This window comes from Mytilus californianus, unplaced genomic scaffold (assembly GCF_021869535.1).
Source record: "Mytilus californianus isolate M0D057914Y unplaced genomic scaffold, xbMytCali1.0.p SCAF_9, whole genome shotgun sequence".
NCBI lineage: Eukaryota > Metazoa > Mollusca > Bivalvia > Mytilida > Mytilidae > Mytilus > Mytilus californianus.
The window spans coordinates 98,565,498-98,709,676 of NW_026262745.1; the positions used below are offsets into that span (position 1 = coordinate 98,565,498).

At 32.7% G+C, this 144,179-nt stretch overlaps 2 protein-coding genes and 2 long non-coding RNA genes across 5 annotated transcripts; all 4 read left to right on the top strand.

The window, feature by feature from the left end:
• Positions 1-9,792: 9,792 nt before the first annotated feature.
• Positions 9,793-11,851, top strand: LOC127716656 (E3 ubiquitin-protein ligase TRIM56-like). The gene has a single exon (XM_052222906.1). It carries the CDS (start codon positions 9,804-9,806, stop codon positions 11,439-11,441), a length of 1,638 nt encoding a protein of 545 aa, XP_052078866.1. The 5' UTR covers positions 9,793-9,803; the 3' UTR covers positions 11,442-11,851.
• Positions 11,852-51,714: 39,863 nt separating this feature from the next.
• On the top strand, positions 51,715-69,036 carry LOC127716674 (uncharacterized). Of its 2 annotated transcripts, XR_007989068.1 has the most exons (10): positions 51,715-51,880; positions 53,835-53,950; positions 55,091-55,178; positions 56,257-56,426; positions 57,444-57,559; positions 58,510-58,597; positions 59,872-60,022; positions 64,382-64,522; positions 67,264-67,461; positions 68,428-69,036. It is a non-coding gene; the product is annotated as an uncharacterized LOC127716674 (long non-coding RNA). The 2 variants fall into 2 exon arrangements; XR_007989069.1 differs by lacking the exon at positions 59,872-60,022.
• Positions 69,037-83,346: 14,310 nt separating this feature from the next.
• On the top strand, positions 83,347-112,211 carry LOC127714073 (SPRY domain-containing protein 3-like). The gene is made up of 5 exons (XM_052220020.1): positions 83,347-83,399; positions 84,811-84,885; positions 104,259-104,374; positions 111,471-111,558; positions 112,034-112,211. The coding sequence occupies exons 1-5, from the start codon at positions 83,347-83,349 to the stop codon at positions 112,209-112,211; spliced, it is 510 nt and encodes a 169-aa protein (XP_052075980.1).
• A 4,917-nt stretch (positions 112,212-117,128) lies between these two features.
• Positions 117,129-121,712, top strand: LOC127716682 (uncharacterized). Its single transcript, XR_007989077.1, has 3 exons — positions 117,129-117,266; positions 120,414-120,605; positions 121,582-121,712. It is a non-coding gene; the product is annotated as an uncharacterized LOC127716682 (long non-coding RNA).
• Positions 121,713-144,179: the final 22,467 nt, after the last annotated feature.

Below are 144,179 nucleotides of genomic sequence, written 5' to 3' on the forward strand. Positions count from 1 at the left end.
TCAGCAGAAAAATCATCCCAGCTGAAGGATTATCACTATCACGAGCTGGTAGAATATGAGATCGAATTAATCAACGACATGGTAAAAAGTAAGAAAACACCTTTGGCAAACCACACAGAGCTTAAGAAGGCCATAAAGTCATTAAACAAAGGTAAATCTGCAGACATATATGGCATCACAGTTGAGCACCTCATCTATGCAGGAGAAAAAATAGAACAACTACTTTTACTGCTCATCAACCTAGTATTTAAACATGGCTGTATTCCAGACATACTTAAGAAAGGACTACTTACTCCTGTCTTCAAAAACAAGGGGGACCGATGTCATGCTGCCAACTACAGAGGTATAACAGTACTGCCAGTCGTTAATAAGATAGTAGAGGCAATAATCAGAGACAGAATACAACCAAAAGTCCTTCAAGATCAAAATCCCACCCAACGAGGCTTCACGGCAAAATCATCGCCACTGAACGCAGCTCTGGTCGTGGAAGAAGTTTATCGTGAGAGTGTAGACAGCAACCAAGAATTTGAGCTGGTTCTATTAGACGCAAAGTCGGCATTTGATGTAGTGGTACACAGTCACCTAATGCGACGACTCTTTCATTGCGGTATCGACGACACTCTCTGGAGGATAATACAGAGTATGCACTGGCAATCAACGAGTGCCATCAAATGGGAAGGAATGATTGCGGACGAGTTCGCAGTAAGCCAAGGTGTACGACAAGGAGGAATTCTCAGCACTGATTTATACAAGGTCTATGTAAACCCACTCCTGAATAGATTACAGCAATCAGGCCTTGGATGCAAAATTGGTAATGTCCTATGCAATACCACAGCATGCGCAGACGACATAGCATTATTGGGAAAAAGACCACCTGATATGCAGATACAAATAAATATATCTGCTGACTACGCTGGAATGGAAGGCTATAAGCTCCAACCCCAGAAGAGTGTGGCAATACACATCCAACCTAAACCAACCAAGAACAGTTGTGAACCAGAACAATACCAGCTAGGAAAAGATCCAATGCCAAACGTCACAAAATCAACCCATCTTGGTATAATAAGAACACCATCAATGAGACAAAACATCGAGTCCAATGTTGAAGAGAATGTTAAGAAAGCAAGAAGAAGTGCCTATGCCCTGCTCGGCAGTGGATTCCATGGAGAAAACGGACTAGATCCTGAAAGCTTAATCCATCTATTTAAGACCTACATATCCCCAGTACTACTCTACGGGATGGAGCTTTTGACACCAAAGTCAGCACACTTGGAAACCCTAGAGAAGTTCCAGAAAAAGATGCTCAAACAAATTCTCTCAGTCCCCATGTGTACTCCTGACCCAGCAGTCTACATCCTAACAGGCATCCTACCAGTCGAGGCACAAATCCATGCCAAAATGATGACATTCTTCTGTAGCATATGTCAGCAAGCAGACAACAGTGTTGAAAAACAGCTTGGTAAGAGACAACTCACTGTAAAATCATCAGGAAGCCACAGCTGGTATATTGAAGTACAGAGGGTCATGTTCAAATACAACCTCGGCAGGGCCATGGACATGCTAGATAATGCAGATGTGACTAAAACCACTATCAATCAAATAAAAAGGCAAATTGCTAATTACTGGGCCAATGAAATATCGGTTATTGCCAATCTGTACCAAGGGTTAAAATACCTTCAGACAGATAACTTCAAAGCGGGTAGAATCCACAACATATTGAAGATAAAAAGCTATACCAATAAAGACCGTTCTAGAATTCCAGTCAAACTAAAACTCCTGACAGGAACCTACGCCCTGCAGCCCCTGAGATATAAAATCTATAAGGAGGGAAATCAGGAGATATGTAACGCCTGCAGCCAGACAGAGGAAACTGTAGAACATCTGTTAATTGAATGTAAAGCTTGGGATAACATCAGAAGGCCAGTCATTAATGATATAGAGAGTCTACTGACAAACCACAGCAATATAGAATGGGAGTCCTTAAGTGAAGGGTTTAAAATACAGATATTGATGGACGTAACCATGGTACAACGACAACTTCGACTAAACAGTGAAGAAGTCTCAAAGATAGAACACCAAGCAAGGCGTCTTATATTCCTTATACACAGTGCCAGATGTAAACTCTTACTACAACCATAGCTGAATGGAAGATATCCTGGTCATGGTCTATGGGAGGGTGGGGTCTGGGATGTAGGGCAGTCAACTCCAAATAGGTCGAACACATAGTATAACATCATAAATGTCAAATGCTCATGAGAGTATTATGCCCATGCGTGCAAAGAACATTATGCTTATTAATACGTAATATGGGTGTGCCGGTGCCAATACAGACTCGAGATGATATCTTTTACCTTTCAAAGTCATTTTATTCTTTATTGTGCTAACATAGATAAGGTGAATATTTAGATTCTATTAGATTTTATGATGTGTAACGACAAGCTCAATACGCGGAGTACAAGTGATTTAAGTAGATTTTACAATGTGAATATAAAGACAATAAGCTCAATGAGCCGACTTTTTAGATTCTAAGGCGAACTATCTTAGATTTTAGATTTTAGAGTGCGAATCTGATTGAAGTAATTATTTTACAACGTTTCTTTTTACGTATGAACTATTTTACCACGTAAACATAAATAATCCCCCTGTAAATATGTCCAGTAACTAGCCTATGAATTTTAAATGCAACTAAGAGTACACACAACAAGTTATGCGAGCAACTACAAAAGTGAACCTGTATATATTGGTGGAGGATAGTATTATTCAAAATAGAGTGTACATATATTTCTTCATTCATGGTGGTGGGTTTTGTTCTACATGCCGAACAGATATTGTAGCGGTGTGGTTGTCCTACAAAGGATGTGAAGATTTGGAAAGAAAAAGATCGGGAATGAAACGTGAAATATATACGGAATTTGTCGCAATTAGTGAATAAATTGATTAAAACTACTCAGAATTTTTATAAATATTTATATATAGGTAAGTGAATAGATTTTCTCAGTTAATAAATATTCTTAAAATGGAAGAGAGTGATATACATGTGGGGAAGACATTTCAAAGTTATCATGAATTGGAACAATTTGCTCTGAACTATCAGTCGATTAATTTTATACAATTGTATAAAAGAAACTCGGAGTCAATTGCAGCTGCAGAGAAAAGAAGAACTGGAAACACAAAAATTAAAGAGGAATTAAAGTTTAACAGAATAAAATTTTCCTGTATTCACGGTGGCAAAAAATTCCAAACAAGTTTGACAGGAAAAAGACCTAATACAAGGTATTTGTTTTAAATTGTAGTTTTAAATCGAATTTGCCGCGTTTCATTCATTAGTCAAGTTTATTTTTTTATGTCGAATACTTCTAGTTTTTCTATTGTAAACCGTTCATGATATTAAGGATATGTCTACTTTCAGTACTTTCCAAATGGAATGTCCTTTCCACTTTAAACTTGGCGTAACTAAAGATGGACAAAACCTGATCATCAAGAGTCATACCTTTTCTCAAAAGAGCACCTAAGGAAAAAGAGAAGGGTAAGCAAAACGGCATAGGCATAACATTATATTCCATTATTTACAAATTGACTATTAAATATAATGAAACAATTATATAATGTACTTTTTTTCAGCGATTCTACCATGGACTCTGAGGGATGAAAACGGCACACTTAATGACATTATTTCTGATAAAACAAAGGCCGATGCCAATAATCTTCTAGATGCTTCGTTAATAAATAACAAAATATTTGACGAAAATGTAAACCTTCAGCGCATCAAAAAATGTTTTTTTATGTATCATTATCTAATAAATACAATTTGAAAATATTATTTTTCATACTCTTATATATCGATAATTTCCGTATATATTTCACGTTTCATTCCCGATCCGATGGAATTTTATTATAAAACCGGATGTGGGTACGCGTAGCCTATGAATGGCAATTTGACTATTCGTACCCGCATGCGGGTACGCGCAGACACTGCCTTCCATTTTAATGTGGCAACATTCAAGCATCCTCTTCAAAAATAGTTGATACGGTATACCATAGCTTACCAAACCCTTACGTTTTATGTGAATGTTTTGGCAATTTTCTTTCAAAGTGGGTTACTGCTTACTTCTTTAGTTTTCTGTGTCACAAAATAATATGTTTTGAAGACTTATTTTTCCTTCTAGTCATGTGCAATGCTTGTCTCTTTTCAACTTATGAATCTTCTTTGCATGTTATCTTATCTTTTTCCTAAGTATATATATAAAAAAAAAAAAACGTTTAGGTCGCAGACTTAATTTGGACTTGGAACTGGGTTAAACCGTTTTTTTATACGGAGTGTCTATTGTTCCGGTAGCCGGAAGAATATAGTTAAAAATCTCTATTTTTCCTGCCATCCGTTTGCGGATGCGCAAATGTTTAATATCAACAGAAGTGTCATGTGGCGCGGAAAGTGTCCCGGATGAGGTGTCGGATTGCAAACGCGCGTATGCAATGAACGTTTTGAAAATTAGAGATCGTGATTTATATTTAAAGATTTCCTAAAGAAAATTAGAGAGAATATGACTGCCTTAAAACACATTTCTATTGGACAGACTCCAGAACAACAGCGTGTGCACGTAAACTGAGAGGATTGCTGATTTGCCTGCGATTACCTTTACCTGTATCAACGGAGGCAGGAAACACAATCTTACTTTGGGGGCAGTTTACATGTGCCTACCCTTTTCTCTTATTTTCTATATGTAAAAAATCACCGAACATTTTGAATGAAAAAAATCATTTGACGGACTTCATTTGAACCAAACTTCAAGGAAACGATAAATTCAGGATCTTCTTTAAGAATCATAGATGTCCATTGAACCCCCATTCGCTTAGAATAAAAAAAATCTGAATATGCTGTTTACTATGAAGTAATTTTAATTGCATTTTGATTTGTTTTAAATAATGAATGGAAACTTTTTTTGCACAATTTTTCTCAAAACTATTAGTGACTTTAATTCAAAAGTGTATTTGCTGCGTATCAATCGATGTGTTCCATAGAACAACAAGTAGAAAAATAAATCAAAATTGGTACTTGGGGAGTTTATTCCCATAATAATTCAGTTTTATTTTTTTATTCATTATTATTATTTTCCAGAACGTTTTATCTTGAGTTTATTATCAGTAACGTCCGCTCGGAGAACGTGCAAAACATGAATAGTCCAATTCTCAGTGTTTGCATGTGAGGAATTTTTTGCCACTACATTCTCCATTGGATGCTACAATAACCACTTAACCAAGAACATATTCATTATTCATTGTTATGTATGGACGGAATTATAGCATAATATCAGAGAAAAGACATTTTTGCTATTTTCCCGGCTAGCCGGAAGAATAGCCACTGCCATTTTTATATATTTATATCGATAAGAAAAAAGACAAAGGTACACAAAAGAACATATAATAAACATTAAAACAATACAAGAAAAACACTTGACTTAATATTTAAGACATATGATAGTTTTTCAACAATATTAACAGTACCAAATTTACCGCCACAGAAACGCATTTCAACAACTAATGTTTCTTCTGTGATGCTTATTAAATGTAAAAAAGGACAACACATATAGCCAAACAGAACAAGCAATCAGAGCTATGCATGAGGTACTACATTCCTTACATTTTATTTTCTTAAATCAAATAATTTCAAAAATTTTGTTACAGCAAGCTTAAGACATGTGCGTTTTAATTTTAAACAAAATATATCTTAAAGAAAAGTCGTTTGCATCTTCAGAACGGATATTTTAAACAATATTTATTTTGTAAATATATCATATGTATTCGGCTGATGCGCGAAAAAAATTAAAAGATTAATCTCAACAGTTGGAAAACAGAATGTGTGTTCAGGTGTTTCTTCTCAAGCATCATAAGTAACATTTGTTTCCAGGCATGTACACAGCCAGTTATGGTCCGCAAATTGTAAATATTTTTTTTTACAAGAAACCACATGAGCTACCGTTCCGCAGCTAGCACACATCAATTTATCTGGAAGTTATGTGCAAATTTACCCCCAAAAGGTAGAATGTCCTTTCGAAAATTGTATGTACGCCATCATTATATGGATGACCGTATTGGAATTTCTGTCTCACAGAAGACACAAGGAAATGTTTTAATTGTCGTAGCCAAAAGCCCGTCCTCTTCCACCAAGTTGTGATATGAATGATACGTATTACCGGATGTGTACTTGTGATGAGCTACTCGACGGGTGCAAAATATGTAGCAAGACGTTTTCTCGGAAGCACCTGAGATCACCCCAGACATTAGTGTGGTTTGTGTTGCTCAGTCTTTAGTTTTATATATAAGGGTGTCTAAGGGTTCAGGTTTATCTTTAAGAATTAATTAATTGATTCCTTCATACAGAGTGAAACCACTATATACTTTGTATGCTAATTGAAGTTGAAAAGATTGTAAACAAAAATCTGAACACAATATTTTTTATCACAAAATATGGATTTAAAAGTACATGTTAGCATATATGTGGATATTTTGAGATGTCATGCCATATTTGATATTATAAAGACATTTGACAAACATTCAAAAGGAAGAGATATTCTCATCATCGGATATTTACCTATCAATTTATTTAGGAGAAACTTTTTACCCTAGGTTTCCTCAGTTTTCGATAGTGTTCATAATGTTTGTCTTTTTTGTTTCTCTTTTTGACCACGTTGTTGTCTAACCTTCTTTGTCATTCTTTTGTATTTGCCTTCCATCCGTTGTATCTTTTTTAATATTTTTGTTTTTATATATCGATGTCTAGTGTCAAAGTATACATTTGTAAATTTGTAAAATATCTAACCCAGAAAGTGATAATTACTAATATCCTATCTCTTATTTATGATGAAAATTGCATATATTAATATAGAATGGAACAAATATATGTAAGTTACCCAACGAAAACTGTACTGTTTTCAACGATTTACAACATTTTTATTCTTTTCTTTGACAGTCGAAACATTTTGGATTTACTATTGTGTGCTTCTTATTCAACCAATTTTAATCGTATAAGTGTCATAAAAAGTTCATCTAAAACAAGTGTACGAAAGTGAACTGTCGCACAGTTATTTTAATTAAAAATGGAGTGATGTCGACATCATTGAGACAGTAACTCAACACTAAAAGACTGCGATGGGTACAACAATTGCCAAGATTATACACAAGTTTGAAATATCAGCAGCTTGGCCAAATTTTGAGACCGAGTAGATGAGTGAGATTTTTTTTCGCGTACTTGATACTAAAAACAAGCAACATTTCCAAATAAAGACGCATCATTACATCCTTAAATGCAAGCGAATTTACCCCATATCCTATTAAAACTCACAGCAAGACACCCTAATAAAATAATATGGTCCAAAAACTCATTAAATATACCAGGCTTACAATTTGTACGCCAGACGCGCGTTTCGTCTACATAAAATTCATCAGCTGCGCTCAAATGGGACAGGCTTAAACATGTTTTATGTGGGTAATAAGGTCATGCATGTGAATCGTATCTTAATTTGCTTGCTCTATAAATTATGTTGAGTTAGTATTTTTCCCCCGTCTTTATCCCTCCAAGTATTCAAGGTCGAAAATTATAAAAAGGTTCACAGTTCTCCTCATTTAGTTTCAAAATAACTTGAAAAGTCACTGTTTACACAAAATATGTTTGTTAATATCAGAAGTTATCCCTGTGAGATATTCCCCAAACGGTTTTAGACGTCCTTGGCGACATTTTGGGATTATGGTTTATTCAACATGTTTATGATTGATGCTTTTTGATGTTTATTTAGTACATGTATTTGGTTTCAAGCACAACTGAAGAACAAGATTTTGTGGGTAATTCTATACGCGAAATTTCCACAATATAATGTAAATTATATTAAAATGAATTTCTGCTGTGGAAACTGATATTGATATCACCAGGAGCTATACATTGGTAGATATTTTTAAAAATAATGTTGTTTATGTAAATTTTTACAACATAAGCCTTAACTGGCATATAGATGAAATCATTTACACTTACATTTATTATGGAAAATAATGAAGAAATAATATAAAAATTAATATTCATCACCCGAGACAACAATAAAAAAAAAAAACAAAAGTACGCCGCTTTAAATTGCTGTTTTTTATCTTGGCAATTGCCGAAATATCTATGACGATGAGCTGCAGTGATGACATGCAGTACTATTTGTGAAACCGAGACGATACATAGATTTTAGTGATTCTCAATTCATTTATAATCCCTTCATCTGTAATTAAATATCATTACACAAATGAAAAAAAAGGTCTACATAGTACAACAAGGGACAAAACCTCCTACAAGTACAATATAAAAAAAAGAGAATTGACGCGTTTTGGATTGTAATATTGTTTAGAAAATGGGACATTAATATGTTTTTGGGTACGAGATATGAAGATGATTATTTGCCTTTTTTGTCATCAAAATATCAAGGTGAGGCAAAAGAAACCGAAAAGACAATCGAAAATAAACTGACAACACATGGCCAAAAAAAAGGACAATAGACAAACAACAGTGTACAAAACGCAACACGAACCCTACCAAAACCGAGGGTGATATAAGGTGTACCGGAAGGGTAAACAGAACCTGCTCCCCATGTGGCACCCGCCGCATTGATCGTGTAGGTAAAACCCAGTGATAAGTCTAGTTATGTAGGTTACATTCGGGGAAAAGGAGGAAGGGATTGTGGTTACGACGATTGGAACATATCCGTCGTAACATGTGAAACAGATATTCCATAATAGTGATGGCGTCCGTTAAATTTGATTTCAACTTCACCACTTGGAACTTTTGGTTTAATAGCTTCCATATGAGTAGCAACTCTCTATCAAGAAAATCATGATAGGAAAGTTTTGTTCGAAACCGACCCTCATTGTCAATTTTTAGATGTAATTCAAGATACCAGGTAAACTTAACAAGAAAATCATGATAGAAAAGTTTTGTTCTAAACCCAACCTCATTGTCAATTTCTAGATGTAATTCAAGATATCAGGCAAACTTAACAGTGTTATTGTATCCTTTATTTGAAGTTCGTTGGAATAGATGCGTTCAACATAGTTACCAAACTTTGAATTATTTAGTGAGAGGACATCATCTATATAGCGGAACGTGAAGTTAAAAGATAATGCTAGCTTCTTTTCATTCTTCATAAGAAGCTCCTTATGAAGTCAGCCTCATATGAACAAAGGAACAAGTCGTCAAGATGAGGAACGCAGTTGGTTTTTTGCTGAAAACCCCATCCTCCAAACGTAACAAATATGTATTTAATCAAGAAATCAAGCATCTTAAGTACGATTTATCCCTTCCTAAGACAAGATACTTGTATCTAAATTGGCCATTCTTTTTTATGAAACAAAGCATGCCAGCTCTTTCAATTTGTCTTTCAGTTTGGAATGGGGAATACTTGTGTAAATTGTAGAAAGGTCAAATGTTTTAATACTATTGCAAGATGATATATAAAAAAGCGAACCTCAAATTCAAGATTTATTTTAATCTTTAACAGAAATATTGACAAAATATAAAATTTGTCATTTAATATATGATCTCATTATTCAAGCTCGAGTTAAAGTTATATAATAATTTCATTTGAATAAATGTGTTAATTAGCATTAAATTGTGTTTCTATAATAGCACATACGAGGTAAATGCCAAAGTACAACACTATCAGCCGGTAATATTATGATAATGTATGTATGGATATATATAGACCCATATAAATATATGTATATATGGACCGGTATATCGAGATTCTTATTACTTCCGTGTACAGAAGGGCGTTAAAATGGCGACGTCTATTGAGAGTCATGTCGTTGACATAACTACGTGTGCAATTTGTCTGGAGAAACTGAAGATTCCAAAGTATTTACCGTGTTTACATACATTTTGTGAAAGTTGCTTACGGACCTATATTACTGCTATATTTGAGAAGGAACACAAACAAAGTATTGAATGTCCGGTATGTAGGACCACGGTTACTATATCGAAGGAGGTCAATACACCTGATGAATGGGCCAAAGTGTTACCATTGAATTTCCTTATCGTTGGATTATTAGAGAAGGAAAAAGTTGAGAGACCACAAAAACAATGCATGGTATGTGAACGAATGGAAACAAAATCGGAGGCAAGTTTTATTTGTGTTGATTGTTCTGATTTATTATGTTCAAATTGTGAAAAACACCATAAAGCAAACAAAATCTTATGTGACCACGAAATAAGACAAATAAACGAACTTTCATCGGTCACTGATTGCATAATGACCTTTAAAAATAAATGTTTTGAACACAAAGGAGAAGAACTCAAATTGTTTTGTGCCGACCATCACACTCCATGCTGTTCGATGTGTGTATCAATCCATCATCGGCGATGTGAAAAGGTTCTTTCCATTGAAGATGCTGCCATGGAATATGCGAAATCTGATGAAGTCAAATATTTGAAAACCCATCTTGCCAATGTTGATTGTGATGTAAACGCAATCATAAAAGATCGATCCTCTGCAAAGGAAAATATAGATAAGGAGTATAACCAAAAACAAAGAGATCTTGAGGTTATTTTCAGTGACCTTGTTGCCAAAATTAATGATCTCAAAGTCAGACGAGAAGCAGAACTTCTAAAAATTTACAACGAGGCAAAAGAAGCGATAGATACTACTATAATAATTTTTCAAAACAAGCAAAAAAATATAGAAAACGAAAAACAAATTATAGATGCAGCCGTGAATATGGCATCCAATGTACAAGTTATGATAGAAGTTGAAAAGTTGAAGAAACATGTAGAAGAACATAAACAAGTTATTCAAAGCAAGATTAAGGATATCGTGAATTATGAACTATTACTTCAGGATGTAGAAAATATAACTAAATTAGCTGAACGAATGGAGAAGGCGTGTCAGATTTCATGCAAAAAAACAAACAAATATTTTGAATTGAGCAGTGTGACTGTCACGCCTAATGTCTCAAAAATATTCAGCTGCTGTCGTTTCGGAAAACATACTTGTGTTTGGGAAGTCAATGGTGCAAAACAAGACGCAATTTGTGTTTCGCTATCAAAGGAAATAGAACTATACGGACTTCTATCGTATGTATGTAAAGATGCATTGGCGACATGTGACGTGACCGCTATAATTAAAGACAATACAACAGATCTTGTTGTAGTGAAAGACACTTTAGATAGTAAAGTAGCCGAAAATAATACTGTTAAAATAATGTTCCCAAAACCCGTGAAACTTTTGGCTAATAAAAAGTACCATGTTGTTGTATTGATGAAAGGTACTTTATGTTTTGCTGGTAAAGGTGGGAAAACTGTAGTAGACAGTAACGGTGTAGTGTTTACTTTTGACAAGTCTCCACTTAGTTATAACGGAACAAATACCACCTCAGGTCAAATTCCTGGATTTGTATTCAAAATTTCTGATGAATTATGAATGTTATATTAAAACCTACTCCTTACATCGATAAGAACATTTAATATTTTGTGAAGTCATTTTATACTACTAATGATAAGAACAATAAGAAATTTATTTCTGGACTTCAAGTTGATTTTCAATCAAACTTTGACACATTCCCTGTCTCCGTTCTCAATTTTAATGTATAAAATACAAATCTTTGAAGAACCAGTCTACTGTACACTAACTGGTAATGTTCATTTAATTGTGAAAAAGGACAATTATTCTACAACTGCTTACATTTATAAAGTAAATGACTTTTAAATGTAATCATGTATTTGACAATGTTTTACAAAAAGTTATTGTAAGTTCTTTAAACATTAAAAATTATCCAGTGAGTGATAACTTAACTGATGACATCAGTGGTCAAATTCTCTGATTTGTTTTTTTTAATTCCTGTATGAAAGATTTTTTTCTTATTTATTTATGTAAAACAAAATGTTATGAGCTAAATGGATGAAGGTGTATAGTCGGCTATAAAAGGCTCCGAAATGAAAAAATGAAACAATTCAATCGAGAAAACTAACTGCATAATTTATAACAAAACAATTTACAAAAAACAAATATGACAGACAAGAAACAAACGACAACCACTGAACTACAGGCTCCTGACTAGGGACAGGCGCAATAAAGAATGTGAGGGGGTTATGTCTTGCTGTGACAAATGGTTTTTTTTTTTACATCTAATCCATTTACTTTGGAATAAAGGATACCATTGCTGAAGAAAAGTCTGCTTCAAATATTAACATATGTAGAAATTAAATATGCAGGTCGGTTGAGAACTAAATTAACTTAACGGGAAAACTGAAGTGGTCCCATTATGCACCGTTCATTTGTAGGCGGCAACATTAAAGCAGCGCCTACAAATGGAGTAGATATCTCCCATTTGATACGATATTCAATATACGCATACATGTTTCCTTTCATGATTTCCTTGATTCAGAGTTGTTGCTCTTAAGGAAGCAATTGAAACAGGGACTCGTATTTCGTATTTGTAAGGTTGAAAGTTTTACGGTCACCATCATAATTTAGTTGATCGCTATTGAATATTTGTGTCACAGATGACAATAGATATGTACCACTCATTCATTGAACATAACTTGTCATTATTTTTGTTTGTTATTTAATTGAACAACACGATGGGTGCAATGTGTGGAGCAGGAACTCCATACCATTCCGGAGCATCTGATGTCGACCCGGTTTGTTAGTGGGGTTCATGTTTTTTAATATACATTTTTCTGTCTATTGTTTTATGAAATGTTGGTTGTCCTTTATCATTTTACTCTGCTCATGGTGTTGTCCGTCGTTCTATCACTTATGGAGTTGGATTTTCCCTATTGGTATCAACTTCTTTCTCTTTTGTTAGTAATCAAAGGTGACTTGATAATGGAAATATGGTCACTCTGGTCTTCTTCTGACCGGCAGTAAAATTCTTTCCAAAGTGGGGCGTCTGCTTGACTGTCCAATGCCGTTGATCGTATGTCATATAGGAAAAGCAAAGAATGGGCGGAGCTTAGGGTTAGGTTTACAACTTCAATTAGTGTACGGATACCCGCCTTCCCTTTTCCCGAATTTAATTTTTTGTAAACTTTTGTGTATGTATTTTATTTAAATTTGTTCGGACATTTTATGGTCATTGTTTTCATTGATTACTATACCAAGGATGCGGAGCTGGACAGTGAAATAACAACTTCTGAGATGGAAGTTAGAGCACTGGTCTAAACTCCTCACATGCATTGCTTTTCCTATGACAAGCGACCAACGTTTACGTCGGGATTAGAGAGTGCAATAACTAAAAAAATCATTCAGTTAACGCACTCTTCTAATAATAATAGAAGTTAACTCACTCAAAGATCAAAGGAAAAATTATCATTCATGTTACACTATATCACGGTTTATTAATTATCATTGTTAACAGTATAATTGAATTGTATAATGAGAGAAACAATTATAATGTCAATATATGAACAGTGTATGATTCATGACTAATATTATAAAATAATATATAATCAAGACTTTATAGAGGAGGCATGTTGTCAAAAATAGTATTGTAATAAATATTAACACTTAAGGATGTTTGCTCCTTTTCTTTTCGAATTTTTGCAAGATTTTCGGAATCCTCTGGTTTTATCCATGTATTGCCATTACAAAATTTTGCCCGCTAACCCCTACTTTTATTTTCATAATTTTATTACATATAGTTTGAAAAAGCCATTTGATTATTTGAAAATCTTTTAAAAAAATGCTTGTTAATTTTTCATAGTTTTTGAAGCAAAAAAGCGGCCAATGTTAAAAAGTAAGAAAAATCTAGAGAGAATCATTTCCCGACAAATTTTCAATGGCTTATATCTCGAAAACAAGCACACGGACCCTCCATATTTTTCAGCTTTTTTAGTTCCTTTATTTATATACTATCATTTTAGAACAGTCTTTTAAAAAGCTTGTTATTTTGAAGCAGAGAAGCGAACATCCTTAATTATTTTCCATGCTACATGTCTGTATTGATTTCTGTCTATCGTTTTCACGATATTTATATGTTTTTTTCTTTAGTAGCAATCCTATTGTTTGGATTTTAAACTAATAAAATTCTTATCTTATCTTATCTTATTCTATCTAAATTATTTGAAGAAAAAGTGTATATCTCATGATTGAAAAAAAAAATTGAATGCAGTCTCTTACAGTTAACATTACGACACGACACGTCAATCCTAAATAACATGACAATAAACAGTAATTGTAAACATAACCCTAAATTAAAAATGGTTACATATATAAACTTGAAGCAAATGAATACCCGAGTAACGCTATAAAAGGGAATAACGTGGTCTATAAACGAAGAGGCTATATTGATAAATTGGTGAATATATAATAAGAAGATGTGGTATGATTGCCAATGAGACAACTCTCCACCAGAGGCATAGAAGTTAACAACTATACGTCACCGTACGGCCTTCAGCAATGAGGAAACCCCATATCGCATAAAAAAAAATTCAAACAAGAAAACTAACGGCCTGATTTATGTACAAAACAATGAACGAAAACAAAGAACACTTGTTTTTTATCGTGTCAAAATAAATATTCCAAAAATTGGTCACTGGATTTTCAGTCGTTTCATTTCCTCCACTTTTTAAAGGTATATCTCCGTGAATTGAGTATAAACTATTATACTGTAAAAAAGGAAAGGCGATAAAGAAAGAACAGTAGAGATTATGATGATAATGACAATGATAATGATGTGCGTTTTACCTATTTTGATGTTCATTTATACCACGAGGAAGCTTTTTCATCTCTTTATAAAATTTAAGACTTATTTAACAATTTGCACATTTTGATCATTGGAAAGAATATCATTTTCAAAAACCTAGCATGATTGTAAGTTGTACATATCTGTCTTGCGAGGTCAGTCAACGGACCTTGACCTAATTTTCATGGTTCAATTGTCAAATGTTTTTCCTGGTAAAGTCTGTTTATCAGATACTATAAGAATGCAACATGCCAACTATATTAGGTGTATTTTGTGTATTTTACTCCATCAAGACTATTTAGGAGAAAACCAATTTATCTTTTGAAAACTGTTTATTATCATATTTTACCTTATTTTATCTTTTAACAAGATTTAGTCTACTTTTATTCAGATTTTAAACGATATTAATCTATTATAACATCCATTGCTGAATTATATATGAAATAAGTAAATAAATAAAAACGAGTCCCTGTAAAAAAAAAAAATAAAAAAAAAGATATTTCGATTTTTTTTCTTCTCTTTTATATGTATATGCTGTACATTTTTGAGCTAAATTACTAAGGGTATATGGAGTTGCTCCTACGTACTTACAGGAGGATTATACACAGAAGAAGCATGAAATGATTTTAAGTTGTACGTATCTGTCTGTCAGTTATCTTCTGACCTTGACCTCATTTTCATGGTTCATTTGTCAATGTAAAGTCTGTGTGGTAAGATCTGTTTCTAAAAGCAATAGGTTAACTGTTTTTGGTGTATGTAATTATTATAAGGTGTGCATGCTAGTCTGGCAGGGTTCATCCGACCTGGACATGATTTACATGGATCATTGATAATGTCTGAATGTTTGGGTTTACATGTATGTGGTATTTGTAGTAAAATCTTTATGTATAAGACTTCCAACATAAAAATCAATCGTGATAAGTTAAACAGGCGAGACAGTTCAGCGTGTACTCTCTTGTTTTAAAGTTCTCTTCCATTTTAAATTATTATTATGTCACCTTGATAGTATTAAATTATTTTTCACCCTTGAGGTTTGGTTAAATTTTGTTTGGATTTTTTGTAAGGCTTTGTGAAATACTTGTGTAATATGTTGCCAATAAGATATCTATTCAATAGAGTCCCAATGATGTGGATGTAAGTAACATACCGCATCACAAAAAATAAAACTTCTTCCATATAGTCATCTATAAAAGGCCCTGTCATGACTAAATGTGAAACAAAACAAAAACAGCCTTATTTATGACAAAACGATAAAAGAAAAACAAATATTACAGACAGCAATCAACTGAACTGCAAGCTCCCGACTTGGAACAGGCAAATACAAAATGTGGTAGGGTTTAATATGTTTGTGAGTGCTCAATCCTGACGATCTAGAGACAGTGGTGTAATAGAACAACTTATGAACAAACTGTAAATATCAGTCAGAAATGACTGGTAAGATTGCAACGAAGCACAATAAACGCCTTAAACATACAGAAAAAGACAGTACTTTCAACTTCTGAAAGGTATAGTTCAGTGCTTAATTCAACTACATGTAACAATATTTCCCAAATGCTCTTCAACTTTGTAATTGATTTTGCCTTCAAACTGTTGATGTGAGTGCTACTGATGATGTGTGTGGTATACTAAAGTGTATAGATGGGAGGTCTGAGGGTCATTCATTTTCTTATTCTTTATTGTTTGGCAAATTTTTCTCTATCTTTTATCATTTTGGTTTTTATTCTGTATTTTTACCCATTAATCTCTATTCTGTAAACCCCATTAAAATCCTAATCTTTAGTGAGGTTGTAAATTTGTTCTCCCCTTAGCAATCCTTTTAACATACTAAGACAGTTTCTGTAGCCTAAATTTGATGGTTTTTTTCAGTTCGTAATATCTTGCCTGGAATGTATAGTTGGAAAAGGCAAATAATCACGCATAAATATTATATGAACACGCTTTAATTGTAAAATTTGTTTCTTCATTTCCAAGCCAATATATGATAAGGAGATGTGGTATAATTGCCAATTAGACATCTACCATAAATAAAATGATGTGGATGTTAGCAAATTTAGGTCTCCATAACGGCGGAGGACATTTGGGTGAATTGATAGGACATTTTAGTGGTAAAAATCGGACGTTTTGCGCCAAATCAAGCCCATTTTAGCGAAAGTGAAATTATCAATGCCCATTTTAGCAATTAAAATTATGTTGTTTAATAAATGTTAATAATATCAAGACAGCACTATATAAAATATTTCGTGTCTACTTTAAAAGTAAACTCAAATGTTTAATTGTCAATGTATGTGCCAATGAACCTACATAATGGGCTCTTGATATACTGTTCATATTAAAATTGTACTAAGAACTAACAGTTCCCTGTTGTCTTGTCTAGATTTGGGTTCAGATTCATCGATACTTCTTATTTTAATATGAGCTGCGTCGGATAGACCTTATGCAAATGCTTATCAATACATCTGTTAACCTATTTCGGGTTAAAAAATCTCAAAATCTGTAACTGTTTAAAAATTGAGTTGATATAGGAACCCTACAAAACAGACCAAAAATTTTGTTTTATTTCGTATTTGAATGTTCCAAAATCTGATACATGTACATGTATACGTGCATTTGCATAAGGTCGATTTCTATCCGACGCAGCTCATAGGTTGGTGTTTATAATTTGATGATAAATCCAGACAAAAGCAAATGGCTGGTTGACGGTAGCCATAACATATTGCGCTTTAACTTCCTAAAAATGCTTTGTTTCAACAACATCTATTTTCATGATTAACCAAATTGTAAATTGCAAACATCTTAAACATTAAGCCAGCATAAATAATGATTGTTCTCGGGTTTAGTATCGTGAGTATTTTTATTTGTCTCTGATATTATCCAACCAGTTACGTTTTTGCTAACATGGGTACCGAAGCTAGTATGACAATTGTGAACAGCGCTAAAATGGGCTTTTATGTCTGTGCTAAAATGTCCCGGAGTAGTTTTAAATTATTTGCTCAAATGTCTTGCGCCCCTCCATGCAACATGCAAAACACAAACCGCAAAGCAAGCTATAAAAGGACCCAACATAACCAAAAATAATAAATCAGTGGTATTTATGAAAATTGACATATCATTACAACACATCTAAGGTTATACAGATTTATTGTTTCCAAACATTCATTTAAAACAGTGAATCGATATTGAAACATTTAGTCAAACAGTGAATATATATTTAAACAGTGAATAGATATTCAAACAGTGAATAGATATTCAAACAGTAAATAGATATTCAAACAGTAAATATATATTCAAACATTTATGTAAACAGTGAATAGATAAATCACATGTAATATAAAAACACAATAAGGATGTTCGCTACTCTGTTTCAAAATAACAATCTTTTTTAAAGACTGTTATAAATTGAAAGTCCACACATAAAGGAACTAAAGCAGAAAAAATGCAAGGTCAGTGTCCTTGTTTTTGAGATATAAGCCATTGAAAACTTGGTGGGAAATGATTCTCTCTATATATTTTGTACATTTAATATCGGCAACTTTTTTCTTTCAAATAACAAAGATTTTATAAGATTATCAAACATAAAATTAGGAAAAATAGGGGTTAGCGGGAAAAAAATTTATTGGCACCACATAGATAAAACTAGAGGATTCCGAATATCTGACAAAAAGTCATAAACATGAGAAGCAAACATCCATGACATCCTTAAACTTAAAAAAATAAATAAAAATGAAAACTTAAATTAAAAAGTAGCAATATTTCATTAGCAACTATTTCAATGTTTTCTAGGTAAACCTATGTACATCTTCAACAAAGTATACTAGTATACAAGCTTCCTTTTCTGGATATCATAGACTAATAAAATGTAATAGAACAATACTAGATGTTTTCAAAAAGGATCGGTCTTTGATTTCATATAAAATCTGCTTTTACAAGCAAAAACAAAAAAATACACCCATGTACACTTTTTGTTCAGTTTCACAAGAAATGTTAGGTTCTTCAAATACCTATAATGTGTTGCGATATAACTTAAAGAGTGTTGACATAATAAAGAAAAATGGTAAAAAAAAATAAATATAGAAAAATTAACCCAAAAATATAGAATAGAGAATAATCGGATTCAAGATTAATATTTAACAAAAATAAGCAAAATATTTATTTCTTCTGGCAAATAAATTTGACTGAGGTGATGGAGAGTTGTTGAAACAATCATTTTCTATTTTTGATAAGACCAGTCTGGTCGTGCTGTTGTCAAGGCTAACTAAATCTTCGATAGTGTCACAAAATGATCTAGGCACCTGCTTTTGAAACGATTCTATGTGTATTGACCGGTCTATATCTTCTGGAACAATAGTTGAACTTAGTGGTGACTCCGGATTAGTTGAACTTAGTAGTGACTCCGGAATAGTTAAATTTAGTGGTGACTCCGGAATAGTTGAAGGCATCGAACGTACTGGAAAGGTACATATCAACGGTAAAGGCTCTTTACTAGTAGATGGAACGGACGATTGATCTTTGCTGGTTACCGGAAGTGTAGTCGTAGACTGTAAAGACTCTTGTACCGCCTTAACCTTGCTGGTAGATGTAGGAACCTCAATTTGTTTAACACACTGCCATTTGCATGATTTGAGCAATAAACTATGAATGTCTCTAACAGTGTTTTCAATGTTAACAAGTCGACTTGAATCTAACTGTTGGTTAAACATGCTGATGTCTAACTCTGATAAGTTAAGACTCAGTCTGCTCTCTTGTGGTCGTTGGTTGACCTTCGAAGCTGGCGATGGAGTTTCTGCTGGTTTGGCAGGTGATGGCGGTTCAAATGGTTTGGCAGGTGATGGCGGATTAGATAGTTTGGCAGGTGATGGCGGTTCAAATGATTTGGCAGGTGATGGCGGATTAGATAGTTTGGCAGCTGGTGATGGCGGTTCAAATGGTTTGGCAGTTGATGGCGGATTAGATAGTTTGGCAGGTGATGGCGGTTCGAATGGTTTGGCTGTTGATGGCGGATTAGATAGTTTGGCAGGTGAAGGCAGTTCTTCAAAATGGCCGCCTACTTTTGTAAGCATTGGTGGTATATCAACGTGATAAATAACTGATCTGCTCAATTTAACTACGTTTGTTTTGTTGCCAATTGATCTCATTGAATGGCTGAAGTCACTTTCTTGAACTACATTCTAAAAATAAAAAAAAATTATTGTAAGTAAATGAGTTCAATATCCTAAATTTAATTTCTTACTCCATGTAATCTAATAGTGATAAATAACTTAATTCGTAAAGATTATGCATGCCACATTATTTATCCTTACAGCATCTATCTTATGCCAATAATTTATCAATGAAAATGACTTAAACCCTGAACAATGAGCCAGTATGTAGACAATAGCTATATTGACAAATTAATAATAATTTATATTAGTTCGTGTATTTAAGTCGGCCCTCTTATACTAGCGGTACAAATAGAAAGTACACAGATCTTGCCAAATTATCACTAAATGGTTTTCAAGATATTAGACAACAACTTGCATTTTAGCCGGCATATGTTCTATATTTGAATGTGGCTGACACAAGCAGGATCATCCTGTAAAGTTTAGTTTTAAAAAGTGTAGTAGTTTTGGAGAAGAATATTTTTGAAAATAGTTTTCATCAAAAATTGCAAAGCGATGTCAAAATTTTATTATAGCTCTTAAAGCTTTAAAGTGAGAGCATAGACTACGACAATAGAAGACCAATAACATGATACCACTGCTATGTTGTCAGATAAGAACAAAAGTAATATAGAACTAGATTTGTAATTGCTAGCAATAAAGGATAGCACCTTCGTTCTCCAATTGGCAGTAAAACTGCAGTCATTTTGAATTTCAAAAGTAAAAAAGGGCATCTACACATGCCAATAAACATTATAATTGTAAAGTTTCATTAAGTTTGGAGCATTTTGAAATTTTTGACCTTTTTGCTGTTTCCATAGTAACGGCGGCCATTTTGGAATTTCCAAAGTCAAATGGGACATCTGCATATGCCAGTCGATATTTATGGTATAGTTCCATTAACATTGGTTCATAAAATTCCGAGATATAAGCTGGACAAAAAGGTGGAAGAAAAATAAAAAACAGAAAAAAAGAAACGTAGAATAACAATATGTCACTCCAACTCCGTTGAGGATGCCATAATTATAAAGTTACAAACTAGTCTTCCACTTATTGTCTTATGTTTTCTCTGCATATATATCATATTGAATATAAAATAAGGAGAATTGGTATGATTGCCAATGAGACAACTATCCACCAGAGACCAAATGACGTGAATGTAAGCAATTATAGATCACCGTACGGTCTTCATTAATGAGGGAAAAACACATACCGTATAAAAAGCCCCGATATGAAAAATGTGAAACAATTTATTCAAAATAGTAAACTAACGGCATAATTTATAACAATACAATGTACGAAAAACAAATAAAACTGAGCAGATTTCAGCGCTCTCCTTACCTGAGACAGTGGAGTAATAGCACAACATAAGAACAAACTGAAAAAACGGTTGCAAATGCCTTTACACAACAACAACATCCAAAACCCAACAACTAACATAAAAAGTAGACACAATGCACCGATTTACCCATAGCTACTGATTTACCCATAGTTACTTAAATCAAGTTCAAAGCCAATAGTTCTGCTGTGCTGATTCTTTGTAGTTTGTAATCTTCTTTTACTGCTGTTTTTATAAGTGAAGGTTTGAGGCTTAACCCTGTACCACTTTCATAGTAGCTACTCGGTGAACGTTCATAATTGTGTGTTGCTCTTTGTTTGAAAACATGTTTCAATTAAAATCTAACTTTTAAATCAGATACCATGATAATTTGAAACATGTTGGTTTAGGGATAATTAATAAATTGCCATGAAGTGTAATTGGACGACCATTTGATATTTGGGGATGGGGCATGGGGATTTCGGATTGTCTATTCATTTTCATCTGTTATTACGTGTGAGGGTTTTTTTTCGCGGCTTTATCGCGTGAAAATTTATTTGCACTTTTGTACACTGTGTTGCTGAATATTCATTTTTAAGGTTTTATGCAAGGTTATTTATTTCAGCTCTTAGCAAGCCAGGATATTCATTTTTAAAAACCTCCCACCCCCGAAAATCAAATGACCGTCCTCTATTTTTCAATTCATCATTGGAGGCGGTACAGTGTCCTTTATTTGCAAACCGATTTCCAGTTGTCTTATGAACATTTATTCCACTTTTCTTTTATTTCATTTAACAAAATCTTTGAGAATTGTCGTTATATGCAGCCAGAGGATTTTAGAAGAAGGCTAAATAAATTGTCTTTCTTTTGAAAAAAGATATGTGTGTGTTTAAACGTCACTGGTCCAACTCGATCTCTATGCAGCCATTTCACAGATGTTGTAGCACTTTCAATATCAACTAATAACTCCATAGAACAGAGACCAACCCCAAATTGTGTATTTCAAAGCAATATGTGTCTGCGTAAATCGCAACCTTACAACAGATACTCGTAAAATTTTTTTTTACCAATTTAAAAATATTAAGAATGCTTCGACATGTTCAAAGTAAATTTAATATGACCTAGGACTTGAAGTCACTTCTTGGAAGGATATATATATAACTATCTGTGAATTTATTGTAGTAAATGTTATTTAATTAGATCACGTTGACCTTTATTTTCTGCTTGAGCAATTTAGGGCTATTTCACAGATATTTGACATGGTAGAGCTACGACACCTGATTATATATGTTGATTAATTGATTGGTGTTTAACACCACTTTCAGCACTGTTTGTTATTTCGTGGCGGCCAGTTTTTTCATTGGTGGAGAAAGCCGGAGTGCTCTGAGAAAACCTACGACCTTCAGTCAATTAAGAAAGTCGAACGCACCTCGAACTTACAACCCCACTATTGACAGGCTAGTGATACACTAGTTTGACTACTTAGACAAATCTAGATATGTCCTATTTTATCTTAATAAAATTTACATCTGTGGCATTTTACATTAGGAAACGATCATTTGTATTAAATTAAGCCTTTAAACTGAATTATTATATTCAATATTTATAATTTTATCATTGTGTGCGTGTGTCCGGCTACAAAATGCATGCCACCTATTTTTTGCACCGGAAACTTGCCACTTGAGCAACTACGTTAAGTTCATTTGTTCGGGTCCATTTTCAATATATTTACTAGAAACGCAATTGAACTTCATAAATAAAAATTTTGAGAAAGACACATTAGGGAGCTACCATTTGATTTTTTGGGGGGGGGGGGGGGGGGGGCTAGGATGAAAAATTTTGTCCTGCCTTTTTATTTTTCCCTCTATTCGGTCCTGCCTTTTTATTTTTCACTCTATTCGGTCCTGCCTTTTTTTTTTAGTTTATCCTGACTTTTTTTTTTTACATAAATTGTCATCCTGCCTTTTTATATTGCAAATAATTTCATCCTGTCTTTTTTTTTACTCAAAACTCCTGTCCTGCCTATTTTTTTCAAATTTCATCCTAGCCCTCCCATAAAAATCAAATGGTAGCTCCCTTATACAATAATGACCGGTAACAATTTTGTTTAATCTTAATTAAACATTGCTTAAACCACTATTATTTATTGGAGGGGTATCAATGTATATACAAAGTTTTTTTGTTTTGTCTTGGTCTATGTAATATTAATATTATCCCTTACCAGAAGTCCATTACTGATGTAAGATTAACAATTCTATTGGGTAACACATTATCACGTAACATGGAATGATTCGATCAGTTAAGGGAGTACCCAACACTTTGATTATTAAAATTAATAATGAAAAATTTTGTCCTGCCTTTTTATTTTTCCCTCTATTCGGTCCTGCCTTTTTATTTTTCACTCTATTCGGTCCTGCCTTTTTTTTTTAGTTTATCCTGACTTTTTTTTTTTACATAAATTGTCATCCTGCCTTTTTATATTGCAAATAATTTCATCCTGTCTTTTTTTTTACTCAAAACTCCTGTCCTGCCTATTTTTTTCAAATTTCATCCTAGCCCTCCCATAAAAATCAAATGGTAGCTCCCTTATACAATAATGACCGGTAACAATTTTGTTTAATCTTAATTAAACATTGCTTAAACCACTATTATTTATTGGAGGGGTATCAATGTATATACAAAGTTTTTTTGTTTTGTCTTGGTCTATGTAATATTAATATTATCCCTTACCAGAAGTCCATTACTGATGTAAGATTAACAATTCTATTGGGTAACACATTATCACGTAACATGGAATGATTCGATCAGTTAAGGGAGTACCCAACACTTTGATTATTAAAATAGATTTTGCTCGTTTAATTTTCATAAAAATTTGACAAAATATTTACTATGACCTGTTGACAGAAATATAAATTTCAAAAAAATTGAACCACGCAATTTACAGGAATGATTTCATTGAAAGTATACTAATTTTTATCATTAAGAAGCTTGATTTCTCCTTACAAATAGTATGTTATTAAAACGTTCAGCTGATTTTTAAAGAGTATTTTTTAAACTCTCTTCTAAATAAAGGTGTTCAGTATTCCTAACGTTGATTCTATTAACGTCATTTAAACGCTAGCCGAAGGACGAATAACCCTAAAACAACTTAACACCCAGCGATGAATAACCCTCACAGACGTATATAAACAAAATAGCAACGTCCAGGTAAGAAGCCAATCGAATGACGAGGAACAAGGCTTGGAAATTCATCAAGTGTCGATGATATCCTCATAAACGGCCCTATTCAGGGCCATTGATATTTTACAGAAAGAACATGATCTACCTTTGTTGTACATGCGAGAAATTCTTACGACACTAAATCATTTTCACAAGTGTTTTAACAATATGTTACTACAGTAAGGTAAGTCCTAAATGGTTTAAACGGATTTTGCACTTTTACTTTAGTTCGGTATGATAAAAGCAATTGTGACCCCTTATATAATCGGTTAATATCAAAATTGTCAACCGTAGAAAGTTATTTCACCTCGGGGTGCTCCCTCGGGGAAACAACTTTTTAGGGATGTGACGATTTTGGATATATATATATATTCACCTGTTCGATCTACGGGCCTTAATTGTATAATGTCTCATTGATGTTCTTTGGTTAAAAAAGATGAACTTACTGTTATATCGTCATCGGGTGTAACTGTTATATCGGCATCAGGTGTAACAACTGTTATCTCTTCATCGGCCGGTGTAACATGCTGCTCGACAAATCTGTCCTCAGCTTCTTCTAATGCAGCAAGATCATCTACCAAAAAAATGTAATATGCTTTATACAAATAAAAACAAATCTTTGTACCCCTCCTTAATCCAAACATATCTAATTAGCAACCATACCACGTCTAATTTTTATATTTTACCCAGCAAACACATAACATTTTTAAAACATTTTTTAAATGTCATATGGACGTCTTTCAGAAAACATTGCAATAAAATATCATTTGAATATCACAAAAATGTTTATTTTGTTGTTATTGAAATGTTTCAGTTCTAACATTTAAGTAAAATGTTTATACAACATCCAAGTACTATTGTTTGTTAACATCTTTTATTCATATTCTCAAATATTGTTTAAAAATATACCACAAATATTTCTATAATTATCAAAAATAATATTTTCTTCATTACGTATTTTATACTGTTAAAACATTTAAAGTAAATAATTTCCAGATATTTCAAAAACATTCTGCTAAAAATATTTTGCTGAAAATATAGTTTTGATATTTGCACAAAATGTTTTATAACGTAAATTTAATACGTTTTACATTTAACATATGAAAAATATGGGCTAAATGTTTCCTATAAAATATTTTTACATACACTTTAATTAATATTCTTACTGATATTCTATCTTATCATATTTTAGATATAAAAATAACATTTTGATTAAACTTTGTTCAAAATCCCACTGACAAGGTTTTTAAGGAATTAGCTTGTTGCTGTTTTCGTTTATATCTTAAACCAGGGACAGTCTATACTGTTAGCTATAGTATAGAAAGTCCCTGCTTAAACCATTGTAAATGTTACCAATACTTAAGCAGAGACATATATACGGTCATGTTATAAGTTATATGGTTTGCTACTGACCACCTACGGATCCATAGTGGGTTAGTAAAATCCATAGGGGCTGAGGCCAAATGCCTGGAAAAAATGAGGGGCATTTTACAAAACGACTGAAATTATTACTTAAAATTTTTTTCACAAAAGCTGAGCTTTCTTCACCAAAAAGACTAACTAGGGTATAGAAATTAACCCTTTAACCATCCGCTAGTAAAACTCATGCTAGAAAGTGAATCTGTTTGGCGTGATATATGAATTTTTCATAATTTCTGAATATGGACATTAAACCAGGTGCCTCATACAGGGACAGTGTCATTCTTTATGCATGTTAAGAACTCTTTGACGGTTCGATAGGTGGTGTATTGTTCGGATCTAACTCGGCATAATAATTAATACGAAGTACTGTAACGTTCTCTTCTTAATTCTTTATATAGATTAGACCGATGCTGATATACTAAATATACATGTACACTGTGATGTTTAGTGTTGTAATTATCAATCATGTCAATCAATTGTAACTGATTTTAGACCCCGAATTCGAGGTTTATGGGCCCTGTGATTTGGGAAATAAAAATATTCTATTCTATTCTATAGATTCCTCCAACCTTGGGGCACACACAGCGGACTGTGTTAAATTTATGATCGGAAACGGTTTGAAATTAACATATATATGCTTAATAATTTTAGCAGGACACTCAGCACCATCCCAGACAACAGTTACGGTCTGTTGATATTCTAAATCCCAATCACGAAGTTTACAACTTGGTATGATGCTAGTTTGTTGTTCTTCAGGGAAGTAAACAGCGGCATAGCGTGGTCTTTTCACTAAAACAAACAATAAGAAATATACCAGACTGTCCAAATCAAAACTCTGTCTGCTAGGTTTGGTTATTAGCATTGTGCATGAGTTTCATAAAATTTGGATGAGGAAAACTTAAGTTAGAGTGCGGAAACGAAAATGGGAGGACGGACGGTCAAGGGTAACACTTAATGTCCCCGTTGCCTACGGCGGGGCATAAAAATTTACGACATTCTAAAGAAATGTGCATCAGTATTGATAGCAGATTTGTGATCAATAAAACACAAATCATATATAACTAAAGCTTAAGGGCATACGATACAGTTACAGTGGAGGTAATTACGTTACTAGCGTAAAATGTTATTTTTTGCGACGTCAAACTGCGACATATCGGGAAAAGATGCATTTTGATCATTAGCTTGAAAACGAGTACATAGACCCCTCTTTTTTAAAATGACATTTGACTTGATACTGTATGAAGGTTATTTATTCCAATTTTTATGAAGAAATCACCAATGATTTTTTTTTAAATTAGATGAATATACAGCAAAAAATGCCGGTTTTCTCTAAAATCAGGAAAATTTAATAAAAATGAATTATATTCATCGAATTGTTACACAATTTAAGAAGATACTTTTGTAAAGAAGATATTCCAAATCGTTATGCAAAAATCTGCATGTAATTATCTTTTGAAACAAAAAAGTTAAGTAGTTCTATCCAAAGCCGAATAGAAATGTCCACGAAACCAAAATTTTAGGTAAATGTCTAAAATTTCGACATAATAGCACATGAAGGTATATTTTTCATTACATATTTGAATTGACCAGGTAAAAAATAGCTTGTATGCAAATTTTCGTGAAAAATTCACCGTGAGATCGAAACTGTATCGTATGCCCTTAACACGCATTTAAAGCGAAGTATCATGTGACGTAATTGCGGGCCTATAGCAGAATACAAAAAGTGCGTCGTTAGTTACGCCAGTAATATACCTTACTCCTGGGACTATTATACTAGTCCCAGCTTACTCCAAGAAATGAAAAATGGGCACAAACTCGAGAAATGACTTGGAATTCGAAGCAGTAATGACCCAACAATATTTTTTGGAAAACCCGTAGTTTTATAATAATACATATAGTAGCATAAAATTGAAGGTGTCGAATTACATCATATATGTGAATGTGTGTGTTGATCTAGGGAGACGTTGGCATATGTTTTTTTTAATATCAACACAAGCTGAGTATTAGGTATATGAATGCAATTGAATGGTTTAGAACATATTTCATAGTTTTATAAAAAGGGAGAAAATACTATGGGGGTAATCGAACAGGAGTGCAACATTTACAAGTCGAATAACAAAGACGACAAAAAGGAACCTTCAGAGTCAGTCCTCAATAAATCATGGGTAGAAAATAAATACTTGTATTACATAATATCTAATTACATTTCTCAGTAAGCACATTAAATGTAAACATGTTTTGAATTTTAACACTTTTAAATGTGATTTAGAATTAAAGTGTTTAGGAATAAAGCACTAATTTCTAAGCTCAAAACGATCTTAAACACAATCCTAAACACGTTGTCAACCTAAACATGTTAAGGCCAAAACATGTAAAAAAAATAGTGCTCAAAAGATGTGTTTAGGATCTAAACACCATTTTAAGAGTGTACTTTTCCCTCCCTTCTTTTATATTTTGATGAACAATTACATTTCAAATTGTGTTCCTTTGTACATTTTAAGTTAAGTGTCGTTCAGAAATAAGTAGATGTGGTATGATTGACAATGAGACAACTATCAACCAAAGTTCAAATGAAGTAGTGGTAAGCAATTATAGGCAACCGTTCGGCCTTCAACAATGAGAAATACCCATACAGTATAGTCAGATATAAAACGCCTGACATGAAAAATATGAAACAATTCACTTGAGAAAACTAACTGCCTAATTTATAATAAAACAATTTACGAAAAACAAATATGACAGACATGAACGAACGACAACCACTGAAGGTGACTGAACTACTTTTTCATTTAATTTTAGACAGAAACAAAACATCTCTAAAACGTTATTATTATTAAAGCAATTGCAAAATAGATTTTTCTAAAATATTTTTTATATATCAATGTGGGACGGTAATTCTTTATGTACCCATGTGGGACGGTAATTCTTTATGTACCCATGTTGGACGATAATTCTTATATAGACACATTAGAGACCAATTAGGACTTAGACGGTTAACTGTGAAGCAAATGGCATATGATAGCATATTTTCAGTACCAAAAACAGAATGTGTAGCACAACCTTAAACCATGGAAGTAATATTTAAATTCAATATTACTTCCATGCTTAAACCATAGAAGTATTACATAATACTTCTATGCTTAACAGACAAGAGCGTTTTTCTAGTACTGGTTTTTACTGTATTTTATTTACGTCCTGCACATCTACTGAGATTCAAAAGGAGGAGGATTAAATTCTATAAAACCTAGTTTAACCCGACCGAATTCCCATGTAAATGTCTTAAGTTTAGAACCTCGCGAATAGCTGTCGAATCTTATATCTTATTTTTTGTCTCGCCTTGATGGAGTCAAAAAGCGAGACTTTGGTGTGCTGTTACCGACGGCGGCTTCGGCGTCATCAATTTGTAAAATTTTGTGATTAGGTCAGTTTAAGGAGAACTATTAATGATCAATGAATAATATTTGTCCTGCAGTTGTATAAGTTTGCACAACTCATTTCCATGGATATTATTTGGCCCTAGCCCCCTCAGTCATGGTCTATTGACTTTGAAATGTATGCACAGTTTACATGTTAAAGTAAGTGTTTAGGTTAGTTTTAGGTGAACCAATATGAAGATGATGATAAGTCAATGATATTTGGTATGCAGTTGTACAAGCCTTGGAACAACTCATTTCCATGGAGATTATTTGGCCTGTGTACCTTCAGTCATGGTCTATTGACTTTATTACGTATTTATAGTTTACATGTTAAAGTAAATGTTTAGGTTAGTTTGAGGGGAACTACTTATGATAAGTCAATGATATTTGGTATGCAGTTGTATAAGCATTGACAACTATCATTTCAATTGAGGTTATTCAGGATATGTACCTTCAGTCATGATTAAATGACTTTGAATATTTTGTATAATTTACATGTTTTGCTATTTTGATTTTTAACATATGCATTTTTACTATCCAACAAAAAGACTTGACATATCTCTGTGTTAACAGAGATATGTCAAGTCTCTGACCTAATCTATGTCAAGTCTCTGACCTAATCTATGTCAAGACTCTGACCTAATCACAAAATTTTACAAATTGATGACGCCGAAGCCGCCGTCGGTAACAGCACACCAAAGTCTCGCTTTTTGACTCCATCAAGGCGAGACAAAAAATAAGATATAAGATTCGACAGCTATTCGCGAGGTTCTAAACTTAAGACATTTACATGGGAATAAATGGGAACATATCTCTGTGTTAACAGCCTCTAGCCTTTGTCAGTCTTGTATTATTTTTAATTTTAGTTTCTTGTGTACAATTTGGAGTTTAGTATGGCGTTCATTATCACTGAACTAGTATATATATTTGTTTAGGGGCCAGCTGAAGGACGCCTCCGGGTGCGGGAATTTCTCGCTGCATTGAAGACCTGTTGGTGACCTTCTGCTGTTGTCTGTTCTATGGTCGGGTTGTTGTCTCTTTGACACATTCCCCATTTCCATTCTCAATTTTATTGTTACATGGAAAATGTTTGTGTTTTTAACAGACCTGTAGAAAAATAAAAATGTGTGGTCTGTGATTGCCAATGAGACAAAAATCCACCAGAGACCAAAAACAAGTATGTAAGCAAGATCCGCACGAACAATTTTTTTTTTTTCAATTTAATAGACTCTGGACAATTAAGATCTTGATATTTTTGTCTATTGTTGAAGATTTAGGTTCTCTCTTACATCATGTCTTTTGGCGAAGACTTTATTTTACCCTTTATTTTTGTCGTTTGGTTGAAATCTCATTTACATATATCCCACGTTTAATGTAAAGTTAAATGTATACTTAACGGGTGTATAACCCTGTCCCCTTTTGTACTCGGGGTGTTAAATGTATACTTAACGGTGTATAACCCCGCCCCTATTTGTACTCGGGGTGTTCGTAAATGTATACTTAACGGGTGTATAACCCCGTCCCCTTTTGTACTCGAGGTGTTTATACATGGACATATATATAGCTACATCTAGAGTGCATGAGAGATTTAACTGGATGTTGAATGTTGAATCTTTCAACAAATATGTCTCAAAACATTCAAATGTCCGATGATCCTAAAATAACCACTACCTTTTAAACAATAATCTCCGGTTGAAAATTAAATCATAAATTAATAATAGTAAATTTACAAACAGTTGGACATAGTACAGTTAGTCATATTATTTGATATGTAGAGCAAGTTTTTATATATTTCAAAAATATTTTGCTTTTAAACATCAGTGTAATTTTTATCAGACAAAACTATTTATGAATAAAAGTTAATGTGCTGAAAGCCCCTGTTGTCACTATCAAAGTTAACTTGGTCAAATATATTCTTTGAACAGGTAAACTTGGTCCAAGTCATCTGTTGTCACTATCAAAGTTAACCTGGTCAACATTTTGTTTGGTCCAAGTCATCGGTTTTTCGTCAAAACATTGTCAAGGAAAACTGCACTATGATTGGATAACTCCCGTCCAAGTCAATCCAAGTTTAAAGAAAAATAGGATGAGATTCTATTTGACCAAGAAAACTTTGATAGTGACAGCTACGATTTTGACAAATAATTAAAATACGATTTTCTTTGTTTCAAACAGTTACAAAATAATATTTCGCTATTGGCAGTCAGTCTGATTTAATTCCGTCAAAATAAGCTAACAAAACAACCCATCGTAATATATTATTGGTTTGTAAGTTACGGGTAGTAACGTTGTCATATCGAGGAGCGTTAAGTACAGTGATTTTGTCATAGCTTGGTTAAGTTGGTCATGGTTTGGTTAGGGTTACTTCCCGGAACGATTGCCTCAGTTCTTTTCAAATGAGCAAAAAAAAGCATATAAGATGTTTGAATCTATATGGAAATTCAAACGAACAACATTGAAATTATTGTTTTTAATGTACGCAGGATAAGCAAAATATCGATATTTGAATGGCTTAGTTAAGTGATTGGCATGGTTCAGTTAAGCGTCTAGAAATTCGTCATGGTTTTGATCAAATAAGCCATGGTTTAGATCCATATAAATACATATTTGTTTCACATTAATATTGTTAGTTTGTTTGAAGGCGTTTGTAAAAAAAAAAAGGCGTTACAATTTACTAATGAACTAAAACGAAAAGAAGCCTTTTTAACCAAATTTAGTGGGCGTGATAGGCAAACCGTACATTAGACATTTTTACTTTTCATGTGTTTCCTAAGATAGAATTTATATAGACACATCTCTTTTAAACTGGCGTTCGGTTAAATAAATTACAAAAACAGAAAACGTTGCTTCTGTTAAACATATAATCTATTTTTAGTATATAGACTAGTCAAATGATTTAAGACATAAGTTGCAAAACATAGCAGCTAGTCAATTTTGTTTTTACATTGTGTTATAGCAAACTATATACATCTGTTGTTTTATTTTGAAACTGATTTTGTCTAAGATGAATAAAAGGAGATGTGGGGGTTATACGCCAATGATACAGTAACCCAACAACTAAACTAACCAAATATTAACTAAATACATTTAAACACAGGCAATCAAAATGGTTAAGGACAAACATAAGACTAAGACCCCGTTCACATTAGCTTTTTTTTAAATCGATATAAATTTGAATCGATCTAAATAAAACCAGTTAGCGTTCACATTATCTTTAATCCTAACGATCTCTATTGGTTTAATCTGAACCACTACGTTCACACTACATGTAAAAGTGCAATCGATCTGACCTTATTATCCGTGAAATTGTAAACACCGTGTATAAATAGAAATTTCTGATCAAATTAATGCTTGCAAAATTTTGCCGCCATACATGCGCACAAATTATTTTCGATTCAATCGTACTAGTTAAGATTGATCTCTGCGTTCACATTTAAAGTTAGATTGATTCACTTTAGATCGATTCAAACTAAACAACCTCTTTTGGTGTTTTAGTTTAGACCGATTCAAGATCGATTCAAAGCGTTCACATTGGGCTTCGATCGATCTAAATTTGAACCGATCTAGTTTAAATCGATCTAAATGTCCATGTGTGAACGGGGTCTTAGGTGCGCAAGCCCTCAAAATCCTCATTTCGTTAATTATCTAAAACAAAATTGAAGTATTTTTGTGACTCGTCGGTAGTGTCCGCACCTAAACATTTGGGAGTCAATGATTAAGTTGAAGAGCTATCAAAATTATTGCATAAAGTTGTGCATAGGAGCAGAAAAAAAACCGTTTTATCAGCGGTAAATGTACAGAACATGACTGGATGATATATATTTATTGTCAGTGGATAAGTGTTGACTGCTTGGCTCGTAATACCTCGTGACGAAAGGTCAAACAACAAAAACCTATCAGCCAGCAGACGCGAAACAGCCACAGTTTTGACCTTACGTAAGTCATGACATTCACGTTATTTAACCATCGCTGTACGGGACAAAATGTTAACACGGACAACAGTTAAAACTTTTAAAAATAAACTATAAATGAAATTAAGTTGAAAGAGTTTTTTGTCATGTTGTATTAATGTATTTAGTATAGTATCGTTTAATCCGTTGGGCTTTTTTCTTTTATGCAATAAAGTTTCAATAATAAGCCTCAGTCGATCTAGTATTTAAGTATGAGAAGTTATACATATTAAATATGATTGAAAAATAATTTAAATTCCAAGATACACGTTATATAAAGATAGCCTGTAATGCAGAGGCTGCCATGTTTGTTTATCGTTTGTTGTTTTGTACATAAATCAGGCATTTGGTTTTCTCATTTAAATTGTTTTACATTTAAATTTGTCTGGGTCTTTAATAGCTTGATATGCGGTATGGGTTTCGCTCATTGTTGAAGGCATTTGGTATCGGGTGGAATCATGCCAACAACTGGTTTAAAAATGAATAAACACATTTAAAGCTTTAACAATAAAAGAACATACTATACACAATATTTTCTGCGCTTAACCATAAGGCATGAAGATTTCGCAAAAAAGGGTTGTATAGAGTCAGAAAATAAATTTGTCATCATTATCAAATTCGATAAAATTTGGGTTAATTGCACAAAAATAAATCATATCGCAGATCTGAACAGAATGGACAAATGTATTTAGACTTTACACAAGATGTACAAATATGAGTCATGATAGAATAAATTTGAAAGTTTTCAAATGGTCAATGAAGAATCAAGAATTGGAACCATGCATGGAGTAATGGAATCGTTTAAAACTCATAATTTTGAAGACTATTGTAACTTTGAAGCTAACGTATTAAAAAAGAGTATTATTGTACAAATTGAAACAATAATGTTTGATAAATATAAAATAGATTGGAGTAAAAGGGTATCTGATATGCTCAAGGTAATAAATTACGAACATATACGTTATTTAAATATGATTATTGTACCGAATCTTACTTGAAATGTAAATTGCCACCTAAATTTAGACGTGAAGGCTCCCTTGGAATAGAAACAGGCAGATATGAAAGAAAAGAAATACATTAAAGAACATGTTTTATTGTAAATATAGTATTGAAGATGAACTGCATGTTTTATTAAAATGTCCACTTTACGAAGATCTTAGACGCATATTGTTTTATGAAGCTGCAAATTTTAATGTGGATTTTAACGTTTTATCAGATAATGAAAAGTTGATTTTCTTATTCAATAACGATAAAGTTGTTGAAAGTGTGGCCAGAACTTGTTATAACATTTTAATCAGAAGAAATGGTTTTATATATCATTAATTATGCCGTATTTGAATTATATTCTTCAACAGATATATATTAAATATAATATGTATATTATCAAACTGTATTTAAATATTGTTTGTACAGTCTCTCATAAATCTTTTAAGACTGGCACATACAATGTTAATGTAATGTTTATTGTTATCTGTTTTATATACCTGTCAGATGAATATTTTATTGTGTAAATATATGTAATTGTATGTGGTGAGACTATAATAAAATATTGAATCTGAATCAGAATAAAATGCACAATGCATTAAACAATGTTTATCTTCTTCTACTACACAATTAACTGTACGTCAATATTCACATTTTTGGTCATTAGAATAGTCAGAGTTTTCTGAAGTATATGGTTCGGACTATTTGCATATGAAAAAGTTGTGTAAATCTAGATGATTGGAGGAATAATGGCAAAACAAACTGGGCTTCTAATGTACGATATTTATTATTTGATAGTGGTCTAAATTATATATGGTATCAACAGTCAGAAATACATATTAATGTATCTTTTGCTGTTATTAAGAATAAAATTAAAGTTCAGTAAATACAAAGCTGGTTAGCATCTGTAGAAACAAGCGAAAAAGAATATTAAGTTAGACTTTTAGAGTTAAAGATTATTTGGATTACTGTTATAATTCACACGTTTTAAACTAAATTGCAGAGTGGTACTCTAAAGCTGAACATTAGACAGGAAGATATACTGATATTGCTAGAGAATAACGTTTATGCAAATGTTGATATACACAGTGTGTTGAAAACGAATGCCACTTTTCATTAGTATGCCCTGCCTAAATATCATTTAGGCCTAACCATTTGCCAAAATTTTGTTGTTCTTGGCCAAACAATACTAAAATTAACGTCTGTTTTACTTATAAAGAAATTGTGAAATAACATTAAATCTGCAGAACTTTAATAATTCATGTAATTAGGCCATCAAAATTGGGGAAAGTCGTACATTGGCGACCTCAATCGAATCCCAAATCGACTATTAAATGCTGCCAAGTTTAAAATAAAAACTCGTTTTTCTCTCTTATCGACTACCAATAAGCCCATTTCAATGATGTTCCGTTGAGTGATTCAACAATATTGAAAGTGGAATAATTTTACTTGGTGCACATCGCGGCTTGTTTAATGTAATCACAAAAAAATGTACATGCAGTGTATTCAAGAAGCAAATAAGTATAGGAAAGGGTGGCATGGTCAATCAGATCACACATTGATACGTCATGTTATTTGTTTTCTTATTATGCATTTTATGTATTGCTCTTTCTGCTGTTTATCATTTTCAAGTTGTAAATATGTTTTTTCTTGTTTTTTTTTTATATTGTTATTCTCATAAACCAAAATTCCTGGTACAGAGATATTATAAATATTAATGATATAACAAATAGCCAGAATTAATACAAATGTTTGATCTACAATTTTAGAAAAGAAAGAAATTCCAGCTTATATAAAATAAAAAAAACACATTATGTATGTATACAATATAATATAAATGTTATTTAACAATGTTACCCCTAAGAGTCCAGCCCTTTGTTATTCAGTCTGATAAATTAGCACAAATTGTTCAGCATACTGATGTTTCTAATATTCATTAAATCATGAAATTTCAATATGTTTGATCTATTTCGATAATAAGGTTTCAAATTTTTTTCCTCTTTCGTCATTAAATTTCGAACATTTTAAACTATAGTGGATTTCATCCCCAATAATTCCCGAATTGCAAATTTCACAATATCAATTTTCTCAAGGTACATTACATCGTTGCTAAAGTATGCTTAATGCTTTCTGCAAAAAAGTATTCATTCATTCATTCAATACTTATTATAGGAAACAATATTGACGATCAATGACAACAGATAATTAACTTTTTATGAAAGGGATTCGGCCAACCAAACAATATTTCTCAATTTGAGTAATTTATAACTTTTTTAAAAAAAAAGTTTGTTTGCATTAGCTTGGGGATCCTCTTGTATGTATAAGGCAATTGTTAGAACACCAATCAAAAATGTTATTAAGATCAAAGTCATATGAATTACTGCTGATTAATGTTGACTAATGGTTGCACTTCTGTAATATTTGTTTTTATCTTAATTATCGACATACCCAAAATTCTTGATATTAAATTATATATATATCGATATGAATCTAAATATAAACAATTAAAATATCAAAAACAATAATCGAATAAATGTCTCTTCAAATGAAGCTTATTTATTTGAACATGCATTGAAGTACATTTTTTTATCGTCCACCTTTGTTATTGTTCAAACAATTTATCAGCATGTCACCCATATATAACTTTTATCCTTTGTAAATATTTTTTTAACTTGGAGCCGGATCGACTTTAAATGTGGGCCGGATCAACATGCGAGCCTATAGATGTCAGACCACCTAATAATTCAAATTTCCTACATATTCAACCATTTTTAAATTTTCACTGCTTTCTAAATATTTTAACTTCATAAAAACCAGGTATATCCTGAATTGTACATGTATCGCCGTTCTATATGCCAATTTACAACCAATGTTTAATGTCTATAGTGAAAATCATAAATAAGTATACTATGGAGGCATTAATTCGTATTTTTTAATGCAATATCATGGACAAGTAAATTTTGGCTCGAGATGGTATACAGCTATTTCTCTTTCATCACAATTTTCAATGCTGCAAATTTGTTGGTTGGTTTAGGTAAACAATGACATCAAAAGCACTATTTTTTGTCAGGGACGGGCTACTTTATATGTTCAAAATTGGAGTGAGTGAATTGGTGGGTTGATATGTGCTTATATAAATATATTTTTTTTATATATGAAATAAATAAATAATTATATATTCTCTAATTTACTTACCACCTGTCTTTGGTCTACTTGTTGTCATGATGGCAATTTCTCATGTGATGAATAGCCGCGGTTTTCCATTCACTTTTATTCTGAATGGCCAAGGGTGGCATGTTTAATGGTTAAATGGCTTCTGTGTGGACCAAGGGTGGCATGTGTAACGTTTTAATGGCTTCTGGGTGGACCAAGGGTGACAAGTGTCTGATCATGACCGACTGTAAATGACAACTATATGGCTTCCTCGACCATTGTCTTAATCATTCATAAATATTTTTACAACTATCATCTGCAACTAACAAATTTATTTCAGTTTGTTAGTTCATTATTAGTTCAGATATTTTGGCACCAAACCATATCTGAAGTGAATAAACTTAACAATGATAAACATTTGTTCACAGTTAATTGAATACACAAAAAATACACGATGTATCAAAAATTCTAAAAATTCTAAAAATAGTTCCTGTAATTCAATATTAATCTTAGTATAGTCAGAGACATTGTATTATATGTCTCTGGTATAGTCATGCAAGTAAGAGATGTATTTAATAAGCAGAACGTAGCCATTAGTGAGGTTATTTCGTATACACAGAAAAAATATTACAGTCATTCCTTAAAATTTAATTCTAAATTCCATTTTAAGGAGTAAATCATGAAAAAAACGTTGATGACGTCTTGGTAACATGACAAAATTATGTCTATGAGCAGATAACAAAAAACTTTCAGCCAATTAGAAGACGTGTTACACCTAAAATTAAATTATATAGCCACCAACTCAAAACATGTTAGTATTTTGCAAATAAAAAATAAAAAATGCTTTAAGAAAATAAAAAGAAAAATGGAGTCGCCAAACTTGTTTCCTTGCTACAAGTGAAAAATGAGAGAATTTCAATAACATTCCTTTATTTTTTTACTATAAAAATTATCTCCCCTTATATATGGCTAAATTTTAAAAAAATTGAATCGAACAAAAACAAATATTTGGTATTTGTTAAAACAGTCTAAATAATTCAATAAGTTACTTATTTTTCTTTATTTAAATAAACTGTCTTACACATTAATTGCCAATCTTACTGACAATTTCAAGTTATGTGTGCTTTGAAACTACTATATGTTATAATAGTCTCAGGTGAGCTCTATGTAAATTAATACGCATTATAACATGGCAAACGGTCAGAAAGTCACAGGACAAAAAGTCACAGGACATAAAGTCACAAATTTGATAGGACAAAAAGTCACAGGACAAAAAATCACAAATAGTTTGTTGACAATTGTTTGAATATATAAGAGAAAGATCTTGAAATATTTCCTTTTTATTACATATATTCATTTTTAAGTTTAGGAAATTGTTCATAAGCCTTGATAAATGAAAATTTATTAAATTTTAATCATGCAAAGGATATATTTCTTGGCACCATGAAGCCATTTAAAGATCAAGCCTCATTGACATTTTGATTTCATAGCAATTATTTGATCATTATTAATATTTATTGCATAAATTTTAATTACAAAGTTGCTTTATAAATAATAGTTTAAGAAAAAAACCAAAATATTTCTTTTTAAATTAGTTTTTTCTTGTTCAAAGAAATATAATCTCAAAACTGAATTGTGACTTTCTGTCCTGTGACTTTTTGTCCGTGACTTTTTGTCCGTGACTTTTTGTCCTGTGACTTTCTGTCCTACATTCTTATAATATATGCTGTTCAAATCCTTTATCTGCATGCTTTCTGGGTTTTATTATTTGTTTTTTTGTTACTTGCGTTTTATAAAAAGCTCAGAGGAGCTTATGTTTATGTTGTTATAATAATAATAATCTTTATTGTCATAGAAACAAATTAAACATGTTCGTGACAAAAAACATATATATATTTATGTATAACAATGCAATATAAATTGAAAATGAATCATTACTGCAGTCTCTATCAAAAACATGAAAAATTAAACTGCTTCTGTCCTCAGTCCTAATGAATGTTTAAAAAAAAAAAAAAAGCCGATTTGTGTCACATGTTCTGTTGATATAGGGTTAAATAATTTTAAAATGTTTGGTCTTTTGGAAGTGACATAAATTCGTCTTTCCATTTTTTAAAATAGATCCAATTTTAATTTATTATTTTTATTACACTCCAAGAGGAAGTGTTCCTCGTTTTCAAGAACATGACACAGTTTACAAAGGCTATCTCCTCGATGGATTTTAAAATATCTACCATTTTCCATTTCAAGATGGTGGTCACTTATACGGAGTTTGGTGAAACACTTTCTTATAATAAAATCGTGTAACCTTAAGTAAAATTCTTTGTCTTGACACTAGTTTTATATTTTTTTTAAATAACTTACTTTTTTCATCATAACTATTTAATTTCTCTTTAGTGGTTTATCGACTATCAAATCTATCAGACTTGTGGCTGTGAAAAAAATTACAGGGCTTTTCGCATAACAAGTAGAATGTAGGACAGAAAGTCACAGGACAAAAAGTCACGGACAAAAAGTCACAGGACAAAAAGTCACAATTCAGTTTTGAGATTATTTTTCTTTGAACAAGAAAAAACTAATTTAAAAGAAATATTTTGGTTTTTTTCTTAAACTATTATTTATAAAGCAACTTTGTAATTAAAATTTATGCAATAATTAAAAATATTAATAATGACCAAATAATTGCTATGAAAACAAAATGTCAAAGAGGCTTGATCCTTAAATGGCTTCATGGTGCCAAGAAATATATCCTTTGCACAATAAAATTTAATAAATTTTCATTTATCAAGGCTTATGAACAATTTCCTAAACTTAAAAATGAATATATGTAATAAAAAGAAAATATTTCAGGATCTTTCTCTTATATATTCAAACAATTGTCAACAAACTATTTGTGACTTTTTGTCCTATCAAATTTGTGACTTTATGTCCTGTGACTTTTTGTCCTGTGACTTTCTGTCCGTTTACCAACAAGTAATGGGAACTTTATTGACCTTATCCTATATTTCCGATAGTTTTCCCATGGGAACATGTATTTTTCCTTTATTATTGTTTCGGAATTTGTAAAAGAGCTATGAAATATCGCAACGAACTGATGGTTACTAATAATCAGGAGCAGTTTATAAAAAATTTCATTTGATAAAAAAAAAATGTAATTACAATAAATTAAAGATATTTCTATCATACTTTTACATTCAAAAGTCTTTAATTGTCATTAAATGATTGATAAATTCACGTTAGAGTGCGGAAACGGCAAATTCAGCAATTTTTCCATTTATAAAGGGACATAAAAGGTTTTTCTCATTGTTGAAGGCCGTACGGTTGCCTATAATAATTGCTTACATCCACTTTATTTGAACTTTGGTTGATAGTTGTCTCATTGGTAATCATACATCATCTCCTTATTTTTATATAACTTGAGAACAGAGAAATTGATGCAACTCAAATTCGAACTTGATCTGTGTTTGGTAATAATACTTAATGTGTATAAGTTTCATAACATTTGGTTGAGGCAAAGTAATTTTAGCATGCGAAAACGTCAAATTAAGCCATTTTTCCATTTAAAAAGGGACATTCCTCGAGAACGGTAAAAGTGACGCCACCCAAATTCGATCTTGATCTGTGTTTGGTGCAAATACGCATTGTGTATAAGTATCATAACATTTGGTTGAGGCAAACTTAAGTTAGAGAACAGAAACCAATTTCGGGATGTACCTACGGACGTACGGACGGACAAGGAAAACATTTAATGCCCCGACGATGGACATAAAAAAATCAATAGCGACCTTCCTGTTCTTCTCTTGTAACATGTATTTCGACGTAATATGTGTATGTGACCATACATGTATATCTATGTAAGGTTGCAATCCAATAGCGATACAGCTTATTTTGTGCTGAAGCGGCGTAAAGCAACCACAAATTAATTAATCCAATGTAAAGTAGTTAACTTTAGCATCTGGAAACGAAAATGACTGACTTATCGACCGACCGACCGACGACGGACTAACAGACAAAAACTATTTACACACTCTGCTTCGTCTCGATAGATATAACAATATATATTGTAATTCAAAAAGTCTATAAAAGTTTGAACTTTAAAGACAGCAAAAACACCAGCTTAGTAATTCACAAGTCAATAATTATTATCTTTTGTAATTTTGCCTTTTTTCCATTATGAGATATTTCATATATATGTATGAATATCACAAAGTATCACTTTCATATATGTATTTTTCAATGTTTTTTTTATAATTATTCTAAAAATTGTTACCCTAATTTATTTGACAGCAGATATTCAGGTTATAAATTATAATTTTATGTGTTTATATATTTTCTGAAGGAAATCAATATTCCGCTTGTATAAATGTTGGAATTATTTCAATGTTTTTGTCTAATTCATAGCTATAATGCCTATTTAAAAATCGTATTACTCGATCGCATCTATACATTTGTATATGCAGTTCTTAAAAAATCATTACTGTCCTTGATTTAAATGTATATGAAAGGAGTTACCAATGTGTATAATTATACAGGTAATGATAGTACATATGTATGTATACCTATTTAACTTCCGTGTAAGCAATGGCGCAGACATCGACGACTAAATGTAGTTTGTGTGATACAAACAATGGCATGTACTTCTGCTACGAATGTAAGTCAGCATTGTGTGGACCTTGCCGAAAAACTCACGATAAAATTCCTGCAACTCAAAATCATTCTATTACAGACTTAACACGTATAGATCGGTCTAGTTTCAGTTCGGTATCCAGTTGTCCCGCACACAAGCAAGAATTTTCTTTGTACTGTACAACGTGTACAATTTTGATATGTAGTAAATGCGTGGCTACAAAACATAAGGGTCATGACTTTTCTGAAATAGAAACTGTTGTTGAAGACCTTCGAAATTCTGTCAAGCGGCAAGTTCCCGAAATGAAAATAAAACTGCAAAGTCTTGCAAGCTCTATCGATGAAATTCGCTCTTTGCGATTGAAAGCAGTTTGCGAAGATGCACAACAACTTCAATCAAAAATAGATTCAGCTGTTATGCATGTTCAAAGAGTTCTTGAACAGAAGAAAGAGATGAAAATTTCAGAAGTCCACGATTTTGAGAATTTGGAAAAACAAGAGCTGTAGAATGAAGTGGAAAATAAAGAACGTATACTGACGTCTTCAACCGCCATATGTGCCAGTTTAGAAACAATTTTAACTGAGGAACATGGGGTTACATTTTTGAACAGGTACAAGGCTTTAAAATTAGAATATGATGAACTTGATGATGGTTTGAAGGAACTAAATCCATACAGTTGTAAAGAGCTAAATCAAACTGCCTTCTACAAGGACGTTATAAAAGCTATTATCCAGGCGGCCAACAATGCGTAAGTTATAGATACCTAATATAGTAAGATTACTGGAAACGAACGGGAAAGTCCCACATCAGTTGAAGGTAAAAAATTGAAATTATTGAACTCAAACTTGTGTTAGAACGACCTATTTTTAGGCTGCCATTTTCACGATTTATGCATTTCTTTGACGCATACTGTTTAAAAAGTTTTTTTTCATTTAGACTTTTACTATACTTAAGCAAAAGTGTGACTAAAATAAATTTATTAACAGAAGCGGATCCAGTGTCCGAAAAGGGGGAGGGGGTAATTGTCCAAAAAGGTGGAAATACCGCCAAGCGTAGCGAGACGGATTTCTTGGGGACGATTTTAGGCAAACAAAATGATACTTTTTCAAGGTAGGGAGGCGGGCGTTCGCCCTCTACACCCCACTGAATCCGTCACTGCTGTTGTGTACCTATTTTTTGTCACTCAGTATTTCCATAGGTACTTTAGGACAGGACAATTTTTTAGCCCTCCCCCTTTTTTTTCCAAAATCTGTTATTATTTTGTTTTCTATTAATTTTAACTATTTTTGCGTTTTTCAGTATTATAAAAACATACATATAATAGAAATAACTTGATTTACTATTTACTATCAATTCGAAGTTTACTATCCACAGCGGTCACTCTCTATATGATATACCAGTAACCGACTGCTTTGGGAAAAGGGGAGAAGGCTAAACAAAAATTGTCCTGTCCCCAAGTACCTTTGAGTATTTCATCTGAAATGTTCAAAACTTGTAATCGACCTTCATTTGATCGTTTCCCTATGTTTCATTGGATCTGAGAACAAACTTCATGTCCCTCCCCCGAAATGAAGAAAATAAGAAAACAAGCATAAATTTTTGGGCACGAAGCAATATTGTTTATTTTCAGTAAATTCTAATTTTGAAAGGTGTTTCTTGAAGATACCCCCCCGCCACACACACTTAACACCAAATCAATATAATAATGTACCGATTCTTATCTTCTTGTTTTTCTTTTGTGTTCTTGTCTAAGCTAAAAAGAAATAATAGAAGATGTGGAGTACGACAGAAATAACCAAAAAGACAAATAAAAGCCAATATTACAGTCTTCAACAATAACCATAGACAGGTACAATATGGCAAGCCTTTTTTATGTAACGAAAGCCCTACAAAAAAGGGCCTGTTACATACAATTGTTAGTATACTTTCATTTTTATTCCCAAAGATTAAGAGAGGATGGAAAACCGGAAGTGGATCTACTGGATGAAGATGAGTTAAAAAAGACTAAGTCGATGGTAGAGTATTTACAAAGTTATATTTGTCATATGAATAAAATGAGATTTGTGATATTTTGAACCACTTTCGTTAGCTCAGGATATTAAAGTAGATTACCACACGCATAAAACATATCATTTAAGAAGAAGTGAAGTGTAATATTATTTCTTAATTGATAATATACCGAAACATTTTTCTCGACAGGCAAGATGATTTATATTATACTGAATGGTCAAAGGGTGGTATGCCGGCATGTTATACATATTGTTCCTGTAAAACATTGATTTGGGGGTTTGGGCTAATTTAAGTTCATGGAAAAAAAACAAGAGATTTAATGGATTATTTCTGAGATGCAAAAAAATGGCAAAAAGTGCACTTTCAAGACCGTGTGTTGACCTCTAAAATGTATTTTGTGTCGTTTGGCTGATGTACCTATGTTTATATTATATAGTAAAAAATAGCCGCGGAACACACTAACAGCCATTGTATTTACAGAACAGTTTCCGAAAATCAAGAAATATAGTATGACTAAGAATATCTAGTAATTTAACTGATTTGTGCTGTATTGAGACCACTCTACCAAGAAATTTGTATTACATGCACACGTATAAAAATTGCGGTTTTTATCCAACGCAATCATAGGTTTGAACGTTGTTTTCAATTTAGACTTGTTTACATTTTTTCGTTTGGGCTTGTATTATATTTGCCTTCGGGGTTATATGATCCGTTCATCCTATTTCGACTCTTTAAAATTCAAGAGTCTATCCTTAATTGAGGTAAATAATATGGCCTTCCAAATACCGTTTCGATCCCTAACATCACTGAAGAGACATTAATTGTCGAAATCCGGATATGGTGTACAAATTTTTGCACCTCATGTTTGAGGTATACCCTCTTCTCCGCAAGTTTATTGTTTTCTGTTTGGCATTAAATTAATAATTAAGATCCATGTTACATCTCGTGATCAATTTATTTGGCAATCGTCAATGGCAGTCAGCAGGGTTTAAGAACATCAGTTGTTCGACCTGTTAGTCAAATGCGATTTTTTAAAATATACTTTTCACTTTTTTGGTCTTTTGGAAAATGTTGTTTGTGCTGTATTTAGACCCCTCTACCAAGAAATTTGTTTTACATGCACACGTATAAAAATTGCGGTTTTTATCCAACGCAATCATAGGTTTGAACGTTGTTTTCAATTTAGACTTGTTTATATTTTTTCGTTTGGGCTTGTATTATATTTGCCTTCGGGGTTATATGATAGGTTCATCCTATTTCGACTCTTTAAAATTCAAGAGTCTATCCTTAATTGAGGTAAATAATATGGCCTTCCAAATACCGTTTCGATCCCTAACATCACTGAAGAGACATTAATTGTCGAAATCCGGATATGGTGTACAAATTTTTGCACCTCATGTTTGAGGTATACCCTCTTCTCCGCAAGTTTATTGTTTTCTGTTTGGCATTAAATTAATAATTAAGATCCATGTTACATCTCGTGATCAATTTATTTGGCAATCGTCAATGGCAGTCAGCAGGGTTTAAGAACATCAGTTGTTCGACCTGTTAGTCAAATGCGATTTGTTAAAATATACTTTTCACTTTTTTGGTCTTTTGGAAAATGTTTGTGCTGTATTTAGACCCCTCTACCAAGAAATTTGTTTTACATGCACACGTATAAAAATTGCGGTTTTTAGTCAACGCAATCATAGGTTTGAACGTTGTTTTCAATTTAGACTTGTTTATATTTTTTCGTTTGGGCTTGTATTATATTTGCCTTCGGGGTTATATGATCCGTTCATCCTATTTCGACTCTTTAAAATTCAAGAGTCTATCCTTAATTGAGGTAAATAATATGGCCTTCCAAATACCGTTTCGATCCTTAACATCACTGAAGAGACATTAATTGTCGAAATCCGGATATGGTGTACAAATTTTTGCACCTCATATTTGAGGTATACCCTCTTCTCCGCAAGTTTATTGTTTTCTGTTTGGCATTAAATTAATAATTAAGATCCATGTTACATCTCGTGATCAATTTATTTGGCAATCGTCAATGGCAGTCAGCAGGGTTTAAGAACATCAGTTGTTCGACCTGTTAGTCAAATGCGATTTGTTAAAATATACTTTTCACTTTTTTGGTCTTTTGGAAAATGTTGTTTGTGCTGTATTTAGACCCCTCTACCAAGAAATTTATGCACACGTATAAAAATTGCGGTTTTTATCCAACGCAATCATAGGTTTGAACGTTAATTTGGTTTCAATTTAGAGTTGTTTGTAGTAATTTAACTATATTTTCAATGTTTTTCATGTTCACATGTCGATGTAGAAGTAAATTAGTATGTTAGAAGCATCTTTTCCGGTTTAAAAAGCAATCATCGAGAGTATAACCTGTTGAAATAGGAACAGTCATGATGATGTAGTTTACTCTGTAAATAGGCTTGTACAAATATAAGCCAACCTTCATACAATCGTTCAAAACGCTATATAGCTACATGCCAAGCTTATTTTCCTTGAAAGGGGCATTAGCTTCGAGAAATGAAAAAAAAATAAAATATGATTTAGTTTGGTTCAATCATTAATAAAAGTGAAATAATGAAATAATAATTCGCTTTTAGCAGCCAATTTGGTTCAATTTTGTTAAAATAAGAAAAGAAACATCTCTGATGAATTATTTACTTGCAAGTGAATAATTCGACCTCATTGAATCCGTATTCATGTGACCTTCAATTTAACCCATTAGCTAGAGATTGGTTACGCATGTTTTAGTCATGTTCAGCCATTTTAAAAAGGAAAAGAATATCAACATTGAAAGTGAAACAAAGGTGAACCATTTCGTTGACTGATTCGATCCACAAAAAATCATTCTTATACAGGTAAAAACGATAATTAACTTATTTTTTTAACCTATAACATGAAATCAAAATGACATAGAAAAATCCAATTGCACGAGGTCGCTATCTATTTATATTTATGTTTATGTTTATGTTTATATCGGGTTATGTGACCGTCGGCAGTCTTCGGATGTCATCTCGATTGTTAATTAGACGGCGTCTAGACTAAAATGCACACGAAATTCGAGTACATGCATTGTTAACTGTTTATTTCAGACTTACTGTAATTTGGATATACGTTTTAGTATGTTATAAATCAAATATGGGAATTTGAGTCAAATCGCTGAACATGATTTTGACAGCTAATGCCCCTTTAAAACCAGTACTAATTTTAATGACTGAAAAAAAACGTGGTAGTTGTTTGAAATGCAATAAAATAAGGGGCTTATAAACTTATCATCGTATAGGTGGTTTTTACTGCAACTGGAGAAAATATTGAATGTTTGGTACTGACACGTCATCTTTCCTTGTATAGCCGCTCTATTATGGTCCCATCATGGACCTCTATCTCAAACACTATACGTTCATGTTACAAGACAAAACCACATCGGAAACACAACTCGCTTATTTGAGAAACAAAAAAAGATAAATAGATTGATGGATATCTGATGTTCAAATTCCAGTCAGAAATAGTTTATACATATTCAACATGAGAACAAAGTAAATAAGGGTCTTAAACACTTTTAATACTTCCGGAAAAGGGGAATAATTAGAAGAGGGGGAAATTGAGTCAGCTTCTGTAGCGGATATAATTATTTTCGAAATCTTCAGAAAGTTTGTACACACGGGTCCGAAGTTGGACTCTCCGAATTGAAATATTACGGTAAATGTGGAATCCAATAAAGAATTAAAGTAAAGATAAACTGTTGACGCAGAATTATGTCCACATGCTACAACCTTAAAGAGGACGATTTCTCATTTATAAAACTGTAACTAAGGATTTATAGACCAGCGCATTTCAGCGAACTCACCTTCGCACTTCAGCGCAGACCATCGCATTTCAGCGTGACCATTGCATTTTAGTGACACCATTGCACCTCCGAGACCTTCATATATAAGCCGTCTCCCTTTATCATACGCAGAAATGCATAAATAAATGCAAATATAGCTTTGGCATCATAAACCCTTCGATTTTCTACACTGAGGTACGCGTTTGGGTCTTTTGATTTTTGAAGTCATTATAATGTATGAAACTTAAATAATAAACAAAATCAATGTACATATATTTCCAGATGCCACAATCCTTGGTGGAATTTGACAGACGCAACCTTTCTAATTTCGTTCGTGATGTCAAAAATTTTCAAAATGAAGATGACCGCCAGATAGCTGAGAAAATTTACATTCACCTTCTTGAGAATGAAAAAGCACTGAAAACCGTCTTTGAAAATAAGGTAAAGATCATAGTTACATTATGGTACAAAATATCGTGCTGGAAAATTACACATGAATTGTCAGAATGCCCAATGTGTTCGTAAAGGGAGAAGTTTACTATTTTTTTTTGCAATTTCAGGGAACAAATAATCCAATGATAATGCAGTTGTGTGTCAATCTTTATTCGAGTTAGGACCCGCATCGAGGACGCAGGAGCCTATATATATATATAGGCAATGAGAAATCTAGTGAACGAAAACAAAAGATAATTCACTCTTCTTATGATAGAGTTGAGAAAGTCAATAATAAAACAATGCCGGTGACGATATTGATCAGAAGTTATTTCTAAATAATAATTGTACATTTTAAAGAAATTATTTGTTAAACTGTGTTATTAGAAATATATATGCAAATACACGATGTGTTGTGTTCGGTATAACTATTTATCGAGATAATTGCACAAGAAGTTGTGAAACTGAAATCTAAAAATTGCTAATCTTGCAGCATATATTGATAAAAGAAAAAAAATGAAAAAAAAATCATGTACATACAAAATCTAAAGATCTTTCGGGTTAACAATTTACGAAGTGTTCCACAAAGTCCTTAGCATGTTACAATTCCCCAAAATATACTTATTTTTCACATCTAAGTTTTCGAGTTCACCGGTCTGCTCTTGTCACATGTACATTCAAAATAGAAATATTGTCTTTTCGTGAAAATAACAATTTAGATTCTGTATGTGCAGGTTAAAAAATTAAACATAACTATTCTTATAAAGAAGGTATTTTTCTACTTTTTTATGCAATTTTAAGAACAGATCGTCGCAATTTTTGTACATGTATTTTCGGTCTTCTCGATCTATTAACATTCAATGTTTACATCGGGAAAAGGTCCGTTTGAATTTGCTTAGTTACTTAATATCAAAAGTGCTAATCTTTGCTGCACATCTATCGATTCCTTTGGAATTTTCCATTGATTTTCTCTGATCTAGCTGCATAAATATGTAGGACTCGGAACCGCGATGGTACTCCGAACCGCGATGGTCACGCTGAAGTGCGATGGTCCACGCTGAAGTGCGTTGGTTAACACGCTGAAGTGCGATGGTGACATTGTGACGCTAACTTGTTGATAACTACGCTGAACTGCGATGGTGGTTACGCTAAAGTGCGATGGTCTGCCTCTGACATTGAGTAAAAAGCAAAATGTACACGAGCTGTTTAAATGAAATAACATCATTATGATTTGACCAAAGTAGCTGCTAGCCTCGCATTTGAAGAAAGACCTTTTAATTTCTGTTCTGTTCAAACCAAAGACTTTAAAATCTTCATTTGTTTTCATCTAATTTTGAATTTGCCAATTCTCCGATTAGTACACAGTAGTATGGAGTCAGAAAATATTCTGTTTAAGGGTGAAAAAAGTTAACTTATTCAGCGTGTAGGTCTATATAATAGTACTTGTCACGTTTTCCACCAAAAACTTTGAAATTGGCTGATTCGCTGCTGAGGAGAATAAATTAAATTGGGAAGTACACGTAGGGACCAGTCAGGTTAATTTCGGTCTAATATGTTGTAGAAAATTAAACACTGTAACCACAATAAAATAAGGCTAGAGTGATGGTGTTCTTACAAATCAGGATTTATCTCGGGACTTAAACAACACTATATCAACTTGATATAGCAAAAACATTGCTATTACTAGTAAGTAATTTCATTATTAAAGTAATTGTCTACACAAAATCGTGTGAAGCATACTTGAAGAGAAGTCAAATTTAATATTTAGATCAAGACATTTTATTTGTCGTTCAAAAGGTTTGCGGCATACTTCCGAACACTGGTTAGCTCATCTGCAAACCAAGTATATCTTTTTGCCGCTTTGTTCCCCATGATTTGCCGCCTGACATAGTTTTAAATATTTTTGTAATATCTCCACCTGCACTCTCAAAACTGTTCGGGACTTGAATCATTCGTTACTTTCTTTTTCCTTTCCTTTGTTTGCGTGAAAATTTCATCTACAAAATCTTATTCTCCTACCTGCGAATCCATGTTGTATATAAAAATGTCACAACATTCAAACGTCATGCTAAACCATCGCACTTCAGCGAAAGGACCATCGTACTTCGGCGCAGACCATCGCACTTCAGCGTGACCATCGCACTTCAGCGTCCCCATCGCACCTCCGAGTCCTACAAATATACGCATAATTAGCATGTTCCAGAGAGGTATACAGCCAGTAGAAAAATAAATTGAAGTTGGTACTCCAGAAATTTATTCTCATACCAACATTTTAAACCAATTTTACATCAAGCTTCTATAGCCTGCTGTACTCGTCGTTTGCTATTTAATGAGGAAAATGATAACATTAAATGGATTTTAACGTTTTTCTATTTTTACTATTTACCCGTGAATTCATAATTGATAGCGTCCTTGCTAAAACGGGACAAACATTGAGAAGATCTAGGTTTCAGTGTTTACAGGGGAGGTAATATTTTGTCACTAGATTTCCCATTGTATAGCTTTCACTTTGTCCGTCTATCTGTCTATCTGTCTGTCAGTCTATCCGTCCGTCTGTCCGTCAACAATTTTTGTAAATGCAAAAACTCCAAAAGTATAGGTAGGAGGGCGATGAAAATTTGCAAAGTTATTGTGCACAATATGTAGATGTGCAAATTATATTTTATTGAATTTGGCTCATTAACTGTGGAAAAAACTTCGTTTTTGTTAAAACATCACAAATTTTGAGAAATTATTTTGTAAACGCAAAACCTCCAAAAGTATAGGTAGGAGGCCGATGAAATTTGAACAGTTGTTGTGCAAAATATGTAGATGTGTATATCATATTTTGGTAAAATGTGTCTCATTCAATTTGGGAAAAAAAACCTAATTTTTGTTAAAAAAACACAAATTTTGAAAAATTCTTTTTAAAATAGGATTTTAACAAAAACTGATATAAAGGTGAATTAAGTTATTTCAAAGTCATTGACAAATTAAAAAAAAAAGACAAAACTTTCTTTTGGTTAAAAAATCCCAAATTTTGAGAAGCATCTTCTTGCAGTAGGATGTCATCAAAGATTGATATATGATATAGGCATGATATGCATTCCAAATTGTTTCCTTAAGTCAAAATTGTGTTCAAAACTAAGTTTTAAAAACAAAAAAATGATAAATTCTGTGAATCATATTTTTTGCTAGGACTTAAAATGTAAAATGTATTATTTGCTATTAAGAAATGATTCGCTATGTGAAAACTATTGGTTGCTCACAATTTACGAAATGCCCGCCATAATACATACATACAGTGTTTGGATTTTAACAAAACATATATTAATCGAGAACACGTCCTGAATTTATTGCTGGTGTCAAATTTTATGAAAACTGGCAACCTATGAACATTTGCTTTGTATGCATCAGTCTCTTTGTCTCACATAAAAATGTGCAAATATACTGGTCATTTTCGACCCAAGAGGGCGAAAAGCTATCACCCAGAACGTCAAAATTGAAATGTATTTCAGTGTAACTTTCATTTGTAGCACATATTAGCCGTTGATATCAAATATCAAACGGTGAAGAAGTTAGTGAAACTCCCTAACGGATTATTTGACGAACTTTCATCATATAGAAGCCGTGAATCTGACGAAAACGATCTGTATTCCAGCTGTCTACGACGGAAGAACATCCAAATAAATGGCGACAAACTAAGGTATGAACAAAAATAATAGTAAATGATCAATAAATAAAAGTTTGTGTACAAATTGTAGCTCGGTTATTCGGCGGACACAGTAATGAGATCAATCGTCGATAGTGGGTACGTATTTTGTGTAATCTGCTCCCATAATTTTTAACCCGGATCCTTCTAACTTAACAGAAAGTTATGACTGTCGATTTTTTTAAGCATCTTTCTTGATTTCAAGTTGAACTTATACGGTTCTAGGAAGTTTAGTCGTGATCATTGAAATAAAAACATATTGATCAATATTTTGATCATAGTTTTCATTCGAAAACTGTAATCCAGGGCTGGGCCATGTAGTTTACATTTCAAGAATTTGAATGTTTGAACATTTGACAGTTCACTCTTTTTGTGAACAGTTAATTTAAATTGGTCCAAAATTCTTTGAAACTTGTTTATCCCCATAATAACCAATAATTTCAAGTTTGGGCAATTTTACAGCAGCAGGATTTTACTTATGTCCATAACTGAATAGCAATAGAAATAATATGTTACAGCTATGTTTTAATAATAATTGATAAATAATAAAAGCGATGTCAATTCCGATAAAGACAATATTCAATTACTTACCTTCAAGAATAAATTCATTCAAAGGATCATGCAATAAATTTATATTGATCATATCTAGATTTATAGGCTCTATAAACAACATCATTGTAAAAGAGAGGCGAAGGAATCCAATGGGACATTCAAACTCATAAATCAAAAATACAATGACAACGCCATGGCTAAAAAAGAAAAAGACAAACAGACAAACAACGGTACACAAAACAACATAGAAAACTAAAGACAGAGCAACACGAACCCCACTACAAACTGGGGGTGATCTCAGGTGCTCCGGAAGGGTAAGCAGATCCTGGTCCACATGTGGCACCCCTCGTTGTTCATGTTAGTACAAACCCGGTGATATGTCTAATTCGGTAGGTCACGTTCGGGGAAAAGGGGACGGGATTACAATTACGACAATTGGAACATATCTGTCGTCATCTGTTAAACAGATATTCCATAACGGTCAACCAACTCGTGATGTCGTCCGAAAAAATTACGAAGGGATGATATTAACTTCACCACTTGGAACTCTTGGTTTAATAGCTTCCTTGTGAGCAGCAACCCTTTATCATCGAAATCATGATAGGAAACACAAGCCCTGGATTATCGTATCAACTGGGAGATATATACTCCGTATGCAGATGCTGCTGGAATGTTGCTACAAAGAAATGGAAAGTTCACAATTTGGGAGCTGAAATCATCTCTTTTGTCGTAAAGGTTTGTTTTCAACCGACCCTCATTGTCAATTTTGATGTAAGTCACGATATGATCATCTGTTGTATCCTTTATCTCAGGTTCGATGGGATATATGCGTTCAACATAGTCACCAAATTTTGTATTATTTAGTGAGAGAACAGCATCTATATAGTGGAAAGTAAAGTTAAAAGGACGCCTCCGGGTGCGGGAATTTCTCGCTGCATTGAAGACCTGTTGGTGACCTTCTGCTGTTGTCTGTTCTATGGTCGGGTTGTTGTCTCTTTGACACATTCCCCATTTCCATTCTCAATTGTATTAAAAAATACTTTTAACTTCTTTTCTTTCTTCCTAAGAAGTTCCTGTATGAATTCACCCTCTGTAAAATGTAGGGTATATGATATTTCGTTTGTGTTTAGGTTTCTACAGGTACAGACAAACAACAAAAACAAATCTTAGCGTACACGAAAGAATTTAGTAAAGGTTTGAAGTAATTTGTGGTAACGAAATCCCGACTTAATAATTTACCAATTTACCAGTTATACATAAATTACGTTCATTGAAATTTAAAACGTCAGTACAGACACGGACATAGCAAAGGAATTGAAACATAAATCTGCCACTGTTTCAGATGACAATATCAATATTTTAAGCCTTATTGCCTAGTCAGTATATGTAATTTCAGTTACATACAAACCAGACAGAACGCTGTAGGCGTGTATATCGCCAATTGCCGACTTAGTCCACCAAAATTGTACTTTGAAGTGGAAATTGTTGCATTGGGTATCAACGGTACAATTGGTAGGTATTTGTGTATATAATGTTTATTATAGTATTCATTATTGACTTGCCCTTCCTTAGAACTATATATCGCTTTCAATTTAATTAGTGCTAATGTGTATGAACCAATTATTTTTAGATTTTGTTTGATGATTACACTAAACTGCAGTCAAGTTTACCGTTTGGTGATTCAATGATAACATTCTCGTGTATCACAAACAAACAGCCTTTAACTTCTAATTTCATTGCACAAAAGATACAGATGCATGTAACTGTATTATGCACGAAATTAATACAGTTAATTGAGATTTGAAAGCACTATGTTACTACAAAAATTGAATAAATTGAATACATGATTATAAAAATGAATGGTTGTCACCATATGTTCAATGAACGACCAACATGTTATACTGGCGAGGATTTTTCTTGAAGAAAACAGTGCAACTTATTAATAATAACCACATTTCCTGACGGTATACAATCACATCCAAAAGATTTTACTCCCGACATGTCAATATTTTTTATATCTAAATGCAGTAGTGGACATGGAAAGGACAATATATATATATAACATTATAATAGTTTGCGATTGTCTTTTGACTTTATTTTACAAAGAACTGTGTAGAGCATTTGCGAGTGGCTTTTTTTTTCTTTCTCAAGAAATCTGTGCATAATACTAGTAGATCAAAAGTGGTAATTACCTTGTACAATTAATTGATTTACGGTAACAGCTTTTGCACAAGCCACTACATAAACAATTAAGACGAAACAGTTTTGAAAGAACTCCATTCTGGATTCAGAGTCAGGGTTACGAGGTTCCTAACCCGACGAGTTTATTTCGAATATGAACCGTACGCTTGCCTAAACTTAATTTGAAACACTTTATTTGTATATTCCTCGGTATTTTACCGTAAAAACGTCAGCGTGATTTTAATATATTGGACGGTACCCGATTTATTTGTATCCCGATTTTTTTAATTTTCATAGGTATAGACCTACAATAACTTAATCCATTTAATCCTAAGCGTACAATAGGTTGTTCAGAAAACTAGACAGAAGTGATAGTGTTATTATATCGGAATCACTCGAAGAAGCTTTGTTTTTAAGTCTTTAGTCGTGACTGATAAAAGAAACATCTCCTCAATTTTCATTTCGTTTCAGGTGTTGGCCTAGTTCACGACGAATACCCCTTAAACAAACAGCCAGGATGGGATTCAGGTTCGATAGGTTTTCATGCTGACGATGGCAGGTATTATTCCTCATCTGAACTAAAATGCATAGATGAAACATTGAATTGTATGTTTATTTCCAATAAAGAAGAAGACCTTGTCCTTGTATAGTAACCTTACCAAAAGTTTGCAATGTGAAACAGTTACCAGTATTCTGAATGCTTGTCAGTTTCAAGAATATATACGTACTTCCTACTTTGTAAATCACTTATAAACTTTAAATAAGTTGAACAGCGTTACAAGTCAACGCAGATTTTGATGTAATTGGACTGCTTTTGGTTTCAATAAACGGTATCAAAGTTGAACAATATTATACGAGTATATCATTTAGTTTCTATTGAGTTTTTGAATTACTGTATCAAAAAGGTAATGATTTTGTGTTTCTATTGTGTTGTTTGATTACTGTATCAACAAGGTTTAACCTTATGTCTTCTTTTATTCATAATTGAATAATTCTCAAATGATTTGTATATTTACAAATACTTGACTTGGATTGGTTCGTTAGACATTTTCCCCTTGGTTAACAGTTCGATAGACCCTGTTGCCGAAACGTCCTTCGTTGCCTATGTTAACACAATGTTGATATTACTGTTAATGTATTCATGCGCGATACACATGTATGGGATCCTAGAGTCCCTATTTATTTAATTGTGACGTCACTTAAATGTAGAAAAAATCAAGCACTTTTCGAAAAATTAGGAAAAAAAGGTTATATTAGGCAACAACCATTTTCTTATCGGTTGGGGGGGAGGGGGGGCTGGGATTTTCATTGTGTTCATATTTTTTTTTCAGAACCTTCCTCCGATAAATTTTTGTTTTCTTATGAGAAGGAATAACTGTAATATTTTCTCTGTCTATGAAGAAATAACATCAAAAATGTAATGCACACTGAATAACCCGCGTAAAATATTACAGTCATTTCTTATAATTTAATTCTTAATTCCATTTTAAACCGGTGTAAATCATGAAAAAACGTTGATGACGTCAAGGTCACATGACAAAATTATGTCTATGAGCTGATAAACAAAACAACGTCAGCCAATCGGAAGACTCGTTACATCCAAAATTAAATTATTGTAGTATCACTTTCCTTTGTAGCATATAGTTGCCGTTGATATCAAATATCAAACGGTGAAGAAGTTAGTGAAACTCCCTAACGGATTATTTGACGAACTGTCATCTTATAGAAGTCGTGAATCTGACGAAAACTATCTATATTCCAGCTGCCTACGACGAAAGAACATCCAACTTAATGGCGACAAACTAAGGTTTGTGCAAAAATAATAGTAAATGATCAGTAAATAAAAGTTTAGTTAATAAAAGTTTGAGTACAAATTGTAGCTTGGTTATTCGGCAGACAAAATATCGAGATCAATCGTCAATAGAGGGTAACTATTTTGTGAAATCAACTGCTCTCATAATTTTTAACCCGGATCCCTCTTACTTAACAGAAAGTTATGACTGTCCATTTTTTTTAAGCATCTTTCTTGATTTCAAGTTGAACTTATACGGTTTCGGGAAGTTTAGTCGTAATCATTGAAATAAAAACATCTTGATCAATATTTTGATCATATTTTCATTCGAAAACTAATTCAGATATTACACTTTGGACTGGCCATGTAGTTCACATTTCAAACATTTGAATATTTCAACATTTGACGGTTCATTGTTTTTGTGAAAAGTTACTTCAAATTAGTCCAAAATTCTTTGAACTTCTATTTATCCCCATTATAACCCATTACTTCAAATTTAGACAATTTTACAGCTGCAAGATTTTACTAATGTCTATAAATGAATAGCAATACATATTTCAGCTTTGTTTTAATAATAATTGATAAATAACAAAAGCGATGACAGTACCGGTAAGGACAATATTCAAAGATCTTATTATGGTGTTAAATTGCTTACCTCAGGAATAAGTTTATTCAAAGGATCATGCAATAAGTTTGCATTGATCGTATCTTGATTGATGGGCTCTATAAACAACTAGGATGTGATATCCCGATTGTGATTAGGTTTCTACAGGTACAGCCAAACTAAAAAAAAAACGAATCTTAGCATACACGAAAGTATTTAGAAAAAGGTTTGAAGTAATTTGTTGTAACGAAATCCCGACTTAATAATTTACCAATTTACCAGTTATACATAAATTACGTTCATTGAAATTTAAAACGTAAGTACAGACACGGACATAACGAAGGAATTGAAACATAAATCTGCCACTGTTTCAGATGACAATATCAATATTTTAAGCCTTATTGCCTAGTCAGTATATGTAATTTCAGTTACATACAAACCAGACAGAACGCTGTAGGCGTGTATATCGCCAATTGCCGACTTAGTCCACCAAAATTGTACTTTGAAGTGGAAATTGTTGCATTGGGTATCAACGGTACAATTGGTAGGTATTTGTGTATACAAAGTTTATTATGGTAATCATTATTGACTTCCCTTCCTTAGAACTATATATCGCTCTCAATTTAATTAGTGGTAATGTGTATGAACCAATTATTTTTAGATTTTGTTTGATAATTACACTAAACTGCAGTCAAGTTTACCGTTTAGTGATTCAATGATAACATTCTCGTGTATCACAAACAAACAACCTTTAACGTATAATTTCATTGGACAAAAGATACAGGTGCATGTAAATGTATTGTGCACGAAATTAATACAATTAACTGATTATTCATGTTATTTTATTCATAACATTGAGATTTGAAAAAAAAATGAATGGTTGTCACCATATGTTCAATGAATGATTAACATGTAACACTGGCGAGGATTTTTCTTGAATAAAACAGTGCAACTTATTAATAACCACATTTCCTGACGGTATACAATCACACCCAAGAAATATGTGCATAATACTAGTAGATCGAAAATGGTAATTACCTTGTACAATTAATTGATTTACGGTTACAGCTTTTGCACATGCCACTACATAAACAATTAAGACGAAACAGTTTTGAAAGAACTCCATTCTGGATTGAGAGTCAGGGTTACGAGGTTCCTAACCCGACGAGTTTATTTTGAATATGAACCGTGCGCTTGCCTAAACTTTGAAACACTTTATTTGTATATTCCTCTGCATTTTACCGTAAAAACGTCAGCGTGATTTTAATATATTGGACGGTACCCGACTTATTTGTATCCCGATTTTTTAAATTTTCATAGGTATAAAACTACAATAACTTTATCCATTTAATCCTAAGCGTACAATAGGTTGTTCAGAAAACTAGACAGAATTGATATTGTTAGTATATCGGAATCACTCGAAGAACCTTTGTTTTTAAGTCTTTAGTCGTGACTGATAAAAGAAACATCTCCTCAATTTACATTTCGTTTCAGGTGTTGGCCTAGTTCACGACGAATAACCCTTAAACAAACAGCCAGGTGGGGATTCAGGTTCAATAGGTTTTCATGCTGACGATGGCAGGTATTATTCCTCATCTGAACTAAAATGCATAGATGAAACATTGAATTGTATATTTATTTCCAATAAATAAGAAGACCTTGTCCTATTATAGTAACTGACCAAAAGTTTGCAATGTGAAACAGTTACCAGTATTCTGAATGCTTGTCAGTTTCAAGAATATATACGTACTTCCTACTTTGTAAATCACTTATAAACTTTAAATAAGTTTGAACAGCGTTACAAGTCAACGCAGATTTTGATGTAATTGGACTGCTTTTGGTTTCAATAAACGGTATCAAAGTTGAACAATATTATACGAGTATATCATTTAGTTTCTATTGAGTTTTTGAATTACTGTATCAAAAAGGTAATGATTTTGTGTTTCTATTGTGTTGTTTGAATACTGTATCAACAAGGTTTAGCCTCATGTCTTCTTTTATTCATAATTGAATAATTCTTATATGATTTGTATATTTACAAATACTTGACATGGATTGGTTCGATAGACATTTTCCCCTTGGTTAACAGTTCGATAGACCCTGTGCCGAAACGTCCTTCGTTGCCTATGTTAACACAATGTTGATATTACTGTTAATGTATTCATGCGCTATACACATGTATGGGATCCTAGGGTCCCAAGCAAATTGAGAATGAAAAATAAAGCTAGAACTGTTATTCCTATTCTAATGCATAACTAAAAGAAATAATGCATTAGAGCTTGGAAAATGTATAAAATTGAAATTGAATAATATTCCTCGAAATTCCATTTATGATCTTGGCATATTTACGTCTTGGCAAAACATGACGTCATACTATTGAAAACTTTCAAGCTGAATATTATTCCGTTACTTGTACGCTTCAAATTTGGATAATATCTTTTTAAAATGGAGATTTTGAGGTAGGTGTTTTTTTTTTTCATTTTAGATTCTATTGCATTTAACAAACATTTATGGATTACAGCAAGTCAATATGACGGCTTACTCCTTAGTTACGACATGTCAACCGTGGATTTGACGGCAAATACACATAAAAGCCAATGAACAAAACAATTGTTACTATTAATTGCAAATGGTTCGGTAAAGACTTATAATGATTGAACACATTTTTTCTAGAGGTTATTGATGTGTTAATTGGGTCGTTTACTTTTAAACCTGACATAAAAGTCCTTCGTTAGTGAGTTAATTGTATCTGCAAATTAGTGAACACAGTTTTTTTTATAAATTTCTATACCTTAAATTATTGTTTACAGTTCTATACTTTATCTTTCAACAATATCAACTTTTTTGTTGTTGAAGAATATATATCGAGAAAGGTAATGGTCGTCCATATGGACCTTCGTCGAATGTTGGGGATATAATTGGATGTGGGATACATTTACCACCAGAAACGACTGCTTCACAAGGTCCACGTAACGCTAGTGTTTTCTTAACACATAATGGAAAGAAAGTATATGATATATTATGATATTGTAACAGTTATTTCTAATTATTGTAAGCAATATATGATGACTTTTAATAAACCACAAAAATACGTTCAGAAATTTATCAATCTTTAATTAATCATTAAATGTAAAAAGTAAAATAACAAAAATACCGAACTCCAAGGAAAATTCTAAACGGAAAGTCCCTTAGCAAATGGCAAAATCATATAGCTAGCTAAACCTCTCACTTGTATGACAGTCGCATTTTTTTTAATACCCTAATCTCGACTCTTTCACGGTAATTTTCATGCCAATAGTTTAATTCATTGACAACCACACTACATCTTCATTATATCTACTTATTATGTCTCCCCTTCCACGATTGGAGACCATTTGATTGACTAGTATTTCTTCTTCTGGTTCTTTCCATACAACCTTGTCCAAACCTTTGTTAAAGTTCGACACTGACTTAATATTTTTGGTATTGGGACAGTAAGTGTATTACCATACGATAAATTGTTGAATATGATTATGACCTTCATGTGACTTAGACCTTCGCCCGCAAGGTCAAAATACATTGTATTTTTTTTTACATTTTCGTGTCCGGAACATAACCTTTATACCATTTGACATCGACTTCTGATATTTGGTTAATGGGTGCAGCACCGTATGACAATGTGTCATTTCACATACATGGAAGATGATCTCTTACCTTGACATTTGACGTGACAGGTAAAATTATTGATTTTTATTTGTCCACCCCAACACCATACTAATTGTTTATTCTTGTTCATCATAACAAGACCTGTTCAATGATAACGGTCCCTCGTATAATAAATCGTTAACTATCTCATCAAATAATGGTTTAGATTCCAACCTTACACCTCATATTTTGTTAATTGCCTAGATAAGACATTTTTAGTTCACGATAGATTTTGTCCCTGGTGAACATGTCCCACCACCTGTATATCATTGCTTGTTAAGGTTCATGTGGACCCTATAGCTAAAATGGCTGTGTTTTCACTTCAAAATCTACTCTGTGTACAGACAAACCTGTGTATCTGGAAAAGTTTTAAAGCATAGCATGCCCTAGATAAATAAAATTCAAATGCATTGTATGTTTTAGAAAATTTAAAACTTAACTGAATTTTGCAGTGCACTTTTTTTCGTCCCTGCAGAAGATGATAAAATTAACAAACAGTTGAGTTTCACTTGATATGGTCCATTCAGGTACACAGTTTAAATCACCAATTATTGTCACGTATCTATTGTCCACCTATTGTCCATTTCAATCAATACAGTTCACTTCAATTATTACCTGTGGGGAAGTTCTCAAACCTCTTTCCCAACTTAGTTTATTTTGGCACCTTCTGGAGGAATGAAAAAAAGTGCACGGCAAAATCCTGTTATTTTTCTAATTTTCTCAAACATAGATTATATTTGAATTTTATTTATCTAGGGCATGCTATGCCTAAAAACTTTTCCAGATACACAGGTTTGTCTGTACACAGAGTAAATTTTGAGGTGAAAATGCAGCCATTTTAACCAAAGGGTCCACATGAACCTTAAATACACTAAATGTCATTGAATAGTTTGTAAATGTCCGTATGTTGACCTCTGATGTATTTAAGTATGATGTTTTTTTTTTGGTAACTTGTTAAATCACTGTTTACCATAAACATACTTTTATCCGTACTATTTTATCAGGTTATCTTTTTAATTTACCCTCTCTATCAAGCATTTGTCTCATACATACTCTATATTTTATTATTATGAAAAAATGTGAATTGTAAAAAATTACAAAAAATGATCTCCACACTTCGAATATCCACGTGCTTAAAAAACGCATTCCTAATTTGAATTTAACTGCTGCTTATCGAAATTCACCTTCAAAATTTAGCACATTTCACGATTGTGTTAAAGAGACAATGCATCTGCAACTAGATTGTTCAACAAAAACGCACTTGGATATTCACAAATATATTTCCGTGCAATGCCAGAAAATGACCAACCTGCTTCAGATTATCTACAGATAATACTGTTCGGTCATCAGTGAACGGAAAAACCTTTTCTATCTCCTTTTCATATGACATTACTTAAAAAACCTAAAGCCTCTTATATCTTGAACAAAATCTAAATATAGTATTCAATATGTAGGACAAACTGGACGTGAATGTTTCAAAAGAACACAAGAACATATATACCGCTTCCTCAAAAGGTTTATTTACCAACATTTAGAAAAACACAAACACAATACTAAATCTATAAAATTCCAGCTACTCCAAACCGTTCAGAAATAACCAGGACAATCATATAGACCGTTTGAAATTTCCCGTAATTTGCGACCGGTCTTGGATTAAACGTCTACAGAGCCTGACAGCGTATCCCCTAGATCTAAATGACAATACTATGGGCCAAGGTAACGTATCTAAAACTTTCTCTAGTGATATCATGACTATTGTTGATAAAAGACAACACAATCGTAGGTATCATGACACATGTGACAATCGCATTAACCGCAATCAACGAAATAAGTATCGTTCCAATTTTACACTTGCTGATCGTTTATCTATATTTAAAAACAAAGGTAGACATTAATTATTATGCAAACTGGGTCAAATGCCAATTAGTTAATTACATAATATTTATTACAAGTGTGATACAATATCGTTTTTCAGTCCAAAATATGAGTGTATATGTATTATTACAGCTTTGTCACCATAGACTGTTCCCTCGAATTGACAAACCTGAAGATCATAAAGATAATTTTCTAAAAATAAAATACATTAGTAGAGGTATTGATTATATTAATTTGTCTTGTATTTTTAATAACTCTACCGTTCAAAACTTTATACCTCCATATTTTGATAGCACAGTGCCACCTTTAATTTCTTATTCGTATAAAAAATAAAAAACAGTGGACGTTTGATTTTTAATTATATGTCAGTTACAACAGGCGTCAGTACAGAAAATAATGTTCCTTCAACGTGAGTCTGAGAAACATGAAAGTTTAGATTTGATCCCTATGGCCATACTTACAGGTGACCTCAACATCGTTCAGGACCGAGAGGTTATAAAGTTTCTAAAAAAAGGACCAAAATATCGTCCACTGTCGAAAATATATTTATAGTGTGTCAGCAGGTCATGAAAGATGTTTTTCCATCCTATTGTAAAATTGGTGTAAATTGGAGAAATCTGACAAAAAATCACTTGAATACTATTTAAATGAATATCATAATATTGTTGATATTCGCATATCACATGTCGAAAATAATTTGGAGTAAGTAATACGCTCATTTCTAGGATTAAAAACAAAATTCAAGTACTCGCAAAGCGTTTTGTGTTGGTACCGGCCGAAAAAGCAGCCAACAATGCTGTGGTGGTATGACATATATTACACGGAAGTCCTTAAGAATGAATTATACATTCAATGCCGTACGCTCCACAGAGCGTCAAATCGTAAATAATTATGTCACTACCACAGATCAGCTTAAGGCCTCCTCTGAACATTTGTAGGTCCCCAGTATGTATTGGTTACCTAAACTACGCAAACAACCCGTAAAATATCGTTTTATCTCGGCCTCTAGTATGTGTTCTACTACTAATCTTTCAGTGCTTTTAACGAATTCGTTTAATACTATCAAATAACTTTTCATTAACTTTTGTAATGAAAATTGTGAAAATAGTTTGTTAGACCTGGTTTTATAACTGGCTAAATTTCCCACTTGTATGACAGCTCTCTGTTTCAATAATTATCCGGTTTTCTTCTAGTTTATATTGTTAAGCTTTTGTCATACTAACTCTATTTGTGATTTTTGAAATTGTCAAATGAAATCCGTGAGCTAGACTATCATGTAAACTGACAGATACACTCTCATTATTTAGGTACAAGAAACAATAATATATGTGTCCACAGGAGACGCTGCCCCGCTTCCACTACATATTTCTATGTTCAGTAAACTGTTATATCAGGACCAAAATGGTACATGTCATAGTATTTAAATAATTCACATCGTAATTAATTCACATCGTAATAAACATATGTACTTAGTTTCAAGCCGATGTTACATCAACTTCATGGTAAACTACCTTTTAACCTAAGAAAGTTTTGTTTCACACTATCTCATTTCTACGGTCAGTGAACAGTAGAATGGGAGATAAATCAGCAATCTGAACCAAAAACTTAAAACTGATACGGAACAGACGAACGAACAGAAGAACGGAAGGAATAATGTACGAATTTACAGACGGAATTACGGACGGACTCACAGACTAAAAATCAAAACACGTCTCTGTGACTCCTCTCTACGATCGTTGGAGGGGGCGTAAACATAACAATCGGTTATTGTCATTTTTTATCAATCTTTGGCGTCTTTTTTTTTTAGCTGAAAACAGTAGAAGTTACTACCCAAGCGGAGGTTTCTTTCCTGCTATTGGATTGCATTGTATGAGGTGCCATAGTTATATTACACTTGAATGAGATAGTCACAATAGCAGAAGACGAAACAGAAAAAATTACAACACAGGTTTGTTTTGCTATAAAAATATGAAAAGTAATAGAGGAAATGATATTAAGATAAGGATATGTGATACGATTGCCAATGAGACGACAATCCACCAGAGTTCAAATGACGTAGATATAAACAATTATAGGTAGACAGGATTAAAAATCTAAGAATCCATAATCTGTGAATATGTATGCAAGATATAAAAACCATTTTGTCTATGAAATACTTACATAAAAAGAAGGATATTTAATAGTTGTGAAAAAACCAATTACTAGTATTAGAATTTGAACTTGGGTATCAACTAGTCCAATTTACCGATGATCGTTGAAGTTTTGAGTTGTGTACAAAAATGGTTTTTGTTTGACATCAATTCTACTGTTATAATCAAAGTGCCATATCCGTTTGAATGGCATTCCCAAATATGTAGTAGGGTCCAAGCTTAAGTGAAGTGTTGTTTTTATTCATATTTAACGATAAATATACTGTTGGGTCCATGATTTTTGGAGAATGAGTTCTTCTGAAAATTTATAAATAATAACTACAAATAATAACTCAAAATGGGTGATATATCTTTGTCAAGTTTCAATATACATTGTATATAGATTTCATGGCATTACAATGTTTCAAAATCGTTTTCAAATACAGGTACTTTTTTTTTAATTTTTAAACTGTGTTTTGTATGTTTTTAGTGGGCAATTGATACGTACATTAAGTAACTACTGACAGCAAGTTTTCAAACACTTTAAAAAAGCATTGTATGTCCATCTTTTCAGAAAAAATAGAAAAAAGATATTAAATATTTACTTCGTATTCAATCATATAATTTCCATAGGTGCGTGTGATACACATTAGATAGTTTATTTTAACTACTTTTCTCCGAATCAATATACTTTGTGTGTTTGGTGTGTTTGTTACCTCCGTAAACTGTTCTGTTTGCCTCCTGAGTATAAATATCAGATACACTTGTCGAAAACCGGAAGGTTCCTATAACAGTTTGTTTTCATACTGTTATATTTCTCATCTCATATATGAGCATAAACACAGTGTGGGAACGGGACTGTACAGTTTTTTCAATGATTTGTTCATTGGGGAGACTGTCAAGCGGGGCTGCGCCATTCGAAAAGTAACAAGTTGCTGAATGGAAGGTTCGATGTACAGCATTAGTAGAAGATGTCGTTTTCATTGTTTAATTGGGTCATGTATACATGTAGAGTGTTTGCTACCAAATCATGAAGCAGAAACTTTATATAGTAGCATGTGTGTACATCAAACCTTCCATTCAGCAACTTGTTATTTTGACAGTCTTACTAATGACAAAAAAATTGAAAAAAAACTGTACATTTCCTTTCCCACACTGTGATGAAGGTTAGAAGAAAAGACCAGAAACGTATTTGCAAGAGGTCATGTTTGCGACAGTTAGTTATCATCAAACATCTGATCGCTAACTGGTTACCTAAAGAAGAACCTCGTTGAACATCGGTAAACTACTGTTAATTTATATTTATGGCCTGTTATCTATTTGTCTCATATCACACTGAACGGGGTATTAAATGAATAAGTGATTCGAAAAATGCGTTAATTTGATTGACCTATTCTGCAATGTCATTGCGACAATTCAATGGATATTCAATAGGTCAATAATGAGTTTATTGGTAATAAAGGAGTACTTTGTTCTCCGTGACAACGGATACAGACGATTTCTTCAATTTCAATAATATACACAAACTCTTTATTTCACCCGAAAACCATCTTTTTATGGCCCCGCAACAAAGTTGTTGGGGCCATATAGTTTTACCCTTGTCCGTCATTCCGTCTATCTGTCATTCCATCATTCCGTCATTCTGTCATTCCGTCATTCCGCAACAAACCATTATACGCAATTTTTTTCTAAACGCCTTCAGATATTGGGCTGATTTTTGGTATGTGAGTTAACTATGATGAGTTACAGATCAAGTTTAAGTTTCGTTCCGCTCTGCTAATTTTTGCTGAAATTACGGACTTTGGCATTTGATAAATTGTTGAAAATCACAGTTATCCGGACTTTTTTCTAAACACCTTCAGATATTGGGCTGATTTTTAGTATGTAAGTTAACCATTATGAGTTACAGATCAAGTTTAAGTTTCGTTCCGCTCTGCTAATTTTTGCCGAAATTACGTGCTTTGGACTTTGATAAATTGTTGAAAATCACAGTTATACAGACTTTTCTTCTAAACGCATTCAGATATTGGACTGATTTTTGGTATGTGAGTTAACCATGATGAGTTACAGATCCAGTTTAAGTTTCGTTTCGCTCTGCTAATTTTTGCCGAAATTACGTGCTTTGGACTTTGATAAATTGTTGAAAATCACAGTTATATGGACTTTTCTTCTAAACGCCTTCAGATATTGGGCTGATTTTTGGTTTGTGAGTTCACCATGATGAGTTACAGATCAAGTTTAAGTTTCGTTCCGCTCTACAAATTTTTGCTGAAATTACGTGCTTTGGATTTTGATAAATTGTTGAAAATCACAGTTATACGGATTTTTTTTCTATACGCCTTCAGATATTGGGCTGATTTTTTGGTATGTGAGGCAACCATGTTCTTCAAACAAGTAGTGGTCTTGAGAGCTGGATACTATCCATGCATGTTTGTGTCCACATGTGTTGTTGAAATTGCAGATTTTTCATCTTTTTGAGACGGGGCCATTCGTGTTGTTCCGACACATCTAGTTATGAAAATTGATTCGGATCCATTCTTTATTATAATTTATGTTTTAGATGGAGGCACCAAAGAAGGAGAAATGTACATTGTTAGACGGAAGTCTGTTCAGGGAAACACGTAAACAGAATATTCTAACGTCTGCAATAAAGAATAATTTACAGGAAAACCCGACTGCTTCCGTTGCTGGTTGGGAATATTATAATTTAAAGAGATCGTATGACACGCTACATTCGTTACAAATGGATGGAAGAGAGGTAATGTATAATTTCTCTTATTACCTGTATTGTAAGTGTTGACTGCCTTGTCAATAATTACTGCAGAAATACATTTTGTTAGCAATATTAGTGAACAAGCGTTGTGTCTATTGTTTTTATGTTAGTTGTGTGTGCCTCGTACCGATCTTTTGCGTTAAGCCAATTGCAACTGATTTTTACAGTTTGTTCTTATGTTGTGTTGTAAAACCACTGTCCCATGTAAGGGGGAAGGTTAAGCGCCCACAAACATGTTTAACAACGCCTTGTTATTTATGTCCCGGTACCAAGTCAGGAGCCTGTATAGTTCAGTGGTTGTCATTGGTTCATGTCTGTCATATTGTTTGTTCTTCGCAAATTGTTTTGTTATAAATAAGACCGTTATTTTTTTCAATTGAATTGTTTCATGTTGGGTCCTTTTGTAGCCGACTATACGGTATGGGTATTCGGTTGCCTATAGTTGCTTACATTCACTTCATTTGAACTTTGGTGGATAGTTGTCTCATCGTTAATACATACCACATCTCCTTATTTTTATATTTCAATCCTTTAAACCTGAAAAAATGAAACGCTCGATTTTATACACAAACGGAACGAATTGAAAACGCTCTGCAACCATTCTTCCCAACCAACAACGTTTGTCTTTGGGTCATATTATTGTTATTGGTGTTTGATAGGTTTAATATTTGCCTCTGTGTAAACATTGTGCACACAATTAATTATATGATTTGGAGTCAACATCGAAGTAATCGTTGATGTCTGTTGCAAGAATTCAGAATAAGCACATTTTTATTAATGACGTCTTTTAAAAATTGTTTAAGTAGAATACATCAAAATGAAATGTAAGTTTAAAAACATGTGTTGAAAATATCGGGGTTGCCAGCCAAGAAAGCGTTTAATCCATTACATAAAAAATGCTAAAAGGTGTTGCTATTTATAAACACTTAATATATGTACTTAAAATTGCAGGAAAATGAACAGCTATTCGAAATTTAAAACTTTTGAAAACAGGACGACGAATACCTACCACTTTTCATCCATGATGTGAAGAATAATTTTATGGACAAAGACGGAACTTTGATATGGCGAACTCGATTGACTATTTTGTTCACCATCTTACTTGTATTGATTGACTGCCATGATGTATATTACTTACTTTTATTAGATTCTTTTTCTTTGTCGTTTCACATAAAATTTTCGATAAAAGTTTGACGAATATCACGGATATCTATTGTATTCATTACAATTGCCACTGATGAATTATTAATACCTAAAGAAACCATCTGCCCAGAAGCTATTGCCTCACGTTTAGCACGATTTAAATTATAGATTATGACTACACAATTTCAGTTAAAAAAATGCGCGTTCGTTATAAAAATAAGTTTGGAACAATTTAGCAATTGCTTGAACAATGACACTAATAAATGAATAAAAACCCGATTTTCTGTCATGTCGACAGACTCTTGTTTAAAATTAATTTATCCAATGTTTCATATTCACGGCTTCGCAAAGTTCTGGTTTCGGTTGTACGTTTTGTCATTCTACTGATCGAGATTAAAAAGGGGATAACTAATATACTTGGCCTTTGTATTATATACCTGTTTCTAGACAAAGACCGTGTCAAAGTTATCGTAATTTCATATCTTAATATCTTTTATTAGGTGAATTAGGTGTTAATGGCATATCTTTGATTGTCGTCCCCGACATCTTATGTTGTGTTTGAAAACCGCTGTCCAAAATTAGGGAGATGGTCGAGCGCTCTGAAACTTGTTTAACCCCGCCACATTTTGCATATGATTGTACCAAGTCCGAAACCTGTAATTCAGTGTTTGCCGTTGGGTTTTTTTTGTCGTGCTTCACACGGTAAAAAATCTACCCAGGAAGTACATACGGATACTAGTATTAAAGCGTTCGGCATCTGACCCAGTAGTTTATGATCTTGGAGTATGCTTTCATCAAATGCGGAAATCAAATGCTATCATTATGTATATTGAGTTTAATTTGTATCCTAATTTTGTAAATTAATACATCGTTATTGAAGAAGACAGTCATTGTTCAGAAGTTAAATTATGAAGAAGACCTTATATTGACCTTTAAATGCCTTTCTGTTCTTTTTGTGTGTATTTTTTGCGATCATATATGCACTATCCTAGAGTCGGATAAAGCCAATTAGCCTCGGTGGACTCGAGTTTGTGAGTTCGGTCCCTGGTGAAACCAGACTTGAAAATGAATTTTGCTTGTTCTCCGCCTAGCACGCAACACGAGGAGTAAGAGCAAAGAATGCATGATCTCGCTCGGGAATATTTTGTGCTGTTAGGGAAACCTGTATTCCAGCAGAATGTTGCCTTGTGAACTACCACGTTTAAAATCCAGTTTAGTGTGACTGTCTTTTACAAATCATGGTAAAAATCATATAAGATAATATAAAATCTAGATACTTTCGTCCTGCTGTGCATGTAATACTTGCCAATGGACGTTAAGCATTCGTCCATCCATCCATCCATCAAATAGTTCTTCGGCCCATACCACCACAGCCAGTTCAATTTCAGAAGGGACAATTTTACTCCTCCACCGAAACTGCGGCTCCATCACGGCTGTATATCGAGAAAAATGATTGTGAAAGAATAAGTAACAATGGTTATGTATTGTGAGTGGATCGCGAAAGATTGGGTATAGGATCGTGAAGGAAATATTATCGAGAAGACACATGCCACGTCAGTAAATAATCTAATATAATGAATAAAAAAAACCATGATGAAAAATATTCGGAAAATAAAACTGTCTGTCAAAATGGTTCAACATTATGATCAGTATCCGAGAAAAATCAAAGATTAAAAGTACACCGTTTTTACAAAACTGCAATAGGCAGATTGCTCATCGAAATTTCAAAGAAATAAGAATGTAAACAAACATGATTTCTTTCATATTTTGAATGCATAAACTACTTTTCTCTTTACAATATCGTTCAATATTACTGTTTAAAATGGTTCTTTATAAAGTCATTTAGTTTTAGTTTAATCAGAATCATTAATTTGCAAAAATGAAAATACTTTGTAAACATTTGATATTTCGGATAGTGAAAGATCGGGTACGGCTTTTTAATATTTGTGAAAAGGATCGTAAAAGATCTGTTGCCGCTTATTCTTTATTGCACAAATCCACGAAAACGATCAAATCATTTTTTAGACACATGATAATACATATTTGTAATTGTTATATCATTTATTGGATTTGCATGACTCATTCCGCTGCACTTTTGTTTGCAAATAGGGCTATGATAGTTTAATGCCATAATTGGATCTGATTATTTGATAATACCACACCGACTAGTCGCCTTATAACAATAGAAGTCCGTCTGCCGTCTGTCCGTCCTCCATAAGTTTTATGAAAGGTTAAGATTGTCTTATCTGATTTCCATTAATTTTTATGTACAGTCATATCTAAAAAACGAAGATCCTTGTTGATTTTTGTAAAGATTGAAAAAAAAACATTGTTTGAAAAACACCACAGGAAAACAACTCTCATATTTCTGAATTGGCACAGGCATTTTCCTAAGATAATGGTGGGATAAACCACAAGCTAGCTAGAACGCCCACTTAAATGACAGTTGTTTATTGTTCCGTAATATTGCCAAATTGGGTGAGCAACCCAAACAGACATAATTGATTAACGTGGCCATCATTGGGATCCAGCAGCCAAAACTGTGTAAACATACATAGCAGGCATACAACACAACGGAATTAAATATTCAAACACATTTGCAATTAAATAAAAAGAAAGACGCCAACAAAAAGAGTTTTTGTAGATAATACAGTGACTATAGTAAAGCATAATGACATACACACTTTCCCGGTGAAAAACAATATAGTAAGATATAAATACAAGTGTATAGAAAATCAAAACAACACTATAAAAACCTCATGTATCCGAACCGCATCTCTGGTCTCATCCGTAGTAGGAACGCCAAGAGCCAAAAACCTGAAAGCTGAATGCACATATACCGAACCACGTCAAGAGTCATACGACCAAATGGAGCAAAATAGTACAAAGACAAGTAAAGGTAAAACTGTAGATAAAATTCTTTACAGAGTCAGCACCTAGAATCTAAAACTCAACACCATCCTGTACCATTTGTGAAGTAGATGCATTTAGCATTATAATTACATTGATAACTACTTTTCGACAATTTACGCTTCTGGAGGTCTTTTTATCTTGGATGCCTAGTTAGCATTGCCTCTTAAATAAATGAAAACAGGTCTTAATATGGTTCTATATGTATAATGTATGTATAACACAGCCCCCCTCCCAATCCCTCCCCCCAAAAAATGAAAGCATTAATTCATGGTCTTAGTAAGTAGTAACACGTTTCTACCAATTGGTAAAAGAAAATATATTTCAGATCTTTTCAAAATATTTTAATGCACAATTCGGGGTATCACATGATCTTGACGTAGCTGTTTTTTTATATATCAATTGTTCATGAACATCAATGCCAGTTATATGTTACAGTATTTAAGTGTTGAAGTATATGCATATCTAGTCAGATGAGCACTCGGAAACTTGTTTAAATTCATCCCTGTTCTAATCTATCAACACGTATTTACTCGACATCATATAGCATGGTAAACCAGCGAAGGCAAAATTATTTACTAATTGGGGTATCAGAATGGATCTTGAATACCCGTACTGAAACTATGTCCGTACTTAATATCTTCTCCAGTCTGGGACATGTTCTTAATTCTATATATCATTTTAGCCAATAGAATCTTTCACTCATCAACTGGGTTGCGTTCAATATCGTAGCGGCTACATAGGGCTACGTAGATTTGTGACTATTGAACGTGTAGCTAGCCTAGCTGCTACATAGATATTGAAAGCAGCTAGGCTAGCTACTCGTTCAATAGTCATAAATTTACGTAGCACTACGAAGCCGCTACAATATTGAACGCAACCCTGGCAATCAATGAGAACTGATAAGTGTTACGTAATAATTTCAAGATGGCGTGAATATCGTATGAAACTAATAGCTTCGCACCGTGATACGAAGCAATAACATATATAATCATTGTATGTATTAGTTATAAAAATAAGAAGATGTGGTATGATAGCCAATGAGACAACTCTCCATAAGAGACCAAATGACACAGAAAATAACAACTATAGGTCACCGTACGGCCTTGAACAATGAGTAAAACCAATACCGCATAGTCAGCTATTAAATACACTTTGAGGACGTTAGCCCGAAAGAGTGTATCTAATTTACACCAAAATATTGGTGTCAATGTAGATTGGTAATTCAATAATTTAGGAGGAGGTCTTTCAGTAATTTGATCATATGTTATTGAAAAGCATGATAAATGCAGGGTATCCCATTTCATTTCACGACATCTTAGCATAAATGATCATGCCTACTTAAATAACCTCCTGCTAAAACAATGGCGAAGACATCGACAACTAAATGGTGTTGTGTGATACAAACAATGGCATGCATTTCTGCTACGAATGATTTTGCAAATACCAGTTTGACGTCATATATGTCCTGGTCTGGCGTCAAACTTTAACATAAGATATTTTAAAACTTTTTGTACGCTTCAAAATGTAATAAAATTTGACAAAAAGAAGATTTTCAGGTAAAAAGCGTGAATGTTTTGGATATCATTGAAGAAATCACATATGCCCTTTGCCATGGATGAAATGTACATCGTCTTAACCCTTCGAAAGTGATCAATGACATTACTAATAGGCAATTGAAATGCCGTTATATCGGTCTCATGATGCTGGATAATTAGCCTTAGATAATTAGTTTGCTTAAGAGCAATTCTCTGTAACCGCCAGACATTTCTCATAACGAGGAGGGAGAGGGAGAGCCGGGAGGGAAAAAAAGGGGGGGGGGTGTGTTGGTGTTGTCGGCACGCATATTCACCAATTTTCCAAAACAAAAAGTTAGAAAAATGCCATCAAAAATGCAGCTAGATCACGGTTGCCATGAAAGCAAAGTCAATGGGTTTTCCCGAACATTTTGGGGAATTTAGAATTGAATAAAACTTGAGATACTTGACTAACAAAGAAAGGCAAAAGATGTCAAATGGACATTCAAACTAAAAAAATCGAAAATAAACTAACAACGCCATGGCAAAAAAAAGAAAAAGACAAAAAGACAAACAACAGTATACAAAACACAACTCAGAAACCTAAAGACTGAAATACACGAACCCCACAAAAAACCGTGGAGGATCTCATGTGCTCTGGGAGGGTAAGCGATACTGCTCAACATGTTACACTCGTCGTGTAACTCCTGTAAAATATGTTGATACGTTATGTCAAGTGTTTATATATTTTTTGTTTGAAAGTTGTCACAACCGAAGAAGCAGATTTCATTTTTTTTGTGATTTTTCATTGTATTTGTGAAGGCAAACTATATGCATTTTGCATTGTGAAAAAATAGACAGTTTTGCATCCACTTCAATTAAAATTGTGGTTATTAATATGAAATTTCGATGTTTCTTATAAATACTAAAAGTAACTTACAATAAAGTGTTGAGCATTTAACGATCTTAAATATGACCATAGGTCAAATGTCACTAATACCCTTAGTTTGACATTGGGTATATTAATTGGATTTTGTAAGAAAAGATGATAGAAAGAAGCAAACAATTCATTTGAAAATATCAAGGACGATTGAAGCCAAACTTTGGTTTAAAGGTCAACAGGAAGAGGTCAAAGACATGTCAAAAGTGCTTTGCGACAACCTTTATTTGATATACAAGTACCTAGCAATCATACATATTTTGATTCAGGACTGTATAGACTATAGCATAGACCCTAGTTAAGATATCAGGGGTGAATGTCATCACACAAGTCTTTAGAAACCATTCATTTATTATGGAAAAGTGCCTAGCAACCATTCATATATATTGGATATGGCCCTAGCAAAAATATATTTTCAGGTTTATTTGGAAAAAAATCCGAAAAAAAATTAATATTAAACATGTAGTTTTTATTTAGATTATGAATCCCTCTAAAAGAACACACATTGTATGAACGAATTGTTGAACTGCACCGACTTGATTGTACACATGTATAATCCAGAAATTCAAGTTGAAAAACATAACGGTTTGATTACAATTCCAAAAGTTATATTTAATACAGGTCCACCGAATCTACAAGAACAAGACGAGACGAACAGAATTTCTTAAGAGGACGATTTATCTATATCTTGGATTGGGGTTTGGCTTTGCGTGGACAGAAAACAATCATTTTTACCCGTTATATGGCTGGTTAAATTATTTCATTTCATTTGTTGTGGGAGAAATTCTATTTTCCATTGTGTACACACTTTTTTCTAGTTCAAATCTTATGTGGTTGATTTACATCTGAATGTTAAAAAAGCAACCATTTTCCATAATGAGTCGATTCTAATGACTAATTTGAAGAAATTTAAATCTGCTTATTCTTACTTGTTACAGTTTCTCACTAACTATAACAGTTTTCAAAAATATTTACCGAAAAAGACAAAATTAGGCAAAAATTGACTTTTGTCAATGAAGGGCAATAACTTGTTTAAGGAGTCGACTGACTGATTTCGATAATGTTGACATGTCTTCAGATCTTGTTAGGTGAATTGACTGATGTTTAAAGTTTCTCTCTGTCATTTATAGTTTTTCAACTTTCATTTTTTTTCGCTTAATGTTTTAGCTGTTTTCAGTTTCTCTTTATCGACAATAAGTTTTACCAAAACACAAAGAATACAAATAAGGGGAAAGGTCGACTGACGATGCAAGCCAAATTTCACCTTCTTGTAGATCTGGCTTATTATTTTTGTTGTATAAAGTTAATCTCTATTTATTGTAGTTTCAAAATAACGTTTAACTAGATTTCAATAATGTGCAACAGCAGTCGTTTAAGGGACATAACGCCTGTACAGAGTCAATAGACAATTTCGGCTTATTTTTGCTATTGAATTTTCCATCCATCTATAGTATTTTTCAATAAAAATAACTTAGATTTGCAAAATACTCTCTATTCATTTTTGAAGTTTTAAGATTAAGTAAGTATAAAAAAGTAAATTTCGAGGCTCCAAGTATGCTGTATGGCTCACCTGCTATTTTTTCCATAAAATTGATACAATAAAATTAGAATATTATCAAAGGCAAAATCGCAAAATCAAAAACTTATTTACAGTGGAACTTCATAAATACTAAAGATGTGTTCTGTCTCAATTGATAAAAGTCAGAATTGATGTGCTATAAAAATATGAATTATATTGCATGTACATATCTTATATTAAACCTATTGATATTATAGTTGTCAGTCATTTATTATGTACTTTGTATTGAGCCTTTACCTATAAGACTCAATCGATAATTTCAGCCATGATCTTGTCATGATCTTGCCACTATAGATTAAAAAAAAAACAAACAACAACACAAAAATGGTCAAAAATCGCCATTCAAGTGTTATACATACTATCAGGAGTCAACTGACGAGGTCTGCCATAATTTATTTTGCCGATCGTGTCCTGCTGACCATTTTAACAATTATGTTTATCGCTATCTTATCAAGATAATAACAAACAATTGCAAAAAAATCGGTAAGCAGTTATCTAAGGGCAAGGCCTCCTATAAGAGTTGACTGACGACTTCAGCTATTTGTCTTTTTTTAAGATATCTTCCTACGGATAATTTTTGCCACTCGTTTTCTCTTTATTATAGATTTCAAGATTATAGCCAAATTGTCAATAAAATTTTGTAAAACATTTATTTAATGGGAATAATTCCTATCAGGAGGAGTCTGAATGTTTTGATCAAAATACACAGTAGCTAGATCTTGACATTCTGATAATTTATGTCCCTTCAGATGTCCCCCACCTTCATTCGTTTTCAGGGTAAAATATAAAACTTTTGTTTACCTTTAGTTTTTTTAGCCATGTCATTCATAAAAAAATACGGAGATGATTGTGGTATGATTGCCAATGAGACAACTCTCCACTTAAGGACTACAATGACGGAAGGCAAGTGATGAGTTGAGCTGGAATAATGCTGTTCTTCGCGTCAAAGTAGAATGAGGCCTTCAACACAGAGCGAAAAAACCCTCTTACCTCACTGCAAGTAAGATCGCCTTAAATGGAGAGAATAGCACAATCCAGATAGGTAATCTCAAGAATAAATACGCAATAACTTAAAAAACAATAAGAGCATACACCTCAAGCACGGGGAAACTTTCTAAGGTCAATTAAGGGCAATAAGGTGTCTATTGACAATTTCTGCCGTGTTGATTAATTTGTCTCTTTGATTATTTTAACTATTTTAATGACTTTCTACCTAAAAGAAAATATGCTAAAAGCCGACATTTGATGTTGTCCAATTATTCTGAAAATGTTAAGATAGATGAACACCTACTGACCCTAACATGTCGGTTTTGCTCTAACTTAACTATCGTTCTAATTCCGGTGTTCTCTGTTTACCTGTAACAGTTATATTTCTTATCAGGTAGTAACAGATCGGGGGCCGTTTGCAGAAGAAATGCTATGCATTTGATAACATTTGATTATGTTGTTTCTATAAAATTGAGAATGGAAATAGGGAATGTGTCAAAGAGACAACAACCCGACCAAAGAGCAAAAAACAACCTAAGGCAACCAATGGGTCTTCAACACAGAGAGGAAATCCCGCACCCGTAGGCGTGCTTCAGCTGGCCCCTAAACAAAAATGTGTTCAAGTTCAGTGATAATGGAGGTCATACTAAACTCCAAAACATATAAATGAACTAAAATTAAAAATCATACAAGACTAACAAAGGCCAGAGGCTCCTGACTTGGGACAGGCGCAAAAATGCGGCGGGGTTAAACATGTTTTGTGAGATCTCAACTCTCCCCTATACCTCTAGCCAATGTAGAAAAAAACTAACACACAGCAATACGTATGCATTTTCCACGATATGAGAATTGCTACTAAATACTTTTATGACGATATTAACCTCTTATCCCCTTGTTGTTAACCTATATATATGTGTGCTTGGAAAAAAACAGCCATAGTATTTCGAATGATTTTAAAATTTTACGAACACTGAATACACGAATTAAAAAGAATATCTATGATGTTTTTAGACCGAAAAGGAAACAATTGGGCTGGTGATTATCTGAATTACACATTATGTCAGGAAATTATTTCCGTCAATTTTTGTTTTAACAAGGAAATTGGAATTCTAATTGAAAGAAAAAAAATCAAGTTAAGTATCAAATTTTGGAATTTGTCCCCAGGAAACAAAACATTAATGGTTGCTATGCATTTTCAAACTTTATGACAACGACTACCACAGCCTTTGGTGACGATGTTGACCCCTTAACTTTCAATAAGTATCTGTATAACAGTTCATTTTGTTCCGAAACCAATTAAATGTGAAGGTTTCCAGGTACTTTTATATCAAGTAAGGTTCATTGCAAAGAATTTTGTACATGGACTTGACATTTGACATTTTCCTTGTTACCAAAAGAAAGCAATAATCGTTCTAAAAAAATTCTATTTGATGCATTCGTCTATTTGTTACCTTTTCTGACAAAATCTTTAAAAAAAACCTCTACGTCAAAAGTCACCAATAAAAGAGGGACGAAAGATACCAGAGGGACAGTCAAACTCATAGATCGAAAACAAACTGACAACGCCATGGTCAAAAATAAAAAGACAAACAGACAAATAATAGTACAGATGACACAACATAGAAAACCAAAGACTAAGCAACACGAACCCCACCAAAAACTGGGGGTGATCTCAGGTTAACCTTTGATATTTGGTCATACTGAACGGCATTGAATGTACAACATTGTTCACTTCATATTCATCCACTATCTGTTACAGTTTATGAGATTTTTTATTACAATGACAAAATTCTTTTACAAAATAACAAAAAATGGGATGTTTAGGTTCCCATAGCAGCCACACTAGCAACCTGAATCCCAAACGTTTTGTTATAAATTATCACTAGGCAAGAGTGAAAGTTTTCATTGATAACCTCAAGAATAATAGGTGCGGATGCAAAAAAATTTGCAGTAAGTTCATGCAAAATGCCTATAATTGGCCGTCTTGAATACAATGAAAACTCTCTTCTGTTAAACAGTCATCACCATCCCCCCTTTTTATTAGAATAAATATTTATCTTTTATCTTATTAAATGAATGTTATATTTTAATGAACAAATATTAAAATGTTCATGAACATTGAAATGTGTGCATGATAACTGCTTGAAGTTGCTAATTTTTCTACGTCAAAATATGCAATTTTGGGCAAAAATCCAAGGGACCCATTACCACGTCAAGGATATAGAATAATTTTTTGTCACCATATTTCTGATATGTTTATCGATAGCTACCAACAAACAAAATTTCAAGAAAATCTGAGACTATGCGTGCCGTAACTTGGTTAGTGGTTACAAACAACTGCTATTAATATACTATATGCATGATATACATTAATATCAAATTAGCGTGGGTAAACTTAGTTTTAATGAAAAAAGATGTAAAGCTAAATTTCGAACTTCCATACTGTCTACTTACTGGAAAATTCAAACTAAATCAATTTAATCTTTACTCTGTAACTAACAGAAATTGAAATTTAAAGCTTTTGACACCTTATCTCATTCAAGTCAATCGAGAGCTCAATATTCTTATATTAAGGATGTTCGCTACTCTGTTTCAAAATAACAAGCTTTTTAAAAGACTGTTATAAATTGATAGTATATAAATGAAGGAACTAAAAAAGCAGAAAAAATGAAGGGTTCGTGTGCTTGTTTTCGGGAAATAAGCCATTGAAAATTTGGCGGGAAATGATTCTCTCTAGATTTTTCATATATTTAACATTGGCACCTTTTTTCTTTAAAAAACAATGAAAAAACAACAAGGATACTATAAGATTTTCAAGTATGGCTTTTCAAACTATATGTTATAAAATTATGAAAAGAAAAATATGGGTTAGTGGGTAAAATTTTTAATGGCACAACATGGATAAAACCAGAGGATTCCGAATATCTGGCAAAAAATCTAAAACAAAAGGAGCGAACATCCTTAAGTCCAACCTAATATAGAAATGAAGAAATGTAGTTGGATTACAAGTGAGAGAACTACGATGAAATGTAGTTGGATTACAAGTGAGAGAACTACCATGAAATGTAGTTGGATAACAAGGGAGAGAACTACGATGAAAAGTCCAAGGATGTAAACAACTACGTATACAGGTCACAGCATGACCTTCAACAATTAGCAAATATAAATAAGAAGATGTGGTATGAGTGCCAATGAGACAACTCTCCATCCAAGTCACAATGTATAAAAAGTTAACATTTATAGGTCAAAGTACGGCCTTCAACACGGAGCCTTGGCTCACACCGAACAGCAAGCTATAAAGGGCCTCAAAATGAGAAGTGTAAAACAATTCAAACATGAAAACCATCGGTCTAATCTATATTAAAAACGAGAAACTAGAAACACTTATAAATCACACCAACAAACGACAACAATTGAACAACAGGTTCCTGACTTGTATTGTAAATCCATGAAAAGTATCCAGATGTCAAAATAGAAAACAATTCAATCTTGAAAACCGTTGGCCTGATTCGTGTGAAAAAGAATTAAAAACAATTGAGGTAAACAACAAAGAACAACTAGACTGCATGATTCTGAATTACAAGCGACGCTTAACGCATATGGCAGGATTACACAGGTTTATGTGGGCGGTTAACCGTCCCCAAAAAAACTAAAACTTATTGTTATTAAAAATCATTTTACATAATTTTGACGACGGATTAGAACTGAATTGACGTTGTTTTGTTTGTGATAACATGTTGCCTGATATTAATATCTGCCTACTGCATTATTACACTATCTTATTTCATTACACATGTACACTTTTTTATGTTTGTGTATGTTTATTCATGTTATTGTCCTTGTGTTATTTGACTATGTAGGTCTCATAAGTATTGATTGCTTAATGTAGTTCATTCAAAGGCTCTAAAGAGATTATCTTACTTTTATATTTAAATTTTTCACACCAACTTTTTAAATTTTTTTTAAAACAAGCTAGCATTTGCCCTCATCTTTAAGATCCGTTTTAAGTATGAGGTAATTTATAAAAATAAATTAAAGCTTGGTGACTATGTTGAATTCATCTTTACCATCGGAAATTATTATTGCGAACCCAATGATTATGATACTTTTCCACAGATTCGCCTGCAAGTTACCTGTCGATTTAAACTTTTGTAAGTTCTTTTGTCCCATCCAATAAATACAATAGCTATTGTTCTCTGTGTAGTTTATTTGATGGGACCTTTAAATTTCTTTCAAGAGAAATCTATCACTCACTGATTAATTTACCTGAACAAAAAATTGAACTGTCAATAATGAAAATAAATGTAATACTAAATAAGGACTCAAAAAACTCCATGTGGTGTTGTATTTATTAAATATCAATAATCCATTTTTAATAGTTTCAATATAAACACTGATTCAAAAATTAAAGTTGATTTCTGAACAAATTTTTTTATATTTTCCCTATTAAAATTTGTTTTTTTATGTGTTTTTGACAAATAAAAACTTGAAAATTATTGTGTTTAAATTAAGGTCTTGATAAATGTATTCTATAACTGAACAACAACAAAAACATGCAAATTCATTGGAACAATACTAAAAATTTTGTCAGAAATAAACTTTTTATAATTAAATTTGTGTTTATATTGAACAGATTGAAAATATATTATTGATATTGATTAAATACAATATTGTATGCAGTTTATGCGAGTTTATACAACTATTTCCCCCAAAAAAGAAGATAATTTTTGGTCAGGTAAATTAATCAATGAGTGATAGATTTCTCCTAGAAGAAATTTAAAGGTCCCAGTGAAAAAACTACACAGAGAACAATAGCTTTTGTATTTATTCAATAGGACAAGAGAAAAGACAAAAGTTTAAATACCCTGGTCAGGAGCAGACGACTCTGTGGAAAACTTTCATTTGGTTCGCAATAACAGGATACCACTGATACGTTTACGTCTGCCTTATATCTTAACTTTCATCTGTAAATTGGCACTGAATGTCGTTTAAGAATAAACCTTTACGACGAGAGTGATTATTACAGCTTCCAAATTGCGAACTATTCATTTCTATATAGCAACATTCCAACAACAACTGCATATGGAAAAAAAGTATATATACATATACATCTCCCAGTTGATACAATATGAAAGAGTAGAGCAGAATGTTGCCATGTAAACTTCAACGTGGAAAATCCAGCTTTGTGTGACTAACTAATCAAGGTTAGATGATTTCGTTCTGAAATGCATGTAATACTTGCCAATGGAAGTTAATCATTCGGCAATCCAGCCATCTAATAGTTCTACGACCCATTATACCAGTCAATTCAATTTTCCAACAGTACCATAGGAAGACAAAGCAAGATATTTTTAAAGTCCAGTGACTACAGAAGAGACAATTTTACGCCTCCACCGAAACTGCGGATTCAGGAGCAAACAACAACTAATTCATAAGTTTCTGCACAATAATTTCAGTACACTTCAAAAAGATTATGTATAGTTTTTACATTTACATGTACCCTTGATACAGGTGAGATATTATATTGCTAATGATATCATAAAAGAATGAAAGATTTCAACATTAACTTCCCCATCGAAAAAAAAAAATAAAGGAAAAAAAAAACCTTAGTAGTCAAGCTCACCTATCCCTCGACCCCTTATAAATTATGATTTAAAACAAATCAATAGGGATTTTCCTTTTATTATATGTGAACACATAGCCAAGTAAGGTAGCATTCCAACATAATACATCCTGAAACTACTTTTATGCAAAATTTACATTTTTTTAATAGTAACTTTGACCTTAACCTGAGACAAGGTTACATGCAAATTGAAAATGATTTTCCTCTGATTATATGTGATCGTATATCCAAGCAAGTTTGCAATCCAGTAGTCAGAATTTAATTTAGCATCAGGAATCCCCTTTTCTGCACAAGTTTCCATCTATTTTTATTAACTTTGACTTTTGAGGAATTGACCTCAAAATAAATAGGGATTTTTCTCCCATTATATGTTGTTTTAGCATCCATACACCACAAACTTCAGTCTTTTTTTAGTTCTTAAGACTTTACCTTAAGGTCGAGATCACAGAGTCAATAACGATCTTCTTAATATTAAATGTGACCATATATCCAAGTAAGGTTGTAATCCAATATTAAGTATTTGAGTTCGCATCTGAAAACGAAAATGACTGACGGAATGACCGACCGACGGACGGGCCAAAAACTATATTCCCCGCTACCTTGTAGCGGAGGGTATAACAATATATATTGTTAATCCAAAAGGCATCATAAGTTTGAACTCTAAATCTAACAAAACATCAGAATGAAACTTATATTGAACCCATAGAAGTTTGAATTGTCGCTCAAGTCATTCACTTATAATTTTTTTTATAATTTTGCTTTTTTCTGTTATGACATATTTTTCATATGATTAAAAATCACAAAGTAACACTTTGAAACTTTGAGTTCATATCTGGTTTCTTTCATTATATGGAAAAATGTTTTTAGTTTTAGTGTGTTTTCTCTCAATCGATTTATGACTTTTGAACAGCGGTATACTACTGTTGCCTTTATTAACCCTAATTTATTTGAAGGAAGATATTCAGCTTGAAAACTAAAAATAACTTATTTGTACACATTTCTAAAGGAAATCAACACTTTGATCACCGGAAAATGAAAGTTAATCTGAAGTTTGAATCTTTCTATGCTTTTTTCCATTGGATCGTATCTCTATGTAGTTCCTTGAAAAATTACTGGCATTGATCATGTATTGATATAACATGTAAACTAAAATAAACATCCTGCTAAAACAATGGCGCAGACATCGACAACCAAATGTAATTTGTGTAATACAACTAATGGCACGTATTTCTGCTACGAATGTAAGTCAGCATTGTGTGGACCTTGCCGAAATACTCATGATAAAATTCCGGCGACTAAAAACCATTCTATTACAGACTTAAAACGTGTAGATCGATCTATGTTCAGCTCTGTTTCTAGTTGTACCACTCATAAGCAAGAATTTTCTCTTTATTGTACAACGTGCACAATCTTGATCTGTAGTAAATGCGTGGCTACAAAACATAAGGGTCATGACTTTTCTGAAATAGAGACTGTCGTGGAAGACTTTCGAAATTCTGTCAAGCAACAAATTCCAGAAATGAAAATAAAACTGCAAAGTCTTACAAGCTCTATTGACAAAATTCGTTCTTTGCCATTGAGAGAAGTTGGTGAAGATGCAACGCAACTTCGATCACAAATAGAATCAGCGGTTATGCATGTCCAAAAGGTACTTGACGAGAAAAAGGCCATAAAAATTTCAGAAGTCAATGATTTTGAGAATTTCGAGAAACAAGAAATGCAGGATGCGGTGGAAAATAAAGAACGAATATTGAAATCTTCAACCGCCATATATTCGAGTTTAGAGAAAATGTTAGCTGAGGAACATGGGGTAACATTTTTGAACGGGTACAAGGCTTTGAAATTAGAATATGATGAACTTGATGATGGTTTGAAGGAACTAAATCCATACAGTTGTAAAGAGCTAAATCAAACTGCCTTCTACAAGGACGTTATAAAAGCAATTATCCAGGCGGCCAATAAAGTGTAAGATTATACCTATTATACTATTCATTTAAACAGATCGACGGGAAAATCTCGCAATATCCGAAGCTATGAACGACATCAAATAAACGGATATCATTTACCATAAAACTTTTTGGAAACTTTGATTTTTCATCATAACTTGTAAATTCCATTTACGCATCAGGTTCAAACATTTCATTCATTGAAAACATTATTTTGTATATAAAATCAAATGTAGACACAAATGAACTCAAATATTTAAAAATAGTATTGCTAGTCTCACAATGCTGTTGTGCACCTACTTTATTAGCACAGTATTTCACTTGAATTGTCCAAAACTTGCAATAAACCCTCATATCGTCGTATGTTTCATTGGTTTTAGGGACAAACTACACGCCTCTTCCTCAAACCAATAAAAATATTGTATTATTGATTAGCTTCTTGTTTTTCTTTCGTTTCCATATATAATCTTCAACACGGAGCCTTAGCTCACACCGAACAGCAAGCTATAAAGGGCCCCAAAATGACTATTGTAAAACAATTCAAACCGGAAAACAAACGGTTTAATCCATATAAAAAACGAAAAACGAGACTAGCGTTGATCTATCTCTATTTTCGATTTCAGATAGGTGTAATTACTTGAAATTGTCTTTTATGTTTATTATCACTTTTTTTATTTTTATTTCTCAAGATTAAGGGATGATGGAAAACCTGAAGTTGATCTACTGGATGAGGAAGAATTAGTGAAGACGAAGTCGGTGGTGAAGTATTTTCGATGTCTTTTTTTCATCTGAATAAGAGCACGACGAGCATTCTGTATATCGAGCATAAAGATCGCGAAAGAATTACTAACGGTGGTCAAGCATTGCTATCGGATAGTGAAATATCTGTATCGGATCGTGAAAACAATTCAATCGCAAAATCTGTGAAAATATCCATTGTATTATCAACAGGCGAGAAAAATCAGAAAAAAGAAATATGTCTATCAAAATAGTTCATCTTACTTAATAATACTGTGCACTAAGGTAAAGAAAAAATGCATTACTTTGATGAAACTAAATTTGTCTCTACTAACAACTAACACTTTCCAACTCTAAGTCAATGTTAGACATTGCATGACATTGAAACGTTTAACACAACAAATTTTAGATACAATTATTTCGGGATAAATTATTTTCTATCTATATCTATTTACATTTACATTTTTGTTTCATTAGAATCCGTAATTTTGATTGACTATATAACAACAATCAAAAGGCACTCCAATATCATATTTCAATTCTATATAAAAATACAACAGCTATGGCTGCACGTGCTATGGTGACAACATTAATTTAATGCATTGAAAAACAAACGTAAAGCTTGATATAACTCTAATGCTGCGTTCACACGTAATTCGAATTCGATTCGCATTAACTAATTCGAATTAGTTTAATTCGCATTCGAATCGTTTTACGTCCAAACGTTAATGCTAATTCGAATTGCAATACGCGTCAAATTTGCTTTACTGTCCGAACGACGTTAAGTTTTAATTCGTATCAACAAAAACGGATTTTCTAATGCGAATTGGTTAATGCGAATTAGCGAATTCGAATCAATTCGAATTAAAAAAGAAGAGTGTGAGCGCGATTAGCGAATTCGATTCGCATTCGATTCGAATTCAATTCGAATTAAATGTAGGTGCGAACTAGGCATTAATTTCATGGTTGTAGCATAAAAATGTAACTATAACAATTGAATGCTTATTTTTAAAATGTTATAGGGTTGTAAAGGTGTTAATCGTGCGCACATTTTTTATATGAAGCGTTTTCGCGCTTTATACGAAATGTGCTTCAGTCAACACTTATCACCAGAATAAAATTATTAAATGAAGCAATCAATTCTTAAATAAAATTTCTTCTATGAAATTGTTCATATATTCTTACGGTCATTTCGAAAATGGCAGTCTAATGATATTTTGGTCGGATTTTCTTCAAATTTTTAGTTTTTTTTTTTAATCTAAAATTTGACTCTTGGAATCATTCTAGACTTCCATGATATACATAAATATAACTATATATCAGTTATTAAAAAACTGGTCATTATCGTGATATATGGACTGCCCACAGGACAGTGGTATTGACTAAGGCAGCGATAATGACTGAGCCGTAGGCGAGGTCATTATCGCTGTCGCAGTCAATACCACTGTACTACGGGCAGTCTATGTATCACGATAATAACCAGTTCTTCGATAACTATCATGTTTATTTCATTGAGGAATCATGTTTTTAAAAATTCTCATAAATTCAAATTGTTCAAAGCAAACTCGAGTTATTGTATACAGTGAATACCAGTCATAGTGATAACTATAAGTCACTGCCATTCATCTAAGTGCAATTTTTCAGAATATGAATACAAAATAAAGTTTTCTATAATTTTATAATTCTTGTTGCTGAGTAGTTTGTCTCTATCAGCATCGGAAAGTACGACAAAACGATCATTTGAGTTGTCTGTAGCAAACGTGCTTTCCAGTTCAGCCATGTTCCAAACGTCTGAATCGCGATTGCGTTTTATTAAAGAGACATCACTCTAAACAGAGAAACCACGCCCCACTGGTCATTAACATGCAAAAGTCCGTTAACGTCCGGTTTTCTAATCCGTATTTTTCTGTTAACGACCGATGGAATGTTTTACTAAAGAATAAAGAATGTCATGTGGCCCCTTGTTATCCAATAAGAGAAGCTAATTCTTAACCGATATGAAATAAATTGTTGTTCAAATCCCAGGACATCAAGAATAAAATCATCTTTTATTTTTTTTTAAGAAAAACTAATTTTTGAAATCACTGGAACTTCCCAATTATCATTTTCTATTGAATTTCTAGCTTATGAAGATAGTTTTTTTAACCATAAAGTATGACTTTTGACAAAATGCCCCTTGTTTTGATAAAAAAAAAATCGACATGGATCTTCGTCTTATCTTTTTGATATAGATATAAAAAGTATTGATATCCGATGAGGCATTCTTGACTCATAATAACGTAATTGAATTAGGACACCACGGACTAGTCGGCACGGTCTTATTAAAAAGCCCTGACCAAATTGCATTGAACCATCATAGCCTAACAGATTATTCCCTAACCAGAAAAAGTAACGGATGTCTGGTCTTTTGCATCTGAAGATTACATTTGAAAATTTTCATAAAATTACAAAATGATTTGAACACTTTCAATAATTTGTGCGATGACTAATAAATGACATCGGATCTTTCACGACCTTTTTCACGATCTCAAAAAAGTGATACCGATCTTTCACGATCACCCACTTTCTGTCTAAGCTACTCAAAATAATTTTGAGGGCCACTTGAAACATTAATATAGAACGACATTGTTCAGAAAACAATAATTTAGTCATTTCATATGATGAAAAAAAATCATGTTTGTTTACACTTTTAATGTCATTGAAGTGTTTTGAAGAGCTATGTGCCTTTTGTAAAGTTGTAAAAACGTTAATATTTTAAACTCCGATTATCTAACATACTGGTCATAATGTTGAACCATTTTGACAGACAGTTTGATTTAATTTCAAATTTGTCCTTATAATTCATCAAATAAGATTATCTATTGACCTTGCATGTGTCTTCTCGATACGATTTCCTTCACAATCCGATACCAGATCTTGCACGATCAAATCTCAATACTCGACCACCGTTACTTATTGTTTCAAGATAATCTTTCTTGATATACCGAATGACAGCTGTGAAGATGATATGCTGGATATTTTTAGCATATAAGATGCAATCGAGAGAAAGATTTTTGTCTTTGGTTTTGGAAATCTACCGTAGCATACTTCGGCCAATATAAATAATATCATTCTGAATGGTTAGAGGATGGTTAACCGACTTTTGTACATAATGCACCAAAAACCGATATACTATTAAAACATACTGTAAATAAACGTATTATTCCTGAGATTAACAAAATTGACACAAAGTACACTTTTAGGACCTATGTCGAGATCTATATGTATTTTGTGACGTTGGGTTGGTGAACCTTTGTTTATATTACGTGGTAAAAAAAAACCACGAAACACGATAGCAGATATTACAAGGACAATTATAGAAATATAGTATGAACAAGAATATCCAATATATTACAAAGGAATGCTGAAGGAAATTATGAATGTTTTTATCAAAAAGTAAAATAACAAAAATACCGAACTCCAAGGAAAATTCAAATCGGAAAGTCCCTAATCAAATGGCAAAATCAAAAACTCAAACACATCAATCGAATGAAAAACAACTCTTATATTCCTGACTTGGTACAGGCATTTTCTTATGTAGAAAATGGTGGATTAAACCTGGTTTAATAGCTAGCTAAACCTCTCACCTGTATGACAGTCGCATAAAATATCATTATATTGAATATAATTACTGAAGTAATGTTCGTATATTACTTTGCATTTTCCCACAGTATACTAAATAAATATTGTTTTGCATATTATCCGTCCTCCATTTTTTTAATCTTTCTGCTGATATGTGTATATTAAAGCTAAAAGCTAACATGCACTGGCATTTGCATCCTCGTCAATTTTCTACGTCCATTGAATATTTAGTCACTGTTATATTATAAAGATGTACATGTATTTCCAGGCACCACGATCACTGATGGAAAGACGCAATCTTGCGAACTTTGTTTGTGACGTCAAGAACTTTCAAAATGAAAATGAACGACAGAGAGCTGAGGAAATTTACAATGTTCTGCTTGAGAAAGAAAAAGAACTCAAAACTATCTTTGAAAATAAGGTAAACATAGAAACTTTTTTCAGTACAATGAATACCACTCGATCCCGTCTGTATAGTAAACATGTTGTATAAAAGGTCACCAGTAATACCACACTGCCTTCAACATCTGTTCTCATTAATATTATAGACTGATAAAATTGATTTTTTTTTTATTTGCCATTGTAGAATATAGTAGCCGTTGATACTAGATATCAAACAATGAAGAAGTTAGTTCGACTTCCAAAAGGATTAAATGAAGAGCTGTCATCATATAGAATTTATGAATGGGAAGAAAACGACCTAGAATGCAGATGCCTTCGACGTGAGAACATCCGTATTAATGCCGATAAACTAAGGTATGGGCAAACAGAAATATCTTGTTTTAGGCCTATTTTGTGTAATTAACTCCTCCTACTGGTTGCAATCAAGATCCACGAAACTTTAATTAACGATAGGAAACGATGGTTGTTCTACATCTGCTGTTATTGAATTTGTTTGGAATTTTTTTTCTTACTTCTCTTTAAAGGGAATCATAATGATATAACAGAAACAAATATTTAAGACTGTACCGACTTTGTGTAATCAATTTCTATTTTCATTTTCAACCTAGATCCCTAGATCTTAACAGTTTGCACACCGATTGAAATTATGCACCAGATATAATGAAATGTATGAGGATATTTTAACCATTTCATACGCTTTATACTTAGTCATTTACATGCAAAGTTTTGTGAAAATTTCTCCTACATATTACCATCCAGATCCTGGATTTCACCCGAAACATTGTAAAAGTATTGAATTTGGGCCTACTTTTATTGAAATTCACTGATTTAGAGTTTTTATATTATTTTGCGTAGAGTTATTTGTAAGATCGAGCTCAAAAAGGAATGTTGGTTAAAAAATCAGAATATTAATAATATAGTTTTCTAGTTCTGTTATTGCTACAATCTTATTGTATATATTTAAGGACAACGGCCACTTCAACCAAGTTTGTTTTCTTAAGCAAAAAGTAATATTGAAATAATACACTTGCAGTTTCGAGATTTAGAAAAAAAAGTGCCTCGTTGTATGATGTGTTGTAAATATTGAGAAAAAAAAATTGAACTTTTTGATTGTCAATGACAATATTTGTTGTTTGAGAAGGGTTATGTTTAAGACTGATTTGTTATGTTTACAAAAAAATCTACATAAATCATTCTGTATGGATCAATGGTATAAAAGATCATGTACGTAAATCAACCTCTGATGAACGTGGCATGCATTATATACTAAATGAATAATGGCATGTAAAACAGAAAAAATATTGTAATTTATTGTTATACTAAAGTGGCATGATCAGTATGTACAATGCAAAATTAAGGAGATATGATTGCCAATGAGACAACCTTCAATCAAAGACCACATGACAAGGATGTTGAACAACCACATATCACCTTATGACTAAAATGCCCCTGGATCACAATCATACATTTCAAAGAGACCAACAACTGCTCGATTTAAATAGGTGAACAATAAACAAACAAATAATTATAGCGGGTAGTCTGCTCATACAACGAGGCACTTTATTTTGAAAAAAAGTGATTCGTCATTACCTTCAAAGTATAGGTCAATCTCTTTTATAAGCTGTGTAGGTAAAAACATGGAACGAACTGTTTTCAATCATGTATATAATAATTTACATTTGCAAAAAAAAAAAATCAACAGTACATCACTTACTTGAAATGTATAATTGTATTCTCAACTCACTTGAAAAGAAGGAACTTTATATTTTGTCTTTTGCGATTTTTCAAGAGCTTTTGAAAAGGTTTGGCATAGAGGGCTATTACACAAAATGAAAGCTTACGGAATACATGGTAATTTAATTAACTGGTTGAAATTTATCTTTCTGATATAAAACAAAAAGTTGTGATTAATAAATCATCATCCTCATTTTGCAGTCTTTCAGCGGAAGTACCTCAAAGTTCAGTACTTGGTCCCTTATTAATTGTTATATATATATAAATGAAATTGCAGAGACACTCACATCTCTGACCAGACTCAGGGCATACCGATTTGTACTTTCAAACAGCAGATTCTATCTCAAAATTTAAAATCCAATCAAAAAGTCTATAAATAAATAAAGATGTACCTAAGCATTATTTATATGGCTCAGACCGAGGGAACTAAATATTAAAATATATAACTCAATTAAGATGATCATCGTCTTTCTTGAATTATGACTTGTTCAGAGTCAATATAATTTCTGACCCTTCTTGTGTTTGCGGGTACAACATTGAAACTGTACATGTAACCATTTACTTTTCGACTGTTCTTTATATACATATCAGAGAGAAATTCTGACGAACAATCTAAGATGGCCTCCTGATGACCTTATATTGAATATTAATTAAATAACATCTAGTAATCTGAACCTCTCGTTTGAACAAAACGTACAGATATTCAAACATGTTTTCGAATCTATTAAAAGGTCTGAGAGATTTTTTGTCATATGATACCGAATAGTGTACTTGCGGAACATTCACATCATCATTATCATTACCAATTCGTCCGTATAATTGTTTCATATTTTCTCAATAGTTAGACTCAGCTCATATCAATATTGTATTGTTATTCGAAGCATGGTTTACTTGTGTCCAATCTATTTTACTTTGAGTAAATAAAACATGCTTAAACAAACAAACGACAATCATGGGATTACATGCTAATGGTGTTGGACAGACTGTCAACGTATATTTGTTCCGCATAATGTTTTCCATCCAAATAAACTACATTTTAGTTGTTACAAACACATACCAATTACTCTGTAGTACAAAGAACATGTATTATAGTGATTAAAAGTAATTTATTGTCCCATAAACTCAGTATGTAATCATGTAAAGGACAAATTAAATTACCGTAAACAATTAAAATTTGCCAATGTTACGATATACATGTGAATAGTTGATGCAGAGTATTTACATTCATCAGATACTGGAACTACAATGTCATTCAATGTTTATTCTAAACTGGAAAGGCACGAATATTTTGTTCTCAACAGAATAACTGTTAGATGATATTTGTTCTGTAGAGTACTGTCATGGACTCCTTGAAAATGACTATAGATATCTTAAAAAAACGAACTCCAAGGTAAATTAAAAAATTAAGAGCAATTCTCTGTAACCATCAACCATTTTATATAGGGGGGTCGGCACGCATAGTCACCGATTTTCATGAAACTTAGCCAAAACATGTGATGATGTAAAAAAGTAAGAAAATTGCCCACCAAAATATTGCTAGGCCATGATTGCCATGGCAACCAAGTGAATGAGATTTCCCGCAAATTTTGAGGAATTTTGCATCGAAAAAACAACTACTTTGCAGTCATTCGTAATCAAAACAAGGTTTTCTTTATTGATATTTGTAAATATTTTTCAGAAACATGAAACTTAACAAACAAAAAAGCAATGTCATATCTAAAAAATATTTTTGCTGAATATTGTCACAACCGCAGAAGCAGAGGTCATTTTTCATTGAAGTTGAGTAGACAAATTTCACACATTTTGCATGAACAAAATAGACATTTTTGCATCCACTTCCATTTAAGCTGTGGTTATGAATGAAAAGTATCAATGTTTCTTATCAATAAATTATAAAAAAATGTTTGGGATATTGGGTTCTTGGATGGTTGCTATGGAAACAAAAATGTGCCTTTTTACCTCTAAAATGTGGCCATGTTATTAAAAGAATCCACAAAAAGTCATAATTATTAAATAACTATGATGTGCAAACTATTGGCAATTAATTACCATAAATATGTCCACAGGTCAAAGGTCATTGATGACCTTGACCTTTGACCTTGTGTATATTATTTGAATTTTGAAAGGAAATGTAATAGAAAGAGGCATACTATACATGGAGAAAAGGTTCAGGACGTTTTAAGCAACTATTTTATTAACATATGAAAAATAAAGAGTCAAGGTCATGTCAAAAGTGCTTATCAACCACCCTTATTTGATAAAAAAAAATGTACCTAGCAACCATACATGATTTCATTCAGGACTATATAAACTATTACATAGACGTAAGTTAAAAGGTCTTTAGGGGGGTGGGGTGTCATCACATAAGTTTTAAGCAACAATCATTCATTAAAAGTGTAAAAATGCCTAGTAACCATTTATTTATATTAGGAAAGTGCCTAGCAACAATATATTTATATTGAAAGAGTGCATAGCAACCATTTATTTATTTAGAAAAACTGCGCAGTAACAATAAATTTTAGGTTTCATTGGGACAAAAATCAGAAGAAAAAATAATATTAAACATGCAGTTTTCTCTAAGAACACATGTCTAATCCAGAATAGTAAATTATATAGCAAATTCAATTTCATGAGACTGATTACACATTCAAATACAAAATTTTAAAAGAGGTCGTCCGATGAGACAACTCTCCAGAAGACAACCAAATGTTATTTTTAAGACAGGTCCTTTGAATGTACAAAAAAGAAGAGAAAAGGAATATAACTGCTAAGAGATCGACGAGTTTATTTTATTGGTTGGGATTGACCTTTCGAGCATAGACAACATATTCATTTACAATAACACATTTTTGTTTCGATAGCAACCATCCTAGAACCCAATATCCCAAACATTTTGTTATAATTTATTAATTAGAAACATTGATACACACCGTTTTTTGTATTTAAATCGTTTGTGGCTGATGTGCATCTGAATGTACAGAAAATTCCTTTTCAGCCTGTTTTGTGCAATATTATTGATCTTCAGATCAAGACACTATCAAATTCATTTCATTAAACATCCATTATCCCCATCAAAAAAATATAAAATGGTATTTCCTCACTAATAGAACTACCCTGCATCCGCTCATTGCTATGTTTGTATTTCAACAGTGGAAGATTAAAAAATGTTTTTTTTTTAAAATACGATGTGTGTTTAGCAAAAGTTATTTTTTTAATAGAGCCACAGAGCCAATTGAGATTTACTCATAACATTGGGCTAGTCGTTGTTAACTTTTAAAAAAAAAATTCCATCTGAAATTAATAATCAAACAGACTAGGCCAATCAGGATCCCTTTTTGGCCCCAAAATATAGAATTATTACAAATTTGCTAAAAATGTAAACTCTAACGCTATTTATAAGAAAGTGGAATGCGTTTGTTAGACAAATATGAGTCGTCTTTGACAACACAATGGACACGCGTCAGGTACTTGAATCATTTGTGCTAATTGTAAGACGGTTTTTGTCTTAAATGGAAGTGGCGGCACCTGTGTTCAGTCTTAATGTTAGAATAACAATATTGTATGTAATGAAAATGCATTACATATATAAATGTTGAGACTGAATATGAATTTGGCAACTTCCATTTTAGACAAAAAAACATCCTGAAAATGAAATTTAATAGCAAATTTGATAGATTTTCATAGTTGAACTTGAATTTTAGCATTTGTAATGACCAAATCAGTTCAAATCTTTAACACAAACTGATTGATTCAAGTGAAGTACACACTTAAGCCAGGACTTCTCCTTAAACCAGATTTGGACACAATCATCATTAGAGTATGTACTTTAAAATGTATCCCATGATGGCTTAAATGGCTAAAATAGAATATAGGAGTAAAATGCAAGTTTAAATTGTCTATCATCATGAAAATTGTTATAAATAGAATAAGAGTGAACACGCTGAAATGTCTCGCCTTCTTTACTAACCATTGATTTTATGTTGATAGTCCTAAATACAAAGCTTTACTACAAGAAACACATAAACTTAACATGATCCAAGAATGAGGTCAAGGTCAGATAAACCAAACGAGAAATACATGTACACCTTACAATCATTCAATAAACCAAACATAGTTGACCTATTGCTTATTGTTTCTAAGAAACAGTCTTAAACAAGAAAACAATGAACCATGAAAATGAGGTCAAGGTCAGATGAACCATGCCAGACAGACATGTACACCTTACAATCAATTTAGGCATTAAATATAGTTGACCTATTGCTTATAGTATCTAAGCAACAAACTTAACCATGAAAACTTAACATTGACCAATGAACCATGAAAATGAGGTCAAGGTCAGATGATACCTGCCAGACAGACATATACACCTTACAATCCTTCCATACATCAAATATAGTTGATCTATTGCTTATAGCAGAAGAAAAACAGACCAAAACACAAAAACTTAACACTGAGAAATGAACCATGAAAATGAGGTCAAGGTCAAATAAAACCTGTGAGACTGGCATGTACATCATAAAATATTTCCATACACCATTTATAGTTGACCTTTTGCATATAGTATTAGAAAAAATGACCAAAACTCAAATACTTCACTTTGACGACTGAACCATGAAAATGAGGTCAAGGTCAGATGACACCTACCAGTTGGACATGTACACCTTACAATCATTCCATATACCAAATATAGTAGACCTACTGCTTATAGTATCTGATATATGGACTTGACCACGAAAACTTAACCTTGTTCACTGATCCATGAAATGAGGTCGAGGTCAAATGAAAATTGTCTGACGGGCATGAGGACCTTGCAAGGTACGCACATACTAAATATAGCTATCCTATTACTCATAATAAGAAAGAAATTAACATTACAAAAAATGTTGACTTTTTTTTCAAGTAGTCACTGAACCATGAAAATGAGATCAAGGACAATGGACATATGACAGACGGATACTTCGTAACATAATGCATCTATATACAAAGTATGAAGCATTCAGGTCTCTTAGCTTCTAAAACATAAAGCTTTTAAGAAGTTAGCTAACGTGGCCGCCGCCGGATCACTATCCCTATGTCGAGCTTTCTGCGACAAACGTTGCAGGCTCGACAAAAACCTGACAGGATCTTTAATATTCTGAGTGAAGGTATACATATTTACAGGGAAGTTTCTGGCCTGAAATGATGAATTTTAACCTTTTTTATGCCCCGCTGAAGCAGACGCGGTATTAAGTTTTACCCTTGTCCATCTGTATGTACGTCCCTACGTCCCAAAGTTGGTGTCCGTTCTCTAACTCTAGTTTGCCTCAACCAAATGTTATAAAACTTTACACAATGCTTATTACCACAAAACACAGATCAAGTTCGAAATTGGGTGGCATCACTTTTACAGTTTAGGAGTTTTGCCCCTTTATAAACATAAAAATTGCTGAATTTTTCGTTTCCGTCCTCTCATTTTAGTTTGCCTCAACCAAATGATATGAAACTCATATACAATGCTTATTGCCACATAATACAGATCAATTTCAAAATTAGGTGGCGTCACTTTTACCGTTTTGGAGTAAATCAATGTTCCTTTATAAACATAATAATTGCTGAATTTTTCGTTTCCGTTCTCTAATTTAGTTTGCCTTCACCAAATGATATGAAACTTATACACAATGCTTATTACCTCAAAATACAAATCAAGTTCGAAATTGGGTGAGGTCAATTTTACAGTTTTGGAGTTATGTTCCTTTATAAACTTAAACATTGCTGAATTTTTCATTATCGTTCTCTAATTTTAGTTTGCCTCAGCCAAATGTTGTTAAACTTGTAAACAATACTTATTGCCACATAATACAGATCAATTTCGAAATTGGGTGGCTTCACTTTTACCGTTTTGGAGTAATATGCCTTTTAAACATAATAATTGCAGAATTTTTCGTTTCCGTTCTCTCACTTTAGTTTGCCTCAACCAAATGTTATGAAACTAATACACAATGCTTATTACCACATAATACAGATCAAGTTTGAAATTCACTGGCTTCTCTTTTACCATTCTTGAATTATGTCCCTTTATCAACATAAAAATTGCTAATTTTTTCGTTTCATTCTCTTACTTTAGTTTGCTTCAACCAAATGTTATCAAACTTATACACAATGCTTATAATATTACCACAAAATACAAATCAAGTTTAAAATTTGGGGGTGTCACTTTTACAGTTCTAGAGTTATTTTTGTTTACAAATGGAAAAAATGCTGAATTTTTCGTTTCTGTTCTCTAACTTAAGTTAGCCTCAACCAAATGTTATGAGACTTATACATACTGTCTTTTACCACAAAACTCAGATCAAGTACAAATTTGGCTAGCGTCACTTTTACAATTCTTTAGTTATGTCCCTTTATAACTTCATAAATATGATATGCAAGCGGGGGCATCATCTGTGTTCCACTGACACATTCCCCATTTATGTTTTGTCTTTTTTGCCTATTATCTTGAAAACAATAAACGAGAAAGAGAAACATTTAATTTAATAGATTATCAGCAGCACCAGATCTACTTCGTTTAAATCGTCAGCTGATTTTCATTGGAATTATTGCCCTTTAAAGACGTTTTTTTTTTGTGTGCGTTTTTGCCTAATATCAAAAATACCATATTATAGCAGAAGGAAACTTTAAAATTCAAAAATTATCAGCAAGACACGATTACAAATAATTTAACATGGTTAAATTCGTTTGACAATCCCTAATTAGAGTAATTAACTTTTAAAGACGATTTGGGGTAACAATCGTCATTTAGTATTAACATAAATATATCAATATACAATAAGCTATGTATAGCTACAAAAGTAAATAAACATGAGTACATAATTGTGATAAGGAAACAAGAAAAATTGCTGTTATTTGAATTTGTCTCCCTTAGTATTCATTTAAGGGCAAAACACCTATATGGAGTAAAATGAAAATTTCGAATATGTTGATATAATGATTAGTCTTGTTGGTAATTTTTGGTATTAAATTGTTCATTTATCCATATAAATTTCAATAAAAATAATGATTTGTTATATTACTTTCTATCCATGTATTGAAGGTTCAAGATTAAGAACATAAAAGTAAAACAGGAGACCCCTTGGAAATGATATTATGATTCAACAGGTATTTTTTCGTGAAATTGATAAAATACTTTGGAAAAAACAGCATTTGTAATTCAAGTAACAACAGGAGACAAAGTAGCTGGCAATTAACGGAAATGTACATGAGTAAACTCATGTATGTGAATTATTTAAGAAACACAATTACTGTTCTTAAAAGAAATTTGAGAGTCTAATTGGAAGAATGAATTACAACTTTAGTTTTAAAATTTCAGAATTTTTACCTAAAGCACCAATGCAAGGATGGTTGCTATGCATTTTCTTATTAAATGAGAATGGCTGGTAAAGTTTATGTTGACACTATTGACCCCTTAACTTTAAATTAGGATCTATATCATAGTTCGTATTAATCTTAACCCAACTATGTATGGTTGCTATGTACTTTTATATCAAGTAAGGGTCGTTGCTAAGAACCTAAAACATGACCTTGACATCTGGTATTTTGCTTTCTTACCAAATAAAAGCAAAGTTTGGTCTAATAGATATAGGAAGATGTGGTATGAGTGCCAATGAGACAACTCTCCATCCAAGTCAAAATTTATAAAAGTAAACCATTATAGGTCAAAGTACGGTCTTCAACACGGAGCCTTGGCTCACACCGAACAGTAAGCTATAAAGGGCCCCAAAAAAATTACTAGTGTAAAACCATTCAAACGGGAAAACCAACGGTCTAATCTATATAAAAAACTAGAAACGATAAACACTTATGAACCACATCAACAAAAAACAACTACTGAACATCAGATTCCTGACTTAGGACAGGTGCAAACAAATGCAGCGGGTTTAAACGTTTTAATGGTACAAAACCTTCACCCTTTTTCTGAAACAATAGTGTAACATGACAACATAGAAAGACACATTATAAAATATCAACTGAAATAGCATAACTCAATCAAAGGACATATTAACACCAGTGAACATAAACTAAACAAATAAATTTGACCTATTATACAATGGAAATACAAAATAAATAAACTAAGAGAAGAATAATAAAAGTAACATGTTATATCGGTATGAAATGTTAAACAAATTAAGAAAAACAATATGCTCGAACAAAAATATCAGCCATTTGCAATAACTTTAAACATAGGTAAATGAAAATAATTTTGTTGTTAGGTATACGTGTACAGTTCCAATAGAGAAAGGAAATATTTTTATAAAAAAATAATTTTGATGTTGATAGTACGAAGTGAAAATTTATAGTTATACCAAACACTTATCAAAGCTGGTATATAGACCAGATATAACCCTGAATAACATTAAATAACATAAAAGCATTACAATTAGTATCAACAGGTCAAATAAACAAGAAAGTACGATTTGAGAGTACTCGCAGTTACTGACAGCTAGTTAAAAGCCAAAACAATTAATAATAAAAAATCATGCATTAGAGACTAAAATCAACTAAAACACATCGCAGGGATTTAGCACTTTAACGTCATGGACAGTCAAAGAACACATGACTTGTGCAATGACAAAAATAAATGTATCGACAGACAGTAGGATAGTTAGGAGTTTAACCTCTTTATACATCAAAATGAACGTGGGTGTGTCTTTATACATCCCGTTTGAAAAGAATACATTTAGAGATGTTTTAGTAATAATTTGTTGATGACAAAATCGATATTAGTGCCAATGTAAACTATATTCAAAGATCTAATTACAACATTGGTAAGATAACCTTTACTAATAAGTTTGTTTAAAGGTTTGATGAGTTTACACGGATCACATAGTGATTTCCGCGCTTTAAGTACAATATTACCGTAAAATGTAGGATGTGAAATACCGTTTTTAATCAGTTTTCAGGTACAGCCAAATTTACTAATCAAATCTTTCTATCTATGAAAGAACTTAGCAAACGTTTTACGTAATTTATGGTAACGAAATCCCTGACTTAATAATTTACCAGTGATGCATTGATTACGTTCGTTAAAATCTATGACATCACTACACACATGGGCATAACGAACGAGTTGGGATATATAAATACCGTTTAAACTCTTTTTCTAAATACTTTTTGGGTTTATTTGTTACAACTTCCTAACAAAATTAAATAAAAAAGACTGAAGGTCAAAGCCAAGGTCATCAATAAGCTTTGACCTTTAGGTCAACTTTCAGGTCATCGAATGCACAACATCTTCCAAGTGATTTTATTTTGTATCTGTCACTGTTTTAAAGCTATTTTGCTAACAATGTCAAAATTCTTTTTCAAAATACAAAAAAATGACACTTTATGTTCCAATAGCAACCACCCTAGCAACTAATTTCCAAAACCTTTATTGATAAATTATTCCTAGGCAACAGTGATAGTTTACATTTATTATCTTAGTATAATTGGTTGTGGATGCAAAAGTGTAAACTTATGTCATGCAAAATGCCTATAATTTGCCTTATTGAATACAGTGAAAACTCCACTATTTAAATCAGTGTTGCTCCCTTCTTCCCCTTTTGTCAGAAATATTTTTTATCTTTCATCTTACTCATAAAGTGTTATATTTTAATGAACAAAAGTCAAAATATTCATAAAACTTGAAATGTGTGCATGATTGCTGCTTTAAATGGGTCATTTTTGTTCGTCAAAATATGCATTTTTGAGGCAAAATCCAAGGGGACCCGTTAACATGGCAACGGGGCATAAACAAATGTTTTGTCAACATATTTCTTGTTTGTTTATCGATAGCTACCAACAAACCAAATTTCAAGAAAATCTGAGACTATGAGTGCCGCAACTTGGTTGGTGGTTACAGAGAATTGCTATTAAGAAGTCCATAAAACCTGACAAAATTAACCGCTGGACTATATCAACCAACAGAACGAATATAAAAAAACTATCATATTCTTGACTTGGTACACGCATTTTCCAGAGAAAATGGTGGGTTAAACCCTGTTCAGCTAGCTAAACCTTTCACTTGTATAACAGTTGTTTTACAACTTTTCCGTCTACATGTTATATTTGAGCCTTTTTTCGGAACAAGATTGCTCTACATTGTAATTGAAATAAAATTCTGCAGAGCAAACATTGTACTTGAAAAAGGATCAATTGTTTCACTTACGGTTTTATCCTTAAAGAAAGGTTCATTTAACGTTACACTTTGTGACTGAATTTCCTTAAATATCGCCTTTTTTCTACTTTGTCTGGGGATAAATTCAATGTCCACTTGAAAAAGCTGGTTATCTATTTTGATCACGTAATTCTTTATGAGTTATTATGAGCGTAGAACTATACTGGGTTTATAGAATCAATGGAAGTTTTACATATTCGTATAACAGGGTAAGTAAGATGTGCATGTCTTACTGGTTTCATCTCACATAGATCTAATTTTTATGTTGCGATTAAAAACGTTAAACCTTCGTGATAAGGTTCTTTCCTCAGATACTATAAGCAAAAATTCAATTATATTCAGTGAGTGAAATGGTTGTAAGATTTCCATATCGTTCTGATGGGAATATCTGTAGTAAGACCTTGAACTACAAGTCTTAGACTTCCAACATTAAATTCAATTATAATCAGTCGAGTAGACGACACATTCTTGCGGAAAAGTATAAATATCTGTATAAATATCTGTTCTATCAATCAGAATCTAAGCAAAAGACTAGAGGTAGATGTATACCATGAGACGACTGGATGCAAAGCAATACCGAATAATAAATGTTATGAAATGATTAAAGCGAATTAAAATAAAACATTTAATTTTGGCAAATTGTTACAATTTGATAAGAAAAGAAAAAACAACAACAAAACGATAGACGTTAAAGTTAATTTAATCAATGTTCAGCACAGTGCGTCAACAACACGTTGTCCACACATCTATATCAATTGCGAGTGAAAATACAAATCTAAATCATCAGTTATAACTTATGATGATCCATCGGCCTCTGATCAGTACATAATTACATTGTAAATAGTCTATCCACAGTAGAAATTAGCATGAAACATACGCTGAAAAATAAAACTTCCACAGAAAATGAAACTGAAAATACTAGGCATAAACAATGGGAGGGATAAATAATGGGAGGGTTAGTTTTCGGCAATCAACGGCAGAAGGTAAAACTTTTATTTCTTTAAACCACAAGTCGATAAAGGAACCAATCAAAATTCGTTGTTCTAATATAAAATTCATAAGAAGTTGTATCATTAGATAAATGTAAAGAACCGAAATAATTCAAACAGTATAAAGTCTATGTTGACTGTTGTACCCCTTTTTTGACATTTTTACCTATTATGTCTGTTTGTTTTGTTGTCAATATAATGGAATTTTATGCGACTATCATACAAGTGAGAGGTTTAGCTAGCTTTAAAACCAGGTTTACTTCACCATTTTCTACATAAGGAAATGCCTATACCAAGTCAGGAATAAGACAGTTGGTTTCCATTCTTTTGATGTGTTTGAGCTTTTGATTTTGCCATTTTATAAGGGACTTTCCGATTTGAATTTTCCTAGGAGTTCGTCTTTTTTTTTTTGTTATTTTACTTTTTTCTTAAAAATACAGTTGCCAATTATATATTTTTAATAAATTAAAATTAGCACAATTATGGACATTGATTATTTTTGCCATGAGTTGTGTTCTGTTTTGTAATTGATTGTAACAGATTTACCTTGAAGTAGCCAAAGTTCATTGTTGTGCACTGAGTACAGGTAGACTATATTAAAAAAAAATCACAACAAAAGAAACTTATTCATTCCGATGTTCAAACGAGTTGCAAATAGTTTGATATAATATATTTTGTTCTTTTGTTTTCTTTGTCTCGTCTGCAACAAAAGTCCTAAAGGTAAGACATAGCAATTAAAATATTCTGTCATTCGTCAATATTTATGTGTGTTACGACATTATTAGTTTTGTCAAAAAATCATGGAAACTTGAACAAAATCTTTTCCATGGTTAAGATATAGTATCTGGAGCAACCTTTTGAAATCTTTCATTTCATTTTCCCGAACCGTTAAGTGATAAATGGACTCTATTTTTTTGCAATTGAAAATTTTTGACGTTGTATTTAATATGTCAAACCTTAATGGAATATTATAAAACTTAGACAGGATTTTCATCCGGATGAGACAAAAACATCTGGATTAAATTTTAAAAACATTTCATATTATTATGCCCGGTCTGTTATATTAGAGGGACATCATATTTTCTGGTCTACTAGTCCGTCCCATATCCATTTCTCTTCCAAGGACGTTTACCATGTAGTTGAAGTCACATCAATTTAAAACTTAATATTCCAATCAGACATTACTGATTACTTAGAAGTAGTGTAGTTGAAGTCACATCATTTTAAAACTTAGTACACCCGTTCAACTTATATACCAAAGTACGGTTTTGACACTAACTAAATAGTTCACTGGACATGAAAATGTACCAGTGTGAAATCAGTACATTCTCAGGCTTTATATTTTGGTTAAGGCAGTTCACCATGAAGTTCTAGTCAGATTAACTTGAAACGTAGATCGAATGTTTACTACGATGTTAACTTGAATTGTATGCAAAATCACAAATTTTATCCTGATTTCACGGTTGACTTTACAAGAAAAATTTTGTTGCGCGGGGCCTGGTGGCCTTAATACACATATTCTTGTATTTTCTCGCATTTCATTGATAAATTGACTCTGCAGTTAACATTTAGATACAGTCTGTGATTAAAGTATTTTAGACATCAATTACGTTGACATACTTTGACATGTTTAACCCCGCCGCATTTTTGCGCCTGTCCCAAGTCAGGAGCCTCTGGCCTTTGTTAGTCTTGTATCATTTTTAATTTTAGTTTCTTGTGTATAATTTGGAGTTTAGTATGACGTCGATTATCACTGAACTAGTATACGTATTTGTTTAGGGACCAGCTGAAGGACGCCTCCGGGTGCGGGAGTTTCTCGCTGCATTGAAGACCCATTTGGTGGCCTTCGGCTGTTGTCTGCTCTATGGTCTGGTTGTTGTCTCTTTGACACATTCCGCATTTCCATTCTCAATTTTATTTCATGAAAATTTTACAAGGCTTGGACATAAATAACAGAGTAACAATCAGTAATATTCCAATCAAAAATATTACCTAGAAGTAGTGTATATCGAAAATTTAGATAATGATCCATTGTCATAATGATCATGTAGTGCATATTTTCATTTCTACCATTTTCCTGTATTATACTAATAAAATAAACGGACTTTGTATAATTTTGCAGTCAACATGTTGGTGCAGTCTATGTTTAAACAACTTTAATAACTTTGTCACAATGTCAAGGAATATTCCAAAACTTGAACCGAGGTTTTTTCATAATTAAGTTATATCACCATAAGCAAAAAGTTTGTTTCTAACGTTTAAATTTTCGGTTAAAGCAACCAAGGTATTTGAAAGTCAACATTCAATTTACATTTTCAAACTGACAGTGGCTAAGATGACAAGATTAGAAATAGGGTTTATATATATATGATGTGTGTATGTGTTAGTATTGATTTGAATACAAAAGTAATATAGTTAGTGTTATTTCAAACTCAGCATGTTTAACGGATTATAATTTCAGTTACATTAAAAACAGAAATAACTCTGTAGGAGTGTATATCGCAAATTGCAGACGCAATCCATTGCAATTGTACTTTGAAGTGGAAATTGTAGCCTTGGGTAGAAACAGTATAATTGGTAAGTAAATGTTAATCAATCGATTTTACCTGATCAATAGTTCAAAATGGAATTTTTGTTTGAGGGATGAGCTTTTTAAAAACCATATAGGGAATGGTTTGAATGGTCTGATTTAGTCAAACGAAAACTTAAAAAGGTGTCAAGTTTGGAAGGTATTTATGTTCTATGCAAAAATTAATTCATTATAGGATTGAGCATATTTTTCCATAGATAATTAATGTGTAAATTTGGCCGATTAAGTCTCAAACTGAATGATCGTCCGAATGACTTTTAAATGTTTTATGTAAAGTTTGCGCACCAATAACCTCTAGTAAAAATAGGTTTAATCCTCATAATTCTCACCCAAACAATTGTAATTTTTTAAGGTCCGCCTCTGATAGTATGGGTGTTGTTTAGAATTGCGCTAACGTTAAACGTATCCATCTGCGATGCGGCCGCTATATTTATGACGTCGCGTTATTGAGATTATGATGATGTTATTATTGAATAGAAAATTGTAACGGCAGACGTATTTGTATCTGTATCGCCTAAATCAAGCTTGAGATAACTATTAACAATACACAACATAACCTACCAATCTACATGGGTGCTGTGATTGGTGCCGTGACCAGGATGCTTCTGATAACGCCTAATTGGGTTCACATAAAAGTCAATCAAAGCAACACAAGGAAAATCGTGTGCCACAAAGGAAGTGTTGAAAACTATTGTAATTGAAATCGAAGGATTGCTAAACATTCGTCCGATAACTAACATTTCTACTGAATTAAAGATCATGAGCCGCTGACTCCAGCGCACCTGTTACAAAAACAATGTATATGTCTGTGACTTGACACCCGATCGGAATTCGGACAAAAATATTGACAGTTTTACATCTAAAGATTTGTGTGGCGAAAGAATAAACCATTTGTTTTAAATCTATGTTATATTAATAATATAAACAACAATACAGCCAGATAACAATACGGTGCACATTGATACTGAATTTAATATCTATTTTTTTGTTCGGCCCACATTTGTCCAGTTCAAGGGAGATAATTAATATTTTAAAAACTTGCTAAAATAGGTGTCACAATTTTCCGATAATGAATGTAAATTGAATTGCATTATAAAAAGGATTGAAATTGAATTTATAGTCAATAGAGAAAAATATTGTTCACAGTTAATAAAATAATCTCGCGTTCTTCGCGACACTCCCAGGGAACAGAAAGTTAAACACAAAGTCAATGTTCACTATCAAGACGTCCACTCATGGATTTTCTGTTTTACTTGTTTCGCAGCACGTCTCTGAGGTCTGGTAGAGAAAGTTTGAGTCTCACACTTTGAGTTCTGTTCAACATTATTAACAATGTCAGTTTGTTCAACATTGTCATCGTGACATTCCAAAGGATAATCGAAGTTCAAAGTTCTGTTTTAAGGTTTCTTCGACGGCAATGATACCTTTGCTGATCTACATTGTTCGTCACTACTTTTGGATAAGTTTATGATTTTACCAATATTCCACATTTCTCTCGGAAGATCGTCTTTGATCAAAACAACGTCACCAATCTGTAGATACTGATTTGAGCGCACTCTTTTCTCTTTAAGTTTAACGGTAGTTCTTTCACGAATGCTGAGCAGATAATCATCTCGCCACACTTTCCAGAATCTATTCAAATGGTTTTGACCTTTTTTTCCAAAGTTCCAAAAGATTTCCGGTTGAACTAAACTGAGGTTTATATTCTGGATCGTCATCATTATCGATTCGCTCTGGTATTCCGGTGTGTTTATTTAGCGTGAGGAAACAAGACGGTGTTTACACAATATTAGAGTCAATATCCTCACCAATGTATGCTAACAGTCTACTATTAACATCGGCTTCAACTTCTGTTAAAAGTGTTTGTAATTGCTCGACGCTCAAACAAACCTTTCCTATGGCTTTACGCAATGAACGCTTTGCAAGTCCCACTATTCTCTCGTAAAATCCACCCATCCAATGGGCTAGTTCTACTATGAATTTCCAACTGATGCCTTTGTTAGAAACATAGTTTTGAATGTCCGGATCGTTAAGAACCTTTTTCCTTTCCTGTTGTACTACATTACTTGCGGCTTTAAACTGTAGATCATTATCTGAAACAATTTGTATAGGAATTCCGCAACGGGCAACAAATCTTTGGAATCCAAGATAAAATTGTTCTGCAGTCATATCAAGCATGAGTTCCAAACGTATTGCATGCACAACTAAGCAGGTGTATAAACAGACCCACACCTTTTCAGTTCCATTCACAGTTTTTATATAAAGCGGACCAAAGGAGTCAATTCCGGTGTATTTGTACGGACTAGATTCAGTTACTCTTTTCTTCGGGAGTGGAGGGATGAGCAGATCTTATACGGCCCTCCTCAATAACGGATACAGTTTCCACAAGTTCGTGAAACATGTCGGACTGTTGATCTACCTTGCGGAATCCAATGCTTTTGTCTTATTTCTGATAACGTTTGAGCATCTCCAATATGTAACAAGTTCCTGTGGTAGTTGTTAAACAAAAGTTTTGTGAATACTTCTTTCTTCGGTAACAAGATCGGACATTTAGCATTTTCAGGAATATCTGCATGTTCAATTCTACCTACACATCCAATTAATCCTTTATTGTCTATTGTAAGACCTAATTGACGTAAAGTATTACTTGACTTGTTTTTAGTAATATCATGTATAACCTTCGCAAAATGTTTCCTTTGAATGTAAACAATCCACATGCATTTTGCATCTTCAAGTTCCTTTGCAGTAAGCGGTCCCGAAATGGTGTCCCTTTTCAGTTTTCTAATGAATCTTTGTATCCAAGCAGTTATTCTCAACAATCTTATCAAGTTTGAAAAATTGTCACAATTCAGATCAAACGGTGATTCAGATTTTCGCTCACAATTATCTCCTATAGGAGGCTCCCCAACAAGGAGTTCAGTCTGTTTGGTCCTATTGCTCGGTTTAATTTCGGATTTCATAAGGTTATCGTTTTCAACTGTCAAATCATAAGACCAAGTTGGCCATTGATCGTGTGAAAGCAGGAGCCAAGAAGGTCCATTCCACCATAGATTGTTCGATTTAATTTCACTAAAATGTATTCCATGGCTTGCAACGTCGGCTGGATTTATATCGGTTGATACATAGCGAAATTCAGTATCGGTGCATTGTCTGATTCCCTTTAAACGATTTTCAACAAACGTTGACATTTGTGTTTTCGACGCTAATCAATGAATGACACACTGCGAATCTGTCCATAAAGTTTTCTTCATTACAGTGACTTTTAGATGACTTTCAACAAATGCTAAGCATCTCATTCCAATAATAACGGCAAGAAGTTATAATCTCGGTAGGCCAACTGTCTTAATCGGAGCAAGACGTGGTTTTGATTAAATCAAGTCTACTCTACATGATTCATCTGTTTCATGACGCAAATAAATTGCACAAGCATAACCATTTGTTGATGCATCACAAAAACAAAGTAACTGATATGTACACTGGCTATCTAATCCAATGTATCGATCGAAAGTATGTGTCTGTATTTGTTTAATGTCAAAAGCAATTTCTATCCATAAGTCGCAGTCATTATAGGACAACTTACAATCCCATTCAACCTTTTTACTCCATAAAGTTTGTAATAACAATTTTCCAAGCAAAGTAACTGGTGAAAATAATCCTAACGGATCGAATACTGATGCAATCGATTGCAAAATTTCTCTCTTTGTACATGACGATTCTAAAGTTCCTAATTTCGGTCCAGACATTGATAGTTTATCATCTTTGACAGTCCAAGTAATGCCGAGCACTTTCAATCTCTCTCTGTTTGCTTGATCCTGCTTCGGTATCTCGGACATGAACTGAGTTGAGTTTGAACACAAATCCCTAAGATTCATTGAAGCTTCTTGAAAAAAATTTTTGGATTCATTATACAGTTCTTTCAATTCATCGTAAGTATTGACTCCTGTAAGCAAATTATCTACATAGATATTATCTTGAGTCTTTGTAGCAACTGGTGTATTAAACCTCCGCAGATGCAAGTCAATGGTTACAGCCAAGAGAAAAGGGCTTGAAACGACCCCAAACGGAACACGACAAAATCTATATAATCTGGACGTTATTGATATTGAATAACGGCATTGTTCGGTCTTTTACCCAGAAAAATCAGGTCACATCTCGGTCTGGGTTCTGAAATCCGAGTTGCAAAAAGAAACAGCAACCACGGCATATTTGAAAAAAATCGGAAACGAAGTAATAATCCACAAAGATCTTTCAACATCACGGGTCCTCTGTAGAGACAGTTATACAGACTTTTATTATCATCTCTTGTTTTCGCTGACGCATCGTACACAATGCTAACCTTTGTTGTCGGCTTTGTTGAATCTACAACTGCATGATGTTGTATATAGTGAGTTATATGATCCTCATGTTTCGATAATCCCCTTTTCACATTGCTCATTGATAATTTTATCATAATTTTCAAACAGTTCCGATATGTGTCTCAATCGATGCAACAAGGACCGATATCTTCCAAAAGCCAGTTCTTTGTTGTCATTAGGTGTTTCTTGTTTGGATTTCCACGGCCTGCATACCAAGTAGCGTTCATTCATATACTCAACAGAATTGTTAAATTTTTCTAATGCCTTTGTATCATTAGAATTTTCAGACGGTCCACTGATGCCTATTGTTTCAAGATTCCAAAAATCTTCTAGCGGTGGTTTTACAGGCATCGAATTGTCAATAGCAGTAACGGCACAGGAGTCTAATAATGGGAGAACATTTGTTCCATAGTTTAAAATCAGCATGCTGGGCTCCTCTAAGCCATCTGATTTTTCTGAAGTTCGACCGGTGATGATCCAACCCAATTTAAAACCTAGCAAGTATAATCCTGGTTGAATTTCAAATTTATCTGTGTAAAATTAAGTCTAAGTAATAATCGTTATCAATGAGCAGCTCAATTATTGATTTCTCATTTTCTGTTGGAAGGGTGTCAGCAAGACTAAATATGCTAAAGTAATTCCACAAATATTCATAATTTTGACACTTTTTAATCGAAACGGGTCTCCTAAGTATACTTCCGGTAATTTTGGGCACTACATTTGCACTTATTTCCATTCTAGTCCCATCGGCTAATTTTATCTGAAGTGTGACCTTTTGTGTTTTCACTAATTTCGGCTTATCGGACCCAAAGGTAATAACGGATACTTCTTCGACGGATTCAATTTTCAATTTAAGTTTTCTAGCTAACGTTTCAGAAACATATGTGCGTTGACTTCCGAAGTCCAGCAACAGTCTGATTTCCTCGTTACAAGTGTCTGACGTATTGGTTATAACGGTTTTCGCAGTCTGCATTAACACAATATCGCCAGACGGAAGAAAGGAAGATTCAGTAGTAAGGCTAACGGTTTCTGTTGTTTCGGCAGATTCGTCTGCTAATTCGACATTTCGGTTCTGCTACTGTAAAATGTCTTCAAACACAAACTTCTGTGGTGTTTTTTCGTTTTACTACAATAAACACATTTTTGGTCACTAATACAATCACGTAATCTATTTCCAGATTTCAAACATATATAGCACAATCCATTTAGTTGCGCCTTTCGATCTTCAACGGTTTTGTACATACTGCACCCGTCTGACCAGTGGCTGTTTTTGCAATATATACACAATTTCTTCACTTCAGTTCGGTTCGATGTAAACAGCCTATCGTGTGTTGCGGAAAATAATGCTTCACCCGAGTTTCTTACATTTTGGGGTTTAACATATGACGGTTTATATCTAGATTGGACGTATGCATTTGACGGCTGTTGCGGTTTAACATCGTTTGTTTTTTCCTTCGACTGACTTTCTACGGCTTCACGTGTGGCTATGTAGGATTTAAGTAAATCACGCAGTTTTACGACTGTCCATTTATCAGAACCTTTCTGGATTTTAAGCTGAACTCACAACGGTTCGGGAAGTTTTGTTGTTATCATGAAAATAATAACACCATGATCTATATTCTGATTTAACGCTTCAAGACTTCTCAAGTTACTTTCAATTTTATCGTAAATAGATCTTAGATCTGATGTACGGTTTGACACGCAAGATAAATTAATACGCTCAACGTATTGTGCATTAACTGCGTTCTGTACATCCGGATATTGCACTTTGAGCTGAGCCATGTAGTTTATTTTTCAAGTATTTGAATTTTTCAGCATTTGACAGTTGAGTGTTTTTGTGAACAGTTACTTCAAATTGGTCCCAAAATTCTTTAAACTTCTGTTTATCTCCATTATAACCAATTATTTTTAGTTTTGGTAATTTTACAGCTGCTTGATTTTGTTCATCATGTTGAGGTTTAGTATTTTGAATTTCTATCAATTGTTCAAGTTTAGTATCTGGTTCTGGTTCTGAAAAGTTTTAAAATTTTTCCTGTAGGAAATTATCAATTAATTTGAGTTCTTCCTTGCGGCTTGTTACTTCCGTTGTTATATTGAAGTACACTTCACTTTCCTTTTGAAATGTTTTCAGGTCTTTTTCGGCTTTAGCACTTCCAAGTGCGAGTGATAACCTTTCTATTGTTTCTTCACATTTGGGGCCAAATTCATCGAGTCTGCGATATGATTTGTTTTCCTTTCTGATCTGCGATTCAAGATTAAAATCGGACACTTCCTTTGTCAATAGTTCCTCAGATTTACCTAGTTCAACCTCTAATAAATTTTTATGTCGTGTTTTTAGGCTTTCAGATGTGTAAGAGACATTTGGAATGTTTACGTTTTGTCGTTTGTATGTATCAGAAATTATTGTCAGCTTTCATCACTTACTCCCGGATTCCGGCACCATTCAATGAATCGAAAGAATTAACCATTTGTTTTAAATCTATGTTCTATTAATAACATAAACAACAATACCGTCAGATAACAATACGGTCCAAAGTGATACTGTTGCGGAAAAGATGAACTGATTCGATCCGCTGTTATGAAGACCGACACAAGAATTTCAAAAATTCTTAATAAGAAAATAAGTCCTATTAGTTGTTAATTTGGAAGTATGTCGTTTTCATTTTAGAAAAAAAGAAACTTTATAATTAACACTTTGCATAAACAACAGAATACATTTTCATTATAGGTGTTGGTCTAGTTCACGACAAATATCCTTTAGACAGACTTCCAGGATGGAAATCGGGTTCGATAGGTTTTCATGCTGACGATGGCAGGTATTATTTCATATTTGAACTAAAAATCATTGAAGAAATATAAAAATATATAGTTAATTCCTATAAATCAGGAGATACTTTTCTTATGTATAACTAATCATAATGTCAATTTATAAATTTGTGCAAACAGTGATTCTGAATAATCTTCTGTTTCAAAAATGTGCATTTTGTTATTTCAACAATTATTACTTTGGAGCAAATTGTGTAACGACGATAAATGACAACGCAGTGTTTAACTAAGTGGACTGCTCTCCTCTTCTGCTATAATGTTTTATATATGTTATTTTGGTCATATTTTTGTGTAATTAGCTTGCTGGCCCATTGACTTATCACTTGATGTTTTCTTTCCTTTTTTCTTAAATAATTTTCTTGACCTGAATACACATTGTTTACAATTTAATTGCCATATTTTCTCATTTTATCTTCCAATGATATTGATCAACTATTATTTCATTTAATATATCTTTTATTCAAGCATTTTTATTGAGACCGGTTATGGTGATCCATATGGACCTGTGTGGAATGTTGGGGATATGATTGGATGTGGGATACATTTACCATCAGAAACGAATTCTCCAAAAAAATCTAGTAAAGTGGATTTTTTCTTCACATATAACGGAAAGAAGGTACGAATATATATGTTGATGTTTTAAGAGTTATCGCTGATAAATGTTAGCAATATACTTTTCATTTTCAACTTATTATTTTTTAAATAAAGATTTGATAAGGATAATGTAAATAATGCTCTATGTTGCTCGATAGTGAACTGATAAAATTGAAAAGTTTGATCACATTCAAATTTTAGTTAGTGTCCCAATTATGTTGATAATGCCGTTATAAAATGCACTAAAACATAAAAACGCGGTTAGGCAATTAGACAAGTACCCGTATCTTGTTATAAATATGTATTTATACGATTTTTAAAGTGTTAAACAATCGTGACTTCCATGCACATGCACCATGCATATACAAATTATTAAAAATGGGGATTATAAAAAACTACTATATACAAACATAGGAATACACTTCCAAAAAGAGGTACTGCCGTCATCGCTGGTTACAATTTAAATTCAATAAAATCTGTTGCAATGTAAGAATATATGTATTTGTATATTTTTAATCGTGAAACCTTTGTTTTTTCATAAATTTATTTGCTTTATCAAATCCAAATGTCTTTGAATATGTCGTATAGTTCCGCTTAGAAAGGAGATAGTTTTGGTTTTCCTATTTGAATCGAAATGATTTGTTCATGTGATGCCTTTATATAGAAATAAGAAGACGTGGTATAATTGCCAATAAAACAACTTTCCACCAGAGACAAAATGACATAGAAGTAAAAAAAAACTATAGGCCACCTTACGGCCTTCAACAATGAGCAAAACCTAGTTATGAATTTTAAATGTAATGATAAATGAGATGAGATTTTCGTTGTTTATCATCCTCTACTTTACGATTAAATTCCGTTTGTTCGTTCTTATCATGTATACGAGGTACACGTTTTCTAGCTTGTTTGCTCTAAAGTTTCAGATTTTAATGAATGGGCTGTTTTTAATTACTCAAAAAACTTAAACACCAAGGAGATTGATAACTAAAATTAGTGGAAACTTTTTAACTTTAATGACTCTGTAGTTATATTTGGTCTACACAAATTTACTATGGGCAATATTTGAGTGCAACCTGAGTTTTCTGCACTGTTAATAACGATAATATATGACATCTATTTAGAAGTGGAGTTGGCTATATAAACATTAAAAATGAATGATGCATAGTTCAAGTCATTGATTTTGACGAAGAACAACTGAAGTTTTCTTGTCAATAAGTAGTTCTCATTTACTAGTAGGCCAACCGTCTTGTAACTTTGCCCATGATAAAAAAAAATGAAAATGCATAATTTATTATGTCTATTTGAACTATGTGTTTAAATTTATTTGTAATGACACTGGTCTGAATTTTTTTTCTGTCAAGAATTTAGTTATTGATGTTCTCAATCTCTATTACATCTATTAAAATTCTAGACTTTTGTGATTAAGATTTCGAAATTTATTTTTTTAAGACCGTACTTTATTGATCTCAGGTGTATATTTTGGTATGACGGTATTGTTTGGTGTCAGATTTATGAAATTCCTTTTATCTTTGGCAAGTGTTCTCCTCAGAACTAAGTTTAAGCCATTTTTCGAAAAATTTACACACTGAGATTTAAAAACTTCAAATTACAAATTACACACTGAGATTTCAACAAAAACCCACTGAGATTAAAAAACTTGAAAAGACACACTGATAATTAAAATTACACACTGATATTTCGAAAAGACACACTGAGATTATATTAACCGAAAAACACATACTGAGAATTTAAATTACACACTGGGATATATGCGCACATCTTATACGCATATATCTAATTAGCATTCTAATCTGAATCTAATACAAGCTTGGGGTCTCCCTGATTAGCGACAGGAAGTGTCAAGAAACGAAACGAAGACTGATCTAGCACCAAGTAGCGAGAAGAAAACAAATTTGGCGTCAATATATTTAAATATTTCTGTAGAAAAACCTTTGATTTTGTTCTGATTATTATTTTTGTTTCTTCTCCTGCCACATTTATTTCTTGCGTGTAATTTTTGTTTCGCAAGATGTCGCTTTGATGTTTGGTATATGATATCGAACAGTTTATGCGCCTTTAAAAATGACCCTGCTATACCGAATACTTTTATTTCCCCGAACACCATTTTCCTTGTGAGTGCATCTCCTCCGTTACCGTAAAAGAAATCGACAAAATTTTATTAAATTGCTCGTTATATCCTTAGAATATTTTGACCAATTTTGACTGAAGCGATACGAAGACTCCAAATGAGAGTTATTTCCACGTCTGTATATGACATAACTGATATGTTAACGTATCGCATGCATGGTAAGTGATAGAGAACTAAGGTATTTTCATTTGAGGTCCTTAGTTCACAAAAATGAATTTTTGACAAAGACCAAAGGTCAAGGTCATGTTCTGAATTTGACTTTTCCTTGTTTTATGGTCTCAACTGACACTTTCAAAGATATAACGTCTTATAGGAGGCATTGCCCCTGAAATGTTTTAATTTAAGGTTTATTGATTATTACTTCAACTTGGTACATAATAAAGCCATAGGGTCTTTTACAAAATAAAGGGGTTACATATTCCCTTGCAAAATATCAACCGGAAGTGGCATTGAGTTATCCGGCGTACATATTTTTGCACTTAATTCATGGAAAAGAACCTAGAAACCATTTATTTTTTCAATATGCATATATAGACCTATAGTTTGAGACAGGAAGTGACCTTCAATAAACCGGAAGTAGCTAATTATCTCCCTTATTACAGGCAAAAGTATATATTCATTAGTAATGTGTGGTGTGTAATTTTAAATTCTCACTGTGTGGTTTTCAGTTGATTTAAAATCAACGTGTCTTTTTGAGTTTTCAGTGTGTAATTTTCAAGTCTGTTTAATTTTTCAGTTATTTAATCTTAGTGTGTCTTTTTGATTTCTCAGAGTGTAATTTTCAATTTTCTTTGTGTTTTACAGTTTATTTTATCTAAGTGTGTCTTTTAGAATTCTCAGTGTGTCATTTTCAATTATCTGTATGTTCTTCAGTTTATTTAATCTCAGTATGTCTTTTTGAATTCTCAGTGTGTAATTTTCAATTGTCTGTGTTTTTCAGTTTATTTAATCTGAGTGTGTCTTCATAAATTCGCAGTGTGTAATTTTTAATTATCTGTGTGTTTTTTAAGTTTATTTAATATCATTGTATCTTTTTGAATTCTCAATGTGTTATTTTCATTCTCTGTGTGTTTATAAATAATTTAATCTCATTTTGTCTTTTTGAATTCTCGGTGTATAATGTTCAATTCTCGTTGTGTTTTCCAGTTTATTTAATATCAGTGTGTCTTTTTGAATTCTCAGTGTGTCTTTTTGAATTTTAAATGTGTAATATTCAATTCTCGTTGTGTTTTCCAGTTTATTTAATATCAGTGTGTCTTTTTGAATTCTCAGTGTGTCTTTTTGAATTTTAAATGTGTAATATTCAATTCTCTGTGTGTTTTTCAGTTTATTTAATCTCAGTGCGTCTTTCTAAACTCTCAGTATATCTTTTTGAATTCTCAGTGTGTATTTTTTTAATTCTCTGTGTGTTTTTCAGTTGATTTAATTTCAGTGTGTCTTCTTCAATTCTCAGAGTGTAATTTGTAATCTCAGTGTGTGTTTTATGTATTTTAATTTCAGTGTGTTTTTTAAAATCTCAGTGGGTATTTTTTTTCGAAAGTTGGCTAAAACATAGTTTTGACCAGAACGGCTTGTTATATTTCATATTTCATATCTATATCATTTATTGATGTCTCATGTCAAAACTGCAAACGCATAAAATATGTCAAGTTGTCAAAATTCACTCATCATCTCATGTCAACATTTGGTATACTGAAATAAGTAAACAACAAAGCGACAATCAAAAGTCCGAAATAAAAAAAGGACGAGAAACACTTCATCAAAAAAAAAAGAACGGAAAAGACTAAACAGTTTATATAACGCCTCAAAGAACACTCAATAGAAATAAGAAGATGTGGTATGAGTGCCAATGAGACAACTCTCCATCCAAGTCACAATATGTAAAAATTAAACAATTATAAGTCAAAGTACGGCCTTTAACACGGAGCCTTGGCTCACACCGAACAGCAAGCTATAAAGGACCCCACTGAACATCAGGTTCCTGACTTAGGACATGTGCAAACAAATACAGACGGTTTAAACGTTTTAACAGTCGCCAAACTTCACCCTAACCTGAAACAGTAGCGCAACATTACAACATAAAAAGACACACTATAAAATATCAATCGAAATGGCTCAACTCAATCAAAGAGACATATTCACAAAAACAAGTAAACATACACTGAACGAATAAATTTGATCTATTACACAATATAAGTACAATATTAATAACAAAAAAAGATGTAAAATAATGTCAAAAAGACAACTGCTGTTGTCTGTTCTATGGTCGGGTTGTTGTCTCTTTGACACATTCCCCATTTCCATTCTCAATTTTAACTATAACCTGGGAAAAAATGGCGCTAAATAAAATAATAATAATTTTGTTGTTAGGAGTACGGAAATATTTTTTACAAAATAAATAAATTTGCTGTTCATAGTACAAGAACAGAAGTGAAACTCAAGACTGACCCCAAATACCATACTACATTTAGGGAAAAAAATAGGTGCATGCTAAATGGAACGAGTTCTTGTTGAATTATTGATCCATTCTTATCAGTGATTACATACACATGTTTGATGGTAGTTCGGTTTTGACAGTAAGGCATGCATCAGAGTAAATGACTGTAATTATCAACATGTTGAACTAAACTTTATGAAGCATCGTTCTAGCTTTTGTTATTATTACTACATATACCCCATAGGTAAATTAAAACTACAGACTATTTTGTAAACTGACAGATACACTTTCAACATAAAGTACCAAAAAACATTTCAGTCGGTTATCATCCTTATATTATCAGTTTTTTCTTTTTACATTTATAGCTTAACACTAAAAAAGTAAAATATCCAACAACTGGTTTCTTTCCTGCTATCGGAATAAGAAGTGAAGGTGCCACAGTTAGATTACACTTAAATGCACAATCGAACGAGATAGTCGGAATAGCAATAGACGAAACTGACCAAATTACAAAACAGGTTTGCTTTACCATAAAAACTGAAACAATATAATGTTAGAATAAAGACTGGATAAAAAATGTACAAGAATCCTTAATGAGCCAAACTCAATGAAATATCTGTTCAATAAAAAATTCATCTAAGGTGAACGTGGCCTAAAGGAGTTGAAACCTCAATTTCTCAATAATTTATTAATTTATAAACGGTGAATTTAAGTAAAGTTGTTAAAAATCATGTCAGTGCCGAAGCATTGAATACTGAGTTGATGAATTCACAGGGAACAAATAGTTCACCAGCAACTGTATCGACCCACTGCTATTACACTTGATTAAAAAGTAAAATAACAAAAATACCGAACTCCAAAGAAAATTCAGAAAGTCCCTTATCAAATGGCAAATTCAAAGGCTTAAACACATCGAACGAATGGAAAACAACTGTCGTATTCCTTGGTTCTTAATTTGGTGCTCTTTTCAGGATTTACCATCATCCGGAACGCTTAAACCCAACCATTTCGTAAAGCAAGGATGTATAAACCTAACCGTGTGAGGAGCTATAAATGATCAAAAGGGACCAAAAAATAGTCAAATTCTTCAGAGATCAACATTGCTTGAAGGAATTGTAACTTTGTATAAAAATTACGTCGGTACCGAAGCGCTGACTATAGAGTTGATGATACTCTTGGGTCTATCAGTCCACCAGCAGTGGTATTCCCAGGCCAGTGATAGTAAATGAAAATAACACTTTGTCATTTTGTGCGCCCGAAGCGCTTTTATTGATTTATTTTCGTCAAGAACGCTCAAACATTTGAAATCCAAAGATGTATAAGAGCTACATGACCAAAGGGGAGCTTAATTCATATAAAGTCAGCTTTTCCTGATATATAAAATTGAGAATGGAAATGGGGAATGTGTCAAAGAGACAACAACCCGACCATAGAGCAGACACCAGCCGAAGGCCACCAATGGGTCTTCAATGCAGCGAGAAACTCCCGCACCCGGAGGCGTCCTTCAGCTGGCCCCTAAACAAATATGTATGCTAGTTCAGTGATAATGGACGTCATACTAAACTCCAAATTATACACAAGAAACTAAAATTAAAAATGATACAAGACTAACAAAGGCCAGAGGCTCCTGACTTGGGACAGGCGCAAAAATGCGGCGGGGTTAAACATCTTTTTTGATATCTCAACCCTCCCCCTATACCTCTAGCCAATGTAGAAAAAACAAATGTACAACAGTACGCACAGTAAAACTCAGTTTAAGAGAAGTCCGAGTCCGATGTCAGAATAGGAAACAAAAGAAAATAAACAAAATGACAATAATACATAAATAACAACAGACTACTAGCAGTTACTGACATGCCAGCTCCAGACCTCAATTAAACTGATTGAAAGATTATGTCTTCATCATATGAATATTCATATTTTTGACGGTCGGCTCTATCTGCCTCAAATTTTTTTGTATCTTATTTGCCATGTCCATTTCCATCTTATTATCAAATGTGTAGGATCCCTGCAATGTATTATGTTTAACGGAATAGTTATCTTTTTTGGATAAACATACATGTACTCATACAATATATTGTACGATAAATATACCATGGAGTCCACGATTTTAAGAAAATGGTTTTTGTTCGATAACTACATACAAGATCACTAAAATGTGGTATATGTTTGTCAAGTACCATTATTTATAGTATTTGATAGCATCAAAATGTACAAGATCAAATGTTCTTAAAAAATTGAAATATGTATTGAATAGAAATAATTTTGCTCGTATATATTTAACTTTTATAAGACCCATTACGAAATATGCATGTGAATTATGGGATGGTTGTACTCAACAAGATGCCGACAATTTAGAACATGTTCAGTTGGAAGCAGGAAGATTAGTAACTGGGTTGCCCGTGTTTGCTAGTCGGGAAGCTATATATTTTGAAACAGGGTGGCAATTGCTGGCGGATAGAAGAAAGTCCAGAAAGCTCAATATGTTTTATTCTTTACATAATGGGACTGCCCCTGATTTTCTCTGCGATTTAATGCCCCCACTTGTTGGTCAAATATCTAATAACGATTTGCGAAACAGTAATAATTATGTAGTACCAAGTTTTAGACTGGATATAACCAGAAAATCCTTTTTTCCGTCTACTACTATTGAATGGAATAACATAAACCGGGACATACGTTCGTCCAAAAATATAAATATTTTTAAACGAAAGATGAAGCCTAAATTGATACAGCCACCCTCCTATTTGAGTTGTGGTGATAGAAATCTTAATATCATTCATACACGTTTGAGAAATATGTGCAGTTCTTTAAATTCAGATTTACATCGTGTTAATATTAAACCCAGTCCCGCATGCAGCTGTGGCCACCCTGTTGAGGATAGTATTCACTATTTTTTGAGTGCCCTTTTCACAACGAAGCAAGAGAAATATTGTTTTCAAAATTAAAAAGGTATGCTATATCCATTGAGCTTCTATTGGCTGGTGACGGTGACCTTTTTTTTCAGCAAAACAAAGAAATTTTTGAGTCTGTACAAGCATATATCAGAATAACACAAAGATTTAAAACAATCAATTAACATTCTGAATTCCTACTTTCCAACTCTTCACTCCAGTCCAGTTTTATATATTATTCCATATTATATTGTATTTTTTGTATTTTTTTTGTTTTTAGTTTTTTTTGTTTTTGTATACAGTTTGTATTTATACATGCATTCCTACTATGTTTTTCGTTATTATCTAATGTACTTTGTGTTTATATTTATATAGGGAGAGGACGTCACTAATGTTGTTATAACTTGTGTCCAATCCCTTTTGCTACTTTTGCAAATAAAATATGTTTAAACTAAAATCAAAATGTTTAACAATCATGTTCCAATATAAAGGGACATTTCATCACCACCGAAGGACAGGTTATTTACCCATTTTGAAGGTTATGTGTATGTCCATCTTTCATCTATTTTAATATTAAGAATAGATTTTACATAATTTCATTTCCCCAGGATCGTGAGACACCCAGTGGAAAAATTGAACTACCTGAACTTCTCCGATTCAACATTATACATATTTATCAACTCGACAGTAATCGTGAAGGTTGGAAGAAAAGATGTAATAACATATTTTAAAGAGATTATGTTTTAACATGATAATAACTTTATGCTTTAGATGGAGGTATCACAGAAGGATGCATTTTTAGACGGAAGTTTCTTCAAGGCAACACGTAAACAGAATATTCTGACGTCTGCACTTAAAAATAATATACAGGAAAACCCGACTGCTCCTGATGCTGGGTGGGAATATTATGAATTAAAAAGATCGTATGACACACTGCAGTCGGTCCATTCAGATAAACGAGAGGTAAATTAAATGTCTAATTTCTCTTGCGTCTTCATATATATATGATAGGCCTGTCGGAACCGATGTCACAGAGTACAGAGGTGAACCAGTGGGAGTTGTCATCAACAAGGATATTGTCACCAATCCGTACAACACCTAGAAGGCATGTCATCGCCTCATTTACTATACTTCGACAACAGAAAGAGGCAAGCGTAGTAGGATCGACTTTGGTGAAGGGTTTGACATCGACGACCCTGACCTACTAACCACACCACCGCAAACGTCGCCCTTGAACATTCAGTCTAAACAGGCTATAGAAGCTGCCATACTGTCAGAACGGCCAAACACTCCGCACCAGCAACAACATCACAGTCGGAGCAAGATGAAAGCAAAAAGACAGGCAGATCCAAATCTGTATTTTACGTACTACATTAGTCCGCAATATCCAAAAGGATAGTCGGACCCTAAAACCAATCAATAATTAAAACGAATGTCAGATTTTCCCGTATTGTTAGTTTTTACTGTCTTGTCAATAAATACTGCAGAAATGAAAACACCGAAATACGTCTTATAATAAAATAGGTAAATACGCTTCAACCATTCTTTCCAACCGAAACGTTTATCAATGGTGATTTTTATTGTAACTTGTATTTGTTAGATTCCATATTAGCCTCTGAGTAAATTGAATTTTGTTTCACGACATCGATCTTGTTAAATCATATGCGGGGAAAACAAACGTCGAAAAAGACCAGAAAAATTACACATTAATAAGCTAAACTAACCACACGATATAGTAATTTGGGGTAAATTCTGGTACTTCAGCAGGTTTAATGCAAAAAAACTTTGTGATATTTCTTATATAAAATGACATGATGCTACGATGTAAGATATAATTGTGAATTTCTATTTATCTATATACGATGTAAAATTCTCAAAATTAACGATGGTTATCATGTTGCTATTCATTGACAATTAATATATGTACATCAAATTGCAGGAAAATGAACAGCTGTTCGATTTTTAAAACCTTTGAAAAAAGAATGACGAATACCAATTTTCATCGATGATGTGAAGAATAAATTTTATGGACAAAGATGGATTTTTTTTAAATGATGGACTCAATTGACGGTTTTGTTTACCATATCAATTATTTATATTGATTGACTGCCATGATTTATATCATTTTCTTTTATTAAATATGTTTGCTTTTTAGTTTCACATTTCATTATCGTTTGATATATTGCACCAATATCTACTTACATATTTTAACTACCACTGATGAATTTTCAATTATACCAGAGGAAACCATCTGCCATCAGGTCGGTGCTTCGCATGTGGCACGATTTAAATTATGCATTATGACTACAGAATTTCAGTTAAAAAATTTAGTGTTTGTTATAAAAGTAGGTTTGCAGAAATTTTTAGTAATTGCTAATAATGTAATACATATCCGGTGTTTATTATTTCGACGGAATCTTGTTTGAATTAAATTTCTTATGTGTTTGATATGCAAGGCTTCGCAAACTTCTGGTTTCGATTGACCGGTTTGTCAATATACTAAATTCAGATCAGAAAGGGGAGAATTGAATTGTTTCATATTTTGTCAAATCAGGGCCTTTTTCATCTAGCTATTTATACAGTATGGGTTTTGCACGTAGTTGATGGCCGCCGCCGTATGGTGTTCTATAGATGCTATCATATACGTCATTTGGTCTCTTTGTGATAGTTGTCTTCATATCGTCACAAAAGTTATGTACTGAATACAAATTTGATTAAGGTGAAGATAAAGAACTTGACATTTTAAATTCGAATGTCTCCTAATAATCTTTTAAAAAAAGAGTTCGATGATGAAATTTTAATAAGTTGTAAAAATGACAACGTGTTAACCTTATATCTTTTTCTTTTTATTCAAGAAAACCTAGATTTATTGAATATTAATGAAACTTAAAATAATTGTTTTGAACTTAGAAAATTATCAAACAATGCAGATATGTTTAAATGAAACCCATTAAAATGTTTGCTTATTATTATATGTATACTATAATGCTGTATCTTATTTACTATTGTATTGTCATAAAACATTATTGTAATCATTGTATGAAATTTTAAACACGCAAAGGTCCATGATTGTCAAATAAAGAATTTCTATTTCTATATTTAATCTGTATTTGTTAATACTTTTTACGTACACATATGCTTAATGGTTCTGGTCTGGCTGTAGATTAAGATCATAAAACTAGGTGATTATATATTTCATTATCATTTGCATTTCTCAATTATGTAGATCACTGTAATAAAGTACTTTGCTCACCATAGGACATTTGATTGGAATAAAAATATATTATCTCATCTTGTATCTTACCACATCTTATTTTCATATGGTTTAACCAATTTGATTAAAAACGGTTCTGTTTACCGATTTCTTAAACTTTTGAATACATAATGGTCTCTCACTATTATAACAATTTGAATCAAATTTCAGAATAGTGCTTAATGAAATCAGAGACATATATACACATGTGTATATATGTCTCTGATGAAACCTAGCTTTCTGCGTTGTATCTGAATTGTTTGTTTTCTTCATCAACCAAAAGCTGTGTCTAGCTAAATTCTTGTAGAAGCGAGCACACTTTAATAACAGTTATTAACGTCCAGGCGTGTGTGTGTTGGGGGGGTTGGGGGGGTTGGGGGGGTGTTGGGGGGGGGGGGGGGTAAATATTAAATCAATATAAATATCAGGATGAGAACATGTTAATGGGATATTAAAATAAACCTTTGTTTTACGAGACCGTTCGACACGCTGGGCCGGATTGTTAACGTACTAGTTCACAATGTCAAAATTTACAGAAAAACAAGTCACCCTACCCTGACAGATTATTCTGAGTCCGATCCGCCCAGTATTTGTTCTTACTTTGATATGCCATGTGCTTAGCGGAAAAGCAACAAATACGAATTTTAAAGTCTTTGGTTTAATCCGGTCTAAAGGCCAGAACGTTACCACCAGAACAACAAAGCGGTAAGGACATTTTCTGCATGCATGCCTGTAACAAAATAAGGCTATCTAGACTGTGTGTTGTTCGTTGTTGTTTCTCTTTGTTTAGAGGTCTATTTTTTCGAAGAAGTGGAGTGTTGGTGGTCTTCAAGTGTCTGTCCAATGTTATGGTAATCTATGACTTTGTTGATTCTTACGGAAAAATATTTGTTCATCTTACTATATTTCTGTATTATAGTGGTTAACTCATGGTTCAGATCTGATATAACCAGAGATAAGACAAGGTTCATGTACATGTACAAGTACAAACAAAGTTTGTTGCTATATATCATATTTGTTTTTCGTTCATCATTTTGTTCATAAATCAGGCCGTTAGTCTTCTCATTTGAATTGTTTTACATTTGTAATTTCGGGGCCTTTTATAGCTAACTTTGCGGAACGGATTTTGCTCATTGTTGAAGGCCGTACAGTGACCTATAGTTGTTAATTTCTATGTCATTTGGTCTCTTGTGGAGAGTTGTCTCATTGGCAATCATACCACATCTTCTTATTTTTATATTATGTATTCTTAATATATTCTTATTATCAAATAATTTTTATTAAAAAATCAAAAGAATATGACTTATTTATAAACTGTCACCTTACCAATTATCTTTGTGCATGGTCGTCTTTTCATATGGAAGGCGACATGAATTGAAATAACGCTTGCTTTTACATAAGATGCATAAACCCGAAAGAAAATATCAACATAAATTATGTTAAACATAAATGTTTATTGTGTGGATGCAGTAATATGTGTTCCTGTGCCTGTGGTGTATGCCGTCATACAGTAAGGGCTTTTTGCTTGTGAGAGAAGCTTGCTATGCGGTATATGGCTTTTGCTTATTGTTGACGGCCGTACGGTGTCCTATAGTTCCGAACTTTCTATGTCATTTGGTCTCTGATGGAGAGTTGTCTCATTCGCAATCATACCCATCTTCTTATTTTATAAAGCTTCCTATCTCTGGAAAGTATCAAACCTACAACTCATCAGAAAGGATCCTCCAAAAGACCAACATATATTACTCCATGGCTTTGTTCTTCAATTCACAGTTGTGGCGTGATCGTCAGTTTGAAAGAATTCCGCTCAAACCGGTGCTATAGGGACCGTCTTAAACTTCCAGTGAATTTTATTTTTTTTGCTCCGTGATGAAGGCCTCACTGTGACTTTGAGATAAAGAACAGCAATAAAAACACTTTGTGTTTTTTGCTGTGCATATAATGATTTTGTGTCATGGATGGATACCCAATATATTTTCTTTTCTACTATAGCGTAGAAACGTACATTATCTCCATTTAAAGTTGTGCCTGATATATCCTTTCAATCTCCAATATGTCACTCCGGTACTATAGAATAAAATAAAAACAACTAACAAATTGAATGTTCAGAAGTACATTGTCTTAGAGCTTGAAATGTCAGAAAACACCCACAGGAGACTTATTACAAATCGTTTTTGATGCTTTTTGTGTAAGATATACATTTCTAACGTGTGTCTGTGTGATTTTTTGTGCCTTTGAGTTCCTCAAAAATCCGAACAGTCACGTAATTTTATTTTTATCGTACATCATTTATTTTTAAACTGTCATATGCTTTTCTGCTCTTTAGTCGGGTTGTTGTCTCTTTGACACATTCCCCGTTTCCATTCTCAATTTTATATGATACATTGTAATTGCACACTAATTTTATGGAACAGGTTAATTCAATACATTTTTGTGAAAAATGCATGACTTTTTGTTATCGTTGTCATGTGGGATGGTGTATTTAATTACACCTTACACATCAGTTGCATCTGATATAAAATCATATAACGTTTTGTGTTAATAGATAGGAAACCGTTTTATGCGTTTAGAACTAAAATTTGGAATCATGTTGACATAATTCGATGTTGAATAAATTAACAAGCGTGATCAAATTCTACTGTGTACAAATAAGATTGGATTGTCAATTTAACAGTTATAGATATAGTTTCCGGTTAGGATTGTCATAGGAGCTTAATATTTCAATACGCTTCCTGAAAAATGTAGGATCACTAAATAGACGGAGGCAACATCCTAGAATTCAATATCACTGTTTTTTCGGACAAACGTTAATTTGTCAGCAACCCAACGACATACACAACCAAAAAACATCTAGATAGCAACAACAAACTTGAACAACAGATAGGTGTCTTTACGGTATGTCAAGATCTAAATTCCAAGTTCATTATAACAGAAACTAAACAAGTGTGAAATTAACACATCTAGTTTGGATATTCAATAAAAAATGAAAACAACACTTTATAAGTTTCATGCGAAGAGCTTTTCTGACTTTACCTTCATCAGGAACGCTCAAAGTCGAACATTTGAGAGCCAATGTGTATAAGAACCGAAACAGTTGAAGAGCTTCAAACTAAAACTTTTCGGACAATCAACACGTTTACAACCATTAAAATAATATATTAGAGGCATTCAACCGTGAAATAACGATTAATACCAAGTTTTTCGTTTGTTTTTCGATGAACTATTTAGACGTTATGGAAATCACGCGCAGTCATGAATGTTGCATTTTGTTGTCAACCAATCAAAAGTAGTACATGTGTGCTGAAGCCTCCTTTGTTCTGTTCATAATTCAGATTTGTTTTTACCTTTAATTGCATGGTTTTGGTTCCTTTTTCAGTTGTAATCGAAAACAAATATACATTTTTTCTTCCCATAATCTGAAATTAACAGCATAGGATTGGTGATCCGACTTATCATTCTATTTTTGTTGAGAAAATTTCCAGTACCTGTGTAAGTATAATATGTTAAAGGGGGCAACATTGCATCCTTCCGGCCATATATGTGACAATTGCACAGACATCTACTACTAAATGTAGTTAATTTGATACAAACAATGACATAGATGTATGCTATGAATGTAAATGGTAATTGTGTCGAAAGACTGATGATAAAATACCTGCGACATTCTGTTACAGAATTATAACGTATAGGTCGATCTATGTTTAGCTGTTTCTAGTTGTACATGAACCACCTATAAGTGACCAAAATTTTGATCTGCAGTAAATTCGTTGCTACGAAATACAAGGGCCATGGCTTTTCTTAAATTGAACCATATGTCTAAGACTTGATATATTCTCAGAAAAAAAAAATTGTAGAAATGAAAGGTAAACGGTAAAAAACCTTTTTATTTGCTGTTTAGGATATTCGAGCCGTCAAGTTAAAAGCTCTAGTAGAGAATGCGTTAAAACTACGCTCAAAGGTGCACTAAGCGAAACTGGATTTCCAAAAGGTTACTGATAAACAAAGGGAAATTAAGGTTTACCTTTAGGCTTAAATCGTTGGGAACAGACAAACCTGTGCATCTAGAAAAGTTTTAAGGCATGGCTGGACCTATATATATAGTCTTCAAATGCATTTTATGTTTCTCATAAAATTGAAAACGTAACTGGATTGTGCTATGCACTTTTTTCGTTCCTGTAGAAGGTCCCAACATAAACATAGTTGGGAAAGATGTTTGAGAACTTATGTATATTATGTAATAATTGAAGTGACCTGTACTGATTGGCATGGACAATAGAGGGACAATGTTTATCATATTCCGAAAGTTTTAAGTGTGTCAAAAGTTTTTGTGGGTTTATCATATCTATCATTTACATCGACATTATTTGAGAATTGAATTTATAAGTATTCAGATTTTGATACGTTTAAAACCTCGTCCAGTTGGAATGGGGGCGTTTAATTCAATCACCGTTTGGGGAGAGTGCCAAGCTCTCTGTACGTTAAAAACACTTGCAACAACTCTCTGATGTGTACTTAGGTGGTCTTTTGCCAGTCAAAATTTCTCCCCTTATCCAACATGCACTAATTTTCAAGCTTCATCACGGTCTATCTACTTTTGCGGAACGTACTAAATGGATAAATTTTATTTTTTTTTAGTTCTGACTATGCATAAAATGTTTGCCACTGAAGGTCGGTTGAAAACAAAACTTTACGACAAAAGGGATGATTTCAGCTTCCCAATTGTGAACTTTCCATTTCTATGTGGCAACATTCCAGCAGCGCCTGCATGCGGAGCATTTATATCCCAGTTGATACGATATTCCCGGGCTTGTGTTTTCTATTATGATTTACTTGATAGAGGGTTGCTCACAAGGAACCTATGAAACCAAGAGTTCGAAGTGGTGAAGTTGAAAACATCATTCGTACATTTTACGGACGACATCACGAGTTGGTTGATCGTTATGGAATACCAGTTTCACACATGACCACGGATATGTTCCAATTGTCGTAACTACAATATCGTAACATATCCTCATGACTTGTACGTTGTTGTTTTTTTATGTGCTTTGTGTCGATCGGACGGTAACCTATAGTTGCAAAGTTCTACTTTATTTGGTCTCTGATGAAAAGATGTCTCATTCGCAAGCATATATACCACGTCTCGCTATCTATTTTTTTTTTACAGTGGGACAACTGGTCACTAAAAGAATATCTCCCTTCTAAATACAACTGTTTGTTGTGTGGAACACTTCTTCTGCAAGCGTGGTCTTGGTTGTATTAATATAAGTTTACAAGCAAATGTTCAAACAAATAGTTATTTTTCTCGAATCATTAGACGATATATTAAAATATGATTATTCATTTATATTTGACATGATTCTGTAAAAGCATAAAATTCAAGACTTGGTGGTAAAAACAGCTTAGAAAAGGAGAGTGTCAATACTTCAACAGTAAAAAATCAAACGGTGATTATGGATTATGTGGAAATAAAATTCAAGTGTCGTCTAGAGGTCAGCATACATTATTTAATAATGAACAATTGTTGTGCAATGTGTCAAGCTATAAGTTAACCCTAGTGTAGACAATGACAATGCCCTACACATCATGTTTATGTTCATATCATTCAACACAAGGTTGTAAAAAGGGGTATACAATACTAAAAGCAAGTACAAGTCTATCTAATTATCACAGATACAAGTTTTGAAAGATAAGATTTTAAAAATTATAAATTTTATGGTATAGTACTATCCCGCCGTTCGACTCTACTGAAAAAAAACAAACACAGACATTTTCGATGAACACTCAGACAAAAATGGTCAGCTGAAGCACGTCTTTTCTCGCTGTATTGAAGACCCATTGGTAACCTTCGGCTGTTTACTGCTGGTGGACGTTTCGTCACCGAGGGTATCACCAGCCCAGTAGTCAGCACTTCGGTGTTGACATGAATATCAATTATATGGTCATTTTTTTATAAATTTACTGTTTGCAAAAGTATGAATTGTTCGAAATACTAAGGATTTTCTTATCCCAGGCATAGATTACCTTAGCCGTATTTGGCACAACTTTTTAGAATTTTGGGTCCTCAATGCTTTTCAACTTTGTACTTGTTTTGGCTTTCTAACTATTCTGATCTGAGCGTCACTGATGAGTCTTATGTAGACGAAACGCGCGTCTGGCGTATCAAATTATAAGCCTGGTACCTTTGATAACTATTTACACCACTGGTTCGATGCCACTGCTGGTGGACGTTTCGTCCCCGAGGGTATCACCAGCCTGGTAGTCAGCACTTCGATGTAGACATGAATATCAATTATATAGTCATTTTTTATAAATTTACTGTTTGCAAAAGTATGAATTATTCGAAATACTAAGGATTTTCTTATCCCAGGCATAGATTACCTTAGCCGTATTTGGCACAACTTTTTAGAATTTTGGGTCCTCAATGCTTTTCAACTTTGTACTTGTTTTGGCTTTCTAACTATTTTGATCTGAGCGTCACTGATGGGTCTTATGTAGACAAAACGCGCGTCTGGCGTATCAAATTATAAGCCTGGTACCTTTGATAACTATTTACACCACTGTGTCGATGCCACTGCTGGTGGACGTTTCGTCCCCGAGGGTATCACCAGCCTAGTAGTCAGCACTTCAGTGTAGACATGCATATCAATTATATAGTCATTTTTTTTTATAAATTTACTGTTTGCAAAAGTATGAATTATTCGAAATACTAAGGATTTTCTTATCCCAGGCATAGATTACCTTAGCCGTATTTGGCACAACTTTTTAGAATTTTGGGTCCTCAATGCTTTTCAACTTTGTACTTGTTTTGGCTTTCTAACTATTCTGATTTGAGCGTCACTGATGAGTCTTATGTAGACGAAACGCGCGTCTGGCGTATCAAATTATAAGCCTGGTACCTTTGATGACTATTTACACCACTGGTTCGATGCCACTGCTGGTGGACGTTTCGTCCCCGAGGGTAACACCAGCCTAGTAGTCAGCACTTCGGTGTAGACATGAATATCAATTATATAGTCATTTTTTATAAATTTACTGTTTGCAAAAGTATGAATTATTCGAAATACTAAGGATTTTCTTATCCCAGGCATAGATTACCTTAGCCGTATTTGGCACAACTTTTTAGAATTTTGGGTCCTCAATGCTTTTCAACTTTGTACTTGTTTTGGCTTTCTAACTATTTTGATCTGAGCGTCACTGATGAGTTTTATGTAGACGAAACGCGCGTCTGGCGTATCAAATAATAAGCCTGGTGCCTTTAATAACTATTTCCGCTCTTTGGTCGGGTTGTCTCTTTGACACATTCTCCATTTCCATTCTCAATTTAAAAAAAAAACCCAAAACAAACATGATAGGCTAGGGATGTTTGCATTGGAGGGGATGGTTATCCTATTATATACTCGGTCTTGCTCCGGTTTGAGTCCATGATATTCTATTTAAGTACACAAAATATTGTCTTGACATGTACAGATCTGTACTATAACATATAAAGTTGTATTAATCCATTCTATTAACGTGTTATCCTGAAGGTAAGATATTCCTATTCCTCAAATAGCACAATGATCCTTGTCAAATGTTCTTACGATATTGAAACAAAGGTTGATCCTTGTCAAATGTTCTTACGATATTGAAACAATGGTTGAACGTATAGTTTGCAATAATTGCGTGTCATATTGGTTGAGGGTTGATGCAGTATGTGATATTGAAAAATTCATACTATATACACTTCATTGTATACATCAAAAAGATGTTTTTTTTCACGCGACGTAAAGTAATACCTGTAATACAAATGAGGGATTTGATAAAGACTTTGCAATCGTGACTGATGGTTGATGCAAAACGAGTATCACTGATAACACGATGCTGTCATATGCAAATCACACCATTTAAAAGTTGTCATTTCACCGTATAAAATGCCATACCTTTTCTTTTTTAAACAAATAAATTTTGAATTAATACTTATAACACACAGAAAATATAATTAATTGATTGACGAAATGCGGATCTGGTGCAGAAAAAAAATGGTACCGTTTATGTTATTATATTAAAAAGTTATATCACAAAAATACTGAACTCCGAGGAAAATTCAAAACGGAAAGTCCCTCATCAAATGACAAAATCAAAAGCACAAACACATCAAACGAATGGACAACAACTGTCATAATCCTGACTTGGTACAGGCATTTTCTGATGTAGAAAATAGTGGATAGAACCTGGTTTTATATTTAACAAGCGGGTGAAAGTTGTTGGGATTTGTCTCAGAAAGTGAACGAGTGGTGCGCTACACCGTATCAAAATTAACAGTCACCTCTATTATAAGAATTTTCTTTTATCAAATTAATATAAAATTGGGCGTTGACACGCAGTTGAATAGTTGTAAATACCTGGTACCATTCTCATGGTGAAACCTAGCCGGATGGAACCCTGAACAACTTATTCAAACGTAGACATTTGTGTTTAAAAAACTTTCACAAAATCCATAGGATGAATATTTAATTGTTATATTTGTCTGTATATAGGTCTCAAGGGGAATTTTCTGAAAAGTTAAAAAAAGGGTTTGTAGATGTAGTGACAAAGAAGCGTTACATGGATCAATTTTGTATAAAGTAAAATATAATAAAAATTACCGAACTACGAGGAAAATTCAAAACGGAAAGTCCCTAATCAAATGACAACCTCTCACTTGTATGACAGTCTCATAAAATTCCATTATATTGACAACAATGTGTGAACAATACGAACAGACATAATAGGTAAAGATGTCATATATGATGATACATGATTTCAGAATATGTTTTTTAAAACGAATCACACTTCCTTTTTGTCGTTACAACAAGAGCATGTAACCTACTTAAAAAATCATACTTAAATTTAAGTGTTCAATTTACGGAAATTAGTGTTTATGTTCTGGAGAAGTTACTTGATTTCAAATAAATACATGTAAAGTTTTTAAACAGAATTAAAACAAATAAAGATATATGGCTTTTATAAATTCTGCATAAAGAGTTTTTTTAAGGTTGATTGTGGTTAATAAAAATCTGTTTCCGGTTACTTTTGATAATGATTTGAAAATAACAGAAAACTGTCGTCGTTAAGATTGTCAGGGATTTTGGAAAAGACTGTTATAAAGGATCTGGTTTTAGCATTCAAATCAACAGCATATACATTTTGTACCAAATTCTATAGGTTATGTTTTGAACTAAATAAAAGCTCTATTACTTTCCTTATGAAATAATAGGTATATATATATAAAAAGGTTTTCTCCTAATCAGCCAAAAACAATCCACTGTACAAATTCAAAATCCTATTGGGAAAATTAAAAAAAAATCTGGATAACTCTTATAATTCCACGTGTCTTATTTTTACGTTTTGGCCTGTTTTTGGCAGGATTCTTATATTTCGATCAGAACCCAAATGCATGTATGCATATAAAGGAAAAAGTATAAAGGGGTATTTTTTGGTCCCTTGGATCAAAAAAAGTAATAGAGTAGTATAGATCTATGAAATTATAACCTTCAGATATATAAGTCAATTGTCTGTAACAATATTTATGTCATTCTATTTTGACTAACATAGTGTCATTTAGGCTTCAAAATTCTTGCGTTTATCGCAAAAATGTAAAACAAACTGCCTCATTTTGAGATTGTATGATCTATATTTAGATTAAAGCCAGGATCTTACCCAGAATATCAGTTTGCTACACAAAAGACAAACAACAGTAAAAAATCACATAAAAAGAAAACTAAAGACTGAGCAACTGGTTTGTTTTTTGTCTTTTGCCATGTCGTCACAGTTTGTCTATGACTCATGTGTTTAAATAATCTTGTTGGTATGTTCCGCCTCTTTTTTTCAAAGTTGCTTATGTGGTTAATTTATCTTTTCGTTTGATACCTTATTGTCTGTCTAATTTGACCTTAAGTATATGTAAAATGGTAATGTCAGGTAAAATATGTTGATTTGAACTTGTTTATTACCTCATAACTGACTTGTCTGGAATGAAGAGTCTTGATTATCACATCAATGTCATTTATCAATAAGATTATTATAATTTTGAAAGGATTTAACAATTTAGTTAAATTTGCAATCCTGGGGGCCAAATAAATGCTCTTATCCTACTTGATCTTTTCATATTATAAGATGTGAAATTACACTGAATAATAATCCTTAAACAACTCGTCGTTGTCGATTTTTATTTAATTTTCGGTGCTGTCTAGCATATTTGTTTTTGTAAATTGTTTTGTCATAAATCAGACCTACCGTTGGCTTTCGCTTTAGGAACTAGTCATATTTAGTCATATCAGAACCTTTAGAAATTGACCATACGATACGGTGACCTATAAATGCTTTTATACACCTCATTTGAACTCTAGTTGATTGTTGTCTTATTTGCTATCGTACCTTATCTCCTTATGTTTATAGAGCTTTAGCACACAGAATAAATTAAAAAAAAGACCTGAACCAATAGTTAGTTTTACTTATGTCCTAGTAGGGGAAAATTAATATTTTTTTAGAAACAGTGGTTGGGATAGGTGTTGTCTATGCAACTCAGCGATAGGTGGGCTGTCTCGTTGCAAATTTACAAAGAATTTTCTGAAACTTTATAGAGGCTTTGTAGATGTGTTGACAAAGTCACGTTACATATATCAATTATATATAAGATAAGACATGATTTCAGAAAGTGTTTTTTAACACGAATTACACAACTTCCCGTTACAACTAGAGCATGAAACCTATTTAAAAAATCATATTTAAATCCAAGTGTCCATTTAAAACAAATTAAAATAAATTGCTTTTATAAATGCTGCTTAAAACGTGACCGAGTTTGTTTATGTTAATTGTTGTTAAAACAAATCTATTTCAAGTTGATGTTGATAATGATTTGAAAATGACAGAAAATTGTAGTCGTCACGATCGTCAAGGATTTAAAAAGGATGTAATTAGGGATTTGGTTATAGCATTCAAATCAATAACAATTACATTTTGTACCAAATTCTATACTTTATGTCTCGAAGTTGATAAAAGCTTCATTACTTTCATTATGAAATGATAGGTAAATATGTATATATAAAGCAGTTTTTTGCGTTTGCAGTACTGTTGGATGAACATATCTACATTCAAAGATTGGTTGAAAAAAGGGGAGGGGACCGGAGAACATCAATGCTTAAATCTTTGTTTTTTGTCTAGCATCGTAGGGAAATGATAATATATGTTATCTACTTAAGAAAATACAATCAGATTGTGTCATATGTCAAACTAAAAGAAAAATATATCATAAATGTTTTCCCTGAGTTTTGTGCTTTCGTATCTGTTTAGTTGATTATTGTGATAATCTCATTTTGTCTCTTGTGTATTAATAATTACACTACTGGGTAAATACATGTATCCTTTGTTACAAACATATCAACACAATCCATATTCAAAGAAATAAAAAGTACTTTTATAGAATTTAAAAGAATACAAGTTGAGAAGAATCTTTAATCAATTTACATTGACCTAACAAGGAAACAGATTAATTATTAGGTGTCCAATAGCCAAGGCTACTTGAGTTTTTGACTGGGCCCCTAAACCTTTAATTTAGCTGAAAATGTCTTTAGCGCTTATGTCAATGTTTCATATTTTGGCAAGTTACATCCTTAGATTAATAATGTTAGGGTTTTCCTCTGCTTCATCCCCATTCTAATATATTAAATTGGAAAATATATTTGCATATTTCTACTTATAATTTTATATTTTAATCACTATACCCTTGTATCACAAGAAGCACATTGAGTTTTCCTTTTCCATTTACATTTTTATAATCTCATAGTAATTTTGAAATATTTTATTCATTAGTGAGTGATCAAAATTGATCCTCGCCTTTTAAGGATTTCTCCAGTTTACATAATAATGATCTATGTTTTCGTTGAAATATATATGTCTCTTTCTTACATTTGGGACATGTCCGTCTGACCTGAAATATATAATAATGCAAATTAACGACTTGTTGGTCATAATTCATGTAATTGTATACAGCTACCATAATTTTACACAAACCTTTACACATAGATATATGAAATGAATGAAAATTACAACTTCATCATTTGTTCATACATCATGATCAATTAAATCAATTATCAATATGTTGATAAATATTCTGAAATAAACGTGCTTCAAGACTTTTGAATGCTTTTTTACTGGTAAAGCTGATTAAGGTTAATCTGAGATAGCTTAGTTGGTTGGTTACGGAATATCCGTTTCACAGATGATATCGGATATGTTCCTTATTTCGTAACTACAATCCCGTTCCCTTTCCACGAATGTGACCTACCTATTTAGACTAGTTACCGGGTTTGTAATAACATGAGCAACACGACGGGTGTCACATGTGGAACAGGATCTGCTTACCCTTCCAGAGCACCTGAGATCACCCCGAGTTTTTGGTGGGGTTCTTGTTGCTTAGTCCTTAGTTTTCTATGTTGTGTATTGTGTATGATTGTTTGTCTGTCTTTTTCTTTTTTAGTCATGGCGTTATCAGTTTTTTTTTCCATCTATGAGTACAAATGTCCCTCTGGTATCTTTCGCCCTTCTTTTACTTCATTCATAAATTGTGATATATGTACTTACCATTATAATGTTTCCAAAGATTCTGATCAACTGTATTATCAATTATGATTCAAAACACAATATCAGTAATCCATCCTGTCAACAAACATAGTGATTTCAGCACACAAGAAAATATAATGAAAAGTAAAATCACAAAAATACCGAACGCCGAGGAAAATTTAAAACGGAAAGTTCATAAAACTGTTTCTGAAATTTGATGTGCTGTTTTATATTTTTCAAATATCTTGATTTTTTTGAGATTCAAATAATTTACTGATCATATAAAAGTGTTATTTTCATAATGTATATAATATTAGCCCCATCTTGAAGTAAATATATAATTTAGGAGATGCATTTTGTTATATTGTAATGTTTATTAATTCCAAATGTTCAACCAATGATCACTTACAAGCTTTAAAGCCGTCAGTATATTTGAATCAAAATTATAAATTTCAAAATAAGTCTTATATGACAAAAATGAAATTTAGTCTAAACTACTGATTAAATTAATAAACGAGAATCTACCGTTAAAACATTATAACTCCTCGAATAGAGACAATAAATCAATAGTGATATTGTACTTACATTTGAATAATCATGATTGTGGAAAAGTCTTTTTGCCGACAGAACATAAAAGAATGGTGAACAGCTGACTTGCAATTGTTTTCTTTGATGCCTTGTCAAGCTTTGACGTCGAGTGAAATGTGACGGCAACCAATGTAATCTACGATAATGACGTCACATTGAGATAACGACAGAATCGTTGAAAATTATGAAGAAATGCCTTAGGATTACTGTGAACCTTTATAAAAGTTGAGTTTTATAGTTATTCATACTTATTAAATTAGCCCTAATATGGATGAATCAGCATTGCGCAATACTGATGACGCTGCCCAGTCGATATAAATCAAGAGTGCTTTTCAGACAGGGCCAATACGGGGGCCAAAACGGCTTGTCCGTATTGGTCCATGGGCTTATACGGGACGTTCACTTCCGGTTTCAATTTTCTAACACCTGACTTAAATTGGGACGTATCGTTATGCAAAAAAACATTTTTATTATATTTTTTTACTTAAAATCATAAAATAAAAAGTTTTAATGATGTTCAGTGTTTTGTAACGCCTTGAAGTCTTGAAACGGAAATATATCACGTCCTTTTAGAGTACGACTTGCGATTATTGACACTGGTTCATTTCCGTTGATCAATCATCAGAACGCAGTCAATCCAAGAGTAAGAATAGTAAAACTGTCTGATTTATTATTCCCAGCTACTTTATATTTGCTAGATAAAATGAATAGTAATAGCATAACATAAAATACTTGGACGAGAAATCAGAAATTACATCTGACAATGTTGACAAAAAAATCCATGGACGTGAATGCAAAAAGACAAGTTCAGGTAGGAAATTTCTGTTTCTTCTTCACGGTAAGTTTCTTAGTTCATGTGTAGTTTATTCTAATTAAAAGAATTACAATCATTTGATAAAAGTGTTATGAACTGGCTGTTTCTGTATTGGCCCTGTTATAGATTTTCGATCAGCTGTATTGGTCCACGACTCTTCGAGTATCTGGTTAAATACAGCTAATCTCGAATCTATAACAAGGCCGATACAGAAACAGCAAGTTAATAACACTATATTATGTTGTTGCACGGGATGTAAAATTTTACAAATTGTACATTTCCCTGCTCAGCCGTTCACAAATTATACATTACGTAAATAATATGTGTTAAAGGAAGTATGTTGTTTGTTTTTTTGGATTGTGTATCTTACATGTCTTATTTTATTCTGTTGTAATAGGTTTTGTCTCGCATGCGACAATTGTCGCAAAATGAAAAATTGATTGATTATAGAAAATCTATTGTCCTGTAGCTAGAATACAATACAAAGGAATTCTCATCCGTTGGCGACGGTAACGTGAATTAATTTCTTAAAATTTGAAGTTTAACGAAGTTTTAGAGTTAGATTATCTAAATGTTGTAAAAAGCAAAATCACAAAAAAACCGAACGCCGAGGAAAATTCAATACGGAAAGTCCCTAATCAAATGACAAAATCGAATGCTTAAACACATCAAACGAATGGATAACAACTGCCATATTCCTGACATGGTACAGGCATTTCTATTGTAGACAATGGTGGATTCAACCTGGTTAAATAGCTAGTTAAACCTTTCATTTGTATGACAGTCGCATAAAATTCCACTATATTGACAATGATGTGTTAACAAACAAACAGACACAACAGGAAAAAATGTCAAAATAGGGCCACAACGGTCAAAAGTGTACTACAATCTTAATCAATATGAAAGCAAACAAATAAACACATAAAGGCATAAAAACAAAGTACATAATCAAAAATTAAAGACAAGTTTACAAAATATTACCATAGCACAATGACGGAATGTATATGTACCGAAACACTTCAAATGAATAACACCAAAAATAGACTAATGGAGGGTGGAGAGTTGTCTCATTGGCACTCATACCACATCATCTTTTATTTTTAAACAGTAAAAGTAATATTCAAAAAGACAAATGAAAGAATTCTATAACACGTTATTTATAAGATGATAAACAACGTCAGTACCCAACATCTATATTCAAGACCATCTTGTATTATTTGTGATGTTGAAACGGAATATCTATCAACAAGTTCTTTGTACTTTCCGATGAACTTTTTACAAAATGGATGAGACGTTCTTTGACATACCCCTGATTCATCAACTTTCTGTTCAGAAGCTGGTGACGTTTTACAAAGTCTGTGCCTTATGGTCTGAACTTCCAATTTTGTCTGTTGTGTCCGTTATTCTTGACCTAATTTTAGGTTTTTTTACTTCTTTTTTACTTCTTTTTTTACTACTAAAAACTGCTACGTGTAGGTTTTTTATTTTGTGATTAAGTTTTTGAACATATGAGCTGTAGTTTTTTTATTTTTTTTTATTTCATTTTCAAGACCATATTTTACTAAAGATTACTTGGTCAGCTAATGATTCCCCAGCTTGAAAGACATTTCCCTTGAACACTCATCGAATTGAGGCTAATGATCATACATCAATCATGCGTAAACATCTGCTTAGAGCGAAATCTGTTCTTCATTTACTGAAAAACAAGTAATACATCATAAAACTACAGCAGGACCCCTTAACAGGAGTGATCTGTTGAACATAACCTTGATATAAATTGTCATATCTCATAATTTGAAAATGGGAGGCATGATAAAAGTCATCATTTTGCCGTATTCTTTTCACTATAAAGTTTATTTGTCGTTTGTTGCTGTCTGTCATATTTGTTTTGTCAAATACCAGGCCTTCCGTTGGTTTTTCTCGTTTCAACTGTTTCACATTGTGTCGGGGCCTTTATAGATGGCCATGCGGTACGGGTTTTATCAATTGTTGAAGACTGTACGGCAACCTATATTTGCTTTCAACTCATTTGATCTCTAGTGAATGATTCTTTCATTTGCAATCGTATAATTTTTATAGAGTCCTGGCAGCCAGCAGTAATTTAACAACCCCTCCCTACAGCAAGTCTTTTGATGTATGCCCTAGCAGGTGAAAATTGTTGAGATTTGTCTCTGAAAGTGAACGAGGAATGTGCTCTTCCTTACCAAAATTAACAGGCGGTTCTATTATTATCAAATTTTTTTATCAGATAATGTACTAGGGAGCATCAGTACACAGTTTAAAAGCTGTAAATATCTGGTACCTATCTCATGATGAAACATAGCCTGATCGAACCAGGAACAACTTATCCAAACATATACATTTTTATTTGAAACAAAACTTTTATTGAATCCATAGGATAAATATTTAATTGTTATTATTTTTCTATATATAGTTCTCCAGGGTGATTTTCTGAAAAGTTTAAAGAGGCTTTGTAGATGTGGTGACAAAGTAACGTTACACGTATCAAATATCTATAAGATGAGACATGATTTCAGAAAATTGTTTTTAAACCGAATTACACAACTTCCTTTTTGTCGTTACAACTTGAGCATGAAACCTACTTAAAAAAAATCGTATTTAAATCTATTTGTATATTTAAAGGAAATTACTGTTTATGTTATGGAGTAGTTACTTGATTTCAATATATATATATGTAAGTTTTTACAACAGAATTAGTGGAGCATTTTTAAAACAAATTAAAATTATTGGCTTGTATAAATACTGTATAAAGTGTGACCGAGTTTGTTTTTGTTGAATTTAGTTAATTGTGGTTGATAAAAATTGGTTTCCAGTTTTTTTTATTTTGATTTAAAAATAACGGAAAACTGTCGTGGTCAAGATCGTCAAGGATTTCTAAAAGACTATAATTAGGGATTTGGTTTAAGCATTCAAATCAACAGCAATTACATTTTGTATAAAATTCTATTATTTTTGAGTTGAACTCAATAAAGGGTTCATTATTTTCCTTATGAGATGATAGTTATTTATAACAAAAGAAAGTTTTCTCATATTCAACTAAAATCAAACCACTCTACACATTCAGAATCATATCTAAAATTAAAAAAAATCGGGGTTACTCTTATAATCTCTAATAATAAGGGTCTTCATTTTACGGTTTGACCTGTTTTGGCAAAATATTAATAGCAATTTGGAATCTATCATGTCTATTGTACATCAAAATAATCAGTCTTTTATCTTTAAAGTAAGTATATCATACATGACCATCAGTCCTTGAAATTCAGGGTACTTATTAATTATTCGATCTCAACCCAAATGCATGTATGTATATAAAGGAAAACGGATGAGGGGGCTACGTTTTTTGGTTCCTTGCATTCAAAAATAATAGAGTAGTATAAGTCTATTAAATGATATCCTTCAGATTTGTGTAAGTCATCAGTCTGTTAGATACTTAGATATTTATGTTATTGTATTGTGACCACCATGTTGTCACTTAGGCTTCAAACTACTTGCGTTTGTCGGACAAGAATAAAAACTGCCTCATTTTGAGATCTTGTCAACTATATTTAGATAAGAGACAAGGTCTTATCCATAATTTAAATCAATAACAATTACATTTTGTACCAAATTCTATACTTTATGTCTCGAAGTTAATAAAAGCTACATTACTTTCATTTTGAAATGATAGGTATATTTGTATATATAATGCAGTTATTTGCGTTTGCTGTACTGTTAAATAAACATATCTACATTCACAGCTTGATTGAAAAAAGGGGGAAGGATCCGGATTAATGATAAAATCTTTGTTTTTACATCTAGCATTGTATGGAAATGATAATATATATACCGGGTAATCTAATTAAGAAAATACAATCAGATTGTGTCATTTGTCAGACTAAAAGAAACATATACTATATTTGTTTCCCACAGTATTTTGCTTTCGTATCTGTTTAGTTGTTATTTTGATAATCTCATTTTGTCTCTTGTGTATTAATAATTATACTACTAGGTAAATACATGTATCCTTTGTTTCAAAAATATCAACACAATCCATATTCAAAGAACAAAAAGTATTTATATATAACATTTAAAAAAATACTAGTAGAGAAGAATTTCAAATCAATTTACATTGACTTAACAAGGAAACAAATTAATTATCGGGGTTCCAACAGCCAAGGGTACTTTGAGTTTTGGACTTGGCCCCTAAATCTTTAATTTAGCTGAAAATGTCTTTTGCGCTTATGTCGATGTTTCTGAGCGTCACTGATGAGTCTTATGTAGACGAAACGCGCGTCTGGCGTATTAAATTATAAGCCTGGTACCTTTGATAACTATTTACACCACTGGATCGATGCCACTGCTGGTGGACGTTTCGTCCCCGAGGGTATCACCAGCCCAGTAGTCAACACTTAGGTGTTGACATGAATATCAATTATATGGTCATATTTATAAATTTCCTGTTTCAAAATTATGAATTTTTCGAAATACTAAGGATTTTCTTATCACATGCATAGATTACCTTAGCCGTATTTGGCATAACTTTTTGGAATTTCGGTCCTCAATGCTCTTCAACTTTGTACTTGTTTGGCTTTATAACTATTTTGATCTGAGCGTCATTGATGAGTCTTATGTAGACGAAACGCGCATCTGGCGTATTAAATTATAAGCCTGGTACCTTTGATACTGTAAATTCAGAAATTATTTCGATTTTGTCATTTGAGACTAAAATGCGATTTTAATCTTTGCCATATTGAGAAAATCCTGTTTAATTCAGATAAAAAAATTTCGAAATGCGAGTTTAAATTATTGCGATTATAACCCCATCGCATTTTTCGCAATAATAAAAAAATCGCAATAATTTCTGAATTCACAGTATCTAATTTCATATTTTGGCAAGTTACATCCTTAGATTAATAATGTTAGTGTTTTTCTCTGCTTCATCCCCATTCTAATATATTCAATTGGAAATATATTTGCATATTCCTACTTATAATTGCATACCATGCTGATTTGGTGACCCTTTTATTGTCTGAGGTAGAAGTTCAAAATCTGCATTAGAGAAGAAGTTGTTATTTTGTGGATTGGTCATTTAACATGAAACTAGACATGATGTCAAATATGGGGAGTATTTATTGCTAAAACTACAGAAAAAATACATTCAGGTTGTTAATAAACTACACTTCTAGTAATAATTGCAAAATAATGTCTTCCTGAACAATTAATAAACCACTGAAACAGAGCGTAGTACATAATGATGTATACAATCTTCGCATTGATCTTATACAAGTATCCATAAAATACAGAATATTTCACAAAGACTTCCAATTGCAAGTTTGTGTGATACCAGTCTGCTAACATAATTCAGTATATTTGATATGTTTACATCAAATGGTAATATTTCTGATTGTTAGTAAAAAAAGTTTTAAAAACTCTACCAATTGTATGTTATCCGCGATGCAAATTTACGCAATTAGTAAAACGAAACCATTGAGTGAACGCAAGTATCATGAAAAAAATATATACAATCAAGTTGAAAGTCAACAACCCTCTCCTGTTTTCGAAAAAAAGCTTACACTTTTCAAAGAAAATCTAACGTTAAAACATTATAACACCTCGAATAGAGACGCTAAATCAACAGTGAGTTTGTTCTTGCATTTGAATAATCAAGATTGTGGAAAAGTCTTGTTTGCCGACAGCACATCACAGAATGCTAAACAGCTGACTTGCACTTGTTTGCTTTGATTCCCTGTCAAACTTTGACGTCGAGTGAAATGTGACGGCAACCAATGTAATCTACGACAAATGCGTCAAATTGATATTACGACAGAATTGTTGAAAATTATGGAGAAATGCTTAAGAGAACTGAGGACCTTTATATAGATATAAGAAGATGTGGTATGAATGCCAATGAGACAACTCTCCATCCAAGTCAAAATATATAAAAGTAAACCATTATAGGTCAAAGTACGGTCTTCAACACGGAGCAATTGCTCACACCGAACAGCAAGCTATAAAGGGTCCCAAAAATTACTAGTGTAAAACCATTCAAACGGGAAAACCAACGGTCTAATCTATATAAAAAACGAGAAACGAGAAAAACTTATGAACAACATCAACAAACGACAACTACTGAACATCAGATTCCTGACTTAGGACAGGTACAAACAATTGCAGCGGGTTTAAACGTTTTAATGGTACCAAACCTTCACCCTTATCTGAAACAATAGTGTAACATCACAACATAGAAAGACACACTATAAAATATCAACTGAAATGGCTTTATTCAATCAAAGGACATATTAACACCAGTGAACATACACTGAACAAATAAATTTGATATATGATTCAATGTAAATACAAAATAAATAAACTAAGGGAAGAATAATAAAAGTAACATGTTATACCGCTGTGAAATGTTAAACAATATAAAAAAAACAATATGCTCGAACAAAAATATGAGCCATTTACAATTACTTTAAACACAGGTAAATGAAAATAATTTTGTTGTTAGGTATACGTGTACAGTTCAAATAGAGAAAGGAAAATTTTTACAAAATAAATAATTTTGATGTTCATAGTACGAAGTGAAAATTTATAGTAATACCAAACACTTATCAAAGGTGGTATATAGACTAGATATAACCCTGAATAATAATAAATAACAAAAAAGCATTACAATTAGTATCAACAGGTCAAATAAACAAGAAAGTACGATTTGGGAGTACTCGCAGTTACTGACAGCTAGTTAAAAGCAAAAAACAATTAATAATAAAAGATCATGCATCAGAGACTAAAATCAACTAAAACACATCCCAGGGATTTAGTATTTTAACGTCATGGACAGTCAAAGAAGACATGACTTGTGCAATGCCAAAAATAAATGTATCGACAGGCAGTAGGATAGTTAGGAGATAACCTCTTTATAGATCAAAATGAACGTGGGTGTGTCTTTATTCATCCCGTTTGAAAAGAATACAAATTTAGTTATGTTTTAATTTGCTGATGACAAAATCGATATTAGTGCCAATGTAAACTATATTCAAAGATCTAATTACAACATTGGTAAGATAACCTTTACTAATAAGTTTGTTTAAAGGGTCGATGAGTTTACACGGATCACATAGTGATTTCCGCGCTTTAAATACAATATTACCGTACGGCCAAATTTACTAATCAAATCTTTGTATCTATGAAAGAATTTAGTAAAAGTTTTACGTAATTTATGGTCACGAAATCCCTGACTTAATAAATTACCAGTGATGCACTGATTACGTTCGTTAAAATCTATGACATCACTACACAC

Excerpts from the sequence above, each read along its gene's own strand:
- LOC127714073 (XM_052220020.1), top strand. The coding sequence starts at position 83,347 with ATGGCGCAGACATCGACAACCAAATGTAATTTGTGTAATACAACTAAT. Across the intron at positions 83,400-84,810 it reads TGTAATACAACTAATGGCAC|ATTAAGGGATGATGGAAAAC; the intron begins GTATTTCTGCTA and ends TTATTTCTCAAG. Across the intron at positions 104,375-111,470 it reads GGGTAGAAACAGTATAATTG|GTGTTGGTCTAGTTCACGAC; the intron begins GTAAGTAAATGT and ends TTTTCATTATAG.
- LOC127716656 (XM_052222906.1), top strand. The coding sequence starts at position 9,804 with ATGGCGACGTCTATTGAGAGTCATGTCGTTGACATAACTACGTGTGCA.